The 144179-nt window shown below is 41.6% G+C and overlaps 2 protein-coding genes across 8 annotated transcripts in view; one reads left to right on the top strand and one right to left on the bottom strand.

Moving 5' to 3' along the window:
• Positions 1-50786, top strand: part of tmc8 (transmembrane channel like 8) — an 87014-nt gene extending 36228 nt beyond the window's left edge. For 2 of the 6 annotated variants that reach the window (XM_031894630.1, XM_031894631.1), the window contains exons 4-18: positions 758-798; positions 1211-1348; positions 3319-3455; positions 20614-20751; positions 22022-22098; positions 25716-25855; positions 33296-33443; positions 33540-33710; positions 33792-33943; positions 34625-34745; positions 35149-35246; positions 36375-36558; positions 40460-40590; positions 46165-46323; positions 47948-49166. In XM_031894630.1, the coding sequence (XP_031750490.1) occupies positions 1257-1348; positions 3319-3455; positions 20614-20751; positions 22022-22098; positions 25716-25855; positions 33296-33443; positions 33540-33710; positions 33792-33943; positions 34625-34745; positions 35149-35246; positions 36375-36558; positions 40460-40590; positions 46165-46323; positions 47948-48140 (1941 nt within the window). In that variant the 5' untranslated portion in view covers positions 758-798; positions 1211-1256 and the 3' untranslated portion in view covers positions 48141-49166. Of the gene's footprint in view, positions 1-757; positions 1349-3318; positions 3456-20613; positions 20752-22021; positions 22099-25715; positions 25856-33295; positions 33444-33539; positions 33711-33791; positions 33944-34624; positions 34746-35148; positions 35247-36374; positions 36559-40459; positions 40591-46164; positions 46324-47947; positions 49167-49325 lie in introns of those variants that run through there. The other 4 variants (XM_031894634.1, XM_031894633.1, XM_031894635.1 and 1 more) reach the window with 4 other exon arrangements.
• Positions 50787-70054: 19268 nt separating this feature from the next.
• Positions 70055-121200, bottom strand: cyth2 (cytohesin 2). 2 transcript variants are annotated; one of them, NM_001005039.1, is made up of 13 exons: positions 120957-121125; positions 108244-108326; positions 103673-103737; positions 97322-97388; positions 97113-97231; positions 96888-96968; positions 96656-96768; positions 78373-78521; positions 78111-78223; positions 74502-74580; positions 73530-73601; positions 72835-72989; positions 70890-70973 (listed from the first exon to the last, which is right to left on the bottom strand). In NM_001005039.1, the coding sequence occupies exons 1-13, from the start codon at positions 120973-120975 to the stop codon at positions 70895-70897; spliced, it is 1194 nt and encodes a 397-aa protein (NP_001005039.1). In that variant the 5' UTR covers positions 120976-121125; the 3' UTR covers positions 70890-70894. The 2 variants fall into 2 exon arrangements, with proteins under 2 accessions (XP_012827117.1, NP_001005039.1); XM_012971663.3 differs by lacking the exon at positions 96888-96968 and having other exon boundaries at positions 70055-70973; positions 120957-121200.
• Positions 121201-144179: the final 22979 nt, after the last annotated feature.

Raw genomic sequence — 144179 nt, 5'->3', positions numbered from 1 at the left:
TCTTCCAACATTTCTTACTCGGTGCACAGCCCAGAGAGTCGGCACTCCCAACGCAGTCCAGCAAAAAATAGTTGCCCGGCACAACGAGTGTAATGCAAGCGGGGCTTGAAACATTGTTGCTATTTTTCTAATAAAACATGCAGGGGCCAAGCCCCGCTTGCATTACACTCATGCCGGTCAACTATTTTTTGCTAAAAATTTATTTGTGGACATTCATTCTAAATGACCAAAAAAGGTACCATACACACTGCAAGGCACAAAAAGGGTTGAAAGATTGACTGCACATAACTACACGATTAACTGACTGCACATAACCCAGCATACATGTATACATACAAAACACTTATCTTATTACCAATATACTGCACTTCTCTTATTTAAGCACCTGCATTATACACGGACACAATTCACTCTCATGCCATTGCAGAAGCCTGACACAATAGCAACAAAAAAGCAGATGGCACTCAGGACTACAAACAAGGGTAAAACCCTTTTTAAAGTTTATTGCGGAGGTGCTGCCTGTGTGTGCCATACTCTGCCTACCCTATGCTGCCTGTGGGAGGTGGGTACGCACATAAAAGTAAAGAAAGCAGTAAAGAAAAAAAAAAGGAAGGCAAAAAGTAAAAGCAAATTCATCAGAAAAGCAGATCAGCAAGTGTTAAATAGAAATATCTCTGTATGATGTGTACCTATATTTGGATTCATCAGAAAGTTTTTTCTTGAGGACCCCTTTGTATCTTTGTATCTTTTCTTGCAGTGCTGCACACTTCTTGGACATACACCAATACTGTTCACATGGTGAGCTATGTCCTTCTAGTATTTAGTTTTCAGGGCAGTAGCAGTTTTAGCAGAATATTTGCCAATTGTTCTGTCAAAAAATGGCAATAAGTTTTCAATAAGAACTTCATTTTCAAACCGTGTAAATTTGAGATTTCTCATTCTGTTCTCATAATGTTTTTTCTTTGTTTGTTTGGGTGAGGAGGGTGTGTCAATTTTCTCACTTTCTAGTTCACTTTGTTCCTCAGGAAGATAATCTTTGTCTGTAAATTCAATATCAGATAAATCTTCTGGGCTGTTAATGTAGTGAGGCCTCTCTTCCTCAATGTTAGACAAATCATAATTTGCACAAGTTTGAATTTTTTCACGTGATTCCTTTTTTTTGTCTTGAGTTTCTGTTCTGTAGTATCGACTAACTCCTGCTCTCATTAAGGTATACACAATATAAAAACACTGCAACTCAAGACCTGACTCCAAAGATGAATAATCCTTCCCAGAACAGATGGTCTGGTATCAGATCTAAGGAACTCAGGGAGCATGCCATGTCCATGCAAGAGAAACGTCTGTTAAGGTGAATATATGGCAAACCTTGTGCTTCACGGCATGATGTAGAACAAGGGTCCCCAACATTTTTTACTTGTGAGCCACACAGATGTAAAAAGTGTTAGTGAGCCACACAAGCATCCAAAAATGTTCCTTAAGGATGTTAGGACTGTAACTGTCTATTTGGTAGGCCCATGTGGACTGCTACCCAGCAGGAGGCTCTGCATGGCTCTGTGCTTCAAAAACTTGTCTCAAAGCTAGAGATTTAAAAATGGGCACTTTGAGGCCACTGGGATCAAAGGGTAAGGTGAGAAACATGTTGCTCTTGAGCCACTTGTTGGGGTTCACTTGAATGATCAGGAGTGCTAGCAACCTGTTGGCCCAATGTATTTATTTACATTTATAAAGTGTTACTTATATACACAGTGTTGAATAGGTACAGTGGTGTACCTTAAGAGGCCTATTTATCAAGCTGTAGAAAATAGACATCAGTTGTGTAAATTAAATGGCCTATTTATAATGCTATTGTGTGTCATTTGGTGCCATTCATTGCAACCTTTTAGATCATCTGTTAAAAGGATCTTCTAAAGCAGTGCTGTCCAACTGGCGACCCCCCTCTGTGTGGCCCCCCACCTGTCTGGCTGCTTTGATGGTTTACCTTTGTGTAAGCTTTAAATGGTATCAGTACTGAGCTTAACTGGCCCCATGCATGGTTCTCACCTCAGATTCAGGCTGTAATCCCTCTGTATTGTTTAAAAATTTAATCCCCTGTACTGTTCACACCTTCTAATCTCTGCATTGTTTACCCCCTGCAGTGTTCACACCTCAGGCTCAGGCTGTAATCACCCATATTGTTCTCCTGTTCACACCTCAGACATTGTATGTACTGCCTAGTCTATGCTGCCTTTGTGTAGGCAGCATAGGGTAGGCAGAGTATGGCACATAGGCAGCATAGGGAAGGGAGGGTATGGCACACACAGGCAGCATAGGTCAGGGAGGATATGGCACACACAAGCAGGGTAGGGCAGGCAGAGTATGGCACACACAGGCACCATAGGGCAGGGAGGGTATGGCACACACAGGCAGGGAAGGGCAGACAGAGCATGGCACACACAGGCAGCATAGGGCAGGCAGAGTATGGCACATGCAGGCAGGGTAGGGAAGGCAGAGTATAGCACACACAGGCAGGGTAGGGCAGGCAGAGTATGGCACACACAGGCAGCATAGGGCAGGCAGAGTGCTGCCTGTGTGTGCCATACTCTGCCTACCCTATGCTGCCTAAGGGAGGTGAACCTGGGGTTTGTTTTGGGAGTTTGTTAGCAGTTGTAAATAGCAATGAAATGGTCCCTAAGGTGTGTAATTATGTGCTGGGGGTTGCTCCCCCAGGGAAGGAGGAGTCATATGGATTTTAGGGTACGTCTTAATATGACATAATATAATTCTTTCACATATGAATGATGGTGTTTAAAGGGGGAGTGGTCAAAACTGGCTTCCATTAGCGGCCCTCCACCATGTATGCGAGAGAAAATCCGGCCCTCGGCACCGCAGAAGTTGGACAGCACTGTTCTAAAGTGTTATTTTCCCTTTCTAATCACCATAATTATATACTACCAACAACACATAATAATCCATTCAAGTGCCAATTTTTACAGAGCATTTTAAAAGTGAACAATGATTTCTATGCTGACATTTTACACTGGGCTATGTGATTACCTAAAATCAATACACAGCTTGATAATTATGGCAATGCCTAGATATGGATGTGTATTTTATAGTTTCCTTTGTACACAGCTGGATAAATAGGCCCCAAACAGTACACATGGATGAAGAAACACCCCACATAAGACTTTGACCTCAAGGACATAGATATGTTGAGAGACACTTTGTCATTTCAGTGCAAGCAAACTTGCAAGTTTACTGTGGATTCATTTATGCTATTAACATTCGTTTCTGCCCTGTGTGACCTTAGCCTTAGTGGATACCTGTTCTCTGCAACAGGGAGAAGAGGAGTACAAGAAATGACAGTACAACGCCATGGGCACAACAGCACTCTCATGTTAAGGCCACCTGGGAAAAAGTGCAAGAAGTTCTGTCATTATGCTTACTGTGGGAAAGAACCTTAGTTCGGATCAGTGGTAAATTTGCTCAATCAGCTCAGTGTCAAGTTTGTCATTTTTTGTGGGGATTAAAAAGGCATTAAGTATTCCTGAGCAGGCAGAGTGGGGCAGTGACAAAAAGTCAAGGCTCAGTCAAGGCTTTCTGTTAAGTTTGCTATTTGATACCATACCTGTGCCCCTGCAAGGCAAATGTGCTGCAGTTTTACTGAAGGAGCTGTACACCTCTTTTATTATAAACAGTAAATAATGTTGTAGAGCACTATCATGGATAAAAAAAAAGCTAAAAATTGCACTTTATTCAATAAGAAATATATCTTAGACTGAATTTCCCATTAAAAAATAAAACATACGGGCCATAATCTAAATCTGTTCCTCTTCCTTATAAAGGTATCTGTCAGTGTCATCTCAACTATGTCAGAAAGCCAAAACCAGCTTGCGGGTGTGTGATAATTTCTGCACTCCATGGCATAACACAAATTTTTTTTTTAACTCTTTATTTAAGATTTTCAAATATACAATTATTACAACAAGAGAGAGGTAAAATAGGAGAAAGAGAAGAGAAAGAGGAAAGAAAAGAGGAAGAAGAAAAAGGGTGCGTGGGGGGGTGCCTGGGGGAGAAAGGCAGTCAGGCACCCAGCACAGTTAGGTACACTTTTATATATATACCAGCTTTTGTTTATGAAGAGTTTAATTGATCCGTTTCTTCCAGAATGCCAAAGAGGGAGGGTTATTCAACTTAAAAGTTTAGAGAATAGTTTTTTTTAGCATAGCACAATAGCTGCAAATAACATAATTTCTCATAATTTCTCATATTGAGGTCACCCGTTATACCCAGTAGACACAAGCTTGGTTATAGTATATTGGGAAATAGGGGTGTACATTCAATATATGATAGTATTTCATGCCAGAAGGTACATATAACATATAGGCATAATAATTCTTGTGAATGATTTCTCAATTAGACATAGCATAAAACATCATAGTCAAAATTTAGACCTTCTGGTTGTCTTCTTTCTTTATTAAGGTATTAGTGATATTACCTCCGCGAGGGTCTGGGATTATTCTATCTATGCCAGTAACCATTAAATTGGATATAAAAGCATTCAGAAAAGTGTCTAGCTACAGTTGTAATACATCTGTAATATTCAAAATATGCTCTCTAATGCATTTTTAATTTCCTACTTGTTTGGCCTACTTATTGTTTACAACATTTCTTACAAGATATATAACATATCAAGTATTACAGTTTATGGAGGGCGTGTCCAAGATGGTGCTGTAACAAGACCTACTTCTAAGCAGCTCCCGCTACCCTCGGCAATTATCCTGCTAAATCCTAAAGTGGACGCCTAATTTTGCAAACCGAGGTGCTGCCTTAATAACAGTAAAGACAGATACATCTGAAAATGGGTAGAAACGGCAACAAAGCGAGGGGTGAGCCGGCAAACCGACTTGAGCAGTACCTGCGTACTCCCCAACATGGCGCCGACCGTGCGGCAGGGCCCCCAGACTTGCAGGCAGACTTATCTGCCGCCGCACCTGAACGATCCGATGATGAACCGGAGCCGACGATGTCACAGGTACTAGCGGCTATAAACAGCAATGCGGCAGCGCTCAATACAAGAATGGCTACTCTATCTGAAAGAGTCGATGGAATCAAAGTCGACATTTCCCTAATGCGCCAAGATTTACAAAATGTCCGGGAAAGAGTGGGGGAAGTGGAGACCCGGGTCGGGACCCTGAAAGACATGACTAGGCCAATGTCTAACGAGGTGAAGAATCTCCTTAGGGAACTCAGGCAGACCCAGGCCTACGTGGAAGATTTGAAAAACCGCCACAGGAGAAACAACATACGCATTGTGGGCCTACCAGAGAAGGAGGAAGGTGAACACCCAGAAACGTATGTAGAACAATTTCTCATCAAACAATTTGGTGCAAACTCCTCCCGGTGCTCCCCCCAGGCCTGTCCTGGCAAAACTGCTAAATTTCCGCGACAGAGATGCAGCACTGGCAGCCAGCAGACGCAATGGCCCAGTCACAGTGAATAACTCTACTGTTTCTATATACCCAGACTTTTCTCCCTCAGTGCAGAAGCAAAGAGCCACCTGTACAGCGGTAAAAAAGCGCCTGAGAGATGAACAACTGGTCTATGCTATGTTATACCCAGCAAGGCTTAGAGTCCAAGATGGCCAGCGCACACTCTTCTTTACTACCCCAACAGCGGCAGATCAATGGCTGGACCAAAGAGGCCGCAGAGGGGGACCGCCTAACAGCCCATCACACAAGGACCCAGGCCCTTCGCGATGATCTACTAAGCTGACCTAAGGCACAGAGTTAAAAGATACAGCCATATTGCGGATACAGCTTAGCCCAGCTCACTCACTCAAAGCACACCTGGTGTAAGAAGCAGCAAGCAACAACTTCTATAATCAGCTTCTGGAGGGCAGCCCACTAAAGACCACCAAGAGGGGACCCCCTAGCTGTAACGACATCTACCTCGAGTGCAGCAAGTTGGTTTTGTTAGCTCAAGTTGAGCACTGTTACAGATTACTATGACACCTATGGACTCACCCCAAGTGAGACACGGTGTCATCTATTTTTTGGTTTTGGGACAAAGCCCACCCATGTTTCAAGGGATGGGCAGGGGTGGGGGGACTGTTTTTGGGGATATGCTTTACTCTAACTTCCTACCTATATACCTTTCTTTCTACTCTTTCTACCCTCCCTTGCTCGCATTGCTCACTGAAAGGCTGCTAATTATGCTATCAATACTAGACAATGTCTTCAAACTTAATTAAGCTAATATCGTGGAATGTCAGGGGGATGAACTCGAAATACAAGAGAGTATCTATATTTAACTATCTAACTAAAAAAGACGCACCCGCAATAATATGTCTTCAGGAAACCCACCTGGAGGGGCAGAGGATACTAGCACTTAAAAAATACTGGGTAGCCCACTCCTTCCACTCCACTTACTCCTCCTATGCGAGAGGGGTCTCTATATTAATACGGAAGGGCCTCCCATTTGTGTGTCTAGCTGTCAAAAGCGATTTTTCGCTATACATTGCAAAATATATGAAGTTACCCTAATGCTATGCTCCTTGTATGTTCCTCCCCCTCTCACTTTGGGTACACTAAATGTTGTTATGAACAAACTGCTTGAACTGCCAGTTGCGCCCCTGTGCATAATAGGAGACTTTAATATGGTTATGAACCCACAGTTAGACAAAATACCTATAGGGCAAACCGCACACTCCACTCTCTCCAGGTGGTCAGAAGCCATGATGCTAAAAGATATATGGAGACTCAAACACCCTAGGGACAAAGCCCATTCATGCCACTCAGTGACTCACAAAACACTTACCCGCATAGACCTAGCCTTGGTATCCCAAGACTTTACCCCACTGGTGGTAGGGGCTGTGTACTTACCCAGAATGCTCTCAGACCACTCCCCCCTCCAACTCACCTTAGACACCCAAGCCCCTACACAATCTAGAATTTGGCGCCTCAGCCCAATCTGGCTTAAAATACCCAATATACTTGAAACCAGCAATGAAGCCACGATACAGTATTGGGAGGAGAACACCAACTCTACCACCCCAGATATCCTCTGGGATGCCTCTAAGGCAGTTATACGGCAAACTGATACAAGCTATTAAATGCCACTGCAAGCAACGCCAAGAGGAGGTTGATCTCCTAGAGGCTAATTTAATGCAAGCGCAGAATGACTACACAGTCCAACCCACAGATAATGCATACCAAGCAATTCAATCTGCAGAACAGGCTTTAACACTGAAACAGGTGGAACTTACCAAAAAACAACTCCTTTATACCCAACAAAGAATATTTGACCAAGGTGAGAAAAACAGTAAGCTCCTAGCTAGGCTAGCGAAACTTCCAAAAGAGACAGTAACAGTAGCAAGGATAGCAACAACTGATGGTAGAAATATTAGCAACCCAAAGGCTATAGCCGACGAATTTGCTGTATACTATGCTAACCTATACACTTCCAGAGGGGGAGCCACAGCTGATCAAATCCGAGGATATCTCTCCACAATCCCCTTCCCCACACTAGACAACCACCAATCCAACTACCTTAACTAAGTACTAGCCACACGTCTCTCTAAAGTAATAACCACATTAATAGAGCCGGATCAGGCAGGATTTATGCCACAGAAAGCCCCTGACATCAACATCAGGCGGCTATACACCAACTTGCAAGTCACACATGAGAATGTTGGGAACAGAGCAATACTTTCTATAGATTGGGAAAAGGCCTTCAACTCAGTCGAATGGACCTACTTATGGGAGTTGCTGCCACACTACAATATAGGCAGAGAATTCATAGACTGGCTTAAGCGCCTATATAAAGAACCCACGGCTAGGGTGAGAGTCAATGGAATCCTATCCTCGACCATCACTATGCACAGAGGAACAAGACAGAGATGCCCCTTGTCCCCCCTCCTCTTTTCCCTAGCGGTCGAACCACTAGCAATTGCTGTAAGGAAAGCAGCAAACTACAAAGGACTTAAACTCTGGGAAGTGGGGGAAAAAATGTTGTTATATGCAGACGATGTGCTCTTGTATCTCCAGGATGCAGGACCCTCTCTGCAAATAGCGATGGAACTGATACAAACCTATGGTACACACTCAGGGCTCAAGGTGAATTGGAGGAAATCCGTCATCTTTCCAATTGATCAACCAGCAACCCCCATCATACCTCCACATCCCGACCTACAACTAGCCGACTCATTCAAATATTTGGGCATTCGTATACATAAGGACCTATCCCAATATATAGCATTAAATCTACAACCCATAATCCAACATTATGCCAGAACAGTAGAGGTGTGGCAGCGACTCCCACTTACACTCTGGGGAAGGGTGACTTTATTCAAAATGATTTTCCTTCCAAAGTTTTTATATGTACTTCGTAACACCCCCATATACCTACCCAAAAAACTCTTTCTGCGAATAGACAAAATTACCACCTCCTTTATCTGGAACAACAAAACTCCACGAATAGCCAAAGAGACTCTATGTGCCCCTCAAGAAAGAGGAGGGCTGGGATTACCCAACCTCCAAACGTACTATATTGCCTCCCAAGCGGCTTACACCCACTGGTGGCTTGCCCCAGATGCTGAAAACCCAAATATGGCATTACAAGCCACAATACTGGGCTCAGTTGAAGCCATGGAAAACGCCCCATACCGAACACAAGGAGACATACAACATACTACCCCTATTATAAAGCTCACGCACAGACTGTGACTCATGGCATTGCGCAAACTAGGTATAGACCCACCACTGCTCTCACCCAGGCTCCCCCTCTGGAACAATAATAATCTAATTCACTTTACGCAACTGCCCCAATTCCAAATTTGGCCTATAGCAGGTATAAAAAGGCTCAAGGATATACTTGAGGAGAACATGTTCCCCACATACACTGATCTTAGAAGCAGACCCTTACTGACTGATGTTAAACTGTATCAATATTTACAGCTGAGGGAGGCATTTGTGGACCAATTCCGGGAAACATCCTTAGTCTATGAGAATTACCCCATAGAAAATTTGTTGTTTCAGGAATACCCCCCCAAGCTGGTGTCTAGGCTTTACTCCCTATTGAACTCAGCTTCGCAGGCCCCCTTCCACAGAACTTACCTCAAATGGAGATCAATGCTGGACGACTTAACAGATGAGCAATGGGAGGAGGTAACAGAGAACTTATACCACTTTTTGATATCCTCAAGAGATAGGCTAATTCAATACAAATTTCTGATGCAGATCTACTACACTCCAGTCAGGCTAAAGGAAATTGGCCGCAGAGAGACTGACAAGTGTCATAGATGCCAAACAGACCAAGCAAACTTTTTGCATATGATCTGGAACTGCCCCATGATCCAGGATTTCTGGAAAGATATCACCACGCATATGTCAAGTCACCTTGCCTATCCTCCCCTCCTCTCACCACATGCCTGCCTACTCGGCATCCTGGAAGACCAAGTAGGAATCATTGCCTCTAGACTGTTTGCCTGATCCCTACTCTACTATGCTCGGAAATGTATTATACTCCGCTGGATGGGACCCAAACCTCCCCGGAAAAAGCAATGGATTAAGCTCATCAATGGAGCCCTACCCTCCATTAAATTGACATACTTTGCCAGAGGATGCCCAGCAAAGTTTGATAAAGTATGGCAACCATGGCTGGATGTGGAAGGGGACCCCCTGCCTAGAACAGTAGACACCTCGAACTTACCATACTGACCCCTTATGTCTCACTAACCCCAATGCGATCAAATGTGCAAACTCTCTACCAACCTTTCTTCCCCTCTCTTTCTTCCTCCTTCTCTCTCCCCCTCTTTTATATTTGTTTTACTTGTTTGGAAAAAAGGAAAATAAAAGCATTTAAAAAAAAAAAAAAAAAAAAAGTATTACAGTTTATATAATATTTAATTTGATACGTTTTTTGAGTGACTGTTGAAATGAAGGATTTTGTTTTAGTTATGAAGTTACATGTAATACATTGTCTTGAGCCGCATCCAAACATTCCTTTAGTAGATAACCACGTTTTAGTTGGTCTGTTTGATTGGATGAGGCTAGAAGACAATCTACTGCCTAAAGTTTCTGTCCTTCTAGTCACAAATTTATAGCCTTTATTCAGAATTTGTCTCAATGTGGGATCAGTTTTAAGAATAGTTACATTTTTATACACAATTTTCTTTATTTCATTATATTGAGGACTGAAGGTAAGTATACAAGATAAAGCTGTAGAAATATCAGTTAATACCTGTTTTTTATTATCCCGAGGGTTTTCTTTATCAGTGTTGAGTAAATCAATATTAGTACAATCACTTTTTATATGAAAAGATTTGAGGGTTGATTCACTAAAGGTCGATAAGCGCTAGCGCATGTTTTTTTGTGTTAAAATTGACGCGAAAAAAAACCCCCGCGATTCGCTAAAGTATTATCGCATGTGTTAAGTCGCATATCGCGTGCGTTAAATAGCGCGCAACCGAATGCGTTAATTTAAACACATTGCATTAATTCTCGCGCAGAAATAATACTAACACGTGATTCACAAACACTTAGACGCGTTAAATATCGCATTAGTTTGTGCGAAAATTAACACCTACTTGGGGCAGGCGGTAATTATAGAAAAGTACAGTTCATGAGCTTTTGGCAACACAATATGGACTTTGCAGTGTGATTTATTCAAGTATGTGTTGGCCCTTGAGTGATGTAGCCTCCAGTTTGCAGGGAAATGGTAATTTTCAGAACTATAGTTTTCCGAAAGTAATGTCGTGTATGGCTAATATGGCGTGCGTTTTTTTGCATGTGGCGACAGTTTGTGCGCGCTGCATTAATTAGCGCGTGTTGTGTCAAATACCACACGAAAATAGTCTTCATGACTTAAATAACGCAAACAGCATCGCATCTAAATTAACGCAAATATCCTTTTAGCGAATTGTGCGTTAAGACACAAAAAATAAGATGCAATAACATTTTTAACGCATGATATAAATAGCGCTCGTTTTAACGCACCTTAGTGAATCAACCCTTTGGTCTTGTTGTTACTACTGCTCTTTGGAAAGCTTGTTTCAAAATATTTGATGTATACCACTTTTCACTAAGTCTTTCAAATAAATCTTTTGATTTCTGTATAAAGTCTTCTTCTTTTGAACAAATGGGCCTTAAGCGTAAAAATTGGCTATACAGTATATTGTGAATTAAGTGTTGTGGGTGACTGGATTTAGCATTTAATATTGTATTAGCAGAGCATTCTTTTCGAAAAATAGTGGTGGTGATATGTTCATTATCTGTGGATAAAGTGATGTCTAAATAATTGAGAGAAACTGAGTTTATCTCAAAGGTAAATTTCAAATTCTATGTATTTAATATTGAAATGAATTCCTTAAACTGGTCAGGTGTACCAGACCATATCATAATGATATCGTCTATGAAACGACTATAATATTTAAAGTGTTCGAAATGTGTGTTATTATTAAAGATGTGCTGTTCCTCCCACCATCCTAAAAAAAGGTTTGCATATGAGGGTGCAAATTTTGCAAATTTCACACCCATGGCGGTGCCCCAACACTGTAAGTAATATTTTCTATCAAAATAGAAAAAAATATGTGTTAACCAAAAGTGAACGACTTTTAAAATTATCATTGTAAGTGCTGTAGTGAATGAGATGATAATTTATTGCTTCTAGACCTAGTTGATGGGGTATACATGAGTATAAGCACACTACACCAATTGAGGCCCACTTGTAGTCTCCTTGTTTCCAATGGAAATTATTCAAAGCGTGTATTAAATGTCCACTGTCTTTTAGATAGCTGGGTAGCCTAAAAACTAGTGGTTGTAGAAAATGATCAATGTATTCACATCATTTTTATTTGAAGCAGGTTATCCAATTCCAACTCAAAAGAGATTATAGGATTTTTATCAAGTACTTTAATATCTGTGATCGTGTTAAACAAATCAAAAAAGTTCTTTACTTAGTTAAGGGAGGTCAAATAGTTATACTCAATAAAAATGATTATCTAATGGAAGCTTATAGGCAATTATCAGACACAGGGCCTGATTCACCATAGTATTATCGCGTGCGATAAATCGCCATTTTCGCATGCGGTATTTCTCGCGCTAGTTTTACCTCATGCGTTAATTTCCGCGCTGAAAAGTATACGATCGCATGATTCACTATAACTTTTGCGCGCTAAATATCGCATTCGGCTTGCGAAAATTAACACCTACTACAGGCAGGCGAAAAATTATACAAAAGTACAGTAAATGAGTTTTTTGCAATAAAATATGGACTTACAGTGTTATTTATTCAAGTATGTGTCTTTTTACTCAATTTTACTAAAGTCTTGGCATGTATGGAATTTCGCTACTAATATACAGTACTATAGCGGTGAATATGTTGTCGCCAAAATATACAGTACTATAGCGGCAAATATTTTTTTGCGCAAAATACATTACTATGTATATTTTGGCGATGTTTTTTTTATCGCGATTTTGTAATCTCGCAACTTGCGGACATTTTGTGGCGATTTTGTAATCTCGTGACATGTGCGACTTGGGGCCATTTTGTGTCATTGAGCCTGCAGCCACCAAACTGAGAGGAGATGCCTGGGGTTTCTGACTTGCTACCAGGGGAGAGGCGCTACATTATCAGCGTGTTCCTGCGTGCAGGATATGACCACCCACCGCTGGGGGACTTAGGGGTCCACGAGAGAAAGAGGGCAATCCTGGGCGAGCTAAGAGAGGGTTTGCTCGCCAGGTTTGCCCTTGATGTGGACCCCCGCCAGCTCCGGCGTCTGTGGTCCGACCTCAAGCGCAGGAGCCCAGAACTGGTTGCTGAAATTGCAGAAGGTAATTATTGTACTTTATTATGCTTTTACAGTATACGTTCAGTAAAAGATTTAGCAAGTAATTTGAACTAAAGGTACAAATGTAAGAAATGTCAGGGATGATGAAAGTAACATAGTAACATAGTAAGTTGGGTTGAAAAAAGACATACGTCCATCACGTTCAACCATAATGCCAGTGAGGAACTGAAACGTTGCTCACAATAAACCTCTGAATATTATTTCACATCTTTGTGACTCCTTGTCAAAATCCTGTGTGTGCTGTCACCCCATGCCTGTCTAGATTTTGTTTTGCCACAGGCACCCAGGTGTTATTGTTCCTTATGGTGTGCAGCTTCCCAGCACTTCCTATTGTATATATATATATATATATATATATATACACGTCTATTTTCAAATACATATGCATAAATAAGTTTAAAGCAGGGGGGAAGCAGCAGGGAGCGGCCCATAGTATGAGTCATTTGGGGAAGGGCCACGAATGTTTTAGGGGGCCCTGGCTAACAATGTCTGTGTGTCCTTTGTATTGATGTGAGGGTTCACAGGGGGAGGGGCCATTGGGGGCGTGGGAGGCCCAAAAAATGTTGTTGTGAGGGGCCCCGTTATTTATGATGGTGTATGAATGTACAGTGGTGTGAAAAACTATTTGCCCCCTTCCTGATTTCTTATTCTTTTGCATGTTTGTCACACAAAATGTTTCTGATCATCAAACACATTTAACTATTAGTCAAAGATAACAAAAGTAAACACAAAATGCAGTTTTTAAATGAGGGTTTTTATTATTTAGGGAGAAAAAAAATCCAAACCTACATGGCCCTGTGTGAAAAAGTAATTGCCCCCTGAACCTAATAACTGGTTGGGCCACCCTTAGCAGCAATAACTGCAATCAAGCGTTTGCGATAACTTGCAACGAGTCTTTTACAGCGCTCTGGAGGAATTTTGGCCCACTCATCTTTGCAGAATTGTTGTAATTCAGCTTTATTTGAGGGTTTTCTAGCTTGAACCGCCTTTTTAAGGTCATGCCACAACATCTCAATAGGATTCAGGTCAGGACTTTGACTAGGCCACTCCAAAGTCTTCATTTTGTTTTTCTTCAGCCATTCAGAGGTGGATTTGCTGGTGTGTTTTGGGTCATTGTCCTGCTGCAGCACCCAAGATCGCTTCAGCTTGAGTTGACGAACAGATGGCCGGACATTCTCCTTCAGGATTTTTTGGTAGACAGTAGAATTCATGGTTCCATCTATCACAGCAAGCCTTCCAGGTCCTGAAGCAACAAAACAACCCCAGACCATCACACTACCACCACCATATTTTACTGTTGGTATGATGTTCTTTTTCTGAAATGCTGTGTTACTTTTACGCCAGATGTAACGGGACACGCACCTTCCAAAAAGTTCAACTTTTGTCTCGTCGGTCCACAAGGTATTTTCCCAAAAGTTTTGGCAATCATTGAGATGTTTTTTAGCAAAATTGAGACGAACCATAATGTTCTTTTTGCTTAAAAGTGGTTTGCGCCTTGCAGGCCGTTTTTGCCCAGTCTCTTTCTTATGGTGGAGCCGTGAACACTGACCTTAATTGAGGCAAGTGAGGCCTGCAGTTCTTTAGATGTTGTTCTGGGGTCTTTTGTGGCCTCTCGGATGAGTTGTCTCTGCGCTCTTGGGGTAATTTTGGTCGGCCGGCCACTCCTGGGAAGGTTCACCACTGTTCCATGTTTTTGCCATTTGTGGATAATGGCTCTCACTGTGGTTCGCTGGAGTCCCAAAGCTTTAGAAATGGCTTTATAACCTTTACCAGACTGATAGATCTCAATTACTTTTGTTCTCATTTGTTCCTGAATTTCTTTGGATCTTGGCATGATGTCTAGCTTTTGAGGTGCTTTTGGTCTACTTCTCTGTGTCAGGTAGCTCCTATTTAAGTGATTTCTTGATTGAAACAGGTGTGGCAGTAATCAGGCCTGGGGGTGACTACAGAAATTGATATTGAAATTGAAAATTGAAATTGATAAACCACAGTTGTTATTTTTTAACAAGGGGGGCAATCACTTTTTCACACAGGGCCATGTAGATTTGGAGTTTTTTTTCTCCCTTAATAACGTAAACCTTCATTTAAAAACTGCATTTTGTGTTCAATTATGTTATCTTTGACTAATAGTTAACGGTTTTTGATGAGCAGAAACATTTAAGTGTGACAAACATGCAAAAGAATAAGAAATCAGGAAGGGGGCAAATAGTTTTTCACACCACTGTATATATATATAATATATTACACAAAATAACATCTTGCAATACTATTTCACAGAACTTCAGCTGGCACCTCCTCCCCAGGCCCAACCCCAGGCCCTCCAGCCTCTACCGGCCCAGCAGGCTCTACCGGCCCCAGCGGCCCGACAACCGGCCCACGAGGCCCGACCTCCGGCCCCAGAGGCCCGACAACCGGCCCACGAGGCTCGACCTCCGGCCCCAGAGGCCCCAGGACCCAGCCAGGCCCCAGGACACAGCAAGGCCCCAGACTCTGACGAGGCGGAGGAGGTCCCCGAGGCCGAGGAGGCCATGGAGGCCCCGGACACCCCCCCCTTTACTCCTCCCCCAGTTTGTCCCCAGTTTCCCCGGCCCTTGAGTTCCCCTCCCAGCCCCCCGGATGCCAGCAACCAGGTTCTCCTGCCGACGAAGGCCCATCACGTCGGTCCATGCAGGAGGACCTGGACAATATGAGGGCTGAGCTGGCACAGCTCCGGGGGGAAGTGTCCGAACTGAGGAGGGACTTTGAGGAACTCAAGGGCAGCAAGCCCTAAGTTTTTTTTCCTTCCCCATTTTTTATTTTTATTTTAAGCTTTTATTATAGTAAAATTTAAGATTTTTATACTTTTGAACTGAGTAATGTCTCATTATTTATCCTTCCTTGATATGGTATTCTATACTTTCATGTAGTTTCCCCTACACTCTTACATTTAGCAGTAACAGCATCAATATACTATATGGGTTAAATGTTTGCAAATATTCTGGCAACAATTTTGTCTTTAGCCCATTTTGCTGCATAGTAAAACTTGCGTTAATTAGTACGTAGCGTATTTTCTGGCGAGTGTGATAACTGCCAATCCAATGTTTTGTTGCCAGAATAATTGCAATATTATATTTGTCCCCGTTTAATAAAGTGCCCATAACATATTTGCCATTTATTCTGTGTCTAAAATCTCCCACTTAATTTAAGCCACTTTAGCAAACGGACCCCTAAGTATTTGGCTAAATATTCTTAAATGATGAATTATCTCTAGCACTTCTTTTTTTTTTTCTTACTTAGATTTTTATAGTTTTTTGGGGGGGTTTTTGGCAAATAAACTATTTTTCGCGACAAAGCTATCGCATGAAATACCGCGCATTAAAAAGCGCAAGTATGCTTATAGTGAATCGTGCGAAAACTCGCCAAAATTAAGACGCGGTAAAATTTTTAGCGCACACTAAAAATAGCGCACGTTTTATCGCACTTTAGTGAATCGGGCCCACAGATTCTTATAAATTCTTGATAAAAATCCTATAATCTCTTTTGAGTTGGAATTGGACCACCTGCTTCAAGAAGCCTTACAGTTTAAAAACTCAGTTTCTCTCAATTATTTAGACATCACTTTATCCACAGATAATGAACGTATCACCACCACTATTTTTCAAAAAGAATGCTATGCTAATACAATATTAAATGCTAAATCCAGTCACCCACAACACTTAATTCACAATATACTGTATAGCCAATTTTTATGCTTAAGGTGCATTTGTTCAAAAGAAGAAATTTTTGGGTTATAGTTCAGCACAAATACTCAGAAGTATACGGCTGCAGATTCCAGGTGTCTGTGAGCCACCTCAACAGTATATCATAAGATCAAAAAGCAAAAAGGAATCAAACAGCTCCAGGGAGCATTTGAAAACTGCAGTGAATTTATTGGCAGTGTCAGCACACTACATGTTTCGGGCAGAGCCCTTCTCTGTGATGGGGAAAGGGCTCTGCCCGAAACATGTAGTGTACTGACATTGCCATTAAATTCACAGCAGTTTTCAAATGCTGCCAGGAGCTGTTTGATTCCTTTTTGCTTTTTGTTCAAAAGAAGAAGGCTTTATACAGAAAAGATCAAAAGATTTATTTGTAAGACTAAGGGGCTGATTTACTAACCCACGAATCCGACCCGAATTGGAAAAGTTCCGACTTGAAAACGAACATTTTGCGACTTTTTCGTATTTGTTGCGATTTTTTCGGCTTCTTTACGAATTTTTCGTTACCAATACGATTTTTGCGTAAAAACGCGAGTTTTTCGTAGCCATTACGAAAGTTGCGTAAAAAGTTGCGCTTTTTTCGTAGCGTTAAAACTTACGCGAAAAGTTGCGCATTTTTCGTAGCGTTAAAACTTAAAAGGTGCAAAGTTTCGCGTAAGTTTTAACGCTACGAAAAAAGCGCAACTTTTTGCGCAAGTTTTAACGCTACGAAAAATCGCCAGATTTTACGCAACCTTCGTAATGGCTACGAAAAACTCGCGTTTTTAGGCAAAAATCGTATTGGTAACGAAAATTTCGTAAAGAAGCCGAAAAAATCGCAAAAAATACGAAAAAATCGCAAAATACCGATCATTACAAAAAAACGCAATCGGACTCATTTCGACCCGTTCGTGGGTAAGTAAATCAGCCCCTTAGTGAAAGGGGGTATGCATCAAATATCTTGAATCAAGCTTTCCAAATAGCAGTAGCCACAAAAAGACCAACGGGTTGATTCACTAAAGTGAGATAAGCGTTATTGCATGCTTGTTTGCGTTTAAATTGACGCGAAAAAAACCAAACGATTCGCTAAAGTATTATCGCATGCGTTGTCGCATATTGCGTGCGTTAAATAGCGTGCAACTGAATGCTTTAATTTTAATGCATTTGGTTAATTAGCGCGCAGAAATAATACTAACGTATGATTCACAAACACTTAGGGGCTGATTTACTAATCCATGAACGGTCCGAAGGTGTCTGAATGTGTTTTTTTTCACAATGATTGGTATTTTGCGTTTTTTTCGTAAATTGTCGCGACTTTTTCGTAGCCGTTACGAATGTTAGCAAATTGTCGCGACTTTTTCATAGCGTTACGACTTGCACGAATTGTCGCGACTTTTTCGTAGCCTTCGCGCCGAGTACAAAAGTTTCGGATTCATTCAAGCTTCAGTATCGTCATTTTTTTTGGGCCAGGTTGGAGCTGCAGAGTGCCATTGAGTCCTATGGGAGGCTTCCAAAATCATGCAAAGTCTGAAAGTTTTGCCCGCCATTTACGAGCGCTCAATACGAAAAAGTCGCGACAATATACGAGCAAATCGTAATGGCTACGAAAAAGTTGTGACTTTTCGCACAAGTCGTAACGGCTACGAAAAAGTTGAGACAATTTACGATAAAGTCGTAACAGCGACGAAAAAAATCGCAAAAAATACGAAAAAGTCGCAAAATGTTTGTTTCCAATCCGAATTTTTCCCATTCGGATCCGAATTCGTGGATTAGTAAATCAGCCCCTTAGATGCACTAAATATCGCATTAGTCTGTGCGAAAATTATAGAAAACTACAGTTCATGAGCTTTTGGCAACACAATATGGACTTTGCAGTGTGATTTATTCAAGTATGTGTTGGCCCCAGAGTGATGCATCCTCCAGTTTGCAGGAAAATGGTCATTTTCAGAACAGTGTTTTTCCGAAAGTAATGGCGTGTATGGCTAATATGGCTTGCGTTTTTTTGCAATTTTTGGCAATTTGTGCGCGCTGCGTTAATTAGTGCGCATTGCGTCAAATACTGCACGAAAATAGTCTTCGCGACTTAAATAACAACAGCATCATGTCTAAATTAACACAAGTATCCTTTTAGTGAATCGTGCGTTAAGACGCGATAACATTTTTAATGCACGCTATAAATAGCGCTCATTTTAACGCACCTTAGTGAATCAGCCCTTATAAATTTTCAAAGATATAAAAGTGATTATACTAATATTGATTTACTCAACACTGATAAAGAAAACCCTTGGGATAATAAAAAAGAGGTATTAACTGATATTTCTACAGCTTTATCTTGTATACTTACCTTCAGTCCTCAATATAACGAAATAAAGAAAATTGTGGATAAAAATTTAATTATTCTTCAGACAAACTCTGAATAAAGGCTATAAATTCGTGACTAGAAGGACAGAAACTTTAGGCAATAGATTGTCTTCTATAAACTGTAATACCAAATATGTTATATATCTTTTGACTTGTAAGAAATGTCGTAACCAATATGTAGGCCAAACAAGTAGGAAATAAAAATACAGTATTTGAGAGCATATTTTGAATATTACAGATGAGAAATGCAGCACAACTGTAGCTAGACACTTTTCTGAATGCTCTAATAGATCATTATCCAATTTAATGGTTACTGGCATAGATAGAATAATCCCAAACCCTCGCGTAGGTAATATCACTAATGTCTTAATAAAAAAAATTAAAAAAATGGATTTTTTTACCTACACACAAGACAACTGGAAGGTCTAAATTATGACTATGATGTTTCAAGCTATGTCTAATTGAGAAATCATTCACAAAAATTATTATGCCTAACGGTGGATGCTGTTGCTCTAGAATCATGGTGGATACCATCTTTCTAAAAACAATGTGCCTAACAGTGAATACCAAATTTTTAAAAATGTATTATGCCTAATGGTGGATAACATTTATAAAAAATGGTTATGCCTAATGGTGTATACCATTTCTTTAAAATTATTGTGCCTAATGGTGGATACCATTCTTTAAAAATTATTGTGCTTAATATTAGATATGTTCCTCTTAGAATAAACTGTGCCTTATGGTGGATACCATACTCTCAAAAAATCCTATGTACTTTAACACATGTGCTTTTCTTTTTAAATTTTTTAAACCACAATCGTCACTTAATTAACTTTAATTATATGTACATTGCGATTGGTCAACCTTTTTGAAACGCGATTGGCTATCTTTGCTTTGTTATTCAGTCTATGACTAAGTACCCTTCTGGGTACAAAAAGCGTAAGGCTTTGTAGCATTATGTGTAAATCTAAATAAACTATATTGCTTTTACTTTAATATTTTAGCTACATTAAGGCTTTGATTTGAGATCCGGAGTGCCTGCCTGTCGTTTCGATTTGCTATATCCACTCTGCATTTGTTATGTCAGCTAGTATGCCATAGAATTAAGTAAACTGGCTACTAATACTCAATTTTTACCTCAATTTTTAAAAGGCTTTCTTTCCTTATCATTCAAATGTACTTAACATCGCCCTGGCTTTACCTTCACAAGCCCACCACAGACTGGTCTCTTGGTTAAGTACTGCCTGGTGTTCATACTGCCTTCATCATTGTCTTTCTGCCTTTTTACCATTGTCTAATTGTTTATCTTACCTATGCTGCCTGTTTTAGTACCTACATTCCTGCCTTGTTTAACCTGCTTGTGCCTAAATAAAATGTGTTTCCTGTTATCAATTGCTTTTATGCTAGTTTCTGTTCCCTTTTTGGCCCCCACTCCAAGCAGCCCTTACATTGCCCTGGTCAAAGCATTTGTTGAAAGTTGCTGAAATTACCCCTTAGTACAAGGCAATCTAAGGACTGGTCCAATTGCCTCACAAAAATCAAGTAATTTCTTCTTCAACTTGAAGATGACTTTGAAAAGTAATTTTTTGGCTTTCTTTTGGATATATTAGACATTACTTATGTTTCTTTTGGACAAAGATTTAACTTACCTGTTACCATATTTGTTATATAACTGTTTGAAATTTTTACTCCCATAATTCTGTGCAGGAAAGTTTGGCTCTGGCATCTGCTCGTATTTTCTGATCCTGCGATTCCTGATCCTGTTGAATATTTTATCTCTCTTCCTTACAAGTGGTCTGGTCATAATTCCCACCATGTTATCTAACGACAGCCTGCAGTCCCAAGGTCAGACATGTGTAGTTTGAATGGCACGGTGAACCTTTACTTCTTTTTCTCTAAGACAAGGAGTTATGATGTTTTTTAAAATTTTCCTTCGTCCTTGGGTACTTAAGTTCTAGTAAATGTTTTACACATTCTACATCTGCAACTGAATATAAATTATAAATCTCAGCTCGGTGACTGCCAAACCTCTTTACTTTTTTTTCCATGTTTGTTTTATGTCTGGCATGGTGCCAAGAGGTTGTCAAATTGCTAAAGTGGTGCCATTATTCAAAAAAAGATCCTGTTTTCAGCCTGAAAATTATAGGCCTGTTAGTTTGACGTCAGATCTATTAGAATCTATTAGAAAGGGTAATAAAGGATTTGATGCTGGAATACTTTGCAAATCACCAATGTCAATGAGGAGATGAGCAAAAGCCCAAATATTGGGATGGCAGTGGATGTGATCTACTTAGACTTTGCTAAAGCATTTGATACAGTAACACACAGAAGGTTAATGGTTCCATTAAGTAGTATTGGCCTGAAACATAATGTTTGTACTTGGATAGAGAACTTGGTGAAGAATAGATTGCAGAGAGTGGTAGTAAATGGAACACTGTAGACATTTTTAGACTGGTGTTGTTAATGGAGTATTGCAGGAGTCTGTCCTTGGCCCTTTGCTTTTTAACTTGATTATTAATGACCTGGATGTGGTCATTATAAGTATTGTCTCTGTTTTTGATGATGATACTAAATTGTGCATAACTATAAATTCCATACAGGATGTTGCCACTTTACAGAGAGATGTGACTAAACTGGAAAACAAAGCTTTAAAATGCTTTAAATCAAAGCATTCATTTGAGGGGTTGAAAGCGCCATTTTGCCTCTTTATCAATCCTGGGTAAGGCTGGGGTTGATTTATTTGGAGAAAAGGAAGTTGCAATGGTACATGATTACTCCTTACAAGTATATTAGAGGACATTATAGACAAATAGCGGGGGATCTTTTTTCACATAGCGAAGAACAAAGAGCCAGAGGTCCCCGCTTCAGAACTGCGGAACCAAACTTTCTCTTAAGTCAGAGAAGGTCACTTCTTAATGGCAGTGAGGTTGTAGAATGCCCTGCTGGGTGCTGTTTTGATGGCAGATTCTATTAATGCCTTGAGTGGCTTGGATGCCTTCTTGCACAAAAATAATATCAAATGCTATAGTGATCTCAAGATCTAAAGTTAATTTACATGAATACATTGCTTGCTCAATGGCAGAGTTCCATCTAACTGTATTTCTCCCATTTCCAGTGCTGTTATGTGACCATCCTGTCTCTTCTTACAACCAATCCCACAGAAGTGTTTTCTTGGATATATTTACAGGAGAAGTGAGTAAAGCCCTTTTAATTTTATAATTATTGTATTTATAAAAAAAAACATTTTTCATATTAAAGAGGTGGAAGCAAATAATGGCATAGCAATACACATAGAGAAAGGAACCCTGCTTTCAGTGTATTGGGTTATGGCTGTAATCATTATGTGTTTTCTTTCTGTGGATATAAGGGCTCATTTTGGACACAACGGGGTTGATTCACTAAAGGTCGATAAAACGAGTGCTATTTATATCAAGCGTTAAAAATGTTATCACTTCTTTTTTTTGCGACTTAACGCTCGATTCACTAAAAGGACACTTGTCATAATTAAGAAGCTATGTTCTTTGCGTTATTTATCTGGCGATGAGCAATTTCAAGCGGTATTTTCTGCCACGTGCGATATATTTCGTTGCGTGTGATATTAGCGCGCAAAATTACGCATGTAACCATCACTTTCTGAAAACTACTGTTCTGAAAATTACCATTTCCCTGACAACTGGAAGATGCATCACTCTAGGACGATCACATACTTGAAAAAATCCAACTGCAAAATCCAACTGCAAACTCCATGTTGTGTTGCCAAATGCTCACGAACCGCATTGTTCTTTAAGTACCGCCTACCCCAAGTAGGTGTTAATATTCGCACAGATTAAAGCAATATTTTGCATATTTAACGCTTCATATGCGTTTGTGAATCATGCGTTAGTACTATTTCTATTCGCTAATTAACGCAGTGCAATAGAAATAACGCTTTGCAATATGCGTCTTAACGCATGCGAAATGACTTTGATGAATCAGTATTTACAGTGGCTTGCAAAAGTATTCGGCCCCCTTGAACCTTTCCACATTTTGTTACATTACAGCCACAAACATGAATCAATTTTATTGGAATTCCACTTGAAAGACCAATACAAAGTGGTGTACACGTGAGAAGTGGAACGAAAATCATACATGATTCCAAACATTTTTTACAAATAAATAACTGCAAAGTGGGTTGTGCGTAATTATTCAGCCCCCTTTGGTCTGAGTGCAGTCAGTTGCCCATAGACATTGCCTGATGAGTGCTAATGACTAAATAGAGTGCACCTGTGTGTAATCTAATGTCAGTACAAATACAGCTGCTCTGTGACTGCCTCAGAGGTTGTCTAAGAGAATATTGGGAGCAACAACACCATGAAGTCCAAAGAACACACCAGACAGGTCAGGGATAAAGTTATTGAGAAATTTAAAGCAGGCTTAGGCTACAAAAAGATTTCCAAAGCCTTGAACATCCCACGGAGCACTGTTCAAGCAATCATTCAGAAATGGAAGGAGTATGGCACAACTGTAAACCTACCAAGACAAGGCCGTCCACCTAAACTCACAGGCCGAACAAGGAGAGCGCTGATCACAAATGCAGCCAAGAGGCCCATGGTGAATCTGGACGAGCTGCAGAGATCTACAGCTCAGGTGGGGGAATCTGTCCATAGGACAACTATTAGTCGTGCACTGCACAAAGTTGGCCTTTATGGAAGAGTGGCAAGAAGAAAGCCATTGTTAACAGAAAACCATAAGAAGTCCCGTTTGCAGTTTGCCACAAGCCATGTGGGGGACACAGCAAACATGTGGAAGAAGGTGCTCTGGTCAGATGAGACCAAAATGGAACTTTTTGGCCAAAATGCAAAACGCTATGTGTGGCGGAAAACTAACACTGCACATCACTCTGAACACACCATCCCCACTGTCAAATATGGTGGTGGTAGCATCATGCTCTGGGGGTGCTTCTCTTCAGCAGGGACAGGGAAGCTGGTCAGAGTTGATGGGAAGATGGATGGAGCTAAATACAGGGCAATCTTGGAAGAAAACCTCTTGGAGTCTGCAAAAGACTTGAGACTGGGGCGGAGGTTCACCTTCCAGCAGGACAACAACCCTAAACATAAAGCCAGGGCAACAATGGAATGGTTTAAAACAAAACATATCCATGTGTTAGAATGGCCCAGTCAAAGTCCAGATCTAAATTCAATCGAGAATCTGTGGCAAGATCTGAAAACTGCTGTTCCCAAACGCTGTCCATCTAATCTGACTGAGCTGGAGCTGTTTTGCAAAGAAGAATGGGCAAGGATTTCAGTCTCTAGATGTGCAAAGCCGGTAGAGACATACCCTAAAAGACTGGCAGCTGTAATTGCAGCAAAAGGTGGTTCTACAAAGTATTGAATCAGGGGGCTGAATAATTACGCACACCCCACTTTGCAGTTATTTATTTGTAAAAAATGTTTGGAATCATGTATAATTTTCGTTCCACTTCTCACGTGTACACCACTTTGTATTGGTCTTTCACGTGGAATTCCAATAAAATTGATTCATGTTTGTGGCTGTAATGTGACAAAATGTGGAAAAGTTCAAGGGGGCCGAATACTTTTGCAAGCCACTGTATATATTGCATGCTTTGTAATGCAAAAAGCATGCAGTAAGCGTTATCGACCTTTAGTGAATTGGCCATAATGTGTTTTTTTCTATAGTGTAGCACCTGTTGCAATTTGCAGCACAGGGTGCTAATATGGATGCAGATTTGGTCAAATCATTTGCAGATCTTGGCAGGCACTGTAGCATTACATAGTTACATAGGGTTGAAAAAAGACCATCAAGTTCAACCCATCCAAGTAAACCCAGCACACACAACCCACACCTACCAGGGATTGCATCATTTGCAAATTTGGAGTGTGTAACATTACTAAGAGCATTAACATCCAGTATACTAGGCACATGCCAGTTAAGGCAATCTATCCAATATGCCAGGGTAACCCTGGACTTACCACCAGATATATTCACTTATGGACTATAGTGATGGTGTAGACGCATAATTAGGCATTCTTGATGCTACTTAAAAAGAAGCTTGGATCTCCTGGTAATTCCATTGCTCTCTTTAGGGGTATGCTGAAAATATGGAATATATTGCTGAGCAAAATATACATTTTGTACTGTGTTCGTACATGAACCTTTTTTTTAGGGTTCGCTTCAGACAGTTTTGTACAATTTATCAACTTGGGTTTGGATTCAGCTTAGTCTTCCATACAAATGTTTTGTCGGTGCTTCCAAATTTTACCAAATTCAAAAATTATAAATGGTGCACCCCTAATCTCTGCTTTATATTTCCCTATCACTAACACCCAGAGCCATTTTAATAGATGGCCAAAAGGGGCATTTGCCAAGGGCCCACCAGGACAGGGGGCCCACCAACAAACCATTCATCTACTACAACATTTGACTGAAGCATCCCCCTGAAATGGCATGACTGTTGGTCAAGCACGGTGCACACTTCTATACACAGAGTAACACGGAGCCCCTACCCTTCATCCCTCCTCCTCTGCTGCCAGATTTAATGTTTAAATGTTTCTGGTGGTTGCAGGAAAGATTTTTTTAAGGAAAATTTTTTATTTCCTACTCGGTGGTTGCCCCCTAAAGCTGCCGCCCTAGGCACAGGCCCTCAAGTGCCTACATGGTAAATACTGCCCTGTTATCAGGTCTATCAGCAACTACCCCTCAGCCTCAGTGTCATCTACATATGACAGTAGACATTGTTTATCTCCCATTAATATACTTTATTCTCTCTCTCTCTGTTATATAAGCTCATCTTATATCTGATTTTCACACAGGGTTTGCTGGAAAACTCCCTCTTGTTCTATGGATACTATAATAAAGTAACTGTTATCGGCTCTTCATTCAACATTCGACTAGCATACTTGCTTACACCCCTATTATTTTTGCTAATCTGTGGCCTTTATCTTCTGAGGTGGTAGGTAATTTACAGTAATATTGGGACACAATTCTGCCATCTCCTTCCTGCTTTCATAGTCATGCAATTTTGCTTGCCTTATTCAGATATTAACCCTTAGCTTCAGCAGCCCTTAACCTGGTCCCTACTGCCATAGCACCTTTAGCCCCACTACCAATTGCTTGCATACACTTTCTATTCTATAGGGCTCATTTACTTAACAAAGTGCAGTGCAGCATGCAAAGTAGTTTTTCTGTCTATATTATGTCTATGAAGATTTTCATTCATCCAGGTCATGGTATATCTAGTTAAATAAATTTAAAGCAACTGGACTTGTTTGGTAATCATTGAAGACGTTTCACTACTCATCCGAGCAGCTCTGTCTATATTATGGTTTTTCTTCCCTGATTCTCTCCATAACCTGCCCTGCTTCTGTCCATGCTTTGTACCTTCACATCTTTATATAACTGCCCCCACTAGCTGGTACAATTAATTTAGAAAGGTGGCAACCCTATGCTGAGCATTTCCTAAGATTTTTTTATGCCACTGTTACAAACAAATTTATTCTAGTTCAAATTTAATAGAAACCTCTATTGCTCTCTGTAGAGGACTGTATATAGGAGAGACTTGTCAAACCCTTAAAAAGAAAAATACACACCACCGCTTTCTATAACAAATAAAAAACTGGACACACCAGTAGGGAACCATTTTAACAGCCCTCACCACTGCATAAATGATTTAAGAATCTTGGTCCTTAACCCTTTCACTGCCAGCCGTTTTGAACAAAGCGGAACTTCTACTGCCAGACAGTTTTTGAACATTTTGCACTGTTTCGCTTTAGGGGCCTTTCCTTGGGGGAACTTTTAGTTTACCCAGGAAAACAATATATTGTTTTTTTCAGGACAACCTAAGCTTTTAAAATATGGTAGAATTTTTGTGTAATTCCAATTTTGTAACAAGATATAGGCTTCTAAATGTCTAAAAAATGAAAAAAAATTATATTTTCCATAATATAAACACACATACCAGAAACAAAAATTATTTTATGCATGAAAATACACCTGATTTTGAAAGTCCCATGTCTCCTGAATGTGCCAATACCAAATATATATAGTTTTATGGAGATTTCTCACATGTATAGGTCAAAAACTCCCAGCAGTACATTACCAAATTTCCAAAGCACTGCTCCAGAAAGCTGCATACTTTAGATTTTAAGGCCAAAAATTCCGCTAACAGAAAGTTTATCCCAGAAAATTTTACATTTTTAGAAAGAAGAGATTCTGGGGAATCCAGAATAGGCACAACTGTCTGTCTACTCCAAACTATCAAGTCGTAATGCTTTCCTAAAGTTATTGGTTTTTATCAAAATTTGTGAATTTTTTTTAAAATCGCTTCAAAGCTTCCAGTCTATAGTATCTTAACTCCTAAAGGTCATAAAGTAACCAAATAAAACACCCTAAATATGAATGCCAGGGGTCAACTGAACAGTTTGATGCCCAATATGTATAGATTTAGCTAAGTATGTGGCATGTAGGGGCCCCAATGTGAACATACACCCATATGTACTGTCATTTCTGCTTCTGCAAAATCAACATTTACATCATTACATGTGGGATAAAGCTAGTAAAAAGTACATTCACCCCAGAAAGCCATATATTTTTGGAAAGTACACATTCCCCCGAATCTAAAATGGGTACCCATGTCTTTCTACTCCACAGTACCAAGCCGCAAAGCTTTCCTAAAGTTGGCAATTTTGATAACATATCCAAAAATCCACTCAAAGCTTCCAGTTTCCAGCATATTATCTCCCACATAGCATTAGGTACCAAGATAAAACACCCTAAATATGAACGCCAGGGGCCCACTTAACAGTTTGATGCCCAATATGTATAGGTTTACCTAAGTATGTGGCATGTAGGGGCCCCAATGAGAACATACCCCCATATGATCTATCATTTCAGCTTCTGCAAAATAAATACATTTACATCATTATATGTAGGATAATGCTAGTAAAAAGTACATTCACCCCAGAAAGTCATATATTTTTGGAAAGTACACATTCCCCTGAATCTAAAATGGGTACCCATGTCTTTCTACTCCACAGTACCAAGCCATAAAGCTTTCCTAAGTTTGACGATTTTTATGGCATTTCCAAAAATCACCTCAAAACTTCCATTATGCAGCATCTTATTTTCTACAGGTCATTAGGTACCAAGACAAAACACCCTAAATATGAATCCCAGAGGTCTACTGAACAGTTTGATGCCCAATATGTATAGGTTTACCTAAGTATGTGGCATGTAGGGGCCCCAATGTGAACATATACCCTTATGTACTGTCATTTCTGTCATTTCAGCTTCTGCAAAATCAACATTTACATCATTACATGTGGGATAAAGCTAGTAAAAAGTACATTCACCCCAGAAAGTCATATATTTTTGGAAAGTACACATTCTCCCGAATCTAAAATGGGTACCCATGTCTTTCTACTCCACAGTACCAAGCCATAAAGCTTTCCTAAGTTTGACGATTTTTATGGCATTTCCAAAAATCACCTCAAAACTTCCATTATGCAGCATCTTATTTTCTACAGGTCATTAGGTACCAAGACAAAACACCCTAAATATGAATCCCAGAGGTCTACTGAACAGTTTGATGCCCAATATGTATAGGTTTACCTAAGTATGTGGCATGTAGGGGCCCCAATGTGAACATATACCCTTATGTACTGTCATTTCTGTCATTTCAGCTTCTGCAAAATCAACATTTACATCATTACATGTGGGATAAAGCTAGTAAAAAGTACATTCACCCCAGAAAGTCATATATTTTTGGAAAGTACACATTCTCCCGAATCTAAAATGGGTACCCATGTCTTTCTACTCCACAGTACCAAGCCATAAAGCTTTCCTAAGTTTGACGATTTTTATGGCATTTCCAAAAATCACCTCAAAACTTCCATTATGCAGCATCTTATTTTCTACAGGTCATTAGGTACCAAGACAAAACACCCTAAATATGAATCCCAGAGGTCTACTGAACAGTTTGATGCCCAATATGTATAGGTTTACCTAAGTATGTGGCATGTAGGGGCCCCAATGTGAACATATACCCTTATGTACTGTCATTTCTGTCATTTCAGCTTCTGCAAAATCAACATTTACATCATTACATGTGGGATAAAGCTAGTAAAAAGTACATTCACCCCAGAAAGTCATATATTTTTGGAAAGTACACATTCTCCCGAATCTAAAATGGGTACCCATGTCTTTCTACTCCACAGTACCAAGCCATAAAGCTTTCCTAAGTTTGACGATTTTTATGGCATTTCCAAAAATCACCTCAAAACTTCCATTATGCAGCATCTTATTTTCTACAGGTCATTAGGTACCAAGACAAAACACCCTAAATATGAATCCCAGAGGTCTACTGAACAGTTTGATGCCCAATATGTATAGGTTTACCTAAGTATGTGGCATGTAGGGGCCCCAATGTGAACATATACCCTTATGTACTGTCATTTCTGTCATTTCAGCTTCTGCAAAATCAACATTTACATCATTACATGTGGGATAAAGCTAGTAAAAAGTACATTCACCCCAGAAAGTCATATATTTTTGGAAAGTACACATTCTCCCGAATCTAAAATGGGTACCCATGTCTTTCTACTCCACAGTACCAAGCCATAAAGCTTTCCTAAGTTTGACGATTTTTATGGCATTTCCAAAAATCACCTCAAAACTTCCATTATGCAGCATCTTATTTTCTACCGGTCATTAGGTACCAAGACAAAACACCCTAAATATGAACCCCAGAGGTCTACTGAACAGTTTGATGCCAAATATGTATAGGTTTACCTAAGTATGTGGCATGTAGGGGCCCCAATGTGAACATATACCCATATGTACTGTCATTTCTGTCATTTCAGCTTCTGCAAAATCAACATTTACATCATTACATGTGGGATAAAGCTAGTAAAAAGTACATTCACCCCAGAAAGGCATATACTTTTGGAAAGTACACATCCCCCCGAATCTAAAATGGGTACCCATGTCTTTCTACTCCACAGTACCAAGCCATAAAGCTTTCCTAAGTTTGATGATTTTTATGACATTTCTAAAAATCACCTCAAAACTTCCACTACGCAGCATCTTATTTTCTACAGGTCATTAGGTACCAAGACAAAACACCCTAAATATGAATCCCAGAGGTCTACTGAACAGTTTGATGCCCAATATGTATAGGTTTACCTAAGTATGTGGCATGTAGGGGCCCGAATGTGAACATATACCCATATGTACTGTCATTTCTGTCATTTCAGCTTCTGCAAAATCAACATTTACATCATTACATGTGGGATAAAGCTAGTAAAAAGTACATTCACCCCAGAAAGTCATATATTTTTGGAAAGTACACATTCCTCTGAATCTAAAATGGGTACCCATGTCTTTCTACTCCACAGTACCAAGCCATAAAGCTTTCCTAAGTTTGACGATTTTTATGGCATTTCCAAAAATCACCTCAAAACTTCAATTATGCAGCATCTTATTTTCTACAGGTCATTAGGTACCAAGACAAAACACCCTAAATATGAACCCCAGAGGTCTACTGAACAGTTTGATGCCCAATATGTATAGGTTTACCTAAGTATGTGGCATGTAGGGGCCCGAATGTGAACATATACCCATATGTACTGTCATTTCTGTCATTTCAGCTTCGGCAAAATCAACATTTACATCATTACATGTGGGATAAAGCTAGTAAAAAGTACATTCACCCCAGAAAGTCATATATTTTTGGAAAGTACACATTCCCCCGAATCTAAAATGGGTACCCATGTCTTTCTACTCCAAAGTACCAAGCCGCAAAGCTTTCCTAAAGCTAGCGGTTTTTATGACATTTCAGAAAATCACATAAAATATTGCAGTTTGCCGCATTTATCTCACAGAATTTCTTGCATACCATGGCAAATCACCCCAAATAGGAACACAAGAGGCCTACTGAACAGTTTGATGCCCAATATGCATAGATATACCAAAGTCTGTGGTGTGTACTGAACCCAAAATGAAAATAGCGCATATGGATTTCTCGCCAACTTAGCTTTTGCACACAGAGCCCCCTGACAGCGTATTATGTACCGTAACCCCCCTAACTATACAGAGACCCCCAGAAAACCATATATTTTTCGAAAGTACACATTCTGACAAATCCAACAAGGGTAAAGAGTCCTTTCTACACCAAAGTACCAATCTGCAAAGCTTTCCTAAAGTTAGTGGTTTTTATGACATTTGAGAAAATCGCATAAAAATGTTGCAGTTTGCTGCATTTATCTCACACAATTCCTTGCGTACAAAGGCAACACACCCCAAATAGGAACACCAGAGGCCTACTGAACAGTTTGATGCCCAATATGCATAGATATACCAAAGTCTGCGGTATGTACTGACCCCAAAATGAAAATAGCGCATAAGGATTTCTCGCCTGCCAGCTCATCTTTTGCACACAGAGCCCCCTGACAGCCTATTATATGCAGTAAGACCGCCAAACTACACAGGGACCCCCAGAAAACCATATATTTTTGGAAAGTACACATTCTGACAAATCCAACAAGGGTAAAGAGTCCTTTCTACAGCAAAGTACCAATCTGCAAAGCTTTCCTAAAGTTAGTAGTTTTTATGACATTTGAGAAAATCGCATTAAAATGTTGCAGTTTGCCGCATTTATCTCACACAATTTCTTGCGTACAAAGGCAGCTTACCCCAAATAGGAACACCAGAGGCCTACTGAACAGATTGATGCCCAATATGCATAGATATACCAAAGTCTGCGGTATGTACTGACCCCAAAATGAAAATAGCGCATAAGGATTTCTCGCCTGCCAGCTCAGCTTTTGCACACAGAGCCCCCTGACAGCCTATTATATGCAGTAAGACCCCCAAACTACACAGGGACCCCCAGAAAACCATATATTTTTGGAAAGTACACATTCTGATGAATTCAAAATAGGTAAAGTTATTTTTGTACACCAAAGTTACACATGGCAAAGCTACGCTAAAACAGATCAGGAACACTAATATAGGGATAAAAATGTGCAAATCAATGAAACAACAAAATAAAGTCACACGACAGCATAATTAGTGGTCAGAATATCTGATCCAATAGTCACGCTGTCAAAATAAACAGTTTTTGGGGGAAATAAAAAAAAAAAAAAGAAGTAAAATGAAAAAAAAAAATTTTTTTTTAAAAAAGTTTTTGTGAGTTTGTGTATACATGTGCACATGTAAAAGTTGTGTGACAGTGTGTATATGAGTGTATATGAGTGTATATAAGTGTATATGAGTGTATATGAGTGTGCAAAGTGGAGAAAAAAAAAAAAAAAAAACCCTGTGCTAAATTGTGTTGTATGTGTGTATAAATGTATATAAATGTATATAAATGTGTGTAAGTGTGTGTAAAAGTGTGTATAACAAAAAATAAAGTCACACTTACCTGTCTGAAGGTCAGATCGGTTCCCTGCTTCTCCTTCCTGCAGTCGCCGAGGAAGTAGGTGGGAGGCGGCTCTGGGGGGGGGAAGCAGGAAGCTGTACAAGCAGCAGATGCGATCGCATCTGCTGCTTGTAGGATGGTCCTGCGACAATCGCATCGCAGGACCATCCCCCCCAACCCCCTCGGCTCGTTGCCGAAGGGGTTGGGGGCACATCTGTCTCTCTGCACCGGCGGCTTCTGCCGCCGGTGCAGAGAGAAGCGCTCAGGCAGGAAGACCGTAGGTACTACGGCGTTGGCAGGCAACTGCTTTTTTTAAAACGACGTAGTACCTACGGTCTTGGCAGGGAAAGGGTTAAGGGAAACTTTAAATGAAAGGAAGGTATGGGAGAACAAATTAATGAAAACTTTCAACTCTCTGGAGAAGGGACTGAACTTGGACCTTGGATTTATGGCAAATTATATAGATTAAGAGCTGCATGCACCAAAACAGAAATACAAACTTCTGGAGAGACACTGGGTCAGTTAATCACATTGAATTCCTTTTACTTCACACTTCAGTAACTTACCCTAATTTATATCCAGCCACTTTGATCCACATTATCTTGTACCTTATCTGTTTGTCCCTTGCAGGCCCCCTTTTATATGACTTCGTTAACACATTCCACATAGATATTCCTTTTTTCTGGTTATTTGATCTATGAGCTGAATGTTGTATATATATCAGAGAGCACCACAGCTTCATGGTAATCATCTTGAAAAAGGAACTAAAATGTTCTGAAAGCTTGCTGTGATTATCTTAGTTAGCCAATAAAGGTATCACCTTTATATCCACTTTTGTTATTTTTTATTTCAAAAGGGTTACCCTATAAACATTTTGATTGGCTAGCACGGCACATCACCTTTTCCTGTCGCTCTCTAGGCGATACTGATATACTGTCCACCTCTCTCTACAAATATGTCTATCAATCTTGCCAGCACAATACGTGGATTGACTTTAAGGCGGGTTCGGAAACGAGATTACAGGACTCGAATAAGCACAAAAGTGTTTTCAGGCTGGGATTTCTGTGTGCAAGGAGCGGATAACTGTGCAAATAAACAGCAGATGCTGAGCAATGAAATCAAGGTGGGTAAAAATGTTTTTAATTCTTTGTTTATTCTGGGTTTAAAGGCTTCCTATGTCCATTTTGGCGTCATATCCTGCTTTCTGATCTACTTTTAGTCTCACCTTGAGGAGGAACACTGGCATTCAAATACAGTGGAGCAACCCCTATGTAGAAGACTTCGGGTCCTTACCATACGCGTGTTACTAAATTGCGTAAGCCTAACACTTATGATTGGAGCTTTCTATGGTGTCCACCTGGCAACAGGAGTGTCTCAGGATTCTCAAGGGGTAATGTACCAAGGACTCAGACCTGAAGGCATTAGCCTTGTCAATGCAGTTTAATAACCATCCTTTAACAAACTTTTTCAGGGTCCAGTAAACTCTGTTCTTGACTTGATGATTCAGTATTTAGTTCCAATCGTCATCTCCATGGTACATCTAATACTGCCACCGCTCTTCGCGTTTTTAGTCAGATTTGAGGGTCACTCACCCAACACGGAAGTCAATCTTACTCTTATCAGGTGAAACAGGAAATTATCCTATCACTACTGGCCATTGACAGTCCATTTTGTTTCCTTTCTCTTTCTATCTCTTTCTGTGTTCACACCATTATTTTTTTACTACTTCCCCTACCCCTATTTTTTATTTCTCATCAGCCCTGCCCAAATCTTTTTCATTATCTCTACTAGTGCTCCCCAAATCCTTCCATTTATCTCTGCCAGTGGTACCAAACTGCAAGTGCTTCCTTTTTGACATGAGCTCATTCAGTTGCCCTTATAAAGAAAAGGTGCATAAAGACTATCTGAACCTCCAAATATAAATATAAACATATTTTTTAACACATACATAGATGAGTCCACAGACTGAATGGAAACCATGATACTTGTATCAAACATTTCCCAACTTCTCCTAAGTATCATGCAGCCCCTCCCTCAACTTGTTACATTTGTAATAATAAATTCTGGTGCTTGAAGTCCCTCTAGTGGGTGGTACACAGATTCACTGGAAAGCAGGGGGACTTCAAGTCCCAGAATACATCACTTCACAAAGGAACATGGTAAGGGAGGTGGGGAATCACTTTTTACATAATCCCAATTGAAGCTTATGTGAAAAAGGGAGTATATTTTCTCTTATAAACCAGCAGAAATTGAAGACCACAATGTCTGATGTCCTTACATTTTCCAAACTCCTATGTCTCACAGGTGTTTGCTTCTCAGACTTGGCACTTTGGCAATTTTTCTTTACTCTCTGGGGCAGAAGATCTTGTGTTTGGATCAATCAGAGTCATCATGTAAGACTTGCAGCTACAACCCCAACTTCCAGGTAACAACACGCATACGTGATATTATAAATAAAGGCATCTGTCATGTGCCATAATATATGTAGGAAAGTTTTATTCAATTATCCTACCATTAATTGGCAAAAATATACCTTCCCTGCTGCTTTGCCGCTCTTAGGGGAGGGAAAGCAACAGGGGAGTGGCAGGAGAGGATCGGGCCTGGGTCACTGGGCCCACAAGGTTTTTTCCCGGTGTCCCATCAGCCCAGTCCGACTCTGCCTGCACTATTCCTGCCCTACAATGTATTGTTACATTAAACTTGAGTACACTCCTTAGGCCAAATATTAATCAATAGAAATAACTCACCTTTTACTTTGAGTGATACTTTTACACTTCCCTTATCTTTAATGATTTGCTGACTGTTGCATTTTTTTCATTTGTGCGCAGTGCTGGGAAACAACAATGGGACAGGAATTCTATAAGCTTTTCATATTCCACTTTCTCAAGATGCTAATGGAATTCCTGCTGTTACAACTGCCACTGAGGTATAAATACTGACAGTTTTAATCTGGAAACTCAGCATAATGATTGCATTTTTATAATATACTAATACACTGGAATCATAAACTTTACATTTAGTATTTCTGTTCACCCAACACCCTAATCACACTGGTTGCCCCCCCCCCCCCCACAAAAAAAATCTTCCTTCTTTTCCTTACCTTTTGAGAACGAGCAAAGTAGCACAGTGTGGTTGAAATGCCTCATCTAATGCTGCTGAATCTTCTCCTGTAATAGATTTTGGACACTGAGGATGTGTAGTTGAAGCCAGTCCTTACTTGCTTGGCTTCAAATGCTTATTCTCCATGTCTGCAATCACTTTCAAGAGAAGACTGATACAAAGGTGTGAGGTGGCACCCTTCAGAACTTTTGTGCACTATTCTTGCTTGTTCTCAACAGGGATGGATTTTGGTGGATTTTGGTGGGGGTGAAACTGGTACAGTTCAGGAAGGGGAAGGGAGGGCTCTCCAGAAACCCTACTATTTATCGGAGGCTTTCATTTTACTTTAATTATTGTTTAGTGGGTCGCATAAGACGTGCTTTATAGGAAATATCATACCACTTACTTATACATTGTGCAAAGCACTGTTTATTAAAGTTCCTAGTAGGAAAAGTGTGTCCATCTCAGATCATTGGAAGACATGATGCAAAGTATCAATTAAAGCTCTGAGAGCTGGGTTTTAGGAAGCCACTCCAAGGTGCATCACAATGACAAAATAGTGGAGGGAGAGTGAGGATCCTATGCATAAAATCCAGAGAAGAGATCTACACTTATATCATGCCACCACTAAAAATTAAATGGAATGAAAGCCTATTTAAAAAATACAGGACTGAACCATTAACCCCCTGATGGCATGGGGGTAAGTTGACATCTCTTTAAAGAGTACAAAGCTGCCAAACATTGATTCTAAATAAATAAATCATTGATACTAAATAAACTTGGGCTAAAAGTATGCATTTGTACCTAACGATTTGCTATGACCTTATTTTGGAGGATGTGGTAACATAATGTATTGATACATGTTGTGCACATATTTTCTGGAGTTGTGGTATCCTTTCTAGTGTCCCCAACTAAGAATAGTCTGTCTCTTTACGCCAAGTTCTTTTCATCTCAGATTGATGGCTTCCTGTTGCCAGTGCTGGCTAATCTCATGGCTGAACCAGGAACAGTTCCAGCTTCCTCAGAATGTTCTGGACACTGTATATGGGCAGACCCTGGTGTGGGGTGGCTTGTTTTATGTTCCACTTCTTTCGTTGCTCAATATAATCTTCATCTTCATCACATTCTATGTTAAAAAGGTGGGTTTGACGTGAAGTTGTTTTACTGCCTTCTCCAGGTTCTACTTGTTTCATTTATTCCTAGTGAGACAGGTAGGAGTCTGTGATGGGGTCAGAGAAATGACTGAGGCCAAAGTATTGCCACATTTATATGCAGGGGAACCCAGAGAGGCTGCTAATATATGACTGGACGGGGGGAGATTCTCGGGAGCAATTTTCACAATGTAACTAGGAAAACATGAGCTAAGAGATCTGGGCTGTAAACAGGACAAGGATAGAGAGTTTCAACCTGCTCACTGTCTGTCTGCTATCCTGTGCAGTCTGTCTGTAATCACTGCATTGCTCTGCGCTTTCACACAACTTGTACTAGGAATAATGCAACAAACAGAGCACACAGGAGAGCACAGATACCTATATAGAATTAGTCCTGGATGTTTTTGTGGAAGCTGCCACACTGGATCTGTGATATTTATGATTCCCATATACTACTGGAATCTAGCAGACAAATACATTTGGAAAACAGTGCCTTCTTGGCTGTATTAGTTACATTTGTGCAATGGAACTCTCAAACATGGGGATTGCAGTGTTTTCCTTAGCAAGAAGAAAATATTTTAGGGCTCTGGCTGGTGGGCCCTTGATTGATCTGGTTGCAGGGCTGCTAATTTGGAGGGGGGGGGGGGCTGTGGTTCCAGGCCTGGTGTTAGTAATGCTTTGTCCACTTGAACTGTAGCTCACAAAACAGGTTTATTGAATTAAGAAGATTATTTCTTTCAGTGTGTAAATGAGACAAATAGAGACATAGACCCGATCTTGGTTAGAGCATAGAAGGTCTTCTGATGTCCTTCAGGAGGAAAGACCTGAAGTACAGAATCTAATGGTCTTAAACAATATACAAGGATATATCGTTTAAGGCCATAGGCTTGTATTCATACTATTCTGAGGTTCTATGCCATAGCCCCACAGCATTTTGCTGTGTTTTACATGGTCTGAAACGTGATTCTTCTGTCATACTAAAGATCATATTATCTGTTTCTCCATAGTCGCCCCGTGGGGCCCCCTATATTTCCTGTCCCCCAGCAATAACAGAGCCTGTTTTCTCTATAGTTACACCCCTGCTTTTCAGTAAAAAGATTGGTGAGTTTGTATCACAGTAGTCATGCTTAAAAAAAATACATCCAACTAATCTTTTTTCCCAGCAATTCCTACCTAACTGCTAGCTGCTCATTTGTGTACTGCACACAAGAAGTGTGGCCAGAAATGTTGGTACTGCATACTTGTGTTTGTGGGGAAAGCCCCATAGTTTCTGATGGTGGCCCTGTCAGGTTGTCTGGTAAGCCCCAGTCTGACACTGTAGCTAGTGTCTTAGGCTGGCTATAGTGGCAGATATTGGTGGCCGACTTGGACACTATTGTTAGCCTTGTAGTTAGGCTGAAACTTTGGCCTTTCTCACTGATAAATGATTAGGCCACTGGCCCTGGCCCTGGCCCTGCCTGTTTTAGCCCAACACTTGGGTTACCAAATCTACCTGTCTATTGCCAGCTTTAGTTATAAACCAAAGCATGACTGCTGATACAAGTAGACAGGAGTTAAGGTAGCCATACATTACCAGATCTGCTGACCTAGTGAGTTGCTAGACAATCAGATCAGGGCCACCCAAGAGCAGGGCCAAATTGGGAAGATCCGATGTTGGACTGGAGCAGCATGGAAAGCTGTGCAGGGGAAAGAAGATGCAGACACTTAAGCTCCTGCCCCCCCTTCCCAAGTCTTCAGCTCACTTACACCAGGGGACCCAATTAATTAAGTGCAGCACTGCAGGGCCTCTTGGGGGAAGGTTCATGACTGGGTGGGGCCCAGACACCCCCGTCCTACACTGCTACAAGGATGTAAGGATGTGAAGATGTGGTCCTCTTTCATTGAGATTTTTACATTTGACAGGCATGTCAGTGAGCCCCATACATGGGCCAGTAAGCTGCCCAGAGGGCCCTCTTAACCGAGGATGCATTCCTCTATTTAAGCACAAATGATTACCATATCTTTTTCAAAATGTAAGGCTGTGGTTTACATTTAAGTTACCTTTTAGTATGTTATAGAGTGTTCTATTTCTAGCAACTGTGAAATTGGTTTTCATTATTTATTTCTTATAGTTATACAATTATTTGCCTCCTTCTTCTACATCTTTCCAGGTTTCAAATAGGGGTCACTGACACCAGCAGCCAAAAAACTATTGCTCTGTGAGGCTACAATTTTATTGCAATTGTTGCTTTTTATTCCTTATATTTATATGCGGGCCCTCTAATATTCATATTCATATCTCTCCTTCCAACTGTTGCCTGGTTGCTAGAGTAAATAAGACCCTGGCAACCAGATAACTGCTAAAATACCAAATGGAGAGCTGCTGAACAAAAAGCTAAACAATTGTAAACCCATAAAATATAAAAATTGAAGAACAATTGTACATTGTGTTAGAACAGTTCTGTCCAACTTCTGTGGTGCTGAGGACCAGAATTTCTCTAGCATACATAGTGGAGGGCCGCTAATAGAATCCATTTTTGGCCACTCCCTTTTTTTTAAATTGCACCCACTTCAAACCACACCCATGTTATCACAATGGTGGTAGCGCAGCAAAAACTCAAATGCTAGGTCCTCACTGCGGGGATATAAACCATTATTCATATGTGAAAGAATTATATAATGGCATATTAAGACACACCCTTAAATCCATATGCCTCCTCCTCCCCTGTGGATAGCACAGCAACCCCCAGCACATAATTTCACATCTTAGGGACCATTTAATGGCTATTTCCAACTGCTAACAAACTCCCTGAACAAACCCCTGCCAATTTCACCTCCCACAGGCAGCTTAAGGCAGGCAGAGTATGGCACACACAGGCAGTACTCTGCCTGACCTATGCTGCCTGTGTGTGCCATGCTATGTCTGCTCTATGCTGCCTGTGTGTGCCATACTCTGCCTGCCCTACCCTGCCTGTGTGTGCCATACTTTGCCTGCCCTACCCTGCCTGTGTGTGCCATACTCTACCTGCCCTATGCTGCCTGTGTGTGCCATACTCTGCCTACCCTGTGCTGCCTATGTGCCATACTCTGCCTACCTTAGCTGTCTGTGTGTGCCATACTCTGCCTGCCCTATGCTGCCTGTGTGTGCCATACTCTGCCTGCCCTATGCTGCCTGTGTGTGCCATACTCTGCCTGCCCTTATTCTGCCTGTGTGTGCCATGCTCTGTCTGCCCTTAGCTGCTTGTGTGCCATGCTGGGTCTGCCCTTAGCTGCCTGTGTGTGCCATGCTCTGTCTGCCCTATGCTGCCTGTGTGTGCCATATACACAGGCAGCATTGGTCAGGTAGTACATTCAGTGACACAATGCTGGCACTTCTGAGGTGTGAACAGGTGAACAATGCAGTGGGTGAAAAATGCAGATATTAAAAAGTGTGAACAGTACAGGGGATTACATGTTTAAACAATACAGGGGCATTACAGCTTGAATCTAAAGTGTGAACCATGCAGGGGGCCAGTTAATCTCAGTACTGATACCATTAAATCTTAAACAAAGGTAAACCATCAAAGCAGCCAGGCAGGAGGGGGGGCCAGGCCACCAGTTGAACAGCACTGTGTTAGAATATCAACGTCTACATCATATTAAATGTTAATTTAAAGGTGAACGACATCTTTAATTAAACTAATTGCTTAGTCTACACGGCACCAGCATGGTAAAGCTTTTTTTTTTTTAAATTTACATTCATTTACATTTTAGAGCTTTAATATAAGGATAGTTATGAACAGAATTTGTTTTATAGACAGCAACTTTAAATTCACAAAATTCCACCCAATTATATATATATATTTCTCACAGTATCTATTAAATGAATTTCACAGATCAAGACTAATGCTCTTTTTTAATCTTTCTCCAGTATTATCTCTACCATCTGTGTGATTCACCCCGGAAATTATTCAGAGCATCCACTTTAAGAATCCTCTTTTACTTTGTTTTGTTCCTGGGTCTGCTGACTGTTTATTTACCTTTGATTTATATTGTGACAAGGTGAGAGGGCGCTTCAAGGGTAGGGTTCTTTTTATATCTTGGGTCTGACAATCATTTCCACTTGCTTATGCTGGGAAAAAGTAAGAGGAGGTTGTAAATAAAAGAAGACCAGCAAGGATAGGAGAGTTGAGTAATGTGAGAAGAGATTGGTGAAAATATTTGGAGAGCTGAGAGCCAACGCATTGCCTGTTAGCGCAGATGTGGCCATTTATGTGCAAGCTGGGAAACCATTCATCCACACACACTTCCATTTGCACTGACTGGCATCTCATTGGCCTAGGAGCAGACACACAGCTAGGGTTGCCACCTGTTTGGGTTGGGAAATGAAGAATGTGGCTAGGCCTATGTGAAATTTCAAAATTAGATATAAAAAAATCTGTGTTTTTGAAAAACGTTTTTCAATGCTGGAGAAGTTCTATTAATTGATGTGTTCTGAAAAAAACATGTTTTCCCATGACAGTATTCCTTTAAGATACTCGCTGTGAATTTTTCTGTCAACATGGCAGAGCACTATTAAGAATTCCTCTTTGGAATTCTGCCTGAGGAGTAAGTGCAACCCTTTAATTAAAGGTATGGGATCTATTATACAGAAATCAGATCAATCGTCCAGAAAGCTCAAATACTGCAATGCTAATTAAGAAAAGCAATTCCTCATTTTTGACTGATTTTCTTTCTATTTCTGTAATAATAATGTACTTGGTGATAACTAATTATCTAGCAAATTGTGTCTAAGTGATGCAATAACCCTGGCCCTGCATCATAATCTCTGCTAAAGTTGCCACCTGCACGATCAAGTTGATAGAAGCGCATAAAAATAGAACAAAAACAAAATCTAATTCAAAAACATTTAAATAAATAAATTTAGAATCACTAAATAGGACAAACACCTAATAGTGCTCTGTGACAAAAAGTGTTGCCAGGTGTAATACCAACTCAAACTAGAAAGGGAAGTTTGAGAACAAACTTCATGTTGGGTTGAAAAACGTGAAGTCACTGAATGAAATCTGATCTGTTGTTGGCTCTGCCCACTTTCTCCGACCTTGGACCACAGTTATATAGTAAAACCACTGTGCAAAGTTTGGGGACCCTGGTTTTAATAGTGTCAGAATGGCAGCAATTTAAATTTCCCCACTGAAAGTCAAGTGACATCTGACTGTTGTCCAGCCCACATTTTCTAACATGGAACTGCAGTTACCCAGCGACTAACTCTGCAAAGTTTAGGGGCCCTAGGATTAATAGTTACAGAACGGCAGCAGTTTAAATTTAAACCAATAAAAGTCAATAGATACATTTTGATTGGTGGTTGGTGGGTGTGCCCACTTTTTCTAACCTTGAGTCGAAGTCACCCAGTGACAAACAGTGGGCACCCTGGCATAAATAGTGTGAGAATGACAGCATTTTAAATTTAAACCAATAAAATTCAAAGGATGAAATCTGATTGGCTGTTAGTGGCCCAACCCACTTTTCCTATTTTTGAACTGCAGTCCCACGGTGACCAACTGTGCAAAGTTTGGGGATTTAGGCATAAAAATTGTGAGACTGACAGCATTTTACACTTCACCATTGAAAGTAAATAGGTGAAATGTGATTGGCTGGTGCCTCCTCCTCCTTTTTTCTAACTTTGAACGGCAAATATCCAGTGAGTAACTCTGGAAAGTATAACAACTCTGGAAAGTTTAAGTATCTGGAATTAATACTTAAATAATGGCATCAGTTAAATATAAACCAATGAAATTTAATGGGTGGAAATGGGTTGGCTGTTGGTGGCTCCGCCCACTTGTTCTAACACTGAATATGTAGTCAGCCAGTGACTGACTTTGCAAAGTTTGGGAACCCTAACATAAATAGTGTGAGAAAGGCAGTATTTTAAATTTAAACCAAAAAAATTAAATAGGTGAAGTATAGGTGTTGGCCCCACTCCCTTTTCTAAACTTGGAACATAGTCACCCAGTGAGAAACTGTGCAAAGTTTGGGGACCCTGACATTAAACATGTGAGAATGGCAACAGTTAAAATTTCCCCACTGAAAACAATGAAAGAAATGTGATTGGCTTTTGCGGCCCCGTCCACTTTTTCTAACCTTGAGTACGAAGTCAGCCAGTGACTGAATGTGCAAAGTTTGGGAACCCTGACACATAACCAATAAAATTAAATAGGTTAAATCTGATTGGCTGTTGGTGGCTCCGCCCACTTTTTCAAAACTAAAACTGCAGTCCCCTAGTGACCAACTGTGAAAAATTTGGGGGCCCTGGTATTAATTCTGTGAGAAAAGCAGCAGGTTGAATTTCCCCATTGAAAGTCAATAGGTAAAATCTGATTGGCTGTTGGTGGCCCCACCCACTTAAAAAAATACAAAAAACCTTAAATGCGTAGTCACCCAGTGACTGACTATGCAAAGTTTGGGAACCCTTGCAACAAACCAATAAAAATCAATAGGTGAAATGTGATTGGCTGTTGGTGGCTCTGCCCACTTTTCAAAACTAAAACTGCAGTCCCCTAGTGACCAACTCTGAAAAGTTTGGGGGCCCTGGTGTTATTACTGTGAGAATGGCAGCAGGTTGAATTTCCCCATTGAAAGTCAATAGGTAAAATCCGATTGGCTGTTGGTGGCCCCACCCACTTAAAAAAATACAAAAAACCTTAAATGCGTAGTCACCCAGTGACTGACTATGCAAAGTTTGGGAACCCTGACAACAAACCAATAAAAATCAATAGGTGAAATCTGATTGGCTGTTGGTGGCACCGCCCACTTTTCAAAATTAAAACTGCAGTCCCCTAGTGACCAACTGTGAAAAGTTTGGGGGCCCTGGTGTTAATTCTGTGAGAATGGCAGCAGGTTGAATTTCCCCATTAAAAGTCAATAGGTGAAATCTGATTGGCTGTTGGTGGCTCCGCCCACTTTTAATAACTAAAACTGCAGTCCCCTAGTGACCAACTGTGAAAAGTTTGGGGACCCTGGGGTTAATACTGTGAGAATGGCAGCAGGTTGAATTTCCCCATTGAAACTCAATAGGTAAACCCTGATTGGCTGTTGGTGGCCCCGCCCACTTTTTCCTACCTGGTGCCTAACTTTGGGGACCCTGGTGTTATTACTGTGAGAATGGCAGCAGGTTGAATTTTTGCCAAATCAATAGGTAAAATCTGATTGGCTGTTCACAGCTCCGCCCACTTTTTGGCATCCAACAATCATCATATTTTGATTCAGGCTGAGCCCGTGACTGTGTGATTCAAGTTTGGGGAGTGTAGCCTCAAAGCTTTAAGATTGGCAGCAGTTTCAATTTCCCTATTAAAGTCAATGGGTAAAATTTGATTGGCTGTTGTTGGTCCCTCCCACTTTGGGGTCATCCAACAAATGTCGCTGTTTCATTCGGGGTGACCCCATGATTATGTGATTCAAGTTTGGGGGGTGTAGCTTCAAAGCTGTAAGTGTGGCAGCAGTTTGAAAATGTTCCCTGTCAAAGTCAATGGAAAAATTGGGGGGTTCGGAGCGGCGCCACAAAAAGACGGGGGGCGCAATCGCTTAGAAAAGCACAAGCAACCTGCTCCGCTATAGGGCGAAGAAGTGTGGGGAGTTTGGGTATTGTACCCCTAAAACTGTAGGAGGAGTAGCGTTTAGAAAATGGGGGGCGCTAAGAATAATAATAAGAAGAAGCGGAAGAATAAGTCGAAGAACAGTATGTTGGGGTTTTCAACCCAACATAATAATCCAATATATATGCTCACTCAAATAATCCAATATATATGCTCACCAGACATAATTGGAATTAAGCAAAAAGATACCCAAAGCAGGCATTGATTGCAGTGGAAACTCACTCCTCAATAAAAGCAGAATGGAGATCGGAAATAGTGTAAAAACGTTTAATAACAAATCCCCTGCTGTTGTTATTAAACGTTTTTACACTATTTCCGATCTCCATTCTGCTTTTATTGAGGAGTGAGTTTCCACTACAATCAATGCCTGCTTTGGGTACCTTTTTGCTTCATTCCAATTATGTCTGGTGAGCATATACTGTATATTGGATTATTTGAGTTGGTATTACACCTGGCAACACTTTTTGTCACAGAGCACTATTAGGTGTTTGTCCTATTTAGTGATTCTAAATGTATTTCTCTATTTAAATGTTTTTGCACTAGATTTTGTTTTTGTTCTATTTTTATGCGCTTCCATCAACTTGATCGTGCACATACTTGAAGCCCATTTAGAAGGGGGGTTGTCTTTAAGAGGAAGCAGCACACGTTTGCACTACTTCATGGCACTGAAGACTCCATCTATAGAATCATCACCAAGAAGCGCTGAGTATTGAGTGTTCTACCCTAAGACTTTAAAGTTGCCACCTGTCTGATTTTGACCCAGACAGCGCTACCAGAAACTGGCAGGATTCTCTAAGATTGGCCAATCACAGAGGGCCACATCATAGCCCTGCCCTTGTGATGTCAGCAGCTCGCCCATGTGATGCCACACCTCCCCGGAGTTCCCGTGCAGGAGAGGTGGCAACCCTAACCCACCAGTCATTATTGTGCCTGCCTGTGATGTCATCATACCAACCCCCCAGCATCACTGCCCCACCCCCTTCGTTTGGGTTTAGCCACCGGCAAAGGATTTTGGCACTTCTGGGCCAAAATCCTTTTCGTATTTCTGTACCCAGGCAACGCAGTGCCAGTCAGTGCAGGGAGAAAAGCACGAGAAGTGCCCCCTACCTGCTTTACCACCCCAGGCAGCATAGGGCAGGAAGAGTACGGCACACACTGCCAGCATAGGACAGGCAGAGTATGGCACACACAGGCATCATAGGGCAGGCAAAGTATGGCACACACAGGCCTGCCCTATGCTGCCTGTGTGTGCAATACTCTGCCTGCCCTATGCTGCCTGTGTGTGCCATAATATACCTACCCTACCCTGCCTGTGTGTGCCATACTCTGCCTGCCCTATCCCACCTGTGTGCGCCATACTCTGCCTGCCCTTATAGCTGTCTGTGTGTGCCATACCCTGTCTGCCCTACACTACCTGTGTGTGCCATACCCTGTCTGCCCTACACTACCTGTGTGTGCCATACTCTGCCTGCCCTTAGCTGCCTGTGTGTGCCATACTCTGCCTGCCCTTAGCTGCCTGTGTGTGCCTGCCATACACATAGGCAGTGCATATAGTGACACAATGCTGGCACTGTTCTGAGGTGTGAACAGTGCGGGTGATTACAGTCTGTGCTTGAGGTGTGAACACTGCAGGGGATGAACAATGCAGAAATAAAAAAGGTGTGAACAGTACAGGGGATTACATGTTTAAACAATACAGGGGAATTATAACCTGAATCTGAGGTGTGAACAATGCAGGGGGCCAGTTAATCTCAGTTCTGATACCATTTAAAGTTTACACAAAGGTAAGACATTAAAGCAGCCAGACAGGTGGGGGCCACACAGAGGGAGGGTCGCAGGCCACCAGTTGGACAGCACTAGAATATCAAATTCAAAGACTAGCCCTGCAATAACTGTATACCAGTGATGTAACTATCTGCACTTATTCTTTTTCATTTATTTCTATTTGTGTCCTCTAATTTTATATTGCAAATCTTTTTCTTAGCGCCCGCCCATCTCCCTCATGTGGTCCTTTTACCAACCATAGAACATCATGGGAGGCTGTTCAGAACATGACAAGGTCTGCGCTTCCAGCAGCCGCCCTTTCTGCCTTGGAATACCTCACATCATACCTTTGTGCATATGCCTTGCTGTTTGTCCTGAGGTAGTAACATATTGGTTTTTAGATTTCCAAATCTCTAGCAAGCTATTCAAGTGCAGCACTTCATAAATAAAATGTTATGAAAGGGTAAAACTAAATTGACATGAATAAGGAATCAAAGCATACTGATCTACAGTACAAACATTATATTGTCTTGTCAGGTTAGACAACACAGAGGTTCATTAGCCAAGCTCTGGTATTGAAGTATTGAAGTCTCTATACTTTTTTATGCATTTTACCTTAATGGGGTAGGTCACCTTTAAAGGGGTGTTCACCTTTTAGTATGTTATAGAATGTCTCATTCGTAGCAACTCTGCAATTGGTCTTCATTATTTATTTTTATGCTTTTGAATTATTTGCCTTTCTCTTCTGACTCTTTCCAGCTTTTAAATGGGGGTCACTGACCCAAATAGCTAAAAACTATTGCTCTATGAGGCTACAATTTGTATTTTATTGTTATTGTTACTTTTTATTGCTTATTTTATTTAGGACCTCCTCTATTTATTTTCCTAAATTTTGTTGAATTTAGGAAAAACTGCACCATTGCCACCAGATAAACTGTACCATTGCCACCAGATAGCTGCAAAAATGCCCAACTGGAGAGCTGCTGAACTAAACCCTAAATAACTGAAAAACCGTAAAAACACATAAAATGAAGACCAGCTGCAAATTCTCTCTATCAATGTCTACATCATACTAAAAGTTAATTAAAAGGTGAATTACCCCTTTAAGTTTACATTTAGTATGTTAAAGAATTGCCAGTTCCAAGCAACTTGGCAATTGGTCTTTATTTTTTATAGTTTTAAAGTATTTGCCTTCCTCTTCTAACTCTTTGCAGTTTTTAAATGGGGGTCACTGACCCTGGCAGAGGGCTCCATAAGGCTACAGTTTTATTGTTACTTTTACTTTTGATTACTTATCTTACTATTCAGGCTCTCTCCTAGTCATCTTCCAGTCTCTCATTCAAACCACAACCTGGTTGCCAAGGTAATCTGGATCCTAGCAACCAGCTAACTGCTAAAATTCCAAACTGTCTCAGAATATTACTCTCTACATCATTCTAAAAGCACTAAATACTCAAAGATGAACCACCCCTTTAAATAAATGGTAAAGTATGTGGTCTATAGGAGGGAGGGGTCATTTACAAAGTGCTAGCACAAAGTTTGCCACAGTCACTGTGTGAATGTATGCCATTAGGTACTTATGTCTAAAGCCACTCTTGCACATAATTGTGCTGGGCATCTGTTCATTCCTCTTGTTAAATAATGTATATTTCTCTTTATTTACTAACTCTTCTTGCACCTTATAAAGAAAAGGGGACAAGAGTGCCCATTGACACTGGGGGAACCCAGGAGCTATAAACGTAGGCTGAGAATCCAGCCCTACACTTGAATCATCGCTCTTCGGTGTCTGCACCTAGAGCCACGGCATCGGTCCAGGTGCAGGCACACAGAGAGGATTTCAGAGCAAAATACATGCTCACGTTTCCAAGTTGAAATCTGCCTTGTGTGCCTTCACTTGGTACCCTTTGAACTTTTAGGAAAAGGAAAATAAATGAAAGGACAATGTAAACCGTTAAATATTGTATATTTCCCTTTATTTACTAACTTCTCTTCTTCTCTCACAGCCTTCTACTTACCTTCTATATTTCCCAAGTGTGCCAGTCTGAACACATCATAGAGCTGTTGAAGGATAATTTATCCAATGTATGTTGTGGGGTGGTTCTTTTGATGGTGGTGGGGTTGATGATGTGTACTTCTTGTGTGATTTTTGTTGATTTTACTCTTTCTAGCAAATCCAGGATAAACATTTTTTGGTAACAAGATTAAGAGAAGAACATCAACCTCAGGGACAAGAGGTTTCAGAAAGCAATTAAGATATTCCTGTTATGCATGGTATGGAATAATGCTACCCTCTGTTTGAAACATTGTAAATGGACACTGAAAAATCATAACCATTTCTATAGCAGGACATCCAATTACTGTAGTCACACATGGATCCAATACATTAAAATAGCTCTACATTTTCCTCAGTGCCGGCCATTAGTGATCTTACAGAAACTTAGAAGTTTGTGTACCTTCTAGAATGGGGCACAAGGACCTCTGTCTCCCCCAGCAGTTCTGTATTTATGAGGAGCAGGTGGGCAGCGCAAATAGATGACCCCCCCACCACCACCCCCAACTTCCAGATTTCAAATTACTGCTTGTAGGAAATTGGCCAATCAAATGCCTACTATAACCCTTTTATTACCTTGGTGTCTAAAAAAATTTGAAAAGAAAGCTACTCCTGTGTCTGTGGGTGGCAAGGTTAGATTGGGCTACTGGGCAAAAAACAGTGGGCCTGACCCTTTTGGCCCTACCACCTGCCCATATCCCACTCCACCACCCATCAGAGTCAGACTGGGTTACTCAAGGGCCCCCACTGCCACTCCTGCTCCGCTGCTTACTTGCTGTTAAAAAATAAAGCCATCGCAGGAGCGGCAGTGGGCCCTTTTGGAGACCTAGGCACACCAAGTGGCAAAAGCCTTGAGATTTAGTTTTAAAAATTGTTTAGAATTTGAAATGTTAAGGAGTTAAACAGATGTACATAGCAGCCAGTAGGGTGTCACTGTTGTTAAGGACATATAAAGGAATGTGCTATTGCATGATTGTCTACAAAAGATTGTCTATAAAGATGAACTTCCCATTTAACACCAAAACACAAATAATACAGGAAGAAGGCTGGAAAGCAGAACTAGCTGCCCATGAAATGTTTATTTGAGCCTGATTTGCTCATTGCCAAGTCACACATGACAAACAGCCATGTTGTTCAAATTAAATGCGTTATAAATAAATGCTTCATCCTTCTTCTGGTTATTTGAGTTAGTACTAAAACATTGGCATTTAATAGAATAGGCCTCTAATTATGCGTTGGATTTGTCTGGCAGGGTCTTTGGTGAATAAAACAATCATAGTACAAGCACAAAATACATTGTGATTTGAAATGCCTGTATATTTTTGCCTTAGGACCACCATCAAAGGTTTTTCTACCACAGATGTCAAACTAACAGGCCTATGGTTTTCTGGCTGAGAACGGGACCGCTTTTTTAAATAAAGGCAAAAGGATTCCAATTCACAAATCTCTGGTACAATGCCAGACATGGCAGATTAATGTAAGATTTATACGTAAAGTGGTTTGGCAACTGGACACGTACAACAGCACTGAAGCCTTTTGAGTTGGGTTTATTAAAACACAGCCTAAATTAACCAGTTTCCCATTAGTGTAAACAGAAAAAACTCGTTAAAACCCTTTGCCTTTTCCCCTGTTCTGTCAACCAATATAGCTGACTTCAATACCTTGAATCCCAAACTCCTCCGATATGTTGACTCCCAAACTCCTGCTTCATTTTCAGTTTGTCTGATTTTAATTTTACATGCTTGTTTGTCATTCTTTCATAGCCTTTAGGACTCAAGTTAGCCTTCAGTGTGTGTCAAGCCCTGGACAATTTCAGTTCAACCCATGGGGGGGGGGGGGGGGGGGTAGGGGGGTGAGCCTACACATTGCTCATTACTAGTTCAAGCCATTCCACTAGCTGATTTGCTTTACGTGAGCCTGCAATTGTTATCTGAATAGATGTCCATGAAGAGCAGAAAGCTGGGAGTTAATGCTGATAGGACATGCCAGCTTCCTGGCAGTGGACAGTGAGCATGCAGTGCCACACAGGCTGTACATCACATTGCACACCCAGTATGCTGAGCCACAAGCTGTTGCACCGGGTGTGTGCTGCGGGGATGCTGCTGCTGGGGATGATGCTAAAGCTGGGATCTGCTGTGGATTCCTGCAGCTGGACAGGAAGGTACAATCTCTTCTCCATCTACACCACCCATGAACCTCCATCTACAAAACTGCAGTCTCTGTATTAGGTCTAATGCTGCACATTTGACTGTAACTGTATCTTATTGAGCAAGAGCATGCATCTTTGCTTATATCAATGCAAACACTTCTGCAATTGGTCAGTTGCAGAACCATCTCCAAAGAGAATATTTCCTGCTACGGTCAAAACCAGGAATCCGTAGGCATTTAGCAATTACATGTATCTTCTGAAACATAGATATTATATATCAAATATAATGTACCATTAAGTCAGGGCTGTAGTCACGCTTTGTGTGTATGCTTTTCATTGTGTGTGTGAGTGTCTTAGTATGTGAAGTTTGTGTGTGCTTATTATAGAACAAGAGGAAGCAGGACTGAGCACACTTGCACATTTGGTCTTGTTTCCTATTTGTCACCTTTAGACTATATATATGGGTGCCTTTAGTACCAGGCATTCTGCATTGGTTCAATTTACCATTCATTGTGTTTACACATATCATGTTTACATATCATCAACTTTGTACCACATATTGTTACCAATTCTTTTAAGGGCTCTGGCACACGAGGAGATTTGTCACCTGCGTTTTTTTCCCCCTGGCGCTTTGGCGACAAGTTGCCACGACAATACCCACGAAGAGATTTCATGCGAGTTGAGCTCCAGGCGATCTGCTACCCATGGTACACTTAACAGTTAACCCCCCCTCATGTTTACTCAAGTCGCTCAGAAAAGGGTCTGTGTGCGATTTGAAACAGCAGGCGATTTGAAGTAGCCTCGTATGTTTTGACGCTGGCGATTTCCATTGATTTAGCATTGGCGTCTTGTCGCTCGTCTTGTCGCCAAATCGCTCTTTTAAAATCGCCAGCGACAAATCTCCTTGTGTGCCAGAGCCCTAAAAGATACAAAAGCTTACCTGTTTATCTTTTTCTTAGATAGCATAACTTTGTATTTTGCTAAACATGTATATGTATGCTTGACTTTCTGAAAACATTGTACTTGTATGTATGTATGTATGGATATATAACTTTATTTATAAAGCGCTACAAGGGTACGCAGCGCTGTACAGTCTTACAGAATACAAAATTACACACAGGGAGGACAAGTGATATAATAAATAAATACAATAAATACATATATATATATATAAGTGCCATGTGGTATGAGACACAGTAGGAAGGAGGTCCCTGCCCCGTAGAGTTTACAATCTGAGTGGTTGGGTAACATACAGGCACAAACTGGAAGGTAAGAGTGCATCAGGTATGGGCATTTGCCCTTAAGCGCAGGACTGGGCAAAATAATGTTTTAGTGCTCCAGAACGTAACAGCTGAGTTTTTTCTTAAAGAGAGTGGGTGAGTTTTCCCTACGGAGGGATTCAGGGATAGAGTTCCAGAGGTAAGGAGCAGCGAGATAGAAAGGTTTAAGACGAGAGAGCACAGTGGGTGTGGATGGTGTAAAAAGACGGAGGCTCTGAGAGGAGCGGAGGAGACGACCAGGAACATGTAGGGAGACCAGTGAAGAAATGTAGTGAGGAGCAGAGGAGTGAAGGGCTTTGAATGTCAGCAGAAGGATTTTGTAAGCTATCCTTTGCTTGACAGGCAGCCATGCTAGTGAGCTTAAATGAGGCTGAGCAGGATCCCTCTTAGGAGAGAGCAGGAGGATCCTGGCAGCAGAGTTTAAAATTGATTGCAGGGGAGAGAGGTGGGAGTCTGGGAGGCCGGTTAGTAGGAGATTGCAGTAATCTAAGCGGGAAAGGATAAGGGCATGGATTAGTGTTTTAGCTGTTGCTTGCGAAAGAAAGGGGCGTATCTTGGCAATATTGCAGAGGAAAAAGTGGCAGGTTTTGGCAGTGTTATTAATATGGTTAGAGAAGGAGAGGGACTGGTCAAAGATAACCCTAAGGCAGCGTGCAGAATTTACAGGGTTGATGGTCATGCCATCAATAGTAATGGTGAAAGGAGGAGGAGGGCCAGGTTTGGGCGGGAAGACCATGAGCTCTGTTTTAGCTAGGTTAAGTTTGAGCTGGCGTCGGTTCATCCAGGAGGAGATAGCCAGGAGGCAGTTACCAATCTGGGTTTGAACATCAGCAGTTAGTGCAGGGGTGTCTAAATATATCTGGATGTCATCTGCATATAAGTGGTATTTAAGACCAAAAGAAGAAATAAGGTCTCCTAGAGAGAGAGTGTACAGGGAGAACAGCAGGGGACCAAGCACAGAGCCCTGAGGCACCCCCACACTAAGCGGAACCGGGGTAGAGGATTTGTTAGCAAGAGTGACAGAGAAGGAGTGGTTAGAGAGATAGGAAGAGAACCAGGATGCAGCTTGATCCCGGATACCCAGAGAATAGAGAATTTGCATAAGAATAGAATGGTCGACAGTATCAAAAGCAGAGGAAAGGTCTAGGAGAATGAGGACCGAGTAGCGTCCTTTGGCCTTGGCAGTCTGGAGATCATTTGCCACTCTACATAAGGCCGTCTCAGTGGAGTGCGCAGGCCGAAAACCAGACTGCATAGGGTCCAGCAGATCATGGGTGCAGAGGAAGTTAGTGACACGAGAAAAGACAAGACGTTCCAGGAGTTTAGAGGCTAGGGGCAGGAGAGAGACGGGACGGTAGTTAGAAAGGCAGGACGGGTCCAGTGTAGCCTTTTTAAGAATGGGTTTGACACATGCTTGTTTGAAGAGAGAGGGAAAAGTACCAGAAGCCAGAGAGGAATTGAATATGTGGGTAAGAGCTGGAGTAAGGGCAGGGGCACACTGTTTTAGTAGGGATGAGGGCATAGGATCCAGCGAGCAGGTAGTAGGCGGAGAGGATCGGAGAAGCTGAGAAACTTCAGACTCTGTTACGAGACTGAAGGAGCTGAATAGGGAGAGAGGAGATTAAGGAAGGTTGAGATTACTGGTATCTGGGAAAATTGTTTGTGGATAGAATCGACTTTGCTTTTGAAGAAGTCAGCAAAGTCCTGGGGGGTGTGTTCAGATATGATTGATTCATTAGGTGAAGGATGAAGTAGCGAGTTAAATATGGAGAATAAGCGCCGCGGGTTTGATTTATTATTATTTTTTATTATTATTTATAAGTGTATTATAGTATGCTTGCTTGGCCTGGGATGGGGCAGTATTGAGGCACACCATAAGAAATTTATAGTGGAGGAAGTCAGCTTTAACGCGTGATTTCCTCCAAATGCGCTCAGCAGATCGTGCACAGGAGCGCAGAAATCGCGTCTGAGGGTTAAGCCAGGGACGGGGATTGTGGGCACGACTGCGTTGGGGCTGCAGGGGGGCATGGGTGTTAATTGCAGATGATAAAATTGAGTTGTAGGTATTTACCAGTAACTCAGGATCAGAGGAAGCACAGGAGGAGGAGAGGCTAGAACTAAGAGAGTTAGCGAGAGCAGTTATATCAACCATTCGCGTGTTGCGAATCAGGGTTTTAGGCTGAGAGTTAGAGGGAGAATGAGACACGTGCGAGATGGAAAAGGAGATAAGATGATGATCTGAAAGAGGAAAAGGCTCACTGTTAAATGTAGATAGATCTAGGTTTTTAGAAAAGACCAGATCTAGAAAATGACCACTTGTGTTTTAAATGTGAAAAATAAATAAAAACGTAGTTGAAAAAAAAATATTATCACTTCTTATATTTTAAAAATTACCTATACAGAGACCCACAGAAAACCATATATTTTTAAAATGGGGGTTAGGGGGTGTTTCGGCACATAATACGCTGACAAGGGGCTCTGTGTGCAAAAGCTGAGTTGGCAGGCGAGAAATCCTTATGCGCTATTTTCATTTTGGGGTCAGTACATACCACAGACTTTGGTATATCTATGCATATTGGGCATCAAACTGTTCAGTAGACCTTAGGTGTTTCTATTTGGGGTGATTTGCCTTTGTATGCAAGAAATTGTGTGAGATAAGTGCGGCAAATTGCAACATTTTTAGGCGATTTTCTGAAATGTCATAAAAATCACTAACTTTAGGAAAGCTTTGGTACTTTGGTGTAGAAAGGACTCTTTACCCATGTTGGATTTGTCAGAATGTGTACTTTCCAAAAAGATATGGCTTTCTGGGTTTAGCATACTTTTTTGTAGCATTATCCCACGTAAAGGATGTAAATGTGTTGATTTTCTGAAATTACACATCATATGGGGGTATGTTCCCATTGGGGCCCCTACATGCCACATACTTAGGTAAACCTATACATATTGGGCATCAAACTGTTCAGTGGACCCCTGGCGTTCATCTTCAGGGTGTTTTATCTTGGTACCTAACACTATGTGGGAGATAAGATGCTGCAAAATGGAAGCTTTGAGCGGATTTTTGGAAATGTCATCAAAATTGCTAACTTTAGAAATGCTTTGCTGCTTGGTACTTTGGCGTAGAAAGACATGGGTACCCATTTTAGATTCGGGGGAAAGTGTACTTTCCAAAAATATATGGCTTTCTGGGGTGAGCATACCTTTTTTGTAGCATTATCCCACATAAAGGATGTAAATGTGTTGATTTTGCAGGAGCTGAAATGACAGAAATGATAGATCATATGGGGGTATGAACCCATTGGGGCCCCTACATGCCACATACTTAGGTAAACCTATACATATTGGGCATCAAACTGTTCAGTGGACCCCTGGCGTTCATATTTAGGGTGTTTTATCTTGGTACCTAATGCTATGTGGGAGATAAGATGCTGCAAAGTGGAAGTTTTGAGGGGATTTTTGGAAATGTCATCAAAATTGCCAGTTTTGGAAAGCTTTGCGGCTTGGTACTTTGAAGAAGAAAAACATGGGTACCCATTTTGAATTCAGGGGAATGTGTACTTTCCAAAAATATATATGACTTTCTGGGGTGAGCATACTTTTTACTAGCTTTATCCCACATATAATGATGTAAATGTGTTGATTTTGCAGGAGCTGAAATGACAGAAATGATAGATCATATGGGGGTATGTTCTCATTGGGGCCCCTACATACCACATACTTAAGTAAACCTATACATATTGGGCATGAAACTGTTCAGTGGACCCCTGGCGTTCATATTTAGGGTGTTTTATTTGGTTACTTAATGACCTGTAGGAGATAAGATACTATAGACTGGAAGCTTTGAAGCGATTTTTTTAAAAACTTCACAAATTTTGATAAAAACCTATAAATTTAGGAAAGCATTGGGACTTGATAGTTTGGAGTAGACAGACAATTGTGCCTACTCTGGATTCCCCACAATCTGTTCTTTCCAGAATTGTGTAATTTTCTGGAATAAACCTTCTGTTAGTGGAAGTTTTGGCCTAGAAATCTAAAGTATGCAGCTTTCTGAAGCAGTGCTTTGGAAATTTGGTAGTGTACTGCTGGGAGTTTTTGACTCATAAAAAACTTAGACCCATAAAACTATATATATTTGGTATTGGCACGTTCAGGAGACATGGGACTTTTCAAATCAGTTGTATTTTTGTGCATAAAATAATTTTTGTTTCTGGTGTGTTTAAATTATGGAAAATTTGATTTTTTAAAAGTTTTTAGACATTTAGAAGCCTATATCTTGTTACAGAATTGGAATTACACCAACATTAAGCTCTTTTGGGCAGGGCCCTCTTCACCTCTTGTATCGGTTACTGATTGCTTTATATGTTACTCTGTATGTCCAATGTATGTAACCCACTTATTGTACAGCGCTGCGGAATATGTTGGCGCTTTATAAATAAATGTTAATGTTAATATTATGTAACATTCTACCATATTTTGAAAGCTTAGGTTGTCCCAAAAAAAACAATATATTGTTTTCCTCTGTAAACTAAAAGTCCCCCAGAGGAAAGGCCCCTAAAATGAAACAGTGCAAAATGTTCAAAAACTGTCTGGCAGTAGAAGTTCCACTTTGGTCCAAAACGGCTGGCAGTGAAAGGGTTAAATGCTTAGTGAATCATAGTTGTGATTGCAGAAATGTTGCATATTCAGTAAAATAAATGAGCATTTTTTTAAAAATGTGCAACTATTTTCACAGTAAATAAAACAGTATTGTTTCAGATGTTTTGTGTTTCTTTTTTATTCTAGTAAAGATTGTAGGTACTTACACGCAAAGTCATTGTTTACGATTTCTCCCCATACTTGATTGCCTCTGTCATTTGTACACGATATATGGGATGAACTGGATCATCTAGGTCAGTGCTGTCCAACTGGCGGCCCCCCTCTGTGTGGCCCCCCCACCTGTCTGGCTGCTTTGATGGCTTACTCTTGTGTAAGCTTTAAATGGTATCAGTACTGTGATTAACTGCCCCCCCCTGCATGGTTCTGTAATCAGGCTGTATTGTTTAAATATGTAATCCCCTGTACTGTTCACACCTTTTAATCTCTGCATTGTTCACCCCCTGCAGTGTTCACATCTCAGGCTCAGGCTGTAATCACCCACATTGTTCCCGTGTTCACACCTCAGGAGCAGTAGAAACCCCCAAATAATCCCTGCACACTACAAAAAGAACATATACTGAGGTGGTACTGCAATTAAAAGGTTTTTTAATATATAGTTATTGTGCAGACTGTAGGAGCAGTGCCAGCATTGTGTCACTGTATGCTGCCTGTGTGTGCCATACAGGCAGCATAGGGCAAGCAGAGTATGGCACACACAGGCAGGGTAGGGAAGGCAGAGTATGGCACACACAGGCAGAGTAGGGCAGGCAGAGTATGGCACACACAGACCAAGTTTGGCACAAACCAGCCAAGAATGGCACACACAGTGAAAGTATGGCACACGCAGGCAGGGTAGGGAAGGCAGAGTATGGCACACACAGGCCAGAGTAGGGCAAGCAGAGTATGGCACACACAGGCCAAGTTTGGCACAAACCAGCCTAGAATGGCACACACAGTGAAAGTATGGCACACACAGGCAGGGTAGGGAAGGCAGAGTATGGCACACACAGGCAGGGTATGGCAGGCAGAGTATGGCACACACAGGCCAAGTATGGCACAAACCAGCCAAGAATGGCACACACAGTGAAAGTATGGCACACAGGCAGGGTAGGGCAGGCAGAGTATGGCACACTCAGGCAGGGTAGGGAAGGCAGAGTATGGCACACACAAAGGCAGGGTAGGACAGGCAGAGTATGGCACACACAAAGGCAGGGTAGGGTAGGCAGAGTATGGCACACAGGCAGGGTAGGGCAGGCAGAGTATGGAAGGTTTTTGCTGTATTACAACCATTAATATGGGTATGGTCATGTGATAACATGGGTGTGGTTTCAAGTGGGTGCGGTTTCAAAAAGGGGAGTGGTCAAAACTGGCTTCCATTATCGGCCCTCCACCACGTAGGTCGGAAAATTCCGGCCCTCGGTACAACAGAAGTTGGACAGCACTGATCTAGGTCATCAGCCACAAATCCAGGCAATCCATGACGATTGGCAATATTGTGCAGTACAGCGCAGGCTACTACAAATTTGTGCCACTTTACTGGGGCTGTACATAAGGCTTCCTCCCGACTTGTCCAGGCATCTGAAGCGGCTTTTCACAACCCCAGCACAGAAGTTTGACAATGCCAGGAACAGCATGGCTTCTGCGTTTTAGTGGCTGCAGATAAGGCTCCAGTACCTCATACAGGCCATAGATTGCTGCTCTATTTAACCTATAGCGCCTCACTATTTCCTCCTCTGATAATTCCTCTAGAGTTGATCTTTCCCTAAAACTGTAGGATGCATCACTCTAGGACGATCACATATTTGATCCTCTTCTTCACGACCCAACAAAAATCCGACTGCAAACTCCATCTTGTCTTGACAAACGCTCACGAACCGCAATGTTTTTTGAGTACCACCTACTCCAAGTAGGTGTTAATATTAGCACAGATTATCACAATATTTCATGCGTTTAATATATGTTTGTGAATTATACATTAGATTTATTTCTATTAGATAATTACTGCAATGCGATGGAAATAAAGCTTTGCAATAACTGGAGTTTTTGCGCATGCGATATGAGTAGTAACGCATGCAAAATGAATCGGTACTTAATTATCGAAAACTTTTTAATGCATAAAACTATGCATTATGTGCTAACGACCTTCAGTGAATCGGCCCCATAGAGAGATAGATAGATCTAAGGGGCAGGAGTTACAAAGTTACATACCTAGTTAAATTGGGTTGAAAAAAGACCTATCTATACACTCACATACATAACCGATATATACCAACATCAATACGAACAGTAGATTTAAGTATCACAATAACCTTGGATACTATACTTGTTCAAGAATTTATCCAAGTCCCTCTTAAAGGCATTAACAGAATCTGCCATCACAACATCACTTGGAAGGGCATTTTCCAACCGCACTGCCCTCATCGTGAAAAACCACCTATGCTGCTTCAAATGAAAGTTCCATTCCTCTAATCTAAAGGGCCTCTGGTGCTCTGATCCTTTTTATGGGGAAAAAAAGAGCATCCCTTATCTGTCTATAATCCCCTTAATGTACTTGTAGAGGTATGGGACCTGTTATCCAGAATGCTCGGGACCTGGGGTTTTCCGGATAAGGAGTATTTCCATAATTTGGATCACCATAACTTAATTTTGCTAAAAATCATTTAGATATTGAATAAACCCAATATGCTTGTTTTGCCTCCAATAAGGATTAATTACTGTATATCTTAGTTGGGATCAAGTACAAGGTATTGTTTTATTATTACAGAGAAAAGGGAAATCATTTTTAAAAATTAGAACTATTTGCAAATAATTGAGTCTATGGGAGATGGACTTTCCATAATTTGGACCTTTCTGGATTACTGGTTTACAGATAAGGGATCCCATACATGTACAGAGTAATCATGCACCTTTTTTCCAGATAAAAAAAAATCCAACATGGTTTAAATCTTCTATCCCCTTTACCAGTTTAGTTGCACGTCTCTACACTCTCTCAACTTATTAATATCCTTCTTAAAGGAACAGTAACATCAAAAAATTAAAGTGTTTTAAAGTAATTAAAATATAATGTGCTGTTGCTCTGCAAAAAACTGGTGTTTTTGCTACAGAAAAGCAAATCTACTATATAAATAAGCTGCTGTGTTGCCATGGGGGCAGCCATTCAAGCTGGAAAAAAGGAGAAAAGGCACAGGTTACATAGCAGATAACAAGTAGATAAGCCCCATATAATGGGGGTTTATCTGTTATCTGCTAAGTAAACTGTGCCTTTTCTCCTTTGAATGGCTGCCCCCATGGCTACACAGCAGCTTATTCATATAAACTATAGTAGTCTTCATGAGGCAAACACACCAGTTGTAGCAATGCAGGGCAACAGTACATTATATTGTTATTACTTTTATACACTTTCATTTTTTGGTGTTACTGTTCCTTTAAGGACTGGAGCGCAAAACTGTACTGCATACTCAAGGTGAGGTCTCACCAGAGGCAAAATTATGTTTTCATTCCTTAAATCAATGGCCCTTTTTTTTTATACAAGACAGCACTTTATTTGCTTTAGTTAGCCACTGAATGACATTACCTTATCTACAAAAATCCCCAGATCCTTCACAATTAAGGATTGCCCAACACACTACCATTTGGTGAATAACTTGTGCTTTAGCAAAGTCCAAGTAGATGATATCCACTGCCATTCTAGTGTCGAGGTTCCTGCTCACCTCCTTAAAAAGGCAATTAAATTAGTCTGGAAAGATCTGTTATGCATAAAACCATGCTGGCACAAACTTATAGTACTGTGACTTGCAATGTGTTCAAGTATCCTATCCCTTATTACCCCTTCCAAAAGCTTTCATACCAACAGGCCTATAGTTTTCAGGCTGAGAATGGAACCACATTAGTAATTCACCAGACCTCAGTGAATTCTGAAAAATTAAGTGCAGAGGTTTGGCAATCACAGAGTTAAGCTCATTTAGTATCCTGGGATGAATACCATCTGGAACTGGACCTTTGTTTATCTTTACATGTTCAAGTTTCTTTTGAATTTCCTCCTGAGTGCGTCAGTAGTTATTTTACTCGAATTAGGTCTATCAAGACAGAAGCCTTGATTAGCTGCCACCTCAGTTGTGTAGACAGGTGTTCTTTCCCTCCCAAGTATGTTGGGGCTCCTGTCCGTTTCTCATTGTATATTAATATGGTGCCTGTTACCATTTCACTAGTTTGCCTCGGAACCCCCATTCCCGTGCTGTGGAACAGATTAATCTCCGTTGCATGCAGGGTTCCTTGCTATGGATGTACCCTACCCTAGCCTTGAGTGTCATTCTGGAACCCAACCTGGCCAATGGCAAGTACTCGGCTGCCTGTGTTAGGCCATTGTCCCCCAACATCTACGTTGAGAAGGGTGACAAGATACACCTGCTTGTGAACGAGGCACATGGCAGCTAGCAGGTCCATTGCTTTGGCATGGATAAAGCACAGAGAGTCACCCTCTTCTTGCTGGCTAATCCACAGAAGAATATCAGTGGGAGGACTGTGGGTTTTCAGTATGAACTGCTCAGCAAGAGAAAAACAGGACTGGGGCTGCAGAACTGCCACTCGGGGAAGGTCAGTGACATTAATAAACTGAAAATAAGTACCTACTCTTGCGGCCATACGGAGCAATGGGGACTTCTCCCCACTGCTCTGTATGGTAGTTTAAATGGCCGCGCATGCGTGCTTGCGTCGGCGTGCGGGGGGGGGGGAGATGTTCGCGCATGTGCGGCGGGGGGGCACCTGGATTTGATATCTATGCATATTGGGCATCAAACTGTTCAGTAGACCATAGGTATTTCTATGTGGGGTGACTTGCCTCTGTATGCAAGAAATTGTGTGAGATAAATGCAGCAAATTGCTAATTTTTTAGAAATGTCATAAAAACCACTAACTTTAGGAAAGCTTTGCAGACTGGTACTTTGGCGTAGAAAGGATTCTTTACCGATGTTGGATTTGTCAGAATGTGTACTTTCCAAAACTATATGGTTTTCTGGGTTTTTCTGTATAGTTAGGGGGTGTTATGGCACAAAATTTGCTGTTGGGGGCTTTGTATGCAAAAACTGAGTTGGCAGGCAAGAAATCCTTATGTGCTATTTTCATTTTGGGGTCAGTACATACCACAGACTTTGGTATATCTGTGCATATTGGGCATCAAACTGCTCAGTAGACCTTAGGTGTTTCTATTTGGGGTGATTTGCCTCTGTATGCAAGAAATTGTGTGAGATAAATGCGGCAAATTGCAACATTTTTAGGCGATTTTCTGAAATGTCATAAAAATCGGCAAACAGGAAAGCTTTATGGCTTGGTACTTTGGAGTAAAAAGAAATGTGTACCCATTATAGATTCAGGGAAATGTATACTTTCCAAAAATACATGGCTTTCTGGGGTGAGTAATTTTTTTGTACCATTATCCCACATAAAGGATGTAAATGTGTTGATTTTGCAGGAGCTGAAATGACAGAAATTATAGATCATATGGGGGTATGTTCACTTTGGGGCCCCTACATGCCACATACTTGGGTAAACCTATATATATTGGGCATTAAACTGTTCAGTGGACCCCTGGTGTTCAAATTTAGGGTGCTTTATCTTTGTACCTAATGCTATGTGGGAGATAAGATGCTGCAAAGTGGAAGCTTTGAGGGGATTTTTGGAAATGTCATCAAAATTGCTACATTTAGAATAGTTTTACGGCTTGGTACTTTGGAGTAGAAAGACACGGGTACCCATTTTAGATTCGGGAGAATGTGTACTTTCAAAAAAATATGTGGATTTCTGGGGTGAGCGTACGTTCTACTAGCTTTATTCCACATATAATGATGTAAATGTGTTGATTTTGCAGGAGCTAAAATTACAGAAATGATAGATCATATGGGGGTATGTTCACATTGGGGCCCCTACATGCCACATACTTAGGTAAACCTATACATATTGAGCATCAAACTGTTCAGTGAACCGCTGGCGTTCATATTTGGGGTGTTTTATTTGGTTACTTTATGACCTATAGGAGATACTATAGACTGGAAGTTTTGATGTAAAAATTTCACAAATTTTGATAAAAACCAATAACTTTAGGAAAGCATTGCGACTTGATAGTTTGGAGTAGACAGACAGTTGTGCCTATTCTGGATTCCCCAGAATCTGTTCTTTCCAGAAATTATTTTCCAGAAATAATTTTCTGGGATAAACCTTCTGTTAGTGGAAGTTTTGGCCTTGAAATCTAAAGTATGCAGCTTTCTGGGGCAGTGCTTTGGGAATTTGGTAGTGTACTGCTGGGAGTTTGTGACCTATACAAGTGAGAAATCTCCATAAAACTATATATATTTGGTATTGGCACGTTCAGGAGACATTTGACTTTCCAAATTAGTTGTATTTTTGTGCATAAAATAATTTTTGTTTCTGGTATGTGTGTTTATATTATGGAAAATGTGATTTTTTTAAAGACATTTAGAAGCCTATACCTTGTTACAGAATTGGAATTACACCAAAATTCTACCATATTTTGAAAGTTTAGGTTGTCCTGGAAAAGACAATATATTGTTTTCCTGGGTAAACTAAAAGTCCTAAAGTGAAACAGTGCAAAATGTCCAAAAACTGTCTGGCAATACAAGTTCCGCTTTGACCAAAACGGCTGGCAGTGAAAGGGTTAATGGCCAAAGAAAACACATCAAGATAAATGCAACGCCAGCTATATAATTAATGCCACATAACACATAGCATAAGAAGTGCCAATTTTATGATTAATGCCGTTAAACACATTTCAGAGGTGAAAAGAAGTCGGTTTTAACTTTGCTGGACAGGCAAGAAATATGAAGGCCCAGTGCCTTAAAGGAACAGTTCAGTGTAAAAATTAAACTGTGTAAAATGGATAGGCTGTGCAAAATAGAAAATATTTGTAATATAGTTAGGCAAAAATGTAATCTATAAGGGCTGGAGCAGGCAGATGTCTAACATAATAGCCACAACTTCCTGCTTTCAGCTCTCTAACCTCTTAGTCAGTGTCTTGAGGGGGGGCCACATGGGACATAACTGTTCAGTTAGTTTCTGAGCACTCAGGTCAGAGTCAAATACAAACAAACTGAACAGTTATGTCCCATGTGCCCCCACCCCCCTCAAGTCACTGATTGGTTACTGACTGCTAAAAGCTTAGAGAGTTGTACAAGGGGAAGTAAAGTCCTGGCTATTATGTTAGATATCTTCCTGCTCCAGCCCTTATAGATTACATTTTTGCCTAACTAACTATATTGAAAACATTTTTTATTTCAATTGGTAAGCTGGCAATAGAGGGTTAACAAAGAGATGGTGGGGCAGATGCACAGGGGCTTTACAGATACTCTCTTTACAGATGCTCTCTCTTATGGCGGCCTTTCCTTCTCTCACACTCCCTGCATTACTGGCCGTGGGGGAGGGGTAGGGGTTCTGCTCTCCCCTCATTGCCGTTTTAAACTAATCCTTATACCTACTTCTTTCAAGTTTCCTTCTTTTGAGGTGCATGCAGTTCAGCTGTTCCACCCTCTTTCTGTGCAGGTGGCAGTTGTTTACAGACCTCCTTCTACAAAATCCTTGGCTACATTCCTTTCTGATTTTGAATCCTGGCTGTTTTCCAATGTTCTGACACCCCTGAAATTATTTTGGGAAATTTCAATTGCCACATAGATGACCCCTCTCAGCCCTGGCCCTCTCGATTTCTCCATCTAACCACCTCCTTTGATCCCCGGCAGTGGACTAATACAGCTACCCACAAGGATGGCCATTTCCTAGACCTGGTCTTTTCCAAAAATCTAGATCTATCTGCATTTAACAGTGAGCCTTTTGCTGATCTCTTTTTCTATCTCGCACGCGTCTCCTTCTACTATCGCTCAGCCTAAAACCCTGTTTCGCAACACTCTAAGGGGCACATTTACTATGGGTCGAATCCGAGTCCGAATGGAAAAAATTCGGATTGGAAACGAACGTTTTGCGACTTTTTCGTATTTTTTGCGTTTTTTTCGGCGCCTTTACGACTTTTCGGAAATTATCGCGACTTTTTCGTTACCAATACGATTTGCGCGAAAAAACGCGAGTTTTTCGTAGCCATTCCAAAAGTTGCGATTTTTTCGTAGCGTTAAAACTTGTGCGAAAAGTTGCGCTTTTTTCGTAGCGTTAAAACTTAAAAGGCGCGACGTTTTGCGCAAGTTTTAACACTACGAAAAAATCGCAACTTTCGGAATGGCTACGAAAAACTCTCGTTTTTCCGCAAAAATCGTATTGGTAACGAAAAAGTTGCGATAATTTTCCGAAAAAATCGCAAAATACCGATCATTACGAAAAAAACGCAATCGGACGCATTCGGCCCGTTCGTGAGTAAGTAAATGGGCCCCTACGGGTGGATATAACTGCTCTCTCTAACTGTCTTAGCTCTAACCTCTCCTTCTCCTGTGCTTCCTCTGATCCTGAGTTACTGGTAAATACCTACAACTCTATTTTATCATCTGCAATTAACACCCATGCCCCCCTGCAGCCCCAACACAGTCGTGCCCGCAATCCCCGTCCCTGGCTTAACCCTCAGACACGATTTCTGCGCTCCTGTGCACGCGCATTTGGAGGAAATCTTGCGCAAAAGCGGATTTCCTCCACTATAAATATCTTATGGTGTGTATTCAATACTGCCCTATCTCAGGCCAAACAAGTATACTATAACACACTTATAAATAATAATAAATCAAACCCACGGCGATTATTTTCCATATTTAACTTGCTACTTCATCCTTCACCTAATGAATCAGTCGTATCTGAACATACACCGCAGGACTTTGCTGACTTCTTTAAAAGCAAAGTCGATTCTATTCGCAAACAATTTTCCCAACCTTCACATACTGATAATCTCAGCTTTTCAGAATCTCCTCTTTCTGTATTCAGCTCCTTTGATCTCGTAACAGAGCCTGAAGTTTCTCTCCGCCTACTACCTGCTCACTGGATCCTATGCCTTCATCGCTACTAAAACAATGTGCCCCTGTCCTTACTCCAGCTCTTACTCATATATTCAATTCCTCTCTGGCTTCTGGTACTTTTACCTCTCTATTCAAACAAGCATGTGTAAAACCCATTCTTAAAAAGGCTACACTGGACCCGTTCTCCCTAACTATTGTCCGGTCTCTCTCTTGCCCCTAGCCTCTAAACTCCTGGAACGTCTTGTCTTTTCTTGTGTCTTCAATCTGCTGGACCCTATGCAGTCTGGTTTTCAGTGTAGAGTAGCAAATGATCTCTAGACTGCCAAGGCCAAAGGACGCTACCCAGTCCTCATTCTCCTTGACCTTTCCTCTGCTTTTGATACTGTCGACCATTCTGTCCTTATGCAAATTCTCTGAGTATCCGGGATCAAGCTGCATCCTGGTTCTCTTCTTACCTTTCTAACTGCTACTTCTCTGTTGCTCTTGCTAACAATTCCTCTACCCCGGTTCAGCTTAGTGTGGGGGTGCCTCAGGGCTCCGTGCTTGGTTCTCTGCTGTTCTCCCTCTGCACTCTCTCTCTAGGAGACCTTATTTCTTCTTTTGGTCTTAAATATCACTTATATGCAGATGACATCCAGATATATTTAGAGACCCCTGCACTAACCTCTGATGTTGAAACCCAGATTGATAACTGCATCCTGGCTGTCTCCTCCTGGATGAACCAACCTGGATGAGTCACCTCAAACTTAACCAGGCTAAAACAGAGCTTATGGTCTTCCAGCCCAAACCTAGCCCTTCTCCTCTTTTCACCATTACTATTGACGGCATGTCCATTAACCCTGTTAATTCAGCATGCTGCCTTGGGGTCGTCTTTGACCAGTCCCTCTCCTTCTCTAACCAAATTAATAACACTGCCAAAACCCCCCCGCCCCCGTGTGCGCAATCAAACCCCCCCAACGACGACGCAAACGCGCATGCGCAACAATTAAACTCCCATATGGAGCAGAGGGGAGAAGTCCCCATTGCTCCGTATGGGTGCATAATGTAAACATTTTGTTGCGGCGGGGCGGCATGCCGCCCCTAAATTTGTGCCACCCTAGGCCCAGGCCTTTGTGGCCTCGCTACAAATCGGGGCCTGCATACTACAGGGAGCTGGAACTTTTCCAGCAGTTTCTCTCCAGCACAGTGCTACTTAGGGGCTGCTTCTGAGATAGCCCCACCCATTCCTCCCACACATGCAGGAAAGCAGGAAGGGAAAGTGGAGGCCAAAAGGAAACGCTAATAAGGTGCTTTTATTCATGAGCACCTAAATCTGCTCAGTGCCATTCCTTATCAAAATAAAGGTGTTTATGATGCGATTATTCTGATCTCTCCTACTTAAAAGTGCACCCTCCAATAATTGTGCCCGTGGCTGCCTTGTCTGCCTACCCCTAGTTCCAGCCCTGGGGGTCACTGAACCTGGCAGCAAAAAACTATTGCTCTGTGAGCTAATTTTATTATTATTTTTTTTTCTCCCTTATGTTCCTATTCAGACCTCCTCCTATTCATATTTCAGTCAATCATTCAAGTCACTTCCTGGTTGCTAAGTTAAGCAAGACCCTAGCAACCAGATAGTTGCCGATATCCCAAACTGGAGAGCAGCTGAACAAAAAGCTAAAAATAACTGAATAATCACAAAAATCAAAAAATTAAAACCAATTGCAAATTGTCTCAGAATATCAGAATATAATGATGTCTATATCATACTAAAAGTTAGTTTAAAAAGTTAGTTTTAATGTGTGGTGGACACTATTGACCACATCATATGACTCTTGTCATATGATTTCTTGCATCTAAGCAAAAAAGGTAATCAAGGCAAAATGACAGAAAACCCCCATATGCCATAACCTTTACCCTTTTGAGGGTCTTGTTCTCACAGTAACTGTATTTTTAAATAGCCAACATTTTCCCCTGGCCGACTATTAGAACTGCTCCAATGCCGAGTCAAAAAAGGACCAGTAGTTTTCTTGTTCACCGACAGCAAGCATTTTGGGAAGGCTTGGCTGGGATGTGCTCTGAGATTTAAAGACTTTCTGCACATTTATAAGAAAGCAAAACTACAGAAATATAACCCCTGTGAGTTTCAGGCTGACTGAAATTCAGTCTCTCCTCTCCAGACTGGAATCGTATTGCCATGTTCAGAAATAAAATAAATGTGTTTTCTCCCAAACAAGAGAAACCAATGTTGCAGTATGGTTACTTTATTTAATTGGACAACCAAGTCTATTTGACTTACATGGACATACCTCTTTATGGTTACTTGATGTTAGAGAGTCATATTATTTGCAAAATAATTTATTCCACTTTGCAGCCAAGGGAAATCTGCCGACACTTGCAAAATCTTACAGAGCTGCAGACCCCCATCATGTACTGAAAGAAAGCTGGAAGGTTGGTCTAACCATTTGCCAGTTCCTTAGGTTTAATTCTGGCAAGGTACATGGAGGTATCTGCCTTACCAACATGGTGGATGAACAAGAGGGTCTTTGGCCAGTTTGGTCAATAAAAAGGAACAGTTTTTGGCATAAATGGGCAAATTGAGGGCCCATACCTGTAAAACAAAAAGAAACCAATTGCAAATAATTTCAAATATTCTTTTCAAGCGGAACCCCCCTTTTGAATGCACACACTGAAATAATGTTTACTATATTTCAGTTTATTACCAACCCTAATTGGGGGCTGGCTTTTGTGATGTGAATTGCACCTGGTTAATTACCTGTGTACTTAGCTGCTCTGTCAATCAATTTGTTACAATATACTGGGTTCTCCATAACATGGCAGTGATAATATTTGTGTGCCCTTCACCAAAAGCTATCATTAGATGGGCAACATTTTATGTTGTATGCAATACTGTTATATGTTTTAAACTATTGTAAAAAATAATCTACCTCAAACTGCTAGTTTGTTATAGTCACTGTGGTGGTTGGTCCTCCTGCTATCCATGTGTTCCTCATATCTTAGCCTGTCCTAACTCTGCCTATTCAATGCCTGCCTTAACTATTGCCTGGACATTGGGGTTGTACCATGTTGTCCCCTTGTGCTGAACTTCAGACTTCTCCCTGCCTTGCCTACCAGCAATCCTGTATGCCTGCCACCTACCCTGATGTTAATACCCTGCTTATCCATAGCCTTTTCATGTTGCTTGCTTCTATACAAGTGCCTACCTTCTGTGCCTCAATAAAATGTTGTACTATTTGCTTCACAACTGTCTGCCTGTCTATTTCTCAGCTTAGCCTCTTCCTCGGTCCCTATTCCAAACACTATAACCAGTGGCCCCTCAGACTTTCCTGTGGCCCCTTGGTCGTGACTGTATTATAACAGTTGACAGCACTTCATAAGGATGTGGGGGGGGGGGGGGGGTATCAATAGTGTAAGCAGAACTTGTGACTACTTGGCCTATAATTTTTTATTTAGTTATTCAAATTCAACAAAGCAAAGCAGAATATTGTACTTTTACATGAATAAACTCCCTATCGTATTGTGTTGTGGATGGATACATAGAATGTTTATCAGCCTGGGTATCCTCTGAGCACTATTTAAATAGTAAATTCATTAGCCAGGGGTATTGTCTGGGAGACAGATGAGCTGGAGATGAGTGTGACATATGGAGCATCTCACCATTGTGCTGCAAGGAATTACATAGTTACATAGGGTTGAAAAAAGACCAGTGTCCATCAAGTTCAACCCATCCAAGTAAACCCAGCACACCTAACCCACACCTACCAATCTATACACTCACATACATAAACTATAAATACAACCACTAGTACTAACTGTAGATATTAGTATCACAATAGCCTTGGATATTCTGATTGATCAAGAACTCATCCAGGCCCCTCTTAAAGGCATTAACAGAATCTGCCATTACTACATCACTAGGAAGGGCATTCCACAACCTCACTGCCCTCACTGTGAAAAACCACCTACGCTGCTTCAAATGGAAGCTCCGTTCCTCTAATCTAAAGGGGTGACCTCTGGTGCGTTGATTGTTTTTATGGGAAAAAAGAACATCCCCCAACTGCCTATAATCCCCTCTAATGTACTTGTACAGAGTAATCACGTCCCCTCGCAAGCGCCTCTTTTCCAGAGAAAACAACCTCAACCTCGACAGTCTCACCTCATAGTTTAAATCTTCCATCCCCTTAACCAGTTTAGTTGCACGTCTCTGCACTTTCTCCAGCTCATTAATATCCCTCTTAAGGACTGGAGCCCAAAACTGCACCGCATACTCAAGGTGAGGCCTTACCAGGGACCTATAAAGGGGCAAAATTATGTTCTCATCCCTTGAGTCAATGCCCTTTTTTATACAAGACAGCACTTTATTTGCTTTAGTAGCCACAGAATGACACTGCCTGGAATTAGACAACTTGTTATCTACAAAAAACCCTAGATCCTTCTCCATTAAGGATACCCCCAACACACTACCATTCAGTAGATAGTTTGCGTTTATATTATTTCTACCAAAGTGCATAACTTTGCACTTGTCAACATTGAACCTCATTTTCCAGTTTGCTGCCCAGTTTTCCAATTTTGTCAAATCGCTCTGCAAAGCGGCAGCATCCTGCATGGAACTTATAGTTTTGCACAATTTTGTGTCATCAGCAAAAATAGAAACAGTACTGTCTATGCCCACCTCCAGGTCATTAATAAACAAGTTAAAAAGCAAAGGCCCAAGGACTGACCCCTGCGGTACTCCACTAACCACACTGGTCCAATTAGAAAATGTTCCATTTACAACCACTCTTTGTACTCTATCCTTCAGCCAGGAATTAGAATGAAATATATATTTTTTTTTGGCTGCTGGGGTCAGTGAACCTGACAACCAGAAGGCATTTTAAAGAAATAAGAGGAAGAATAGGAAAGCTAGCAGTTAAAGAAACAAAGAGACTAAAAATGAACTGTCCTTTTAAAAACATAGAGTAAGAAATTATGATAGTATCCATCAATAAGCTATATAGCAATATACTGCTGTACATTGCCTTATAAGAGACCACGTATTAGATCTTGACTAAAAGCAAAAATATTCTCATTATCTTTAAATACATAATACACATTAATATAAAAAGTGCAGAATAACCTGGCAGAAATAAGCACTGTGTCTAAATGCACAGCCCTATATTTGCTATAGGTGCTTAAAAGGAAGTAAGAAAAATGTGCAGGTCCAGTTGGCATAAAGCAATACAAAAAAATATATTCCAAAGAGTACCCCAAAGAGTATCAACATTTTTCAATGGGTGTTGCTCCAAAAAAAAAACCCTTACAGTCTGATGGAATAAAAAAAAAAAGTTGCTGTGTAGCTGCGAAAAATGACTATTGACTTCAATGCGTTTTGCTAATTTTTTCCATTTCGTTAATTTTTTGGTGAAGTGAAATGAGACAGATTCACCCATCACTAATTGCCAACATAATTTCCCTGAGTGTCCTTTTTAAATAAACATGTATTGACTTATTTGGCTTTTCAGAGTAATATTACAATACCTCGTACCGTACTTTAGGTTACCTAATCTAGCCTAGATCCATGTTGCTGGGAAAACAATTGTAACCGTGTCTCCACTAAAAGGGCTGGTTACCATGGTTTTGGCTAATGTGTAATTTTAAGGAAGATCTTAGGCAAGGTGATCCCCCTTATCCAGAAAGTCATTCTGTCAAATAGATCCCATACCTGTACCCATAAAAAACAAGTGCATCTTCGAATGCATATATTTCTAGCAGGGCACATGCTACAGCAAAGGATGCTTGTATAGTGAGATCATTGAATGTATGCTTCTCCATGTATAGATGAAGATTTCTGGAGACCTAAATGCCAAAAAAAATTCCCTTTTTTTGAAAATTATTCTTCTTTTCTTTTTTTAAGTCCTCTTGATGGAGGAGACTTTCTTCTTTCGAGCAGCGAGCATCTCATAAAATGGATCTCTGCTTATAGCAGCCCTGGATGGAGAGAAATAAAAGAACTCTATAGTCTGTCTTTTATAAAAAAAAAATAAATAGAATTTGGTTAAAAGTTCACATTTTTCATTCTTTCATTTGCAGATCTCTGTTCCCACATACAAACAGATGCATAGTCTCTTATTACCTGGCTGTCAGCTATGCAGAGAGTCCTATTTTACAGCACTAACCTAAAGACTATGAGGTCTTAAATAAGTTGGGGATGTAACAGAGCAGTGCTCCCGTTGCTCTCAGTGTCCCCAAACCAGGTATTTATTTTTTAATTCCTGACTTGGTGGCAAGTTTTGGTTGAATAAAAAGAAGATTTATTACCATAAAAGTGTGCATAGAGGCTACCTAATAGCCAATCTTAGCCCTTATTTAGCACCTCCATTAACTTTTATGGGCTTGTGTTGCTCTCCAAGTCTTTTTACATTTGACTGTGGCTCACGAGTAAGAAAGGTTGGGGACCCCTGTAATAGAGTGTAGGTAGGGCACTGCACTACAGTGGTCTACTGTAGGGGGCTCCCAACTGAGACATGAGGTCAGTAAATGTTGTCATGTTCTTGTTAGCTTAATCTTAGAACTACGGCTAGAGTTAGGATAAGTTGCAAAGCATCCTGGGGGGCCTGGGTGTCCTGGGTGTCTGTGGATTCAGGTTGAGCCTGAGGTCTACAGCCAATTAAAGGAAGTGTCAGGCATATTGCATTGTCAGCTGATCCTCCTTCTGGGTTGCAAACAGTTGTAACTGGCTGTGAACAATAGTTATGGGGACCTGGGGATCTTGTTCTGACGAAGGGAAAACTCCAGGTATTATAAGCTGCCCACATGCATAGTGCAAAATATTGCACCAAAAAATAGTGACTAAGTGCCTCTGGCATTTGCCAGAATCCAGAATCCTGTGAGCCTTGGTTTACCCCAGGAAACCAAACATTTTAGTAAAGGGCACATTAAATCCAAAAAGGGTAAACACGTCTTCCAATTTTGTGCTGTTATCTTGAGGCTCTAGACTAAAGATCCCCAACCTTTTATACCAGTGAACCACACTCAAATGTAAAGAGTCGGGGAGCAACACAAGCAAGAAAAATGTTTATGAGGGTGCCAAATAAGGGCTGTAATTGGCTATTTGCTAGCTCCAATGAGGACTGGCAGCCTAAATGAGGCTCACTTTGGCAGTACAGTTTTTATGCAACCAAAACTTGCCTCCAAGCCAGGCATTTAAACATTACCACCTGCTTTGAGGCCACTAGGTGCAACATGCAAGGGATTGGGAAGCAACATGTTGCTCATGAACCACTGGTTGGGGATCACTGCCCAAGACAATCATTCTCCCACTCTACTTGTTGCTGAAGAGTGCTTAACTGGCTACAATAACAGCTGCTACGCTCTCTGAGGCTGAAGTGCTGCAGGCTGTAAAATTTATATGTGCAAGGCAGATTCTTTCATCCACAGATTATAAATAAAGTGATAATTAAATCTTCCCATTTAAGTTTTATAATGATCCACTCTATGAAATATTACCTCTGTATCTTTTAGCTTACATTTTTACATTACTATTTTTATTGCTTCACAAAATAATGTAATAATGTAAGTAATAAGCATGAGAGGTGAAAGAGAGGAATGCACCCAATACAAAATTTGGGAATTTGGTTGAATATGGAATCAAGAATGTATATTAAACTTTAAAAAATGACATCTGTTACCGAAAAAGTGCCATGTTTGGTTGTTCAAAACGTTAAAATCAAAAGAATTTAATGGTATGAATTCGATTCAGCAAATACAAAGCTTTCAATGCAAAAAGTGTTCAAACTCAGACAAATTGTGGTACATAGGGATGTGCATTCCCACCTGTTTTCAAACATACCTGATGCATTTCATCCATTCATCCTTTTCTTCACAAGAAGCAGCAGAGATTCGATATACTGTGTGGTTTCCTTCCACCACGCGGCCATCTGCTTCAGTTTTGCATGCCTTGATGACCTGATCCTTGTTATCCGGGATATAAAGCTCAAAGCAGTTCTGGCAAACAAGGAAAAAGGAAAACCTTTAAAAAGAGTGTAACAATATTTATTATGAATGATCTAACAATCTAAAATCTTGTACTCCATAAAAACGAGACACTTCAGGTCTGTGGATCATCAGATATTTTGCCTGGTGCTCCTACCAGCTGTGCCCAAAATATGATCTTCTCATACATAGAATAATAAGAACCACAAGCAGCACAAACAAAACCTATCATTTATAAATAGGGGTTCCTAATATTAGCAATGGCAAAAGATTTCCTTCAATCATACAAACTGAAAATCAAAATTCCCTGTGCACCATAACCCTTATATGAGATATGGTAATTGGCAACTTTCTAGAAAATAAACCTAAGGAAGAAATATTTATGCAAAAGGAAAATAATATCAGAGCAAAAAAGAGGTGATGCTAACTTCATCATCTGGAACAAATACAGGTGAAATCAGACAAAGGAATAATTACTATGGGAAGTGAGATGTAACTATGAACATCAAAGAGAAGCAAAATATACAACTGGGGAACCACCGAATCACCTACCATTTTCTTGGAATCTTCTACCTCCCGAATGCTAAGGTTTTCCAAAGGAATGATCCCACGAGGTTCCTTGTCCTGTGTAAATATATCAAGCAACTTATTGACAAAAATAAATGGTCCCTGCATGTGTTTCTACATGACAGAAAAAATACCAGTAAAAATCTAAAAATTAGCCTGGACAAAAACTGTACCTAAACATATGTTTAGAGGAGAGACTTAGACTAACCCAAACTGTATTGCCAGCATGGTTTGTATAAACAGGTTGATGCATTATGCCAGAAGAAGACTACAGATAGACATATTGGTTCCTGGCCCTAAACGCTGAAATGCCTGTAGTGGAGTCTCAGAGCAGGTCAGGTAAAAATGGGTAATGGGAGGATAGCGGGTAGTAAAATTCAGATGTGGGTAGGGATGCATTTCTGTGGGTTTGGATAGGATTTTTGTCCCGGTTCCACCTCCAGTTTCATTATAATTTAACTTTTTAGAGCAAGTGGTGGGCATATTGGGCAAGTTTGATTTTCCCCTCAGGGCAAGGACGGCATTGGCATTTTGATGTGGTCCACTCTCAGACAACCTGCATTGGCAGCAATTTTGATTCAATTGTTGCCCAAATGATTGGATCAGCCCACCTCGAGGTGGGCATATTGGTGAAAGATCTGCTCATTTGGCAACCTTGCCAAACAAATAGATCTTTAAATATATGACCACCTTTAAATAACAAAGGCCAACTATACTGTAATCAGGATGCATTGATAAACAAAATTATCTAGGGATATAAGCATTGATCACTCATTGTACCTATTGTTCTGCTATTCCAAACAGGAATAATGTAGATATTATTATGCACAAAAAAACTGGAGACACACATTTTGGATTAAATTTAGCTGTAAGTAACAAGCAGTATTAAAAAGTATTTTAGTATCTAAAAGAATTTAGAATAGCAGTGAACAATTGGGCAAGTGCAGGTTTCCTCACCGTTGTGTATTCAAAGTAGTAGAGACAATTGTCGGTCAAAATGAACCAACGTCTTTTCCACGTCTTAACGCGACCCCCTGAAAAGTGAGACAAATAGGCCAACTAAATCATATTAGTGATTAGGGGGTGTTGTTTGGATAAATAGGAACTTTTTTTTATATACATGCCTAAATACTTCTAGTAAATGTATTATTTATTATTTCTCGACAATTCTCTTGAATAACAAATGTAAAATGCCTCTTTAGGTAAATCTGGCAGAAGAAAAAAAGGTGTAGGATATTTAAATTATTATATTGGGCAGTCATTTTTGGGCATAGGTAATAAGATGATATCAAATCATTTTTATCATCTTCTCCACTGGAAAGTTAATCAGTGAAGGAAATGAGGAGCGCATCGCGGCCGAGGCCAAGACTAACCCCAAAAAGTTTTTAAAGTATATTAATAGTTAAAAAGATGCAGGTTGAGGGTGTGGCCCCATTGAGTTATAGTAACAATATGGTTACAGCGGATACAGAAAAGGCAGATGTTCTTAACCAGTTCTTTTCTTCTGTGTATACAGTAGAGGAGCCAGAGGGCCAAGTCCCACATAAGAGCTGCACTGTTGCCTCAGCTCCAAATACACAGTGGTTGGCACAGGATATGGTGCTTAAAGGGTTACACACGATAAATGTAAACAAGGCACCTGGGCCAGATGGAATACACCCTCGGGTACTGAGAGAGCTAGGGGCAGAATTGCAGTGGCCCTTGTTTCTGATATTCTCAGACTCGCTTTCATCAGGTATGGTACCTAGGGATAGGAAGAAGGCGAATGTCATTCCCATATTTAAAAAGGGAGTAAGATCTCAGCCTGGCAATTATAGGCCTGTAAGTTTGACATCCGTGGTGGGCAAGTTATTTGAAGGCTTGTTAAGGGATCACATACAAAATTATGTAGTGGAGAATGGCATTATGAGCAGTAATCAGCATGGCTTTATGAAGGACAGGTCATGTCAGACCAATTTAATTGCTTTTTATGATGAGGTAAGTAAGAAGCTGGACAGTGGGGATGCAGTAGATATAATCTATTTGGATTTTGCCAAAGCATTTGATACCGTTCCCCACAAACGACTGCTTTCTAAGCTAAGGTCTATTGGTCTTAGTGAAGTTGTTTGCACATGGATAGAAAACTGGCTACAGGATCGGGTACAGAGGGTGGTTGTTAATGGCACATTCTCTACTTGGAATAAGGTTCTCAGTGGGGTCCCTCAGTGTTCTGTACTGGGTCCACTTTTGTTAAATTTGTTCATAAATGACTTAGGGGAGGGTATTATGAGTAATGTATCAGTGTTTGCAGATGACACAAAACTCTGCAGACAAGTCAATTCTATCTAGGATGTGACATCCCTGCAGCAGGATCTTGACCAACTGGCAATCTGGGCAGCTAAGTGGCAGATGAGATTTAATGTGGATAAATGTAAGGTCATGCACCTGGGATGTAAAAATATGCAAGCCCCGAATACCCTTAATGGGACTGCACTAGGCAAATCCATAATGGAGAAGGACCTTGGAGTCCTTGTAGATAATAAACTTGGCTGTAGCAAGCAATGCCAGGCAGCAGCTGCAAGGGCAAACAAGGTTTTGAGCTGTATTAAAAGGGGTATAGATTCACGGGAGGAGGGGGTTATTCTTCCCCTTTACAGAGCGCTGGTAAGGCCCATCTAGAATATGCTGTTCAGTTTTGGTCTCCAGTGCTCAAACGGGACATTATTGAGTTAGAGAGGGTCCAGAGAAGGGCAACTAAGCTGGTAAAGGGTATGGAAAGTCTCAGTTATGAAGAAAGACTGGCCAAGTTGGGTCTGTTTACACTGGAGAAGAGGCGCTTAAGAAGTGACATGATAACTATGTATAAATATATAAAGGGATCATATAATAACCTTTCTAATGTTTTATTTACCAGTAGGTCCTTCCAACGGACACGAGGGCACCCACTCCATCAGCCATTCAGTCGTGCTGGCTGATACATTATATAACTTTAAGAAGGGGCTGGATGGATTCTTAGCAAGTGAGGAAATACAGGGTTATGGGAGATAGCTCTTAGTACAAGTTGATCCAGGGACTGGTCCGATTGCGATCTTGGAGTCAGGAAGGAATTTTTTCCCCTCTGCGGCAAATTAGAGAGGCTTCAGATGGGGTTTTTTGCCTTCCTCTGGATCAACTAGTAGTTAGGCAGGTTATATATAGGCATTATGGTTGAACTTGATGGACGTATGTCTTTTTTCAACCCAACTTACTATGTTACTATGTTACTACGTAGAGTTGCAACCTTTATGGAAGAAAGTTACTGGCCAGCCGAGGGACAGTGACAAAAGGGGACGGCCTATTTACTGAAGTCTGAATCTCCATGGATAAAACCTGCTCTGATTCAGACATGAACACACAGGTATTTTCGGACATTTTGTTGCCTTTGTTACCAGCTAGGTTGATCAAATACCGGCTGGGTGGCAACCCTAGCCATAACACTCAGGGGCTAGTATTCATGCTCAGACTGTATCATTCCTGCCACACACTCCCTTGGGTATATAAAATTATGAACATCTGATGAGTTTTATGTCACTTTGAGTAGCAAACATATAAATAAAAAACAAATTGAATGCTTCCTATTTATACTATATCATTCTCATCCACAAATAAGTGGTTGTACTGGCAATTAAAATTAGAAAGCTTTAAGAAAGAATGTGATACATTTCTGGCATTGGAGCAAATGCAAGGCTACTGATATTAAAAGAGAGGAAAGTTAGATAAATGATGAAGATGACAATTATTTACATACCTCCTGGAGAGTGGCACGTGTAGAAACAGAACCCAGTTCAAAGAGGAAAAAGAATGAAAAACAAATGAACAACTTTGTTCCTATTCCTTATAATTATTAATTAAATAAAAGCCAAATGTATCATTCTGCTAAATTCATCATAATGCATTGCTATCTACATGTAACATAACATAGAAATTTAAGGGTTCTGCTGCACTGCTCTGGTATATTTGATAATGCGAGAAGTAGGCCCGGACAGCAATCTGTAGATTATAGAATGTGCCAGAGGGGCTGCTGTAAGATGCTATGAGCAGTCACTATTAATTGGGCTGGTGTGGGGCTGTTTGGGCTTCTGTGTACTTGAAATGCCAGTTCTATTATGCCAGGTCTCTTTTGAATCCCAATCCAGATCTACTAGGAAGAGTGGCCTTTTATTGGGTGCTCATTGCAGTTCTTTAACACTCTGCAACTGGAATGTTTCATAGATGGTCCCGTAACACATATCTTTCACTAAACTGGTTATGAAGAAAACATTTCTAAGTTTTTGATGGGGGGGGATGGCGCAATACTTATGCCTAAATGGGGAAATAATTTATTTCTTTTCACTAGAAGCAACATGTGTTTGCAAATTGGAAAGGCCATAAAACATTAATTCCAGTTCAGACAATAATAAGGAAATAAGAAGATATAGTTAACACAACTTTGCTTAAAAGTCTCAGGTTGCTTGCTGTGTATTTACATATAACCATGTAAACCATGAAAATGCTAAGCACCATGTTCATACCTATTATTTTGCCAGATAGGAAGCTACAAGCAACACACCTAATTTTAGAAGCCATCCTTCTCGATCTGGGTTGAAGAAAGTGTGCGTAAGGTCATTTCCATCATCCTCTGGAATCTTAAATGGTTCATGCTTTATACTATCATACAAGTTCTGGAAAGGAAATGTGTAAAGGCATAGCGTTGACAACAAATTAAGCATGTTTTATTACTCGCTGTACTGAAAATACACTACAGTAATTGTATCTACTCTTGTCTAATATCTAGTACAGTGTGTTTCCAACACTTATTTTATATACTAACCCTCAGCAGGTCCTCAGACAGATCCCCTCCATTGTTAATGCCTCGGTTCATGGCGATGAATCTTTCTACGCTGGGTTTGTCCTTGACGTTGGGATTGTGCAGGCTGGTGTTGAGCATAATTATGGCAAAGGATAGAATGTAGCAGGTGTCTGTGGGCAGAATTATCAAGGGTCAGTTTCTAGGACAGAAGCTTGAAAGAAAAAGCATGAAAGCATAGCCCAAAAACAAATAAGACAAAGGCCATTATATTACAGTATTAAGATAAAAACTATAAATTGCTATTCCTTCTAATGTGTCCTTTGGTTATTGTTTGGATCACTCCTGCTGCCCAACAGACCAAATTATTATGTTATATTTGTGACATCACTTATAGATCATAGGAAAGAGCTAAAATACATAGATAATAGAGAAGTAATAGAATGTGACACCAGTGTAAAAAAAAGCAGCCTCCCAAATGTTTTGGAGCCAGGGTTTGAATGCTAGGAGAATTCCACCCACCTGAATGCGTAATGTCAACTTTTATATTAAATGATATTTTTTTACAGTTATTCCTACCTGCCAACAGTTTGGTTAAGGCATTTTCCTTTTTTAGTGTAATATTGCCGTTATGCACAAAGCAAGGTCTGTACAAAATGGGTTTGCTGAAATGGGAGAGGAAGAACCTGATTGGCCTTCACAAAGCCCCAACCTCAACTTACCTGAACACTTGTAGCATAAACTGGATCATCACCTGCACCCAATATGAGTGCCTACCATCACTAATGCTTTTGTGGCTGAATGGAATCAAATAGCATCAACTATTTTTCAACATCTAGTTACAAAGCTTTCCTAGAAGGGCATGGGCTGTTATAGCATCTAAGGGCAATTATATTGACCCAGAACGTATAGCAAATGTGCAAGTGGTTGAACCCCTGGGTAACAGTGACCATAAAAGGACAATGAAAGGTTAATATAAATTAAAAGTAAGTCTAAAGGCATTCTTTTTAAGTACTTACTGCATATCTAAATTCCCAGATCCCTGCTTGCTTCTCTGAGATATGGTGCTGGCAGCCTACAGCAGTGTGAAGACTACAGTGACATCACTGAAATCTCTCTCCCCTTCCTGTAGGCTGCCAGCGGCAGCCTTCCTATTCTCTGAGCATGTGTGTAACTTGATCCTGTCTCCTGTTCTGAGCTACACATGCCCACCAGCCAATCAGAAGCGGATCTGGCAGAGGGGAGGGGGAGGAGGGAATGAAACACATGTGCAGTATGAAGCAAGGAGGGAAAGGAAGGGAGAATACCTTTTTAGAGATGGCTGCCTGTTCTAGAAAATGTGAAGTAAGTGCGACTGAGTAAATATTTGATTAAGTGAGCCAAAAGTGTGGCGTTTTTACTAAACAATAGGAGGACTATTGGGCAGTATGCTTTTTAAATTTTGACTTGCATTCTCCTTTAAGGGGAGTGCTTCAGGGCATAGATTGGGGCATTATGTTTTCCGATAAAAACACAGAGCAGAAATGGTTGTCATTTAAAATTATATTAAATCATTACTGTTCTCAATTTATTCCATTAATAAGAAAAAGTAGAAGTGTTAACAATCACCCTATGTGGCTTAACTCTGAGGTAAAGAAGTTAATAGGGAAAAAAGGAAAGCTTTTAAGAAATAAGTCAGAGGGGACAGTAGCTGCATTTAATGAATATAAACACTATAACAAGTGTTATAACAGCAATCCGGAAGGCAAAGATAGAAAATGAGGAGCGCATTGTGGCAGAGGCCAAAACTAACCCCAAAAAGTTTTTTAAGTATATTAATAGTAAAAAGATGCAGGTTGAGGGTGTGGTCCCATTGAGTTATAGTAACAATATGGTTACAGCGGATACAGAAAAGGCAGATGTGCTAAACCAGTTCTTTTCTTCTGTGTATACAGTAGAGGAGTCAGAGTGCCAAGTCCAACCCAATAGCTGCACTGTTGCCTCAGCTCCAATTACGCAGTGGTTGACACAGGATATGGTGCTTAAAGGGTTACACAAGATAAATGTGAACAAGGCACCTGGGCCAGATGGAATACACCCTCGGGTACTGAGAGAGCTAGGGTCAGATTTACAGTGGCCTTTGTTTCTGATATTCTCAGACTCGCATTTATCAGGTATGGTACCTATGAATGGAAGAAGGCTAATGTCATTCCTATATTTAAAAAGGGAGTAAGATCTCAGCCTGGCAATTATAGGCCTGTAAGTTTGACATCTGTGGTGGGCAAGTTATTTGAAGGCTCGTTAAAGGAGAAGGAAAGGCAAAATCTATAAAGGATACCATTCAATAGTCCTACTACTGTTAATCTAAAACGCTATAGTTTTGGCTCTATTATTGCAAGAATAACTGAGTTAAACTTACTTCAAAGTTTACCATTGCTTTAGTGAACGGCGCCGCCATCTTGGAATTGGGATGCCCACTTCCTCTCCTTCAGCGCACTTCACTGACACTACCATTCCCTCTCCCTGCGCCTAGGTGTGCTTCTGAATATAGCGCGTCACCATAGCAACTGGACGCTTGCTATTGGTGTGCGCTCGTAGTGGGAGGGTGAAAGGGTCTGTGTGAAGGGGAGTGCTCCTGTTTGTGCCTGCTCACAGAAGAGGTAGATGCGCATGCGCTGCCTAAAGTGCTGGTCTTAGTGTCCTTGCAGGAGCGATGCATTATGAGAATTCTCTTTACCCAGTTCAGCATTTTTTCTTCTGTTTGGCTTCTGATCATCTGAACGGTTGAAATATGGGGAGACTTAAGGGCACTATTGAGACAACCGAAGGTATGTCTGCAGCTTGTGATTTACTCTTTAGTAGCCTTTCCGTGTCCTTTAAGGGATCACATACAAAATGATGTACTGGAGAATGGCATTATGAGCAGTAATCTGCATGGCTTTGTGAAGGACAGGTCATGTCAGACCAATTTAATTGCTTTTTAAGATGAGGTAAGTAAGAAGCTGGACAGTGGGGATGCAGTAGATATAATCTATTTGGATTTTGCCAAAGCATTTGATACCGTTCCCCACAAACGACTGCTTTCTAAATCAAGGTCTATTGGTCTTAGTGAAGTCGTTTGCACGTGGATAGAAAACTGGCTAGAGGATCGGGTACAGAGGGTGGTTGTTAATGGTACATTCTCTACTTGGAGTAAGGTTCTCAGTGGGGTCCCTCGGGGTTCTGTACTGGGTCCACTTTTGTTTAACTTATTCATAAATGACTTAGGGGAGGGTATTGGAGTCCTTGTAGATAATAAACTTGGCTGTAGCAAGCAATACCAGGCAGCAGCTGCAAAGGCAAACAGGGTTTTGAGCTGTATTAAAAGGGGTATAGATTCACGGGAGGAGGGTGTTATTCTTGCCCTTTACTCAGAGCTGGTAAGGCCCCACCTAGAATATGCTGTTTAATTTTGGTCTCCAGTGCTCAAACGGGACATGATTGAATTAGAGAGGGTCCAGAGAAGGGCAGCTAAGCTGGTAAAGGGTATGGAAAGTCTCAGTTAGGAAGAAAGACTGGCCAAGTTGGTTCTGTTTACACTGGAGAAGAGGCGCATAAAGGGGACCTGTCACCATCATATCATATAATAACCTTTCTAATGTTTTATTTACCAGGAGGTCCTTCCAAGGGACCTTCCAAGGGTCCTTCCAAGTGCTCCCACTCCATTTAGAAGAAGGTAGGTTTTGTTTAAATATTCGGAAAGGATTTTTTACTGTGAGAGCTGTGAAGTTGTGGAATTCTCTCCCCGAATTAGTTATGCTGATACATTATATACAGTAGCTTTAAGAAGGGGCTGGATGGCTTCTTAGCAGGTGACGGAATACAGGGTTATGGGAGATAGCTCTCAGTACAAGTGAGGGAATACAGGGTTATGGGAGATAGCTCTTAGTACAACTTGATCCAGGGACTGGTCCGATTGCCATCTTGGAGTCAGGAAGGAATTTTTTCCCCCTCTGCGGCAAATCAGAGAGGCTTCAGATGGGGTTTTTTTTGCCTTCTGCTGGATCAACTAGAAGTTAGGCAGGTTATATATATTGAAACATCTTTTTTCACTTACTATGTTACTATGATACCCTTGGTTTTTGAAATGAGATACTGGACATTCCATTTGCCAACTCAAAAAATATACCTTAGTTATATCAGCAAAGCACTTCCAGTAAAAATAATGCCTACTATATATCCTTTTGGCCTGATAAAACTCTTTTAACGTTAGCACTAAAACCTTTACATCCATCTCCTCTCTTCCATTCTAGTACAACTTACATATTTACATAGTTACATAGGATTGAATAAAGACCAAAGTCCATGAAGTTCAACCCTTCCATGTGAACCCAGCACACACAAACCTATTCTGACCTATCTGTACACTCACATACATAAACCATATATCCCAACATCAATACTAAGGGGGAGATTTACTAATCCACGAATCCGAATCCTGAAAGTGAAAAAATCGTATTGGAAACGAAAATGTCGCGACTTTTTCGTGATTTTTTTCGTATTGAGCGATAGTAAACGGCGGAAAAACTAATCCGATTTTTTCGCGATGGCGGCGAAAAAGGCGCGGAAAATATACGAAAAAGTTGCGCCAGCGACGGAAAAATCGCGGCACATACGAAAAATTTGCGACGGAAAAGTCGCAAAAATACCGATCATTACGAAAAACCGCATTCGGACGCCTTCGGACCGTTCGTGGATTAGTAAATCTCCCCCTAACTGTAGCTTTTAGTATCAGAATAGCCTTGACATATTTGGAAGGCTTTACTTTTAATGTTTATACTGACAATTTGAAGGAAACATTGATACTCATACAGACAGAAAATTGTAGGGTTAACATTTAAATGAAATTATATAACTACAGAACATGTCTCACACTCTAATACTGTACATACAAGAAGATGATGTGGTTGCTGTTAAATTTGACCCTATTGTGTGTGTGAATATGATAGGGACACTGTGACAGGAACTGATGGGAATAATGTACAGCACTGCAGCATATGTGACTCTATACAAATTAAATATAGACTAAGGGGCTTTAAATTAGCTTTTGCAAATAAAAAGGATTTGGCATGTCACTGCTCTTCAGAGATGAACAAAGTATAATAATCCTTCAGAAATATAGATGGGTAAGCACTAAGATAACCACATGACCAGGTAAAGGAAAAAAACCATGTCGAATTTATAGGAGTTTCACAATCATGAGACATGAGCTAATTATATCTGCCCAAAGGAACATGTAAATATGACAAATTACATTTGGATGTTGAGCTGTGAGTTCAAATAAAATATACTGTAAGATAAGTTTAAAAAGTAATTGCAGAACTTAAGAAACAACATGTAGACATTGTGCTCTTCCAAGAAACACATCATGCAAATGATGAGGTATGGAGGCTCCAAGACAGAAATTACTCCCATTACTTTCACACCTTAAATAGAACCAAAAAGGCAGGAGTTGCAATATTATTTAATAAGACCTCAACTTTCCAACTCAGGCGAAAAGAGGTGGACCCAAACGGCCGCTATATTATATTAGAAGGTATCCTAGAGGGAGTACAGATAGTAATTGCCAACCTATATGCACCAAATGTTAGACAGATTCACTTTCTACAAAAGATTCTTAAGAAAGTAACCTCATATCAAAACCATAAGGTCATATTGGGTGGAGATTTTCACATGTTTTTTCCCAACTGAAAGATATCATGAGACCCCACTCAACCCTACCCAATAAGGAGGCAGCCCTTTGCTCCCAAAATTTTAGAAAACTGATAAGGAAAGCCCTGCTTTTGGATATATGGAGAATCAAACACCCAACCCAAAACAATTACACCTTTTACTCTCACCCACACAAGACATTTAGCCGTATTGATTACTTTTTCATATCACCCAGACTAAGCTCTCAAAACCTAAGGGCACACAATGATCAAATTACATGGTCACACCATGCCCCAATCTTACTAAACATACCACTACAAATAAACCGTAGCCCAGTAAACAGATGGAGGCTTAACAAATCACTAGTAACTCCTAAAGATACCCAACAAACACTTTCCGAAAAGATTAAAGAATATTTCCTACTGAATAAGGGGACTACACTAGACCCGGCTATACTATGGGAGGCACACAAAGCCTACATTACATAGTTACATAGGGTTGAAAAAAGACCAGTGTCCATCAAGTTCAACCCATCCAAGTAAAGCTGGCCATACACGTGGCGATCCGACGATGTTTCGTACGACCATTGGTCGCACGAAACATCGTCAGATCCGCCACACACCATTCAGGGCTGAATCGGCAGGTAAGGAGGTAGAAACAATAGGATTTCTACCTCCTTCTGCCGATTCAGCTCTGAAGGGAGAATTTTGGTCAGGCGCCTTCTATGGCGCCCGATCAAAATTTTCTAACCTGGCCGATCGACGAGCCGACCGATTTCAGGAGCTTCCTGCGACATCGGTCGGCTCGCTGACATACCATACACGCACCGATTATCGTACGAAACGAGGTTTCGTACGATAATATCGGTGCGTGTATGGCCACCTTTAACCCAGCACCCACAACCCACACCTACCAATCTATACACTCGCATACATAGACTATAAATACAACCACTAGTACTAACTGTAGATATTAGTATCACAATAGCCTTGGATATTCTGATTGATCAAGAACTCATCCAGGCCCCTCTTAAAGGCATTAACAGAATCTGCCATTACCACATCACTAGGAAGGGCATTCCACAACCTCACTGCCCTCACCGTGAAAAACCACCTACGTTGCTTCAAATGGAAGCTCCGTTCTTCTAATCTAAAGGGGTGACCTCTGGTGCGTTGATTGTTTTTATGGGAAAAAAGTACATCCCCCAACTGCCTATAATCCCCTCTAATGTACTTGTACAGAGTAATCATGTCCCCTCGCAAGCGCCTCTTTTCCAGAGAAAACAACCTCGACAGTCTCACCTCATAGTTTAAATCTTCCATCCCCTTAACCAGTTTAGTTGCACGTCTCTGCACTCTCTCCAGCTCATTAATATCCTTCTTAAGGACTGGAGCCCAAAACTGCACTGCATACTCAAGGTGAGGCCTTACCAGGGACCTATAAAGGGGCAAAATTATGTTCTCATCCCTTGAGTCAATGCCCTTTTTTATACAAGACAGCACTTTATTTGCTTTAGTAGCCACAGAATGACACTGCCTGGAATTAGACAACGTGTTATCTACAAAAACCCCTAGATCCTTCTCCATTAAGGATACCCCCAACACACTACCATTCAGTAGATAGTTAGCGTTTATATTATTTCTACCAAAGTGCATAACTTTGCACTTATCAACATTGAACCTCATTTTCCAGTTTATCTCATTATCTAGCGCAGCCAAGAAAAGGAAATATAATGCTCTACAGGAGCAAAAAAAAAACACCTCCAATATCTAGAATATAACTACTTCCAAAGACCCACAAAACGCCTCCTCCTTGACATTATCCAAACTCGTAACAACATAAAGGAAATTATGCTCCAGACAGTAGAAAAGTCACTGAAATGGACACAACAAAAATACTACATTTTGTCCAACTGGTATGTATATTATGCATTGTAATTGTATTTATTGTTCTGTGAATATTTTCCATATAAAGAGCATTATATGTTAAAGAACAAGGAAAGGCAAAGTCACTTGGGGGTGCCAAAATCTTAGGAGAGAACAGCACCAGCCCGGGGCAGCTGCAGCGCTTCCTCCTTCCTGCTTTGCGTGCCGAACTTTAACAGAGAAGTCGGCTTTTCACTCTACTGCGCATGCGCCGGTCGTGGGGTCCCGGCAAAACAAAGCTGGAAGGAGGAAGTGCTCGCTACAGGTACCCCGGGCTGGTGCTGTTTTCTCTTAACAGGCGCACCAGCCCGGGGTACAAGGTAAGCGATTAAAGTCACTTGGGGGTGCCTAACATTTTGGCACCCCCAAGTGACTTAGCCTTTCCTTGTCCTTTAAACATACCATTTGCTGCCTTTTTGTGGTTAGTAGGTGTGCATTTAGTAATTGATTGATTTACAAAATTAACAATAACAAGACAGAAGCCCTCCCACTACACATTTCAACCTCGAAATTGAAACTGCTCCAGATTAACTTTAACTACAATTGGCGGCAAGACACATCGAAATACTTAGGCATCCACCTCACGACCTGCTACAACACCCTACACAAACACAACTTTACCTCAATGTGGAAACGTTTGATAACAGAACTCAACACCTGGCACAGTTACAACCTCTCGTGGTTTGGTAAAGTAGCAGCAATAAAAATGAATCGGCTACTGTACCTTTTTGAAACCTTGCCAATACCAGTACCAAAAATTGCATTCAAACACTTCCAAAGCAAATGCCTTAGATTTATGTGGGGCAGAAAAATGCATAGAATATAGATACAAGTATTACAAGCAAAACACACAAAGGGAGGTACAGGATTCCCCAATTTCTATAAATATTATTTAGCTTCACACCTCAGACAAATAACCTACTGGAACCAAAAAACGGCACATACCAAATGGGCAGAAATTGAAATGCTGCAGATAAACCCAATACACCCAACAGCCCTACTATGGTCTGAGGATTTGAAATGGGACATAGGACCTTTATCTAAACCAGCTCAGTTCAACCTTAAGCTATGGTTCTCAAAAGATAATCCATTAAGACCTTTTCTAAATAACCCAAGGTTTAGCCTAGGAATGGAAAAACATTTTATTGAAATCTGGAACCATACCAAAGCATTCCAGATCCAACAACTATTTGATTGGAAATCACACAAATTCATGCATAAGACAGAATTAACACAACATTACCAACTCCAGGGTCTAAAAGAATATATGTACTATCAATTATGACACTATGTTGGTTCCCTGTGCTCAAAGCTGCAAAAACGAGAACTGACAAACTTTGAATACATTTGCTTACGGTCAACATCACAAAAAGGTATGATCTCCACATTATATAACATCTTCACAGACCAGGATATAGAAAACTCACCACATCCCTATATGCTGCACTGGGATACAGAACTTGGCACTCACATAACACTAGAACAAAATAATGTTTGAATGGTACCATACACCACTCCTTTTTTGAAAACTTTTCCCAGGAACAACATCCACATGCTGGCGTTGCAACCACAACCCAGCTACGATATATCATATATTCTGGACTTGTCCAGTAATATCAACCTTATGGGACAAAACCACAGAAATTCTCTCAAAAGTCACCTGCCTCTCCCTGCAGAAAGACCCGCTATTATACTTCCTAGGATTACCACTACAAGGAATAGGCAAACGGACACAAAAGGGCTGATTTACTAAAGTGCGTTAAAACGTGCGCTATTTATAGCATGCGTTAAAATTTTTATCACGTCTAATTTTTCGCATCTTAATGCACGATTCACTAAAAGCATACTTGCGTTAATTTAGACGCGATGCTGCTTGCGTTATTTAAGTCGCAAAGACTATTTTTGTGCGGTATTTGACAGAACGCGCGCTAATCAACGCATTGCGCACAAATAGTCGCCGTGTGCGAAAAAAACGCACGCCATATTAGCCATTTCTTTCGGAAAACTACTTTTATGAAAATGACCATTTCCCTGCAAACTAGAGGCTGCATCACTCTAGGGCCAACACATACTTGAATAAATCACACTGCAAAGTCCATATTGTGTTGCCAAAAGCTCATTAACTGTGCTTTTCTATAAATACCGCCTGCCTCAAGTAGGTGTTAATTTTCGCACAGACAAATGCGATATGTAGTGCGTCTAAGTGTTTGTGAACCATTAGTATTATTCCGGCGCGCAAATTAACGCACGCGATATGCGACTTAAGCGCATTTTTTTGCGTCGATTTTTACGCAAAAAAAGTGCAATAAAACTTATAAACCTTTAGTGAATCAACCCTAAAAGGTGGTACAAAGTATATTACACGCTGCCTGATAGCAGCCCACTGGAAATCTCCCGCAATGCCAACTGTACCTGAACTGATCAACAAGATACAACATGTACGGAACATGGACTATCTAATGGCCATACTACATGATAAAGCATTACCCTTCTCAGAGGACTGGTTTCTATGGGACTCGTACTATGGACAACTACACAACCATGTGAATACAACTTAATTTGCAGCATGAGCACAGGGCAACTACCAACAAGACTGTAGACTCTAAAGTCAATTACTGTCACCCATTGAATATGTGTTAAATGATTATGTGGAACCCTTGGCAACAATTGTTAAAAATAACGAAAGTAAATATGTATACCTCACTCTTTTTTGCTATTTAACAAACGCATTTACCATAACCTCAATGAACAAATGTACTTATTTAACCTTAAAAATCGATATTGTACCTTTACATTGATTGTGTAATGTCTTAACTTGTTTTTCTTTGAAAATAAATAAAAACATAGTTCCAAAAAAAGCAATTGCAAGAATTGTGCTTCATCTGAGAATTTTAGAGACTAAAAGTAAAAATACAGGTTTTAGTCCCTTTTTGACCCTTGTTCCCACAATATATTTTGCAATGACAGTGCGCTGTTGCATGCAAAAGAAATTGGGCAATATCTTATTTGCAAACCTAGTCACAAGCTTGGTCACAAGCAGTGAAAAATCAGAACCTACATGGTTAACCAATATGGGCATATTCAAGTGCAGTGCTAAATGCTGTATGGTGCACACATTTGTCTGTGGTAACCTGTTCGCTATTTCCGGCACAAATAAGACATACCCTATCAAACAATATGTTTATTTTAACACTAATAATCCTAATTATGTCCTAAAATTTTAAAATTGTGGCAGCCTATATGGCTCAAAAACCTCAGACTTTGATGTTTCTTGCAATTACTGTTAATAATGTGTATTTATATACTTTTATACATTTATGTATGTATTACCTTTGCTTAGAGCTCCTGATTTCCAATAAAAGTTGTCATATTTTTCACCTGATTTTATCCCCCCAAATTGTAACTGATATAAATGTCCTCAAAGTGCTTTTGCAATCTACAATTATTTTTAATTTTTAGTGGTTTCTGAGATATCAGCAGTTTTAAATAGCTAACAGTAGCTCTCTTTAAAGGTCAGAGTGTTGGCTACCCCTATTATTTTGCACTTGGCTATGAACTTTCTGTATTCAGTTAACTCTAGGGTTGATGACTCATAGTTGAGCCAAAAGGTATTTGTAATCTAGAAAAGCAAATATATGATAAATTGTTAAAAACAGAAAATGACTGCAAATGTGCTATGAGTATCACCCTGAGTAAGCATATCACAATTCATTTTTGGGTTTAGAATTCCTTAAAGTGCTTGCAGCACAAATGCTTCTTAACACATGATTCCTTAAGAAACTTAATTTTGGCTAGTCCCAGTAGTCATCAGATATACCCTAGAACAGGGGTGGGCAAACTTTTGGGCTCACGGGCCACATTTACTTACCTCCGGGCCGGACCGGACCAGGGCGGGCAGGGCCAGGCCAGCGTTAAGCCCTCCTTCGTCTCTTTAATTCCGGCCCGCCAATGACACCAAGTCTCGCGTGATGAGACTTGGCGTCGTCGGCGGGCCGGATTAAAAAGGCCAAGGGGCCGGATGTGGCCCGCGGGCCGTAGTTTGCCCACCCCTGCCCTAGAACAGTGCTGTTCAATTTATTACATGTAGTGGCCTGATTATTTATCATATAGTATGTTCAAGGAACATAAAATTAAATGATACAGTATCTAGTAGAATTAAGTCTAAAACAACTGGACTTTTCTGAGTTTTTCTTGAAAACGTATCACCACTCATCCGAGTGGCTTCTTCAGTTCAAATGACTGGTAGGGAATTCCCCGGTATTTAAACTCTTGATGGTAGTAGAGTCACAGACATCCAATCACAATGGTTCCATTGAACTTGTTCAGTTAGGTGTTAGCTAACATAACCCTGTATTCCCTCAGTTGCTAAGAATCCATCCAGCCCCTTCTTAAAGTTATATAATGTATCAGCCAGCACGACTGATTCAGGGAGGGAATTCCACAACTTCACAGCTCTCACAGTAAAAAATCCTTTCCGAATATTTAAATGGAACCTCCCTTCTTCTAAACAGAGTGGGTGCCCTCGTGTCCGTTGGAAGGACCTACTGGTAAATAAAACATTAGAAAGGTTATTATATGATCCCCTTATATATTGTAAGCGAGATCAGACATACAGACAGCCCTTTAGGTGAATACAGTCCATTTTATTGTGTACAGTGACTGACTCTGGTATCCAGCAGGAGCATAAGCAAAACAAAAGTAAACAAAACCCTTGCCACACTTGGGCTCTAACAAATACACAGGGTGCTTTCCCTCTCTATTACCGGTCCCCTACTGGGATTACCGGCTAAACCAAAAACACAACTCCCCAGAGTCTCAGTACCTTTTGAGAGTCCTTCTGTTTGGGAGAAAATGCTCCAAGCTGCTTCAGGCAGGCACAGACCCTCACACAGCAAGTTCAGTCCACAGTCTCAGCTCCAGCCCCCCACTCTCTCTGACTGCAGGCATATCTAGCCTGCTAATTATTCCCTAGGTGTGACTCCCTTGGGGAATTAACCCACTCAGCACCACTATACATGAGGGAGTAGGAAATGAACCTAGGGGAAATATATCTCCCTTCCACCTGTTTACCTGTTACCAGTTCACATATCCCCCCCCTCTGCTTCAGCCCGTAGGGCTGAGCACAATGAGCCACCTGACAATGAACTCTTGAGAGGGCATCTGCATTCCCTTGCAATGCCCCAGACCTATGCTCCACTGTAAACTTAAAGTTCTGTAGAGCCAGAAACCATCTGGTGACTCGAACATTCCTTTCCTTATTCTCTGACATCCATCTAAGGGGAGCATGGTCAGTGATCAACCTAAACTTACGACCCAGTAAATAGTACTTCAGCGCCTCCAATGCCCACTTAATGGCCAGGCACTCTCTTTCTACAATGGAGTACCTCCTCTCAGCCGGTGTAAGCTTTCTGCTTAAATAGACTACTGGGTGTTTCCTCACCATTTACCACTTGGGAGAGGACAGCTCCCAGACCTACATCTGAGGCGTCTGTCTGTACCACAAATTCTTTCTTGAAATCGGGTGTTATCAGTACCGGCTGTTTACACAGGGAATTTTTAAGCTCTATAAAAGCTTTCTCAGCCTCTGCAGACCACTTGATCATCACTGAGTTGTTCCCTTTTGTAAGGTCTGTTAGAGGGGCTGCAATGGAAGCAAAGTTAGGCACAAATCTGCGATAGTAGCCTACTATCCCCAGGAAAGCACGAACTTGCTTCTTAGTCACTGGTTGGGGCCACTTTTGTATTGCCTCTACTTTATTTATTTGAGGCTGTACTACCCCTCTTCCAATCACATAGCCTAAGTACTTGGCCTCTTCCATCCCTATTGCACACTTTTTAGGGTTGGCAGTAAGTCCAGCTTCTCGTATTGAGTCTAGCACCACCTGCACTTTTGCTAAGTGAGACTCCCAATCGGTGCTAAAGATGACTAAATCATCTAAATAGGCTGAGGTGTAGGGTCTATGTGGCTTAAGGAGCCGATCCATTAACCTTTGTAACGTTGCAGGGGCCCCATGTAAACCAAAGGGTAACACATTATACTGGAAAAGACCCTCTGGGGTAGAGAAGGCTGTCTTTTCCTTAGCCTGTTCAGTTAAAGGTACCTGCCAATAACCTTTAGTGAGATCTAAAGTGGTGAGGTACCTAGCAGGGCCCAGCCTCTCTATAAGTTCATCTACCCTGGGCATGGGGTAGGCATCAAACTTTGAGACCTCATTCAATTTACGGAAGTCGTTGCAGAACCGTAGACTTCCATCAGGCTTGGAATCAAAACAATGGGGCTAGAGCAATCACTGTGGGACTCCTCAATTACCCCCAGTTCTAACATTTTCCTCACCTCTTCGGAGACTGCCTGTCTCCGTGCTTCAGGGATCCGGTAGGGCTTCACGTTTACCTTTACCTGGGGTTCAGTAACCAGATCATGTTTAATGAGATTGGTTCGTCCAGGAAGGTCAGAAAAGACATCCCTGTTTCTCATCAAAAACTCTTTTACTTCCTGTTTTTGTGAAACCGACAGGGTTTCTGTGATTTTTACTTCAGGAACCAGATTATCTCCATGGGGCAAAGGTACTGGCTTTGATGCAAGGACCTCTTGCTGCCTCCATGGCTTTAACAAATTCACATGATAAAGTTGAATTTGTTTCCTCTTATCATGTTGTCTTACTTTATAGTTCACCTCACCCACCTTTTCAACTATTTCATATGGCCCCTGCCATTTGGCCAGGAACTTACTCTCAACTGTGGGAACAAGTACCAACACTCTGTCCCCAGGATTAAAGTTCCTTACGGTTGCAGACCTATTGTAAACCCTGCTTTGGGCCTCCTGTGCCTGTGCCATGTGTTCCCTTACTATGGGTAACACAGCTGCAATACGCTCCTGCATTTGAGAAATGTGTTCTACCACAGTCTTATAGGGGGTAGCCTCCTGTTCCCAAGTTTCCTTGGCTATATCTAACAGCCCCCTTGGGTGTCTACCATATAGTAGCTCAAATGGTGAGAACCCCGTTGAGGCTTGAGGTACCTCCCTGATGGAGAACAACAGAAATGGTAACAGACAGTCCCAGTTTTTCCCATCTTTGTCTACAGCCTTTTTCAGCATGGTCTTTAGGGTTTTATTAAACCGTTCAACCAGCCCATCAGTTTGAGGGTGGTAAACTGACGTGTGTAAATGTTTAATACCTAAGAGGCGACACAACTCTTTGGTTACCTTGGACATAAATGGGGTACCCTGATCTGTCAGGATCTCTTTTGGTATCCCCACCCGGGAAAACAAATGTACCAACTCCTTGGCAATACATTTTGACGAAGTATTTCTTAGGGGGACTGCTTCCGGATATCGTGTGGCATAATCCAGAATAACCAGTATGTGTTGGTGCCCTCTAGCGGATTTTGGCAGGGGACCTACCAAATCCATGGCAATCCTCTCAAAGGGAACCTCAATGATGGGAAGGGGAACCAACGGACCTCTGTAATGAGGCTTGGGTGCATTTATCTGACAGTCAGGGCAGGAGTTACAGTATCGCTTAACATCCCCCGCTACCCCAGGCCAAAAGAACCTCTGGAGGACTCTGTCTGCAGTTTTATCAACTCCCAGGTGTCCCCCAAGCACATGTCGGTGTGCCATATCTAACACCACCCTTCTATATTGCTGAGGCACCACCAGTTGCTCTATAATTTCACTCCTTATCTTGCTCACTTGATATAATAGATCCTGGTTCAAGACCATGCGTGGGAACACTTTCTGCCCCAGGAAACTGGGGTTCCCCATTTATTTCTTTTACCCCCTCACCTCTAAGTCAGGTACCATGTCACCCTCCTGTACTTCCTCTTCCATGCCAGCAAACACTTCTAGGGGTGATGAAATATCAGGGGTTACCCCAACCTCTCCAGCACTATCACCGGATGTAAAGGGTTCTGGGGACAAGTCAGGCTTCTCTGCTTCCTTTGGGGACCCATTTCCAGAGTTACTCCCTCCACCCCACAGCTGCCAAAACAATGGAAAATCTCTTCCCAGTATCACAGCATGCATTAGGTTTTTAACCACCCCAACCTGATACTTAACATTTCCACATGGGGTTTCAATCATAACCACAGCAGTTGGGTAGTCCTTTGTGTCCCTGTGTATGCACATAACCCCAACCCGAGAGTTCAGAGAGTCAGTTATGTCCACCAAACTGGCACGGACTAAGGTTACCAAACTCCCTGAGTCCAGTAGAGCCGATACCTGCTGTCCTTTTATGCCTACCAGGCAAAATTGTTTACCAGTCTCTTCCTGTTGGGAAGCAAGGCATGCAGGGTGTGCATACAGGGACTTCCATCTTCCCCAGCTACAATCCATAGGCTCTGTTGTTAGGGGGCAATTAGCTGCAAAATGACCAAACTCCCAACATCGGAAGCATTGTACCCCCCTTCTCTCTCTATCAGAGGCCTCTGGCCGCTGACTGGGCACCACTCTAGGCTTGGCGCCTGAATTAAGTCCAGTGGCCATACCGGAGTTTCTGTCCCTGTTACTTTGGGAAACCACCCCTTTAAGAAATGGAACAGTCTTACCAGGATTCTCCTGCAGTCTCTGAGCCTTGCCAGGGTACTGTGGGGAAACTCCTTCTCCGAGGTAACCCTCCGTAGCCACAAACCGCTCCACGAGCTCCACCATCTGGGTCATATCTTGGGGGTCTGCCTGGCCAACCCACCGCTGGAGATCCAGGGGTAGAGCTTTCCGGTACCGTTCTACGACGATCCTCTCCACTACTTGATCGGCCGTGTTGAGGTCAGGCTGCAGCCACTTTCTTGTGAGATACAACAGGTCATGCATTTGCGCCCGTGCAGACTTGCCTCTGGTGTAAACCCAGTCATTGAACCGTTTGGCATGAACAGCCAAAGTGACTCCAAGGTGGACCAGGATTTCCTCTTTCAACTTATTATAGTTATGCGAGTCCTGTTCCTTCAGGTCATAGTACACCTTTTGGGGTTCGCCTGTCAAGTAAGGGGCTACCACCTCTGCCCATTCCTGTGGCGGTAACTTTTCCCGTGCTGCAACTCTCTCAAACACAGCCAGGTAGGCCTCCACATCATCTGCTGGCGTCATCTTTTGCAGAGACCTTTGCACAGCTTTGCGGATATTTATTGGTGCTTGCACCAGGGCGGTACTACCCTGTAACCTCTCAGCCAGTGCTTGGATGCACTGCTGTAAATGTAAGTTCACTTGCTGCTGTTGTTCTAAAGTAACTTTACTGGCTTCCGCCTGTGCATTAATTTGTGCAATCAACAGCTGATTAGTTTGTTGCTGATTAGCATTACTCTGCTGCTGGATGGCATTGTTCTGCTGCTGGGTTTGCAGCATCACCTTTAATACCTCCTCCATTTTCATTTTGGAGTTAGAAAAAAAAACTTCACCTTTAAGAGTGTCTGTCTCTTTAAATTTTTGCCGTCACTATTTTCAAGAAAAAATAGCCTTTGCCCGTATCCTCCACCATATGTAAGCGAGATCAGACATACAGACAGTCCTTTAGGTGAATACAGTCCATTTTATTGTGTACAGTGACCGACTCTGGTATCCAGCAGGAGCATAAGCAAAACAAAAGTAAACAAAACCCTTGCCACACTTGGGCTCTAACTAATACACAGGGTGCTTTCCCTCTCTATTACTGGTCCCCTACTGGGATTACCGGCTAAACCAAAAACACAACTCCCCAGAGTCTCAGTACCTTTTGAGAGTCCTTCTGTTTGGGAGAAAATGCTCCAAGCTGCTTCAGGCAGGCACAGACCCTCACACAGCAAGTTCAGTCCACAGTCTCAGCTCCAGCGCCCCACTTTCTCTGACTGCAGGCCTATCTAGCCTGCTAATTATTCCCCAGGTGTGACTCCCTTGAGGAATTAACCCACTCAGCACCACTATACATGAGGGAGTAGGAGATGAACCTAGGGGAAATATATCTCCCTTCCACCTGTTTACCTGTTACCGGTTCACAATATTTATACATAGTTATCATGTCACCTCTTAAGTGCCTCTTCTCTAATGCTTCATATGTGTTTGTGAATCGTGCAATAGTATTATTTCTACGTGTGAATTAACGCATGCGTTAAAATTAACGCATTGCAGTAGCGCGTGATTTAACGCATGCAAAATTACTTTGACAAATCGGTCGTTATTTATCGCGTCAATTTTAATACAAAAAACCATGCGATAACGCTTATCGACCTTTAGTGAATGAACTCCATAGTCTCATATATATCCTCTCCATATACAGCTTCTGCATATCTTGCAATATCAGGAGACTAACTATAGGCAGACTATAGAAGACTAAAGACTGAAACAGGAAGCTAACAGGAACTAAAAATGATGATGCACGAACACTATGCATTGAGATATGACAGCGATATGAAATATAGTACACTGGTGAGGACTTAAGCAAGAAAAGAAACTGGGACCTATTACAGGCAGTGAAAACAAAATATGTAAGAAGATATCTTAAAAGTGGCTGTGATCTGAGAACAGATAAAGCCATAATGGTGTGCAATGGGTAGGAAACTGGCTGTGTTAGGACCAATTCACATTTTACTATAAACAGTTCCATAAACCCAGGTGAAGTCAGACTGAAGTCAGTCGGGAATGGGGTGAGCTTTCAGGATATGTGCCCATACAAAAATAAGGTTAATAAGGGAAATTAAGAAAATGCTGAAAGACATGAAGTAGTGAGAGTTTAAGAGAAGCATACCAGTAGACTCAAAGACCCCGGGGTTGCATTGACAGTAACGTTGTGCAAAGGCCTCCATCATACGATCGATTTTCTGAGCCTCTCCGGGTAAACGGAAACTCCACAGGAACTGACTGAAAAAGATAAGAGACAAATAAGAAAAATAAGGGACCATATTTAAAATTATTATTGTTTCAGAGTGTAACAATTCCTAAGATCACCCACATGTTCACATTTCCCTACTACAATTTACCGAAGTGCCTGCACCAGGTTAAGGTCCATAAATTCATGGAGCTCCACAAAGGCATGTAAAACACGGATGTTGAGATCATCTCTGAAGCATGCGTGGATAACAGAGTTCATCAAGGATTTGGGGAAAGATAGATGAAAAATAGACATTATAATATGATGTGAATGAGATATTCTAAACCCAACTTTCCTTATGGCATTTCTTCTTCTGGTGTTTTTCCATACTTACCGTTCTCCAAGGTAGTCGCCAATGGCTGTCTTGTTGAGACCTTCACCTTTGTACAAAAACTGAGCAATGTTTTCACATGTGTTCTTCAGCAGATCATTTTCAATCAGGAACTGTATTCCCTGCATGGAGAGTGATAGATAATGATTTATAATACTTAACCATTAACACTTAAGCTCCAGACGAGACTTGAGAAAGGCCATTGTTTATACCTTTTTAGGATCCATATTAAATTTCTTCCTTCCCATAGCTACTTGCTTGCTCTTTTGTAGGTTCTTCCTGCACAATAACAAAATGCATTATAAAGTAAATGTAGGGGATCAGAGAACTCTTTCCCCTGTTTCTCAGTCTGTGACATCATCCAGCCAAGCTACAGACTGGGGAGGAACCTGATTGGCTGGATGCCAAAGTGCACTGTTGGGAGAGAAAGGTGTGCCTAGGTTTGGAGCCAAAAATCAGGGGCAGCCTAGAAGTTTATAAAGGGAGACCCTGTTGTTTTGCCAGACTTGAGACAGAGACCATCCAGTAAGCAGTGACTGTGTGATGGCTGATGGGAACTCTGTTGAGTGCCAGCCTGTAAAGAGAGATCTGCTAGACTGCGGTTACATACCTTCAACCCCTGCGGACCCCTAGTGAGTGATTCATCTGAGGAAAAGGTATTGAAAGTCTCCTGTGTGAGGACAGGTGTTTCTCGTGGCCTGCTACGTGGGAGCAACTGCCTATTACATAGTAACATAAGTTAGTAAGTTAGGTTGAAAAAAGACATACGTCCATCAAGTTCAACCATAATGCCTATATATAACCTGCCTAACTTCTAGTTGATCCAGAGGAAGGCAAAAAAACCCCATCTGAAGCTTCTCTAACTTGCTGCAGAGGGGAAAAAAATTCCTTCCTGACTCCAAGATGGCAATCGGACCAGTCCCTGGATCAACTTGTACTAAGAGCTATCTCCCATACCCCTGTATTCCCTCACTTGCTAAGAAGCCATCCAACCCCTTGTAAGGTACTAGTTAGAAGGGAGCCAATGGATGGTACCGCTGGGGAAAAATCTGACTCCTTTAGTAAGCAGAGACACCCAACTAGTCTCGGTCTTCACTGACGCCCTTTTGGGGCCCCGGAACTTTCTGCTGCGGTCCTAGCTGGGGCTATACAAACTGCAGAGAACAGATAACCGAATCGAGGTACAGACAAGGATCAGGCGGGTGCAACGTCAGGAAACAGGCGAGAGGTCGGGTCGGGCAGCGATGAACGTGGTCAGGAAACAAGCCGAAGTCGAAAACCAGAATAATCAATCAAAACAGGCATGAGCAGGAACCGGTACAAACAGAAGCCAGTTTGGGCAAAGAGGGACTGAGGGAGGGGGTTTAAATAGGCAGATTTTGGCGCCAAAACAGTAAGGGAACGGAAGTAAACAAAAAACCTATACCAAGATGGCGCCTAAGGCTTCAATGCGCGCAACTGCGCATGTCATGACGTCAGCGTGCATGCGCCGTTACGCCGCGACATCTCCTGCGGTCCGCGCGAACCCGGAAGTGCGGGCCATTACCGGAGCTAAGGTAAGGGAGCGCGCCGGACCGGCAGAGTGCCTTACACCCCTATTTAAAGCTATATAATGTATCAGCCAGCACAACTGATCTGGGGAGGGAATTCCACAACTTCACAGCTCGCAAAGTAAAAAATCCTTTCCGAATATTTAAACGAAACCTCCCTTCTTCTAAACGGAGTCGGTGCCCTCGTGTCCATTGGAAGGACCTACTGGTAAATAGAGCATTAGAGAGGTTATTATATGATCCCCTTATATATTTATACATAGTTATCATGTCACCTCTTAAGCGCCTCTTCTCCAGTGTAAACAGACCCAACTTGGCCAGTCTTTCTTCATAATTGAGACTTTCCATACCCTTTAACACTTTAGTTGCCCTTCTCTGGACCCTCTCTAATTCAATAATGTCCCATTTGAGCACTGGAGACCAAAACTGAACAGCATATTCTAGATGGGGCCTTACCAGCGCTCTGTAAAGGGGAAGAATAACACCCTCCTCCCGTGAATCTATACCCCTTTTAATACAGCTCAAAACCTTGTTTGCCCTAGCAGCTGCTGCCTGTAATTGCTTGCTACAGCCAAGTTTATTATCTACAAGGACTCCAAGGTCCTTCTCCATTATGGATTTACCTAGTGCAGTCCCATTAAGGGTATACGGGGCTTGCATATTTTTACATCCCAGGTGCATGACCTTACATTTATCCACATTAAATCTCATCTGCCATTTAGCTGCCCAGATTGCCAGTTGGTCAAGATCCTGCTGCAAGGATGCCACATTCTGGATAGAATTGACTGGGCTGCAGAGTTTTGTGTCATCTGCAAACACTGATACATTGCTTATAATACCCTCCCCTAAGTCATTTATGAACAAGTTAAACAAAAGTGGACCCAGTACAGAACCCTGAGGGACCCCACTGAGAACCTTATTCCAAGGAGAGAATGTACCATTAACAACCACCCTCTGTCCCCGATCCTGTAGCCAGTTTTCTATCCATGTGCAAACGACTTCACTATGAGTTTAGAAAGCAGTCGTTTGTGGGGAACGGTATCAAATGCTTTGGCAAAATCCAAATAGATTAATTCATCTGGCCCAGGTGCCTTGTTCACATTTATCTTGTGTAACCCTTTAAGCACCATATCCTGTGTCAACCACTGCATAGTTGGAGCTGAGGCAACAGTGCAGCTATTGGGTGGAACTTGGCACTCTGGCTCCTCTACTGTATACACAGAAGAAAAGAACTGGTTAAGCACATCTGCCTTTTCTGTATCCGCTGTAACCATATTGTTACTATAACTCAATGGGGCCACACCCTCAACCTGCATCTTTTTACTATTAATATACTTAAAAAACTTTTTGGGGTTAGTCTTGGCCTCTGCCACAATGCGCTCCTCATTTTCTATCTTAGCCTTCCGGATTGCTGTTTTACAACACTTGTTATAGTGTTTACATTCATTAAACGCAGCTACTGTCCCCTCTGACTTATATTTCTTAAAAGTTTTCCTTTTTTTTCCCTATTAACTTTTTTATCTCCCTATTCCAAAGGGAGAGGTACTTTGGGGCAGGTAGCGCTACCTGGGGAACCAAAAGAGCTCTGGGGAAAGAACTTTGCCGGGACTGAACTGGGAAAGGGTATTTCCTCCAGGAATGTGGAACTGAATCCTCAGAGAGACTGAGCCAGTAGGGGCTATAACCATCCAGGTTTCCAAAGCAGGGTTTAATACTGTTGTTATAATTATTTTACCTTTACACTCAGTTATATAAAGCTGATATTGGCTGCAAACTGTGTGTAATTATTTCCTAGTGGAAATACACTTGAGGTATGCACCTCAGTGTACAGTAGTACCTCACAGATAAAATTGAGGAATATTGGCCTAGAACATAATATTTGTAATTGGATAGAGAACTGGCTGAAGGATAGTTTACAAAGAGTGGTGGTAAATGGAACATTTTCTAATTGGACCAGTGTTGTTAGTGGAGTACCACAGGGGTCAGTCCTCGGTCCTTTACTTTTTAACTTGTTTATTAATGACCTGGGGTTGGGCATAGAAAGTACTGTTTCTATTTTGCCGAGGACACTAAATTGTGCAAAACTATAAGTTCCATGCAGGATGCTGCTTTGCAGAGCGATTAGACAAAATTGGAAAGTTGGGAAGCAAATTGGAAAATGAGGTTCAATTTGGACAACTGCAAAGGTATGCACTTTGGTAGAAATAATATGAACGCAAGCTCTCTACTAAATGGTAGTTTGTTGGGGGTGTCCTTAATGGAGAAGGATCTGGGTTTTTTTGTAGATACTAAGTTGTCTAATTCCAGGCAGTGTCATTCTGTGGCTACTAAAGCAAATAAAGTGCTGTCTTGTATAAAAAGACCTTCTTTATAGGTCCCTGGTAAGGTCTCACCTTGAGTATGCAGTGCAGTTTTGGGCTCCAGTCCTCAAAAAGGATATTAATGAGCTGGAGAGAGTGCAGAGACGTGCAACTAAACTGGTAAAGGGGATGGAAGGTTTAAGCTATGATGTTAGACTGTTGAGGTTGGGGTTGTTTTCTCTGGAAAAAAGGTGCTTGCGAGGGGACATGATTACTTTGTACAAGTACATTAGAGGGGATTATAGGCAGATAGGGGATGTTCTTTTTTCCCATAAAAATGATCAATGCATCAGAGGCCACCCCTTTAGATTAGAGGAACAGAGTTTTCATTTGAAGCAGCGTAGGTGTTTTTTTTTATGGTGAGAGCAGTGAGGTTGTGGAATGCCCTTCCTAGTGATGTTGTAATGGCAGATTCTGTTACTACCTTTAAGAGGGGCTTGGATGGGTTCTTGAACAAGCTTGACCAAGGCTATTGTGATACTAGTTTGTGCATATAAGTGTATAGATAGGTAATTATAGGACTGTTTGTGCTGGGTTTACTTGGAAAGGTTGAACTTGATTGACTCTGGTCTTTTTTCAACCCTATGTAACTATGTAATATGTTTCATTACACCTTATACAACCATTCTGGAATTGTGGTTGGAGATAAATTTTTTGTTGATAACATTAAGAAATACTGACTCAGTACAGTGACGTGGTTACCCAGAAACTAGCTAAATTGCTGTAGTTTACAAGGAACAGATATTTAAAGGGTAGCCATAGCACTAAATATATGTATATATAGCACTTTATATGTAAAGATGCATTCAGGAATAAGAACATTAAATCTAGGAAGAGGAGTGAATATCTGTAAATGGACTGAATCTTGTGTTTAATCATCTGCAAAGACAACTAAGTGAATTTTAAACAAGGCTGACTGACAGGCCAAAAAGACTTTTTAGTAAAGGAGACCTCTATGCATATGAGCTTTCCATATTGTTTTGAAGGACTGTTCCGTGTATTTAATTGTCAGGAATGGTAAGTAAAAGAATTTGTAGTTGAGGAAAGAATAGTGTAAAAGGGTATGGTAGAGAACTTACAACTGGGAGAATAATTAATGTCATCAAGTTAACATTGATCTCACTGATAAAGTAAGTAAGGACAAAAGTATCAGGACAGGGTTATCATACACCAGATATAGAAGGTTACAAGAGAATGATGGGGCGGTTTGAACTATTAGCTCTTTTTGGAGAGAAAAGCAGCAGAGAAGTGTTGTGTCAGGACAACAGGTAAATGACCAGGATTGGGGTTGATGTCACCAGTACCAGTTTCAAGAAATTAGGGTTCCATTGTCTAACCCAGTTCTTTCAAGAGTAATTCTGTAAGGGTACCCACCCGCGGTCCAAGTGCGCGTATGTCCACGGCGCGCTGACATTCTGACGCCACAGGATTCGGCGCATGTGCGGTGGGTATTTAAAGACACCAAACACCTCCTCCTGTGCTAAGTTGTCTGCAGCCTTGCCTGTGAAACTAAGCCTGCTTGATATTTAATTGCGATTGTCCGTTGCCGACCCTTCGCCTGTCTGATTCCGTTTTTGCTCTTCGCCGCCTGCCCAAGATCTTTTGCCTGTTCCTGACTACGACTCCGCCTGCTGCCTGCCCAAGACCTTTCGCCTGTTCCCGACTATGACTCTGTCTGCTGCCTGCCCAAGACCTTTGCCTGTTCCCGACTACGAGCCTGCCTTATGTTTACGGCCTCCCTGCCTTTACTCCTAACCCTCTCCTGTACCCATTTTCAGGAGTACGGGTAGTGGAAGCTGTAGGGGAGAGCCATTCCTCCACAAAATATTCTCCGCTACGGTTTCGTTACAAATTCCCTACGTTCTCATTCAACTGTAACAGCTTACTTATAATAAAACCTATCTTGGAGCATAGCCAACCTAAACATTGCTGCTGTTTTATTTGTCAAAACGTCTTAACTTCACTGCCAGTAAGGTAAACTCTTCCCATTAATCACTTGTCACCTGATTCTTTTCTATTGAACTGTTAAAATCTACAATATCTGCACACCAAATGGTTGTAACTGGGTTCAATTGCATTTCTCCACTTTGATTTGAACTTTATAACTTAACAGAAACTACGGATTAAATTAGTTGTGGGTAATACTGAAAATCTGACCTGTTCATAGACCATAAGGGAGAACATAAACATCCAGGGCTAAAGGCTGCAAGCTAGCAATCAGTCTTTTATATCCTGTCCTTTACCTCCATTAAGTGAATGGGTCCCTTTTAATATTTTTTTTCTTAAGTTTTTATATTGCATTTTAACTTTTACAACAACATTAAGGGAACAGTCCCTTTAAGACAGACGAAGAGAGAGAAAGTCAAGGGAGGTAGGGGAAAGAGAGAAAAGGGAAGGGAAAGATGCGAGAGGGGGTGAGCTGGGGGGGAATGCAAAATCGGAGGGTTACATGTGCACTTTATCCTTTATCAGCATGATATCCTTTCACTGACTGTTCAGATTTCCCTTTTAATATTTAATAATAATTTTATTTTTTATTTAAGAGCCAAGCTAACTGTAGAGTGCAGCTCTAGGTACTATTTTCATGCTGATTCAGTCCTTTGTATACAAATGAATAACATCTGAAAAAAGGATAAAAGAATGACAGACCCACCTTTCCTCTGTTGACCCCAAGTTTTCAATTTCATTTGTAACCTCTGCTATCTCTTCTTTCAGTCGCTAAAGATGTAAGGAAGACATTTTTATTTATGCAAGCATTATAACAGTAATACAGTTACAAAAGTAACACGAGCATAGAGGTATATTAAAACAATGATACAGGTATGGGATCCCTTATCCAGAAACCCGTTATCCAGAAAGCTCTGAATTACGGAAAGCCCGTCTCCCATTGACTCCCATTGATTTTAATCCAATAATTCAGAATTTTAAAACTGATTTCCTTTTTCTCTGTAATAACAAAACAGAACTTTGTAATTGATCCCAACTAAGATATACAGTAAATAATCATTATTGGATACAAAACAATCCTATTGGGGTTAATTAATGTTTTATTGATTTTTTAGTAGACTTAAGGTATGGAGATCCAAATTATGGAAAGACCCCTTATCCAGAATACCCTTGGTCCCGAGCATTCTGGATAATGGGTCCTATACCTGTACCTATAGCATGCAAAATCCCAAGACTGAGAAACAAAATGTATGTAGTAAACGAACATCCAGTCTTTGATCAACTAATCAGTGGCAGTGAATGTTACAATAAAATTAAATTAAATATGCTGCTTCAAAGTAAAAAGATTGAGCCAATTGACCACTATTTTCAGCAGGGTAGTTTCGATCACATTCACCCTCACTAACTGGTTTAAAACACATGACACACATTATGATACAATATATACATGTTCTTCAAGTGCCGAGTCAGCTTTAGCACTTCCCAATATTTTGTCACCCAGTCTGTGTCTACTGGGCATACTGGAAACTCTACAGCTGAGACCTCCAACTAAATTATGCTACCTGCAATTGCTATATTATGCCAAAAAGGCATTATTACTACATTGGAAAGCTACAGGACCACCCTCGCTGAAATTTTGGAAAAAGCTTATAAACGACTCCTTACCAAAGCAGAAACTGGTATATCAAGCTCGCAGATGCCCGGACAAATTCAAGGCCATATTGGGATCATGGCTTAAGGCAGGGGTCGGGAACCTGTTTGGCTGAGAGAGCCATAAACACCACATATTTTAAAATGTGATTCCGTGAGAGCCATACAATATGTTTGGCCGCGGATGCTGCTGTAGGGTGGGTCCCATGGATGCTGGATGCGATGCAGAGGAGGGTGTGGCCTGCGCTCAGCCTATAGAAGATGTGTTCTAAGGCTTAGAACACTTCTTTTATCCGCTGAGCGCAGGGGCAAGGTAGGCTGGGTCCCAAGGATGCTGGATGCGGAGGATGGCGTGGCCTGCGCTCGGTGAATAGAAGACGTGTTCTAAGGCTTAGAACACGTCTTCTATCTGCCGAACGCAGGGGCAAGGTAGGGTGGGTGCCAAGGATGGCGGATGCGATGCGGAGGAGGGCATGGCCTGCGCTCAGCGGATAGAAGACGTGTTCTAAGGTTTAGAACATGTCTTCTATCCGCTGAGCGCAGGCCACGCCCTCCTCTGCATCGCATCCAGCATCTTTGGGACCCACCCTACCTTGCCCCGCAGCATCCGCGCCCAAACATATTGTATGGCTCTCATGGAATTACATTTTAAAATATGTGGTGTTTATGGCTCTCTCAGCCAAAAAGGTTTTTTATTAAAGATTTGTCAGCGAGCCAGATGCAGCCATCAAAAGAGCCACATCTGGCTTGCAAGCCATAGGTTCCCTTCCCCTGGCTTAAGGCAAACACACCACCATAACTGATTAAGTCAGTGAAAGGATATTGTGTTGTTAAGGGAATAGTACAAATGTAATCCTCTGACTTTGCATCTCCCCCCCAGCTCATGCTTTTCCTTTCCTTTCTTTCTCTTCCTCTTCTTTTCTTCTCTCTACTCCCCTTGACCCTCTCTTCTTGTTTGTCTTTAAAGGGACTGTTCCCTCAATGTTTAAAATTTAAAAATTCAAAATAAAATCTTTTAATATACATGTTCTTCCAAAGTTGCGCTCTTGTGTAAGTGTACACCATGAAATGTGGAGTGCAGGAAATTTTGTATACAACTCATTTTTCTTAAATGTCTTAAAAGTGCACACAAAAGACCTTTCTGTTTTTTTTCTGTAGCAATGGAAAATCAGGCAATTACTTACAGCCACCAGACCTGCATTGCATGGACATAGAAGTACATAAAAGTGGGAGTACACTCCCAAAACACCTTTGCCTTAAAATGAGCACAACACATTGCATTTTTGTTGTTGTTCTGATCTCACTACCACTCTCCCCCTAAACAAGGCAAATTGTGTAAAGAAAGATAATAGTTGCAGTTGTTCTAAAACTGAAGCAGTCGTGAGCATATTGAAGCCATTTATTAAATACTTGCATCTAAACATGCTTTTTGCACTTCTATATAGTTGCATTCCCCCCGACCAATGTGTCCACCCAGCCTCCTGCTCCAGATCATGCACAGGTGCATACTGAGGCAAGAAAACCCTGGAGCTACTGCCATTTTCAAGCTGGCATTAATTTTAGGTTTCCAACTGAATTTTTAGCTTTATTGCAACTCCATCTGATTCACTTGAAATGCAAGGATAACTGCACGTTTTGATGCATCAGATCAAGCTCATCCTTACAGCTACAATTATACTGGAATTATGGGGGAAAATGCTTCAGTCTCAGTAACAGACAACTTGCATCAGAAATTGCACTTTCATAGGTAAATACCCCTAATGAATTGTGTATAAACAAACTCCTCTCTTCCTTAGGGTGGCCATACACCCTCGCTTGGCAAGCGGATCTTCTCCCGGTATCCCCCACCTATGGGTGGGTGATATCAGGTGAATCCAGGCTAATTCGGTCGTTTGGTCCTGGGGCCAAATGATCAAATTAGAATGACGGGTATAGGAGAAGTAGGATTGGGGACCACATAAATGAGCCGATGTGGTCCCCGATCTGACAAAATTTTTAAACCTGCCCAATCAATATCTGGTCGATTTCAGGCCAGATATCGGTTGGGCAGGCCCATCGTTGGTGCCCCTTCAGGGGCCGATTAGCTTTCGAATTGGTCTAAGGGACCAACATTGCCACCTTTGTAGATTGTAAGATCTTTTGGGCAGGGCTCTCTTCACCTCTTGTATCGGTTATTATTTGCTTTATATGTTACTCTGTATGTCCAATGTATGTAACCCACCTATTGTACAGCGCTGTGGCTGCGGCGCTTTATATAAATGTTAATAATAATAATAATAATAAGCTGTAGCCCTTTGTAATTAGGAGCAGATCTTTATACAGAGGGCTAATCTGTTGACAATCAGCTTGTCTTATGGAAAGCTGTTAATTGGCAGAACCGGTAGCTCAAAAGCTAAAGTAACTTCATTTTCATGTTTAGAGCCAAAAAAGATAGATCTTTCTAAATTTTAGAAAAGGCAAAAAGTATGTTCAGCACAAACAGATTGAGCTTATGCTGAAACATGTTTTAACCAAAACTCTCTAAGGCAGTGCTGTCCAACTTCTACGGTGCCGAGGGCCGGAATTTCTCTAGCATACATAGTGGAGGGCCGCTAATGGAAGCCAGTTTTTACCACTCCCCTTTTTGAAACCACACCCACTTCAAACCACACCTATTTTATCACAATGGTGGTAGCACAGCAAAATCCCAAATGCTTGGTCCTTACTGTGGGGATATCAACCATCATTCATATGTGAAAGAATTATGTCATATTAAGATATACCCTAAAATTCCATATGCCTCCTCCTCCCCTGTGGATAGCAGAGCAACCCCCAGTACATAATTACACACCTTTGGGACCATTTAATGGCTATTTCCAACTGCTAACAAACTCCCACAACAAACCCCTGCCAGGTTCACCTCCCACAAGCAGCATCGGGCAGGCAGAGTATGGCCCACACAGGCAGCACTGCCTGTCCTATGCTGTCTGTGTGTGCCATACTCTGCCTGCCCTACCCTGCCTGTGTGTGCCATACTCTGCCTGAACAATGCAGGTATTAAAAGGTGTGAACAACACAGGGGATTACATGTTTAAACAATACAGAGGGATTACAGCCTGAATCTGAGGTGAGAACCATGCAGGGGGGCAGTTAATCACAGTACTGATACCATTTAAAGCTTACTCAAAGGTAAGCCATCAAAGCAGCCAGACAGGTGGGGGGCCACACAGAGGGGGGTCGCGGGCCGCCAGTTGGACAGCACTGCTCTAAGGTATATTCTCGGAAAGGGTTTGAGACTCAGACTTGATGACTTTCCCAAGGTAACTAAATTCTAGAAGACATCTCTCTGTGTTACCATAGCTTTAAAAATGAGAAAGAACTCATTGTTATTACTATCACTATAACCACTTTCCTAAGCCTGGAACAAACAGGACTGCCTGTGCGTAATTTGTTATGAACATCAACTGACATGTAATGTATTTTATGTATGTATTCAGAAACAAGCTGTAGTGATATTTTCATAAAATAAAAATAAAGTTGAAAAAAAAAAAATGAAAGAGAAAACCATCCTTATACATGAATACAAAAGCAAGTTCTATGGTACAAATGTGATGCCCCTTAAGATTCAAGTGCACTAAGATCAGTCACCTGGATGTCAGCAAGCAATTCCTGCTTTCTGCGCTGAATGTTTTTCAATTCTTGCTGCTCCTCTGGGGTGAGATCACTGGAAACTGCAGAGAGAACAAATACAGAACTTACACACAACATACCATCAGCCAAGTGCATACATGTGCAACTATACCACAACAACGGTAATATTTTTGGCAGCAATAAATACCTAACTTCTTTTTCAGGTTTGCATAAGGACAATGTAATACCAAATAAAGTCATTTTATAAAGGTCACGTTAGCCCGATTTGATTTTTTTTGCTTATGGCTTCTGAATTTCTTTTGTACTGCAGCCCTATAGAGATACTCCAAAAATGGTACCCTGACTGCTCAAACTGCATGCCAGCGTTGGTTGCCCAGCAAGTGTACTGAGCATTGCCCAGAACATTACTCTGTAATAAGATGTCCAGAGCAGAAGGTTGAGCTCCAAAGTGGAAAGGTAATTGATGTAACTAAGTAACAAAGCACAAAGTGTACAGCTACAGGGCTAGAAAGAAGAGGGCATGTGTCTAGGGCGGCAGGGGGTGCTAGGCATGTACCTCATCTACCTACCCTTTGTTTAGTGAATTTACTTGCCTACCGCTAGTTCTGCTCATTTACTTGCTTACCCTAGTGCTGCTAGGAAATAAACAATTTTTGCATTACCACTCCTGCACATCAAACATGTCCCACCTTGTCAAGCCAATTTTCCCCTTCCTGCTTGTGACCTCACTGTGGTGCGGTCTGTGGCTGTGCAGTTGTGAGGTAGACAACAGGTATACTGTATAAGAGGCTTCTGTATAAGAAGACACTTACGATTGACTTGCTCATCAAAGTGGAGACTTTACATATTAGAGGTTTAAATTTTGTATATTTCTCTTTTTCTCTTCCCTAAATTGGGCGACACAAGGCACCATGGGGATGTAGATCCTGCAGCTGGAGAAAGGACACTAAGGCTAATGCCAGATGTGGCGTTTGGCGTATATATTTTCGGCAAGCAAAAAATTGCTTGCCAAAAATAGCGCCATACGTCTCCTACCTGTGCCTGCACCCAAATGAATGAAATACGCTTGGGTGCAGGCACATGTAGCCAATATCCGCCAAAAAACATGAGACTTCATATCTTGGCGGATATCGGCTACATGTACCTGCACCTGAGCGTTTTTCATTCATTCGTGTGCAGACACAGGTAGGAGGCGTATGGAGCTATTTCCGGCAAGCGATTTTTGGCTTGCCGAAAATATACACCAAACGCCACATCTGGCATAAGCCTGAAAGGTTGAAAGTGACTTCTCCTCTTGCCGAGGGCTACAATCCTCTGCCTGCCTTCTTCAATCTTTAGTTTCTTGGGAGCGTATGGCCAAGGCCTACGGGTCAAGACCATGTCACCATTGGGGACCAAGAATCCATTCCAGTGTCCCCCCAGCCTGGACACAACCGTTCTCCTCATCTACCCATCCATTGCCTTCCCGCTCCCCTAATAGCTGACTTTCAGGGGTTGGGCACACCTTCAGGCTAAGGTGGATTTGTCCTGAGAGGGCTTGGAAAGTCTGATGTGGGGCCAAGAGCCATTCCAGTACTCTGTACTGGTATCTGCTAAGCTGGATGCTGGATGAAGGATAGCTGCCTTGAAGTAGTAGATGTGGGCTGTGACAGGGTCTGTGTTGTCACAGGACCTCTGGGGAGGAGAACACCGAATGGCGTTGCAGAGATGCCAGCAGGTCAAAATGGCACCGGAGGAAGTTGCATCACGCGGGAGAGCAGAGCAGGAGAAAGTTTTGTGAGACAGCTGGAGGGCAAGATCACCGGCGCAGACCTCTGGAGAGCGTGAGCCGGGGGACCACCAGACAGGGGAGCTTTAGTCTGCAGCCTCTGGCGGCCGCCTGCGGTACTTGGGAGGTGTGGTCGCGACATGTCATAGATCAGTGGGTTCGTCAACTTATATCACAGGGCTACCTGATCGAATTTCTCTAGGCATAGACTCTACCAGAAGAGGACCTTCCTCGCCCCAGAGAAGTTCACATGTCTCAATCTAGGTCTCTTTCCTACAGTCAATGGAAAAGATTCCATTGCATTCGTCAACAGGGCCTACATGCGCGCCAACAATTAATTTGTGGAACTTTGGGAAAATGTTGTTGGGGGAAGGGAGACGGGGAGAGCCACCAAAATAGGGTAATTCCTGAAAAAATAGGGGGGGTTGACCAGTCTGTCCAGTCGCAAAGATCTTTAAACCTAAGCCCCTGAACAGCACCACCCCAGAGACAGGGTTAGGAATTCCAGATTTTAAATTGGCCACAGGTTTATTATAAAAAAACAGTGCAAAATTTCAAAACAAATAAGCTATAGGTTCAATACTATATTTTAGCTGAATATTAATCTTCCCTTTGAGAATGCTTGCCATGTCAAATTGATGCCTGCCATGACAGCTTACTTCAATGGCAGGCAAAACAACCCGTCTCCCTGGACCCCATGCCCAAGGAGACTACTAACCAGCATCAGCAGCCTTGTGCTTTTTACTTAGAAGATACACCCCAAGCCCCTGACAAGCATTTCTACCCCAAAGCTGTGAAGAGAACACTGAATCTTTGGGAGGGGGTTGATCCCACAGTGACCTTGAGGAATGGGGGGTTGGTTAACTCCTAGCATGGCCCTCTCCCACCTTTTCTTTACTTCCACCTGACTCTTTGTATCTTGCTCTCAGTTAAAGTAGCCACAATTCGGAAATGTACAATTTACCATTTTTTCTTTTCTGTACACGTTTATAAAATGAAAAATTCTCAATAAAAAACTGTTGAAACAAAAAGTAGCCACAATTCACTATGGACATGTCTGCCTTCCTACCCATAGAATCAACCTAAAATTTGGCTGCTCCTCCCTGTCAAGGCAACTTCCCCTAAAGCTGTGCTGCAAATCAGAGCTCCATTCTATAGAGCACCTGCACAGACTCTTGACTCACAATGTGTTCTGTTAATATGACCTTTGTCTTAGCAAAAAATATTTGACTTGGCCATTGAAGGACATTGAATAACCTTTTGTTCCTGAGCCACTCCAGTGTTATGTTGATCTTGTGTTTGGAATCACTGACCTGCTGAACTTTTGCCCAAACATCTAGTTGTAACATTAAGAAGTTTGTCAAAATCCAGCAACATTTGAACAGTGATTTTACAGCCGCCATAACTATACCCAGCCTGTAAGTTCTGTGTCTTCAAGGGTACAGACAATGGGCCCACCCAGATCAATCAGGCAGTGCCCAAGCCTCTGAAAGGATGGACTAGTGTGCTAGTAAATTAATTAAACAGATTTCAAATGAATAAATAATAATGTAGATTAGTAGGGAAAAAAGACTGCCACAGACTTGATTGGTCAGTTATTTCTATTGCTTAAACACTAGGTCAAGGATAAAAAGAGTGCTTAGTGCTAACAAAGACACAAATATCACAACCCAGCTAGAAAGATGGCACCTTAGATTAAAGAATTTGCTATTTCTATGGGCTGATTCACTTAAATGGGCTCCAGCGTCCTGATGGGCCAGTGCCATTTTGTCATTTATGAAAACAGGCTGGGTGTGGGGCCCTAGTAGCCAGTAACTACTTGTCGGGGGCATTGGAACAACAAGAAGGGTTAAAGCTATAAGAAGCCTTCCACCAATCAGCTGCTGGTGGGAGGCATTTTAGAGACCTTGCCTCTGTGCACTAGCTGCCAGAGCAAACATGTTTTGTGTGTTGGAATGAGGTGTTGTGGGAAGCTTATTTCTGTTAGTCAGTGAGTTCTAGCTATCAGTTAGTATTTGCTTTTGGCTTGTCTGACTTTCATTTGTGTTGATCCCTAGGTACCTCATTGTCCCATCTGACCATTCCTCCGCACTGGTGTTCTCAGTGAAAGTGCTAACTCCCTGTTGCGAGTTATAGTTCTGCATCCAGCTATACTCGCAGCCAAGAAGCTGGGGCTGGTTAATATAATTCCTGGCACTGTTTAGAGTTATAGCTCTGCATCCAGCTATACTAACAAGTAAGGAGCTAGGACTGGTTAATATAATTCCTGGCACTGTTGTGGGAATAAGTTGTTCTAATAAGCACCTTAAGACTCTAGCACAGCGGTTCTCAACCTGTGGGTCGGGACCCTTTTGGGGGTTGAACGACCCTTTCACAGGGGTCGCCTAAGACCATCGGAAAACACATTTTATGGTTGGGGATCACCACAACATGAGGAACTGTATTAAAGGGTTGCGGCATTAGGAAGGTTGAGAACCACTGCTCTAGGGTCCCACATTCTATACTGAAATAACAGGCTTAAAGGAGAAGGAAAGTCAAAATCTATTAAGCACACTATTAAATAGTACTACTATTGCTGTGTAAAAACGCTATATTCCTGGCTTGCCTAATGAAAGATTTACAGAGATACACATACTAGAACCTACATACTTGTTTCAGTAAACGGCGCCACCATCTTGTCCAGCATGTCTGTATGGGCTGAAAAGCACAAGCCAGCCCCCCCTCCAATCCCCGCTCCTGCCACAAAGCCTCCGCCGCTCCCCACTCCTGCCACAAACCCTCTGCCGCTCCCCACTCCTGCCACAAACCCTCTGCCGCTCCCCACTCCTGCCACAAAGCTTCCGCTGCTCCCCACTCCTGCCACAAACCCCCCTGCTCCCCGCTCATGCCACAAAGCCTCCACCGCTCCCCACTCCTGCCACAAAGCCTCTGCCACTCCCCACTCCTGCCACAAAGCCTCCGCCGCTCCCCACTCCTGCCACAAATCCCCCGCTCCCCGCTCCTGCCACAAACCCTCTGCCGCTCCCCACACCTGCCCCCCCAAATAGGTATGTGTTACTAGTAGCAAGCAAATGCAATAAGAGAAACTGCGCCACTGGAGAAGGAGATGGGTGGACAGGTATAAAGCTTTGTGCGCACCACGTTAGTGATGAAAGTATTTAGAAGAAAGCAAAAACAAACTAGCTATCCACCCAACTTCTTAGCGTTCACACAAGCAAGAATGATTACCGCTCCCCCCACCTGCATGTCACAGAGTTCTCCGTCGGCTGCGTCGCCATGGCAACCAGACGCTCCTGCTGTGTGCGCATGTGCCGCCTACAGTAACAAGTCGCCAAGTCTGGGAAGGAGCGATGCATTATGGGAATCTTCTCTACACTGCTCAGCGTTTTTATTTCCTGTTTGGCTTCTGATCTTCTGAACAGGTGAAATATGGGGAGACTTAAGGGCACTATTGAGACAACTGAAGGTATGCCTGCAGCTTGAGATTAACTCTTTATTAGCCTTTCCTTCTCCTTTAACCACTGGAATTCAGCACTTAGTGTCTCTGACCCTAACAGTAATAGAAATATGGCACCCCTGTGAAAATAAAGGTTTAACTGTCCATGCCACTCGATCATGTTTATCTTCCAGTATATATTCCTACATATTAAAAACTACATTTTGTAGCTGTTTTAAACAACAAGCAAATAGCAAGAGGCAAGCAATTGGGAATGACATGCCAATATTTCTGGGAGACTCCTTTCAGTCCAATTTCCACTGCTAAGAATCAAACAAAACACTCTTCTGCAACTGCTTTATAAAGAGACTGCATAAAGTTTGGGGTCTTGTCTTGTGCAACACTTGGCACATAAGCATGCAATCTGGCTACAAAAGAGGTGCATATTAATATAACTGATATAAAGTATTTAGGATTCTTTGCAGGGTTGTATATACAAGGTAAGAGATAACTAACACACAGTCAGGCCAAGGCAGCAGACAATGAGGGTCCCACCCGCTAGCCAACACATGTCCAACAAGATAAGGGCAGCAGAAAAAAAACTGAAGTGCAAAGGCGTCAGATGGGTATAATGTCATTACTCATACACACGTGTAGGGCCACGCACTGCCGTTACCAGAGAAGGCTGAATTTAGAGGTCCACTGACTACACAAAGTAGATTTTTTTTTTTACATTTAAAGAACCAGGTTAAGGGCCAAACATTTAATTGTTACAGTGGCTTGCAAAAGTATTCGGCCCCCTTGAACTTTTCCACATTTTGTCACATTACAGCCACAAACATGAATCAATTTTATTGGAATTTCACGTGAAAGATCAATACAAAGTGGTGTACACGTGAGAAGTGGAACGAACATCATACATGATTCCAAACATTTTTTACAAATAAATAACTGCAAAGTGGGGTGTGCGTAATTATTCAGCCCCCTGAGTCAATACTTTGTAGAACCACCTTTTGCTGCAATTACAGCTGCCAGTCTTTTAGGGTATGTCTCTACCAGCTTTGCACATCTAGAGACTGAAATCCTTGCCCATTCTTCTTTGCAAAACAGCTCTAGCTCAGTCAGATTAGATGGACAGCGTTTGTGAACAGCAGTTTTCAGATCTTGCCACAGATTCTCGATTGGATTTAGATCTGGACTTTGACTGGGCCATTCTAACACATGGATATGTTTTGTTTTAAACCATTCCATTGTTGCCCTGGCTTATGTTTATCCCTGACCTGTCTGGCGTGTTCTTTGGACTTCATGGTGTTGTTGCTCCCAATATTCTCTTAGACAACCTCTGAGGCCATCACAGAGCAGCTGTATTTGTACTGACATTAGATTACACACAGGTGCACTCTAATTAGTCATTAGCACTCATCAGGCAATGTCTATGGGCAACTGACCGCACTCAGACCAAAGGGGGCTGAATAATTACGCACACCCCACTTTGCAGTTATTTATTTGTAAAAAAATGTTTGGAATCATGTATGATTTTCGTTCCACTTCTCACGTGTACACCACTTTGTATTGGTCTTTCACATGGAATTCCAATAAAATTGATTCATGTTTGTGGCTGTAATGTGACAAAATGTGGAAAAATTCAAGGGGGCCGAATACTTTTGCAAGCCACTGTATATGGAATGATAAAAAATGGCAACAGATTAAAAAAATAGCAGCATGTTATCATTTATTGTACGTCTGTGCCATGTAGAGTACATAGCATTATTAGAATCCTTTCTAAACACTGTAGACAAAATCTACACTCTATTCAATACAGGACAATACCTTTCTGGCCCTTCCTGCTGTTCCCTGGCATTGCTTGCTCTAGATAAGTTTATTATCACCCACACACCCCCAGATCCTTCTCCATCAAGGCTTTGCCTTACTTAGTCCCATTAAGGGTATAAGTGGCTGCATCAAGGGCAGATTTATCAAAATGTGAGTTCAGCGCTTAATTCATAAAAACTCACCCATGTTCTATTCATTCCTATGGGATTTTTTGAAGTGTATTTATGAAATGGTGAGTTTTTACCTGGAAAACACTGATACTTACAGTGCCCTCCTCGTTAATGAACAAATTAAATAAATGTGGACCTAATACAGAACCCTGGACCACCCCACCGTGAACCCTACATCAAGAAGAGAATGTACCATTGGCCTCTGTACATGATACTTTATCCATCTACAAACAACATTACCAAGACCTGCAGACCTTAGTTTAGAAAGCAGTCATTTATGCATAAACCACAATGCATCGCACTGCAACGTTACTTTCCTTATTGACATCCCGTGTGCAAAGAATTGTGGGATTTGAAAGATGCAGGCTGAGGACAGTCGACTACTGTTACGTATTATTTGAGTCTCAAAGTAGTCAGCCAGATAAGCAGGAGAACAGGGGACCAGGCTTAGGTAACTGTTCCAAACCATATCATTACATTAAACATCATGAAAAGTTGCTTAAAATACATTCCTATTACACAGTCCTTTACCATGTAAAGCTGGTAATGAAGTCAACTTCAAAAAGTAAACATTTAATTCAGGCCACTCAGCATATGGCACAGCAGACTCCTGACCATATCTCCCAACTGTATGTATGTATGTAGGTATATCTTTATTTATAAAGTGCTACTTATGTATGCAGCGCTGTACAGTAGAATACATTAATACAAACAGGGGTTATTAAGAAAATAATAGATAAATACATAGTATAACAATAAATACAAATAAATACAAGATACAGCAATAAGTTAAGAGTCAAAGACACAAGAGAGCTGCCCCGTAGAGCTTACAATCTAGATGGGAGAATAACTTACAGACACAAATAGGCAAATATAAGTGCTGTAGGTCACAATGGGTGTCATTACAATATAAGTGCTAGTTCCCAGAGCAGGTGCTGGGTGAGTGCTCCAAAAGGTAGTCTTTAAGTTTAGTTTAAAAAAGACCGAGGGAGGATTCTCTGCAGAAGAAATCAGGGAGGGCATTCCAAATGTAAGGGGCTGCAAGGCAGAATGGTTTAAGGCGGGAGACAGCAGTAGTAGTGGGGGATGCAACCAAACGGTTGCTCTGCGAGGAACGAAGGAGTCGGCCAGGAACGTACGGAGACACGAGAGAGGAGATGTAGTGAGGAACAGATGAATGGAGGGCTTTGAAGGTTAAGAGAAGAAATTTGTAAGATATTCTTTGTTTAATAGGAAGCCACGATAAGGACTTTAGCAGGGGAAGGGCCTAAACTCTCCTGGATGAGAGGATGAGAATTCTGGCAGCAGTATTTAATATAGACTGTAGGGGGGAAAGATGGGAGTTAGGGAGGCCAGTTAGTAGCAGGTTACAATAGTCAAGCTGGGATAGGATGAGAGCATGCATGTGCAGCCTAGCTGTTGCAGTAGAAAGAAAGGGACGGATTTTAGCAATATTGCGTAAGAAAAAGTGACAGGTTTTGACAGTGGTGTTAATATGGTCAGAGAAGGAGAGGCAGGAGTCAAAGACCACCCCCAAACAATACAGGGAATCGACAGGGTCGATGAGTGTGCCATCAATAGAGATAATAAAGGGGGGGTGGGGGGTAGGACCAGGCTTAGGTGGAAAGATCTTTAGTTTAGTTTTTGTTAGGTTTAGTTTGAGGTGGCGTTGGTTCATCCAATTGAAGATGGCCAGGAGGCAGTTAGAGATTTGAGTCTCAGTTTTATTTAATGAAGGGGTCGACAAATAAATTTGGATATCATCAACATACAGATGATATTTAAAGCCAAATGAACGGATAAGATCTCTCATGGACAGCGTGTAGAGGGAGAACAACAATGGTCCAAGTACAGAGCCTTGGGGTACCCCCACATTAAGAGGAACTGGAGATGAGGTTTTGTTAGCATAGGAGACAGTGAATGAACAGTTAGAGAGGTAAGAAGAGATCCAGGATGCAGCCTGACTACAGAGACCAATCAAATGCAGAATTTGCATCAGGAGGGAGTGGTCGATGGTATCAAACGCAGCCGATAGATCAAGGAGGATTAGTATAGAAAAGTGACCTTTAGCTTTGGCAACCTGAAGATCATTTGTAACTCTGCACAAGGCCATCTCAGTAAAGTGCGCAGGCCGAAAACCAGATTGCAGCGGGTCTAATAAATTATGTCACGGGACAGACCCTCTTTTGACAGCTCAACCCGCAGTCCCGGATTCTTACTGAAAAGTGCCTCTTTTCTCTTTGATCTCCTGCACTGAAGCTAAAAAAGATACATATTTAATTAAAAAGTAGCTTTTGGCAGAGAGCCCAGAAAGTTAACAAGCGTCACTGCACTTAGAAACATTGTTTTTCACATTTAATTAAATAAGTCGGCTTTTGGCAGAAAGCCCAGAAAGTTAACAAGCTTCAGCTGCACTTAGAAATATTGTTTTTCACATTTAATTAAAACGTAGCTTTTGGCAGAGAGCCCAGAAATCTTAAAGGAGAAGGAAAGGCTAATAAAGAGTTCATCTAAAGCTGCAGAGCTACAGTTGTCTCAATAGTGCCCTTAAGTCTCCCCATATTTCACCTGTTCAGATGATCAGAAGCCAAACAGGAAGAAAAAATGCTGAGCTGTGTAAAGAAAGTTCCCACAATGCCTCACTCCTGCACCGAGACCAAGTGTACATGCTTAGTTAGTTAGCCTATGAGTCAGCTTCCTGCTGATTGGCTTAGATCCACATTTCTAAGGGGAGGAGTGAGTTCTTAGCATTCTTGAGGGAGGGGGGAGCAGGAGAGGGGAGAAAGCAGAGAGATGTGTGTCTCTGGCACATGAATTACAAACACAAGAAATCTTTTGACAGAGAAGTCAGTGCAGCATTTCTGTGAGTGCTTATGGCTGTATTTACATAGACCTTTCTGATAAAGCTTACTTAGTTTTTACCTTTCTTTCTCCTTTAACAAGCTTCACCTGCACTTAAAAACATTGTTTTCACATTTAATTAAATAAGTGGGCTTTTGGCAGAGAGCCCAGAAAGTTAAAAAGCCACACCTGCACTTAGATACAATTGTAACTAATAAGCTAAACAGGTCACTTGGGGGAACTGAAACTTGCAGCTTAAACAAACTATAATAACACATAAAACAAGACCCCAAAACCCCCAGAAATGTGTTCAAACTTTAAATAACCTGCCAAATTTAGTCAAATGGGAGTGGTATTTAGGGGGTGTGGCTGAAAAAAGGGGGGAGGTATGCCTGACAGCCATCCAGGGGTATAAAAATGGAAGAAGCTGACCCCACGAAAGGGGGTCGGGTTCCTGTCTGATAAACAGTTTAATTATATGTTTATGGGAAAGGAGAAATAATCAGCTGTAGCTCTCAAACTGAAACTAGGCTAGCAAGTTGCAAATAGACCAACTTGTGTGAGAGCTTTCACAGAAAAAAAAACACAAATTGCTCATAATGGCACATGCCCCACAGTATGCACTCATGCACAGAACAGTATATTTCTACATCCCCGAAGATATCTACTTCTAAACCCATTTTCAGGGTGATTTATCCAAGGAGACAAACAAGCACCAGTATCTTACCAAAATTATATTCAAGCTAAGCCGTCTTAGATCATAATAATGTTTATAGAAACACTGGGGTAACAGTCACCCTGCTATAGTTCCAGGGGTACCCAGGGCACAAATAAGCACAAATCCCAAATCTTTCCCTAACTGGGCCTCAGGCTGGACGCCCTTAGCTCATAACAAGGTTACAGATATATAGAAACACCCTTCTATAATTACAGGGGTACCCAGGCACAAATAAGCACTCACCTTAAATCTCACCCAAACTGGCCTGCACACTGGGCCCCCCTCATAACAAGGTTACAGATATATAGAAACATTGGGGTAACAGTCACTCTGCTATAGTTCTAGGTGCTCAACATAAGCCCTAAAACCAAATCTCACCCAATATCCACCAGTCCCACTGGTGCCCCTTAGTTTATAAGAAACTGGTGTAATAGTCACTTAACAAACACTCAGCACATTTTACTATAAGTGGCCATCAATCCAGCCGGCCCATAGCTATTAGTTAAAATCGCCCATATGCTGGCAAATTTAGGCAACTGATTCGACTCCTTCAGACCAAGTCAGCAGCTTATTTGCTTGCATATGGACCCTTCCCGACTTCCTCCCCTTCTAGCCTAAAACTGGGCAGGTTTTTAGCGCCCATGCAATCCTTTCCCAGCATTGGCCTCCATTATGATCCAGTCGTTGGCCTGAGGTCGAAACAGTTGGATAAACCCAATATGATGCTGCACATTGGCAGCCAAAGATCTGCTCATTTGCCAACCTCATCAGACAAGCAGTCCTTCAGGTGTATGGCCACATAACTTAAGAGCAGCCTGGATAAGCAGCAGTTGTACTACATCTCACTACACACGCTGCCAGCTGAATTTATTCAGGGCCACATGTGACTTGCATGCACTGATGGACAGTGTCAAATCAAAATTATTGTCCATCTTTATTATTTATTTAAGGTTAAGTGCAGATGAGTGGCAGCCAGAGACAGTGCAAGTGGAATGCAAGCAGACAGTTAAAGGAACAGTAACACCAAAAAATGAAAGAGTTTCCAAGTAATAAAAATATAATGCACTGTTGCCCTGCACTGGTAAAACTGGTGTGTTTGCTACAGTAACACTACTATAATTTATATAATAAGCTGCTGTGTAGCCCCGGGGGCAGCCATTCAAGCTGGAAAAAAGGAGAAAAGACACAGGTTACATAGCAGATAACAGATAAGTTCTGTAGAATACAATAGTGTTTTATCTGTTATCTGCTATGTGCCTGTGCCTTTTCTCCTTTGAATGGCTGCCTCCATGGCTACATAGCAGCTTATTTATATAAATTATAGTAGACTCTGATGTAAACACACAACTTTTACTAGTGCAGGGCAGCAGCACATTATATTTTAGTTACTTTTATACACTTTCATTTTTTAGTGTTACTGTTCCTTTAAGTGACACTGACTATGTGGTTATCAGCAACCCCCCCCCCCCCACACACACACACAAACACACACACACACTTCTTAAATTCCAGCAATGCACGTGCACAGCCTCAGCACCTCCCCCCTTTCAATTCTTCTCATAGCTCTTACACTAATGCACAGTGACATTGTGAGCAGCTCAGCAACCACAAACTGCACCCCTCCCCCCAAAAAGTCCTTTTTTCTTTAGAAATAATATTATGAGGGAATGAGCAGCTCAGTAACTGTCTGGTTCACATAGCTGTGCCCCCCTCCCCAACTTTCCCTGCCTGGCAAGCTGAGGGCTCATTTAGCCCTCAACTTATCTCAGGGAGTATTGACAGCTGCTGCATCCCCCCTGCCCCCCAACTCCATGGCTATCTCTTCTCTATTTCCTGCCCACTACCTTATCTGCCTCAAATTCGTAAGCAAATAAAATATATATTCACAAGATTTTTCACAGCCAATCTGATATACTTTCATTATCAACCTCCCCCGCCACTCACCATCTGTAACCAACACCATGGCAATTCCCAGTTGGCTTAGCAGGTACCGAAGTGCTTATAGTGAAGGCTCCAGAGGCAGGTTGTCCTTATTGTGGTAAAATAGCCGGATTTGTTATGGTTGTTAGAATCCGAGAAACATAGCCCAGCAGTAGGTGAGCACAGTCGTGATGTGAGTTAATCTTCCAGTTTCCGGAAGGGAGGGTGAGAAACAGACGAATTGTCACACCCTTTTCCTGACACACACAGGCACAAACCACAGAGAGACAAGCGTGCACACAGCGAGAGAATGAGGCAACACCACAGACATGTATTAACAGATACCATGGCTATAGGCCAAATAGCTTGAAAATGAAACATATACTGTAGATATACTCAGGTTTGGCCTCTGTTATCTGGAATGCTTGGGACTTGGTGTTTTCTGAAAAGGGATCTTTCTGTAATTTGGATCTCGACACTTTTAATCTGCTAAAATTCATTTAAACATGAAATAAACCCAGTAGGATTGTTTTGTTACCAATACAGATTTATGCAGCTTAGTTACCATCAAGTACAGGGTACTGTTTTATTGTTACAGAGAAACAGGAAAACAAGCAATTATTTTCTTAAAATTAACTCTACGGGAGATGGCCTACCAACAATTTGGAGCTTTTAGGGTAACGGGTTTCTGCTTTTAGGGATGCCATTACTGCACTGATAATTTGCCAGTGGTTTTGTCTTGTAGAATAACACCCCCTCCCACAAATATTGTACCTCAGTATCCCAGTTTGTGAACCAAACATTGGGTGACAGGGGTAGAGAAGTGTACAGTCCTAATTAGCTTGATCATTACTCCTAGGTTTCGGGCAGGCAGATCAGATAATATATATAGTGAAGTAATAATACAGTATAGGCTAAATTAACAAGCCACTAGACCAAAACAAATCTTTTTCCACCAAGGCACCTAGTGAGCCACCCTACTCACGATATGCAGGCCAATTATATAGCTTATAAATAATGCAACAGCTCAAATAAAACTCCTGTGCCCCATCAGATGTCACATGTATGCAGGGAATAGATCCAATGCTACAACAGGCAGTTGTACATGAAATACATATAAATATCAATGCAAGGGGTCCACAGAACAGTCAACAAGTGACATCTGATTGGCGGTTGGTGGCTCCACCCCCTTTTTCTAACCTGGAACTGCAATTGCCCAGTGACTAACTGTGCAAAGTTTAGGGACCCTAGGATTAATAGTTAAAGAACGGCAGCAGTTAAAATTTATACCAATAAAAGTCAATAGGTGAATAGTGATTGGTGGTTGGTGGGTGTTCCCACTTTTTCTAACCTAGAGTCGAAGTCAGCCAGTGACAAACAGTGGGCACCCTGGCATAAATAGTGTGAGAATGACAGCATTTTAAATTAAAACAATAAAATTCAATGGATGAAATCTGATTGGCTGTTAGTGGCTCAACCCACTTTTCCTATTTTTGAACTGCAGTCCCCCAGTGACCAACTTTGCAAATTTTGGGGACTCAGGCATAAAAATTGTGAGACTGGCAGCATTTTACACTTCACCATTGAAAGTAAATAGGTGAAATGTGATTGGCTGCCCACTTTTTTCTAACTTTGAATGGCAAATACCCAGTGACTAACTCTGGAAACTTTAACAACCCTGGAATTAATATTTAAATAATGGCATCAGTTTAAATATAAACCAATGAAATCTAATGGGTGGAAATGGATTTGCTGTTGGTGGCTCCTCCCACTTGTTCTAACCCTGAATATGTAGTCATCCAGTGACTGACTATGCAAAGTTTGGGAACCCTGACATAAATAGTGTCAGAAAAGCAGCATTTTAAATTGAAACAAAAAAAAAATTTCAATAGGTGAGGTCTAATCGGCTGTTGGTGGCTCCACCCACTTTTTAAAACCAAAAAAATGCAGTCCCCTAGTGGGCCTGATGTTAATACTGTGAGAATGGCAGCAGGTTGAATTTCCCCATTGAAAATAAATTGTTAAAATGGCTCCACCCACTTTTTCTAACTCTGAGCCTCAGTTACCAGGTGACTAGCTCTGCAAAGTTTGGAGACATTAGTATTAATATTTAAAGAATGGCCGCAGTTTAAATTTAAACAAATGAAGTCTATAGGTGAAATCTGACCGTTTTCTAACCTTGAGTACAAAGTCACGCAGTGACTGTGAAAAGTTTGCGAACCCTGGCATCAAACCAATAAAATTCAATAGGTGAAATCTGATTGGCTGTTGGTGGCCCTGCCCACTTTTTCAAAACTAAAACTGCAGTCCTCTAGTGACCAACTGTGAAAGGTTTGGGGACCCTGGTGTTAATACTGTGAGAATAGCAGCAGGTTGAATTTCCCCATTTAGAGTCAATAGGTAAAATCTGATTGGCTGTTGGTGGCTCCACCCACTTTTTCTAACCCTGAACCGCAGTTACCTGGTGCCTTACTGGGAGCCCCGGTGTTATTACTGTGAGAATGGCAGCAGGTTGGATTTCCACCAAGTCGATAGGTAAATTGGCTGTTCACAGCTCCGCCCACTTTTGGGCATCCAGCAATCATCATATTTTCATTCAGGCTGACCCCATGACTTTGTGATTCAAGTTTGAGGAGTGTAGCCTCAAAGCTGTAAGATTGGCAGCAGTTTCAATCTCCCCATTAAAGTCAAAGGGTGAAATTTGATTGGCTGGTGGCCCCTCCCACTTTGGGGGTCATCCAACAAATGTCGCTGTTTCATTTGGGGTGACCCCATTATGATGTTATTCAAGTTTGGGGGGTGTAGCTTCAAAGCTGTAAGTGCGGCAGCAGCAGTTTGAAAATCTTCCCTGGAATGGAAAAATTGGGGTGTTCAGAGCGGCGCCACAAAAAGACGGGGGGCCGGATCGCTTAGAAAAGCACAAGCAACCTGCTCCGCTATAGGGCGAAGAAGTGTGGGGGGTTTGGGTGTTGTACCCCTAAAAGTGTAGGAGGAATAGCGTTTAGGAAGAATAAGCCAAAGTCGAAGAACAGTATGTTGGGGTTTTCAACCCAACACAATAATGGGAGTGGATGAATAGCACCATTGGATGAAAGTGCCCTATTAGAAATTTAATGGATGAGTTGTGGGGGCCTACCAATAAGATCTTTGTCTTGGACCCACTGGTACCTTAAAGGAACAGTACCACTAAAAAATGAAAGTGTATAAAAGTATTTACAATATAATGCACTGTTGCCCTGCACTGGTGCAACTGATATGTTTGCCTCAGACAAACTACTATAGTTTATATAAACAAAGCTGCTGTGTAGCTGTGTGCTACAGGAGAAAAGGCACAGGTTACAGATAACAGATAAAACCCCATTCTATTCTACAGAACTTATCATTTATGCAACCTGTGCCTTTTCTCCTTTCTTCCAGCTTGAATGGCTGCCCCCATGCTACACAGCAGCTTATTTATATAAACTTATTTTATATACTATAGTGTTTCTGTAGCAAACACACCAGTTGTACCAGTGCAAGGCAGCAGTTCATTATATTTTAATTACTTTAAAACAATTTTAGTTTTTTGGTGTTACTGTTTCCTTGTGGCCCAATATGGCAGAGTAGATTAATTATGTTGGGTTGAAAAACCCAACATACTGTTCTTCGACTTCAGCTTACTCTTACGCTTTTTCTACTTCTTCCGCTTCTTCTTCTTCTTCTTAGCGCCCCCCAATTTCTAAACGCTACTCCTCCTACAGGTTTAGGGGTACAACACTCAAACTCTCCACACTTCTTCGCCCTATAGCGGAGCAGGCTGCTTGTGCTTTTCTAAGCGATCCTGCCCTTCTTTTTGTGGCGCCACTCTGAACACCCCAATTTTCCCATTGACTTTGACAGGGAAGATTTTCAAACTGCTGCCACACTTACAGCTTTGAAGCTACACCCCCCAAACGTGAATAACATAATAATGGGGTCACCCTGAATGAAATAGTGACATTTGTTGGATGACCCCAAAATGGGAGGGGCCAACAACAGCCAATCAAATTTCACCCTATGACTTTTATGGGGAAATTGAAACTGTGAACAGCCAATCAGATTTGACCTATTGATTTGGCAGAAATTCGACCTGCTGCCATTCTCACAGTAATAAAACTGGGGTCCCCAAACTTTGCAGGGTTATGCACCAGGTAACTGCGGTTCAAGGCCAGAAAAAGTGGGCGGAGCCATCAACAGCCAATCAGAGTTTACCTATTGACTTTTAATGGGGAAATCCAACCTGCTGCCATTCTCACAGTATTAACAAAAGGGTCCCCAAACTTTTCACAGTTGGTCACTGGCGGACTGCAGTTTTAGTTTTAAAAAAGTGGGCGAAGCCACCAACAGCCAATCAGATTTCAACTATTAAATTTTATTGGTTTGATGTCAGGGTTCCCAAACTTTGCATAGTCAGTCACTGGGTGACTTCATACTTAAAGTTAGAAAAAGTGGGCGGGGCCACCCATATTTCTTTCATTGTTTTCAGTGGGGAAATTTTAACTGCTGCCATTCTCACATGTTTAATGTCAGGTCCCCAAACTTTGCACAGTTTGTCACTGTGACTATGTTCCTGTTTAGAAAAGTGGTTGGGGGGCAAAAACAGCCAATCAGATTTCACCTATAGGCTTCATATGTTTAAATTTAAACTGCTGCCATTTTTTTAAATATTAATACTAAGGTACCCAAACTGCAGAGCTAGTCACCAGGTACCAGGTCACCAGGTTCAGAGTTAAAAAAAACAGGTGGAGCCACCAACAGCCAATCAGATTTCACCTACAGTGGCTTGCAAAAGTATTCGGCCCCCTTGAACTTTTCCACATTTTGTCACATTACAGCCACAAACAAGAATCAATTTTATTGGAATTCCACGTGAAAGACCAATACAAATTGGTGTACACGTGAGAAGTGGAATGAAAATCATACATGATTCCAAACATTTTTTACAAATAAATAACTGATAAAGTGGGATGTGCGTAATTATTCAGCCCCCTTTGGTCTGAGTGCAGTCAGTTGCCCATAGACATTCCCTGATGAGTGCTAATGACTAAATAGAGTGCACCTGTGTGTAATCTAATGTCAGTACAAATACAGCTGCTCTGTGACGGCCTCAGAGGTTGTCTAAGAGAATATTGGGAGCAACAACACCATGAAGTCCAAAGAACACACCAGACAGGTCAGGGATAAAGTTATTGAGAAATTTAAAGCAGGCTTAGGCTACAAAAAGATTTCCAAAGCCTTGAACATCCCACGGAGCACTGTTCAAGCGATCATTCAGAAATGGAAGGAGTATGGCACAACTGTAAACCTACCAAGACAAGGCCGTCCACCTAAACTCACAGGCCGAACAAGGAGAGCGCTGATCAGAAATGCAGCCAAGAGGCCCATCGTGACTCTGGATGAGCTGCAGAGATCTACAGCTCAGGTGGGGGAATCTGTCCATAGGACAACTATTAGTCGTGCACTGCACAAAGTTGGCCTTTATGGAAGAGTGGCAAGAAGAAAGCCATTGTTAACAGAAAACCATAAGAAGTCCAGTTTGCAGTTTGCCACAAGCCATGTGGGGGACACAGCAAACATGTGGAAGAAGGTGCTCTGGTCAGATGAGACCAATATGGAACTTTTTGGCCAAAATGCAAAACGCTATGTGTGGCGGAAAACTAACACTGCACATCACTCTGAACACACCATCCCCACTGTCAAATATGGTGGTGGCAGCATCATGCTCTGGGGGTGCTTCTCTTCAGCAGGGACAGGGAAGCTGGTCAGAGTTGATGGGAAGATGGATGGAGCCAAATACAGGGCAATCTTGGAAGAAAACCTCTTGGAGTCTGCAAAAGACTTGAGACTGGGGTGGAGGTTCACCTTCCAGCAGGACAACGACCCTAAACATAAAGCCAGGGCAACAATGGAATGGTTTAAAACAAAACATATCCATGTGTTAGAATGGCCCAGTCAAAGTCTAGATCTAAATCCAATCGAGAATCTGTGGCAAGATCTAAAAACTGCTGTTCACAAACGCTGTCCATCTAATCTGACTGAGCTGGAGCTGTTTTGCAAAGAAGAATGGGCAAGGATTTCAGTCTCTAGATGTGCAAAGCTGGTAGAGACATACCCTAAAAGACTGTAATTGCAGCTGTAATTGCAGCAAAAGGTGCTTCTACAAAGTATTGACTCAGGGGGCTTAATAATTACGCACACCCCACTTTGCAGTTATTTATTTGTAAAAAATGTTTGGAATCATGTATGATTTTCGTTCCACTTCTCACGTGTACACCACTTTGTATTGGTCTTTCACGTGGAATTCCAATAAAATTGATTCATGTTTGTGGCTGTAATGTGACAAAATGAGGAAAAGGTCAAGGGGGCCGAATACTTTTGCAAGCCACTGTATATAATTTTTTTGGTTTAAATTTAAAATGTTTATATTTTAACTGATGCCATTATTTAAGTATTAATTCCAGGGTTGTTAAACTTTCCAGAGTTAGTCACTGGGTACAGAACAAGTGAGCGGAGCCACCAACAGCCAATCACATTTCACCTATTTACTTTCAATGGTGAAGTGTAATTTTTATGCAAAATTTTTTTTTTTTTTGCAAAGTTGGTCACTGGGGGACTGCAGTTTGAAAAAAGGGAAAAGGGGGATGGACCACTAACAGCCAATCAGATTTCATCCTTTCAATGTTACTGGTTAAAATTTACTATGTAACTGTGATCGAAGGTTAGAAAAAGTTGGGTTCACGTTTTTCAACCCAAGATAAAGTTTTTTCTCAAACTTCCCTTTCTAGTTTCTTATGGTCTTATTTTACGATTTTTCAGGAGAAATGTAACAAAAGTCATTAACAGCAAAACATCTTTTCAGTTCAATAATTGATTTTTCTATGTGAACCCAAAAAGTAATTATTGGCCTCATCCAGAAGAAAGATTGCAAATGCTATAGTTTGTGTGCAGTCTGTGTAAATAAAATGCACTGCAATTAAAATCCACAATATTAATGCACTACCCTTGTTTAAATGGTATTAACTATGGGGAGTAATGAATGGCATCTGCAAATTTAAAGGTAGATGTATGAGATAACAGAAGGTTGATGTTGAATTTAATTTGCAGTTTACAAATAAGCTTTGTCTTTACAATAATAACTTTATTCACTGAATGACTCACTATCCATTCAAAACCCAAAGACAGATAAAAGGCCTTGTTTATGTTTGTATGGGCATTGAGCAAAAGGCACACAACATATGCAAGCCACAATGTTTGTTGTATTGAGTGAAGGGCCCAAGCTTTCCAAATTACAGTGCTGCCTTAGGGGTAGGCTGGGGAAACATGTAGGCATACCCTAATGACCCCTAACGTGTTTGTCATTCAGAAGAGGAAGTTGGGGAGTGCCGGTGATGTTCTCTGCACCCCTTAGTGCTCTACAATTTGCACCTGGGTAAAGTAAATGACCACTGTAATCTGCTAAATGCTACAAGTGTGCATCACAGACTACGCATTTCTAACAAGACCAAACAGGGTCGGACTGGCCAACTGTGTTACCAAGAAAAAACCCAGTGGGTGGGCCCTGGTATACAAATGGCCAATTTGTACAGACTGACAGGAGTTGTAGCTGGTCAATTGATAGTTAAGAAGCAGCAGTGGGGATATTTATAAAACCTACACCATGGCAAGCTAATTAGAAAAACAATTTATAAAGCATGTTGTCTGGATAAGAACACATATTAAATAAAACAAGTATAAATGCAGCTCCCTCTTGTGGTACCCAACAAGAAAACATTTGCGTGTTAGGCTAATAATGTCTAGGAGGGAGTGGCTATCAATATCAAATGGTGGAAAAAAATTAAGAAGGGAATTAAAAGAAGAGGAAAAAGAAAATGTATGAGACTAGAAAGGGAAGTTTGAGAACAAACTTCATGTTGGTTTGATAAACGTGAAGTCACTGAATGAAATCTGTCTGTTGTTGGCTCCATAAACATCACAAAAGGTTATCACAGTTATAGCTGATGGTGTGAACATCTTGTTGACTCCACCCAGTTTTTCTAACCTTGGATCACAAATATATATTGTAGTAAAAACCACTGTGCAAAGTTTAGGGACAATGGTTTTAATAGTGTCTGAATGGCAGCAATTTAAATTCCCGCTTTTTCTAACTTGAAACTGCAATTACCTAGTGACTAACTGCAAAGTTTAGGGTCCCTAGGATTAATAGTTAAAGGACGGCAGCAGTTTAAATTTAAACCAAAAAAAGTCAATAGGTGAATTGTGATTGGTGGGTGTGCAAAGTTGTGCAAAGTTTGGGACCCTGACATTAAACTTGTGAGAATGGCAGCACTTAAAATTACCCCACTAAAAGAAATGTGATTGGCTTTTAGTGGCCTCACCCACATTTTCTAACCTTGAGTACGTAGTTAACCAGTGACTGACTGTGCAGTTTGGGAACCCTGGCATCACACCAATAAAATTTTATACGTGAAATCTGATTGGCTGTTGGTGGCTCCACTTTTCCAAAACTAAAATTGAAGTCCCCTAGTGATCAACTGTGAAAAGTTTGGGGACCCTGGTGTTAATACTGTGAGAATGGCAGGAGGTTGAATTTCCCCATTGAAAGTCAATACATAAAATCTGATTGGCTGTTTGTCGCTCCGCCCACTTTTAAAGAAAAGCTTGAATACGTAGTCACCCAATGACTGACTGTGCAAAGTTTGGGAACCCTGGCTTCAAACCAATAAAATTCCATTGCTGAAATATGATTGTTTATTTGTGGCTCCGCCCACTTTTTCTAACCCTGAACCGCAGTTACCTGGTGCATAAAAATGCAGGGACTATTGCAATCAAGTATTATATAATGGCTCTCTACACAGTGGTATGGGGTCGCCACCTCCAAAGTGTGAACTTTATTAGAGATGCATAGCACTACATGTTTCGGACCACCTGGACCCTTCCTGTGGTGCAATTTACAGAACAGCTGAGTGTATGGCCTTTTAAACCCATTAACTCATAACTCCCACCGGATCATGTGACTCTCAGTACCAGCTCCATCTAGTGGCCAGGTACTAAAATATTTTTACTTTTCTTGCTGGAAATTACCCAAAAGGACTATCCAAAAAATACAGCATAGCGCATAAGTATACAGGTTAACACAATTACCTTAAAGTGATACTGACACCAAAAAATTTCTTATAAAAATATGTACCTACTTCCAAACCTACCTATAGGTCATGTTGACTGTTTTTTCCTAAAAGTCCTGTTTCTCTACATAAATCCTACTGAAGATCCTGAACCCGACTGTCTGGCAGCCCGACTGTAACTTCTCAATCTGTCAAAAGAACTACGTCATAAACTTGGGAGGATTCAGCTTGCTTTGCTTCAAAGAGTTCCCCCTCCCTCCCTCACATAGCATGGTGTTGTGAACTAGATAAACCCATTATTTTGCCCAGTCCTGCGCTTAAGGGAAAATGTCCATACCTGGTGCACTCTTACCTTCCAGTTTGTGCCTGTATGTTACCCAACCACTTAGATTGTAAGCTCTACGGGGCAGGGACCTCCTTCCTACTGTGTCTCATGCCACGTGGCACTTATATATATATATATATATATATATATATATATTTCAAAAAGATTACTGCAAGTGCACTCCAGGGTCTTTTCCATAAAAACGATCTTTATTGTAATATTGCCATCTTATCAACGTTTCGGCTCTGGCCTAGAGCCTTTTTCAAGATACAATGGCCACATAAAAACTTTGCATTAAATCATTAAATACACACAATGTTGCAGGTGTGTCCCAACTCCTCCCCAAACACCTCCCCCTCCTTTAAAGGGATGGTGTACTTTAAAAATCTCCCACAAAAAGATATATAAAGTGAAAATAGTCTATCTCATACAGTTTCTAGTACTCCTCACCTTAACATTATCTTGTGCTCAAAAAACAATTAAACTGACAGTATTCGTTCAACCCCTTTGGGGCCAGTGTCCCCAATCTTTTAATCCAGTACGTTTCTCGCTGTAACAGAATTTGAGCTCTATCCCCTCCTCATCTAGGGGCCGGGACATGATCTATCCCTATATACTTAAATGTAGGTAATCTATGTCCCACTTCCAAAAAGTGTTTAGCCACTGGCTTCACTGTTTTTTGATCACGAAAGGCAGTACTTATTGCATACCTATGTCCGTCCATCCGAATACGAAGAGTTAGATCTGTTTTTCCAATATATGACAATCCACATGGACAAGTCACCATGTAGATCACATATGTTGTGGTACATGTAATATGATGTTTGATCTTAATCTTCTGTCCTGTCTGTGGGTGGCGAAAATATTCGCCAGGAGTCATAAATCTGCACGATGTGCAACTTGGGCATCTAAAATGCCCTGGTTTATTCCCTTTTAACCACATTGTGTCCTGTTTTTGGTAGCTCTTAACGGGATCCGTCACCACCAATAAATCACGCAAATTTTGGCCCCTTGTGTAGGCCATAGTTGGAGGCTCAGGGCATAACTTCGCCAAATCTCGGTCTGCCTTTACAATAGACCAGTTTGTTTTTACCAATTTACTTATCTGTTCGGAGGCAACGTTGTATCTCGTAGCAAAGATCAACCGATCCCAGAATTCGGGGAACTGACCCTATCTACAGCCGTATCTAGGGCCCTCCGTAGTATCGCGTCCTCGTACACCCTTTCTCTTAATCTGACCCACATCTGATCAATTTGTTCCTTACATTTCTCATTGTTGGAATTGTTACGTAAGACCCTACAAAACTGTGAAATCGGGAGGGCCCTTTTAAGCATGAACGGATGACAGCTGGATCTGTGTAACAAAGTGTTTCTATCCGTGGTTTTGCGATAGAGGGAGTTTTGTAACGTTCCCTGCTCCCGCCATACTTCGATAAAATATATTGCAAGTATATGGTGACAGGTTAGTATGTTACAAGAGGTTCATCGATGATGTCTTTATCATCTGGAGGGGAGATCAAAAATAATTTTTTGAGATGATAGATAGACTAAATGCTCTGCCCTCACCAATTCGCTTTACGGCTAATTGTGATCAGCATAAAATTCAATTTTTAGATATCGAAGTATGTCGGGAGCAGGGAACGTTACAAAATTCCCTCTATTGCAAAACCACGGATAGAAACACTTTGTTACACAGATCCAGCTGTCATCCGTTCATGGATAGAGCCCGAATTCTGTTACAGCGAGAAACGTACTGGATTAAAAGATTGGGGACACTGGCCCCAAAGGGGTTGAACGAATACTGTCAGTTTAATTGTTTTTTGAGCACAAGATAATGTTAAGGTGAGGAGTACTAGAAACTGTATGAGATAGACTATTTTCACTTTATATATCTTTTTGTGGGAGATTTTTAAAGTACACCATCCCTTTAAAGGAGGGGGAGGTGTTTGGGGAGGAGTTGGGACATGCCTGTAACATTGGGTGTATTTAATGCAAAGTTTTTATGTGGCCATTGTATTTTGAAAAAGGCTCTAGGCCAGAGCCGAAACGTTGATAAGATGGCAATATTACAATAAAGATCGTTTTTATGGAAAAGACCCTGGTGTGCACTTGCAGTAATCTTTTTGAAATGTGAATGTATCCCTGAGTGGCACCCAGGCAATTTAGCAAGCTGATTGAATTGGTTATCGGAAGTGCGGATCGTGATTCAGTTGTATATATATATATATATAGTGAACCGGTAGCAGGTAAACAGGTGGAAGGGAGATATATTTCCCCTAGGTTCATCTCCTACTCCCTCATGTATAGTGGTGCTGAGTGGGTTAATTCCCCAAAGGAATCACACCTGGGGAATAATTAGCAGGCTAGATATGCCTGCAGTCAGAGAGAGTGAGGGGCTGGAGCTGAGACTGAGGACTGAATTTGCTGTGTGAGGGTCTGTGCCTGCCTGAAGCAGCTTGGAGCATTTTCTCCCAAACAGAAGGACTCTCAAAAGGTACTGTGACTCTGGGGAGTTGTGTCTTTGGTTTAGCCGGCAATCCCAGTAGGGGACCGGTAATAGAGAGGGAAGCACCCTGTGTATTAGTTAGAGCCCAAGTGTGGCAAGGGTTTTGTTTACTTTTGTTTTACTTATGCTTCTGCTGGATTCCAGAGTCAGTCACTGTACACAATAAAATGGACTGTATTCACCTAAAGGACTGTCTGTATGTCTGATCTCGCTTACAATATATATATTGTTCTCTTGCCTCTGTAATAAAATTTATAAAATTGAACCTAAGACCTGCGTGAGCGGTACCTTCCTCCAAGCATCTATATATATATATATATATTTATTGTATTTATTTATTATATCACTTGTCCTCCCTGTGTGTAATTTTGTATTCTGTAAGATTGTACAGCGCTACGTACCCTTGTGGCGCTTTATAAATAAAGTTATACATACATACAAACATAGCAGGCAGGCTTGATCTTCTACTTCAAAGGAATGTGCCCCCTCTCTGCTCTTCCAGGCAAGTTAGCTTAAGCTTTCCTGTGCCTCCCTCCCACCTCCCTATTACACATAGACAAGGAGCTGAGCTTGTCACACACAAGCTTGAGCTTGTCACACACCAGCAGAAAGCAGAAGGGGTGTTGCAGGTTTGTGATTGGTATTTGATATTTATTCACTTGGGAGGCATTTAAAATAAAACCCGGAAGAGGGGAACAAACATGGCGGCTCCGTGGGTCTGTAATTCGTGCTACCATAATTATGAAGCGAAAAAACTTTGCAGATTTAGTTTACAAGGAATTTAAAGCTGATACAAATTAAAACACAACAGCAGGTTTTTAAAAAAAATGTAAGTGGCTGTCAGTATCACTTTAATCAGTGTAAACAATGTATAGCAAAAGGTTAAATCCTACCATATGGATAGGAACCCAGTCCATTTAGTAACAGTGTCCATATTAATTTAAAATAAGTCCAGAATGGTAAATAAATCTGAAATGAAAAAAAGTATGTAATTAGTACAATACACGTTTCACAAGAAGCATTTTAAACTCCAATCTTCGTTCATCCCCCTTGGAGCATTGAGGGTATTATGTGAGAAGGGTAAAACCAATTATACCTCCAATAATTACACAAATATGAAAAGGGCCCTTCATTTTATACCACCTCTCATTCTGGACAGAGGGCGCGTGTCCTTACGGCCACCCCCGAAGTTCAGAAAGTTAAGCACAAGTGTCATAGAATTTTTGCCGTTGCACCAGAGTAATCGGGTGATATCAGTAATACCAAAATGAGTTATGCGCTTAAGCGGGGGGGGGGGGGGGGAATTTTAAATTTGGCTCCCATACAGAGCAGTCGGGACCTCTCCCCACTGCTCCGTATGGAAGTTTAAAGGAGCGTTTGCGCATGCGCACTGGGGAGAGGGCGCGTTCGCGCATGCGCACGGGGGTCGCGTTCAGGCATGCGTACTGGGGGGCGCGTACGGGCATGCGCAGAGGGGGACACCCACAGGGGCGGCCTCGGGGCGCCTCAGAGAGAAATCCGGCCCTGTGTGCTTGTAACATAAAGTTACAATACTGTGTATTGTTAAAGCGCTGCTATAGACGGTATTACATGCCGCACCTCTCACATATTAGGGTTCCTATGGTGACAGACTTAGTGCTATAAGCCCTCCGCAGGGCACACTCAGCTGCAAGGGAGGGAATTCGCCCAAAGCCCTCCTGTCCTGAGGAGAGGGGTTTAAGTGCCCCCCGCGGGGCACAATACAAACAAATAGGAAGGGGTAAGGGTACACCTGCTACCCATGGAAATGTAATATAAAGGAGAAATGGTAGCACCAGAGGTTACCACCAGGGGTCATGTTAATACTTAAACGTTGAGACGAACCCAACAGGAACAGTGTTGCAATGTTACTAAGGAGGGAATACATAGTAACAAAGTGAGGAACAAGGGAAAAACAATTTTTTACAAAAGATATACAAAGTCGCACATAGTAAGTAGTTATCTCTGTTCTGTAGTGGAAAATCTGATCAGCCATATGGATAGAGAGAAAGAGCTAAATTTTGTAAGGTCCAAGAGACCTTTAGACAAAGCATCCTAGCGGTAATGTCTCATTTAAACCCCGTGGGGCCACACAGTCCAGTTTATAGATCCAATGAGATTCTCTTCTAAGTAAGGCTAAGTCCCTGTTGCCTCCCCTAGAAAGAGGAGGCAGGTAGTCTATAGCCATGCACTTGAAGGTAGGCAAAGAGTGTTGCATGTTCAAAAAATGTCTGGTGACTGGTTGGATTGATTCGCCCTCCTTGAGAGCTCTGCTGATAGCCGAGCGGTGGTTGCTGATATGTTCTCTCAGGGTGTTAACAGTCTTACCACCTAATACAAGCCACAGGGACAGGTGATAATGTAGATAACAAAGGTAGAAAGGCAGCCCAATCTGTGCAAAATCTTATATCTTTTGCCCGTATGTGGGTGTGGGAAGTTAGTAAGCACCTACAGGTAACACAGTCCGGGCATTTATAGCGCCTGAGTTTTTTGTATGAAGAGAGCCAGTCTCGGTTTGCCATCTGGGTTTTTAGGACTCTGGCACACGACTAATCTCCCCGGATTGCCATCCCACTGGCGAAAATGTAAATCGCCGGTGGGATGGCATACGCGGCAAGTTGCCTCGAGAGGAAACTGGGGAAATCCGGGGAGATTAGTCGCCCAAGACACAGGAGATTTGTCGCGGACGACTAATCTCCCCGTGTGCCAGAGCCCTTAAAGTCAGTTTTGACCAGTAGGTTTCTTAACTATTACCCCTTTTGTAACCAATAAGGGGCTTGTGGGCCTGGTAGAGGGACAAGGATTCGTTCTGATTGATCATAGGCCAGTTTTTGTTGATACTTTCCACCAATGCCCGAGAGGAAGATGAAAAAGTGGTGGTAAAAATAAGTGGTGATGTCTGTTTATTAGATGTACGTTCCTTATTAAGCAGGGAATCCTGAGTGTGGTAAAGGGCTCTCTGAAGTTGTAACTGCAGGACATGTTCCTTGTAGCCACGTTCAATGAATCTGTCAAACATCTCCTGAAGCTGGATTTTGGCTGTATCGGTGGAGCTGTTGTTTTTAATTACCCTGAGAAATTGAGAATACGGAATGCCCTTGATTGTAGCCGGTGGGTGGTGACTGGAGGCATGTAGGATAGAGTTATGGTCAGTAGGCTTACGAAAAAGTCTAGTACAGGTATAGGACCCATTATCCAGAATGCTCGGGACCAAGGGTATTCCGGATAAGGGGTCTTTCCATAATTTGGATCTCAATACCATAAGTCTACTAAAAAATCAATAAAACATTAATTAAACCCAATAGGATTGTTTTGCAGGATTAATTATATCTTAGTTGGAATCAATTACAAGGTTCTATTTTATTTCTACATAGAAAAGGGAAATCAGTTTTAAAATTCTGAATTATTTGATTAAAATGGAGTCTATGGGAGACGGGCATTCCGTAATTCGGAGCTTTCTGGATAACGGGTTTCCGGATAAGGGGTCCAATACCTGTACCTACTTTGCCATTTGCCTTGAAGATGTTGAGAAATCGATGTTCTCCCTGTCATGGTTTAATGTCAGTTTGATGGGGCAATCCAGGCTGTTAAGATACTGATGGAAGGTGAGTAAGGCTTCCTCCCCCTCAGTCCAAATCAGGAACAGATCGTCGATATAACGAAAACAAATCAAAATAGATTTGTGCAGTAGTGGAAGCAGGTGGATGGATTCAAAGTCAGCCATGAAGAGATTTGCATAGGAAGGTGCGAGGGCACTGCCCATTGCGGTGCCTGATATTTGGGGAAAAAACTTATTATCAAATCGAAAAAAAATTCTAGTCAATGTGAGAAGAAACTCAGTTGGTGCATTTGTGGTCCTGTTGGAGGACAGTGCCCCCCTTACTGATCTAATGCTTTGGTCATGAGGGATAACAGTATACAGACTAGTTACATCCATTGTGACCAGGATGTAGTTATCTGGGATATCACCCAGTGTTTTGAGTTTTTTTATGTGACCATGTGAGGCCAATGAAAAAATCTCCTGGCAAGATCCAAAGTCTTAGAGATTCCCATATGTCCGGCCAAAGGATGATCATGGACCATTTGTAGAGTCTCCAATCTAAGAGACTCAGGTATAAAAATCTTTCAAAAAATAAAGTCCATCATGAGCTTGTAATTCATCTGAAAGTGAGACAGAAGAAAAGACTTCTTTAATCTTAGAAATTAAATCACTTTGTAACAAAAAAAATTCTGTGGTTGTAGGATTGTATCAGGGGAATCAGACTTTTCTTCTTCGCAAAACATCCGAGACAAGGCGTCAGCTTTCTTGTTTTGGCATCCAGGTCTGTAGGTGATATGAAAATTAAACCGGGAGAAAAATAAAGCCCACCTGGCTTGATGAGGTTTGAGGCACTTGGCTGTACGAAGGTATTCTATGTTTCTGTGATCAGAAAAAATAATAATAGGATGGGCTTCTCCCTCGAGAAGGTGACGCCATTCTTCGAAGGCTGCTTTAATGGCTAACAGTTCTCTATCAGAAATGTCGTAATTCCGCTCAGAAGGGGTAAGTTTCTTGGAAAAGAAAGCAACTGGATGGAGAAAATCCTTACCAATATCCCTTTGAGATAAAATGGCTCCTACAGTGGTTTCAGAGGCATCAGAGGACGAAAGGTAAAGTAGGATTAGCATGATTTAAAATTGGTGCCGAGATAAATAATTTTTTAAGGTGATCAAAAGCCGAATGAGCTTGAGGTGTCCACGAGAAAGGCTGGGAAGTACAAGTTAGATCCTTAATGGGTGCAATGACCTTGGAAAACCCCTGGATGCATTTCCTATAGAAGTTAGCAAAACCGATAAAACTTTGTACTGCTTTTTTTTTTTTTGATCCATTTGGACTCCCCCAGTCGAGATTATGAATACCAAAAACTCGATGGAAGATTTATGAAATTCACATTTTTCCAGTTTAGCAAATAGTAATCGAGACGTAGACGCTCAAAAACTTTTTGCATATGCACTCGGTGTTCTGTCTCAGGTGCAGAAAAAAATAGTATATCATCTAAATAAACGATAAGGAATTGATCCAAAAAGTCTCTGAAGATATCATTAATGAAATGCTGAAAAGTTGCTGGTGCGTTGCATAATCCAAAAGGCATCACTAAATACTCAAAATGACCATAACGGGATCGGAAAGCTGTCTTCCATTCACCTGATCACCGGATATGGGAACAGTAACGGGCCCAGGTGAAGAATAGCAGTAGTGCCGTTAATTGGTAGCGGGTTGTTAAACAGTCTTTGCACTGAAGTAAATGCAATCAGGCACTGGGAAGCAAGGATAGTCGTAGAACGGGCCGAGGTCACACCAAGAATCAGAGTCCGAAATCGAGCCGAGGGATAATCAGAAGGTTAACCAGGAAACGAGCCAAATCAGTCAGAGAAATACAGGAACGCTTAGTGTCTAGTTGCAGGCAAAAGATCACTTCGCAAAGTGTCTAGGCCTGGGCATCCTTAAATCCGCAAGGAGCATGCGCGCAGCGTCAGTCGCATAGTAACATAGTAACATAGTAACATAGTAAGTTGGGTTGAAAAAAGACATACGTCCATCAAGTTCAACCATAATGCCTATATATAACCTGCCTAACTACTAGTTGATCCAGAGGAAGGCAAAAAACCCCATCTGAAGCCTCTCTAATTTGCCGCAGAGGGGAAAAAATTCCTTCCTGACTCCAAGATGGCAATCGGACCAGTCCCTGGATCAACTAGTACTAAGAGCTATCTCCCATAGCCCTGTATTCCCTCACTTGCTAAGAATCCATCCAGCCCCTTCTTAAAGCTATATAATGTATCAGCCAGCACGACTGATTCGGGGAGGGAATTCCAGAACTTCACAGCTCTCACAGTAAAAAATCCTTTCCGAATATTTAAATGGAACCTCCCTTCTTCTAAACGAAGTGGGTGCCCTCGTGTCCGTTGGAAGGACCTACTGGTAAATAAAACATTAGAAAGGTTATTATATGATCCCCTTATATATTTATACATAGTTATCATGTTACCTCTTAACCGCCTCTTCTCCAGTGTAAACAGACCCAACTTGGCCAGTCTTTCTTCATAACTGAGACTTTCCATACCCTTTACCAGCTTAGTTGCCCTTCTCTAGACCCTCTCTAACTCAATAATGTCCCGTTTGAGCACTGGAGACCAAAACTGAACAGCATATTCTAGATGGGGCCTTACCAGCGCTCTGTAAAGGGGAAGAATAACCCCCTCCTCCCGTGAATCTATACCCCTTTTAATACAGCTCAAAACCTTGTTTGCCCTTGCAGCTGCTGCCTGGCATTGCTTGCTACAGCCAAGTTTATTATCTACAAGGACTCCAAGGTCCTTCTCCATTAGGGATTTGCCTAGTGCAGTCCCATTAAGGGTATACGGGGCTTGCATATTTTTACATCCCAGGTGCATGACCTTACATTTATCCACATTAAATCTCATCTGCCACTTAGCTGCCCAGATTGCCAGTTGGTCAAGATCCTGCTGCAGGGATGTCACATCCTGGATAGAATTGACTGGTCTGCAGAGTTTTGTGTCATCTGCAAACACTGATACATTACTCATAATACCCTCCCCTAAGTCATTTATGAACAAATTAAACAAAAGTGGACCCAGTACAGAACCCTGAGGGACCCCACTGAGAACCTTACTCCAAGTAGAGAATGTACCATTAACAACCACCCTCTGTACCCGATCCTGTAGCCAGTTTTCTATCCATGTGCAAACGACTTCACTAAGACCAATAGAGCTTAGCTTAGAAAGCAGTCGTTTGTGGGGAACGGTATCAAATGCTTTGGCAAAATCCAAATAGATTATATCTACTGCATCCCCACTGTCCAGCTTCTTACTTACCTCATCATAAAAAGCAATTAAATTGGTCTGACATGACCTGTCCTTCATAAAGCCATGCTGATTACTGCTCATAATGGCATTCTCCACTACATAATTTTGAATGTGATCCCTTAACAAGCCTTCAAATAACTTGCCCACCACGGATGTCAAACTTACAGGCCTATAATTGCCAGGCTGAGATCTTACTCCCTTTTTAAATATGGTAATGACATTCGCCTTCTTCCAATCCCTAGGTACCATACCTGATGAAAGAGAGTCTGAGAATATCAGAAACAAGGGCCACTGCAATTCTGCCCCTAGCTCTCTCAGTACCCGAGGGTGTATTCCATCTGGCCCAGGTGCCTTGTTTACATTTATCGTGTGTAACCCTTTAAGCACCATATCCTGTGCCAACCACTGTGTAGTTGGAGCTGAGGCAACAGTGCAGCTATTGGGTGGGACTTGGCCCACTGGCTCCTCTACTGTATACACAGAAGAAAACTGGTTAAGCACATCTGCCTTTTCTGTATCCGCTGTAAACATATTGTTACTATAACTCAATGGGGCCACACCCTCAACCTGCATCTTTTTACTATTAATATACTTAAAAAACTTTTTGGGGTTAGTCTTGGCTTCGGCCGCGATGCGCTCCTCATTTTCTATCTTTGCCTTCCAGATTGCTGTTTTACAACACTTGTTATAGTGTTTATAATCATTAAACGCATCTACTGTCCCCTCTGACTTATATTTCTTAAAAGCTTTCCTTTTTTTCCCTATTAACTTCTTTACCTCAGAGTTAAGCCACATAGGTTGATTCTTAACACTTCTACTTTTTCTTATTAATGGAATAAATTGAGAACAGTAATGATTTAATATCATTTTAAATGACAACCATTTCTGCTCTGTGTTTTTATCAGAAAACATAATGCCCCAATCTATGCCCTGAAGCGCTGCCCTTAAGGAGCTAAAATTTGCCTTCCTAAAATTCATTGTCTTTGTTGCCCCCGTGTAAATTTGTTTCCTGCACCAAACATCAAATGAAATAACATTATGGTAACTATTGCCCAGGGGTTCAACCACTTGCACATTTGCTATACGTTCTGGGTCATTAGAGATCACTAGATCTAGTATAGCATGGTTCCTGGTTGGCTCCTCAACAACTTGTGACATAAAATTGTCATGCAGCAAGTTTATAAACTTGTTCCCATTTACTGTCCTGGCAGTACTATTGCCCCAGTCAATTTCAGGGTAATTAAAATCCCCCATTATTATCACTTGCCCCAAACTAGCAGCCTTTTCTATTTGCAACAGGAGCTGGGCCTCCTCCTCTTCGCTTACATTAGGGGGTCTATAGCATACCCCTACAATTAGTTTGGTAGATTCTTTACTATCTGTGAGAAGCTCAACCCATAAGGATTCAGCTCCCTCTGTTAACCCCATCACTTCCTCCCTAATATTTGCTTTTAATTCCTGCTTAATGAACAGACACACTCCTCCTCCTTTTCTATTGCCCCTGTCCCTCCGAAACAATGTATACCCCCCAATATTAACAGCCCAGTCATGAGACTCATTCAACCAAGTTTCAGCAACTCCAATCACATCATATTTCCGCTCCAACGCCAGTACCTCCAGCTCTCCCATTTTACAAGTCAGACTCCTTGCATTGGTAAACATACATTTAATACTGGTTCCGGCGTGAGAATGACGTGTAAACAACTTATGGGCCTCCCTGCCATTATCAGTATCTCGAAGCAAGTCTCCTCCCCCATTTTCCCTTACTATGCCCACTACCTCATCTATCCTGTCTACCACAGAATTTCCCACTGCACCCTCCCCCCCCACTCCTAGTTTAAAATCTCCTCCAACCCGCTAGCCATCTTTTCCCCCAAAGCAGCTGCCCCATCATCATTGAGGTGCAGCCCATCCCTGGCAAAGAGCTTGTAGCCGATTGAGAAATCAGCCCAGTTCTCGAGAAACCCAAAGCCCTCCTCCCTGCACCAATCTCTCAGCCACGCATTAATCTCCCTAAGCTCCCGCTGCCTTCTTAATGTTGCTCGTGGCACAGGTAATATCTCTGAGAAAATTACCTTGGAAGTCCTCGCCCTCAACTTCGCACCTAGCTTTTTAAAATCGTTCTTGAGGACTTCCCCCCCTCCTCTAACTTTGTCATTGGTACCTATGTGTACCAAGACCGCCGGGTCTTCCCCAGCCCCTCCCAACAATCTGTCCACTCGTTCCACCACATGCCGAACCCTAGCACCAGGCAAGCAACACACAGTTCGGCATGTAGGGTCTTTGCGACAAATTACCCTATCCACCTTTCTAATAAACTCTCAGAGCACCCTGGGAGCCGGCACCTCTAATACAGGTGGGGGGAATAGTGCTAGGAAGGGAAGGCAGGCTACAGCCCGCTCCATACATGCTAGCTCAGAGCTGTCTTCCCCAGCATCTTCACCTAAAGCGGCAAATCTGTTGGTTTGCACAAGCTGTGAACCAGCCCCCCTACCCTTGTGTCCCCTACTGCCCCTCTTAACTGTTACAAATTTGTCTCCCTCATTAACCTCCACTGTCCCTTCTCCACCCCCCACTACACCGGCCCCTGCCAGTGGTTGCTCAGTGAGCCTCCTGTTCACCCCCATGCTTGCAGCTGCCCTCAGTGCTGCCAGTTCCCCCCTTAGATTCTGCACCTCAGATTCCAAGAGGAAAACCCACCTGCATCTCTCACAAGTAAATGCTGCATGGAACTGCTGCTCCAGGACCACATACATGCGGCAAGATGCACACTGAGTAACACCAGCAATCATACTGCAACTCATATTGCCACTGGGTACTTACAGTCTCCCGAGTGCAATCCCTTATATAGTGCCTTTTAAATTTCAAACGCCTTTTTTGTTTTTAACGCCTACTATACACTTAATCTACATGCAACACTTTAGATTAAATGCAAAACTCGCTGTGCAGTCAGAAACTTATTGAGGTTCAAACCAAACAGCCAAAAGTCTGCTGAGGATTTACCAGATTTACTCCACCCCCTTAATTAGTATGTGCTCAATCAGCCAGGTAGCCCTTACAAGTCACACAGCAGTTAGTTAATTGCACTTACTTCCTCCTTTCAGCCAGCACTCCCAGCATGCACAGTAAACCCCAAGTGCCTTTTTTGTTTTTAACGCCTACTATACACTAAGGGGCTGATTTACTAACCCACGAATCCGACCCGAATTGGAAAAGTTCCGACTTGAAAACGAACATTTTGCGACTTTTTCGTATTTTTTGCGTTTTTTTCGGCGTCTTTACGAATTTTTCGTTACCAATACGATTTTTGCGTAAAAACGCGAGTTTTTCGTAGCCATTACAAAAGTTCGTAGCGTTAAAACTTACGCGAAAAGTTGCGCCTTTTTCGTAGCGTTAAAACTTAAAAGGTGCGAAGTTTCGCGTAAGTTTTAACGCTACGAAAAAAACGCAACTTTTTGCGCAAGTTTTAACGCTACGAAAAATCGCCAGATTTTACGCAACTTTCGTAATGGCTACGAAAAACTCGCGTTTTTACACAAAAATCGTATTGGTAACGAAAAATTCGTAAAGACGCCGAAAAATTGCAAAAAATACGGAAAAATCGCAAAATACCGATCATTACGAAAAAAAACGCAATCGGACTCATTTCGAGCCAATGCGCAACCGTGTGGACACGCGCAGCACAAGGTAAGTGCGCACAGGACTGACAGTGAGGCATAACGGTTACGTGGGTAATAGTGTGCGATAATATTGTGTGCTATGAAAAAACACATATTGCGTGCTTTAAAATATTGCTTAAAAATGTCACCGCAACATAAATAACAACAATAAAATTGCTTCTTAATTTAGACAAGTGTCCTTTTTGTGAATTGATCGTTAATTGTAAAATATAAGAATAAAATAATATTTTTTTAACGCATGCTAAAAATAACTCATTTTTTTCGGCCTTTTGTGAATCAGCCCCAATGTGATTAAAGGCCCACTATGCATAAAATTTCCTGCAGAATCATGCTTAGCACAGGTGGAATAAGTATGGTCCTATAATTAGGCTTCAGGAGGTTTAGCTCAGCTGAAATGCTTTCTAAAAGAAAGGCTTCCACAGTATCTACCTGACCCTAACCTGCCCCTTCTGCTCCCACACCTGAACTGGCCTGCGGCTTTGTGTCTATTAATAGACCCAAACCTGACCTGCCCTGTCTCAGTGACATCACTGAGGGGGTGGGGGCAGGGCAGGGCAAGCAAGCGCTTATAAATAGACGCAGCCAGACCCGGAAGAGGGGCTCAGTTAGGTCATGTGGGGAGGAAGGCAGAAGGGCTTGACCCTCACCTGCTCACAACCTGCTTTTAATGTTGCGTTGTCGGGCCAAACCCACGGGTACCGGGGGTTGTGG

The sequence above is a fragment of the Xenopus tropicalis genome, chromosome 10 (genome assembly GCF_000004195.4).
Source record: "Xenopus tropicalis strain Nigerian chromosome 10, UCB_Xtro_10.0, whole genome shotgun sequence".
Classification (NCBI taxonomy): domain Eukaryota; kingdom Metazoa; phylum Chordata; class Amphibia; order Anura; family Pipidae; genus Xenopus; species Xenopus tropicalis.
Note: the sequence above shows the minus strand (reverse complement) of the source record. Positions and strands in the feature narration are given on the sequence as shown.

Bases quoted from the DNA above. Each gene is read 5' to 3' on its own strand.
- cyth2 (NM_001005039.1), bottom strand. The intron at 78,522-96,655 runs GTATGCTTCTCT...TTCTGCCCACAG, and splicing joins CGGGGTCTTTGAGTCTACTG to ACACCTGCTACATTCTATCC. The intron at 78,224-78,372 runs GTTAGTATATAA...TTTCCTTTCCAG, and splicing joins TGTCTGAGGACCTGCTGAGG to AACTTGTATGATAGTATAAA.